Source organism: Pristiophorus japonicus, chromosome 12 (genome assembly GCF_044704955.1).
Source record: "Pristiophorus japonicus isolate sPriJap1 chromosome 12, sPriJap1.hap1, whole genome shotgun sequence".
Lineage (NCBI taxonomy): Eukaryota > Metazoa > Chordata > Chondrichthyes > Pristiophoridae > Pristiophorus > Pristiophorus japonicus.
Window position 1 is genome coordinate 114691921 of NC_091988.1, and position 144179 is coordinate 114836099.

At 48.3% G+C, this 144179-nt stretch overlaps 3 protein-coding genes and 1 long non-coding RNA gene across 5 annotated transcripts; 2 read left to right on the forward strand and 2 right to left on the reverse strand.

Moving 5' to 3' along the window:
• Nucleotides 1-10615: 10615 nt before the first annotated feature.
• On the reverse strand, nucleotides 10616-49550 carry pigt (phosphatidylinositol glycan anchor biosynthesis, class T). 2 transcript variants are annotated; one of them, XM_070895871.1, is made up of 12 exons: nucleotides 49271-49550; nucleotides 45401-45578; nucleotides 43781-43908; nucleotides 42573-42673; nucleotides 39048-39134; nucleotides 37701-37788; nucleotides 30188-30285; nucleotides 29025-29193; nucleotides 26922-27122; nucleotides 21707-21872; nucleotides 14742-14825; nucleotides 10616-12593 (listed from the first exon to the last, which is right to left on the reverse strand). In XM_070895871.1, exons 1-12 carry the CDS (start codon nucleotides 49524-49526, stop codon nucleotides 12344-12346), a joined length of 1806 nt encoding a protein of 601 aa, XP_070751972.1. In that variant the 5' UTR covers nucleotides 49527-49550; the 3' UTR covers nucleotides 10616-12343. The 2 variants fall into 2 exon arrangements, with proteins under 2 accessions (XP_070751972.1, XP_070751973.1); XM_070895872.1 differs by lacking the exon at nucleotides 45401-45578 and having other exon boundaries at nucleotides 49271-49539.
• A 44-nt stretch (nucleotides 49551-49594) lies between these two features.
• On the forward strand, nucleotides 49595-71843 carry LOC139277429 (uncharacterized). The gene is made up of 4 exons (XR_011596082.1): nucleotides 49595-49913; nucleotides 60302-61038; nucleotides 67616-67927; nucleotides 70841-71843. It is a non-coding gene; the product is annotated as an uncharacterized lncRNA (long non-coding RNA).
• A 14866-nt stretch (nucleotides 71844-86709) lies between these two features.
• LOC139277430 (tubulin beta-6 chain) lies at nucleotides 86710-105371 on the forward strand. Its single transcript, XM_070895874.1, has 4 exons — nucleotides 86710-86891; nucleotides 89894-90002; nucleotides 99994-100104; nucleotides 100841-105371. The coding sequence occupies exons 1-4, from the start codon at nucleotides 86835-86837 to the stop codon at nucleotides 101899-101901; spliced, it is 1338 nt and encodes a 445-aa protein (XP_070751975.1). The 5' UTR covers nucleotides 86710-86834; the 3' UTR covers nucleotides 101902-105371.
• A 4752-nt stretch (nucleotides 105372-110123) lies between these two features.
• On the reverse strand, nucleotides 110124-120795 carry LOC139277431 (ATP synthase subunit epsilon, mitochondrial-like). Its single transcript, XM_070895875.1, has 3 exons — nucleotides 120685-120795; nucleotides 117166-117289; nucleotides 110124-110280 (listed from the first exon to the last, which is right to left on the reverse strand). Exons 1-2 carry the CDS (start codon nucleotides 120714-120716, stop codon nucleotides 117169-117171), a joined length of 153 nt encoding a protein of 50 aa, XP_070751976.1. The 5' UTR covers nucleotides 120717-120795; the 3' UTR covers nucleotides 110124-110280; nucleotides 117166-117168.
• Between the last annotated feature and the right edge of the window lie 23384 nt (nucleotides 120796-144179).

The following is a 144179-nucleotide window of genomic DNA, read 5'->3' on the forward strand; positions in this document are numbered from 1 at the left end:
GCGAGCCAATCAAAAGGTTAAAAGACTATTAATTGAGCAAATAAGGTCAAAGAAGGTGAGTTCTTTTCTGTAAATTGATCCAGGTATAAGTACAGCCATTTTGACCATGTGGTGCCAGAAGGACAAAGACCTGGCTTAAAGCCAAGAACTTGTTACTGCTGTCTGCCAAAATAAAGAAGTTAAAACTACAATCGGAGTTCGTATTTCATTGGAAATTAAGAGATCTAACAAGCTTGTTAAAGGTGAGATGAAGCATTGCAGCGAGGAAGATTGAGAAGAACATTGGTGCGATGACACAGCCTTGCTTGACCCCAGTCTTCACTTGTATTGGGTCTGTGGTGGATCTATTGGTCAGGATCACGGCTTGCATGTCATTATGAAGCAGGCGGAGGATGGTGACAAATCTTTGAGGACAGCCAAATTTGAGAAGGGCACTCCATAATCCCTCATGGTTGACAGAGTCGAAGGCCTTTGTGAGATTAAAGAAGGCCATGTTCAGAGGTTGATGCTGCTCCTTACATATTTCTTGGATTTGTCGCATGGTGAAGATTATGTCCGTTGTGCCCCTTAGTGGGCAGAATCTGGGAGGAGCTCTTCAGCCACTGGGAGGAGACGATTGAGGAGGATTCTTGCGATAATTTTCCCTGTGGCAGAGAGCAATCGGACTTGTCACCTTTCTTGAAGATGGTCACGATTATGACGTCGTTGAGATCCCCTGCCATGCTCTCCTCCTTCCAGATTCGCACCAAGAGTACTTAAGAACATAAGAGATAGGAGCAGGAGTAGGCCATATGGCCCCTCGAGCCCACTCCACCATTTAATAAGATCATGGCTGATCTGATCATGGACTCAGCTCCACTTCCCTGCCCACTCCCCATAACCCTTTATTCCCTTATCGCTCAAAAATCTGTCTATCTCTGCCTTAAATACATTCAATGACCCAGTCTCTACAGCTCTCTGGGGCAGAGAATTCCACAGATTTACAACCTTCTGAGAGAAGAAATTTCTCCTTATCTCAGTTTTAAATGGGCGGTCCCTCATTCTAAGACTATGTCCCCTAGATTTAGTTTCCCCCATGAGTGGAAGTATCCTCTCTGCATCCACCTTGTCGAGCCCCCTCATTATCTTACAGGTTTCAATAAGATCACCTCTAAATCTTTTGTGTATAGGCCCAACCTACTCAACCTATCCTCATAAGTCAACCCCCTCATCTCCGGAATCAATCTAGTGAACCTTCTCTGAACAACCTACAATGCAAATATATCCTTCCTTAAATAGGGAGCCCAAAGCTGTATGCAGTACTCCAGGTGTGGCCTCACCAATACCCTGTACAGTTGTAGCAGGATTTCTCTGCTTTTATACTCTATGCAATAAAGGCCAACATTCCATTTGCCTTCCTGATTACTTGCTGTACCTGCATACTAACTTTTTGTGTTTCATGCACAAGGACCCCCAGGTCCCTCTGTACTACAACACTTTGCAATTTTTCTCCATTTAAATTATAATTTGCTTTTCTATTATTTCTGCCAAAGTGGGTAACCTCACATTTTCCCACATTATACTCCATCTGCCAAATGTTTGCCCACTCACTTAGCCTGTCTATATCCCTTTGCAGATTTTTTGTGTCTTCCTCACAATCTGCTTTTCCACCCATCTTTGTATCATCAGCAAACTTGGCTGCATTACACTCGGTCCCTTCATCCAAGTCATTCATATAGATTGTAAATAGTTGAGGACCCAGCACCGATCCCTGTGGCACCCCACTAGTCACTGTTTGCCAACTGGAAAATGACCCATTTATCCCGACTCTCTGTTTTCTGTTAACCAATCCTCAATCCATGCTACCCCCAACTCCGTGAGCTTTTATCTTGTGCAGTAACCTTTTATGTGGCACCTTATCAAATGCCTTCTGGAAATCTAAATACACCACATCCACTGGTTCCCCCTTATCCATCCTGCTCGTTACATCCTCAAAGAACTCCAGCAAATTTGTCAAACATGATTTCCCTTTCATAAAACCATGCTGACTCTGCTTGATTGAATCATGCTTTTCCAAATGTCCCACTACTGCTTCCTTAATAATGGACTCCAGCATTTTCCCAATGACAGATGTTAGGCAAACTGGTCTATAGTTTTCTGCTTTTTGTCTGCCACCTTTAGTACTTCGGCGGGGATTCCATCTGCTCCTGAGGCCTTGTTGTTTTTGAGTTGTCAGATGGTCTTTTCAATCTCATGCCGGGCTGGGGTTGTGCTGAGGTAGCATATTGCGGGATGGAGTCGAGGATATTCATGTTAAAGACAGAGTCTTTGTTAAGGAGATCTTTGAAGTGCTCCTTTCAGTAGGCACTGACTGCCTCTCTGACCTTGAAGACCACCTCTTCATTCTTGGCTCTCAGTGGAATAGGGCTTTGAGTGCTTGGGCTATAAAAGAGCTGGAGCGGCATATCACTTCAACCTCCAGTGCGAGTTGCTCCAAGGATCTTGAGATGGGCGACTGGGTGACGTCATCAAAACCCTGGTCGCTATTTTGGAGCGTGGGCAGGAACATCGGCAGGGCCCAGGTACAGAGGAGTGGGAAGGTCAGGGCGGATGAGCGGCGAGTGTTTGTGGCAGAGGTGCGACAGATGAGGGTACGGGGCCCAGAATAGCCGAGGACCCAGGGGCAGCACAGGCCAGCCTACACTGCGATATGTGTGCGCACTGGGTCCGTGCAGCAGAGCTGGTCTCCAGTCGACTTAGTTAACCCTTGCCACTGGACCAAGACCTAGCTCTGTCAAGCCCGTGTGGTGGCTGGTGTGCAACGGTCACCACACATTAAAAAAATCCACACACAGGCATCTTCCACCCCCTCAATTGGAGTTCAGGACTGGAACATCGGGTCCTTCATCGAAACATCTGTGAACTCGTGGAAGCAAGTCATCCTCGTTTGAGGGACCGCGTATGATGATGATGTAGGTGGTCTTAACTGCGCTAAAAAAATCCACGCACGCATGATTGTCAGCTAGATGTTGGATCTCCTGCACTTTTTCCACCTATCATCTGTTCTTTAGGTCCTGAGTTTTTTGATGAACCTCGGCCTTTAGTTGTCTGTAGATCTTCTTTCTTTCACTCTAGTTGTGTTGTTTCCAATTCAGAAATGCCTTGCGTTTGCAGTTTATTAGCTCTTGGATCTCCTGGTCATTCTCATCGAACCAGTCTCAATGTTTTCTGGTACAGTAACCAAGAGCCTCTTCGCAGGTCCTAATTATGGTGGGCTTGAGGGCAGACCAGGCACTGTGGACATTGGAGATCGTCAGGTTGGCTGTGAGGCGTTGGCTGAATACAGCTTTGTTTGCAGAGTCTTTGAGTGCTTCAGCGTTGATTTTTCTGTGGCAGCATTACGTTAGTGGAGATAACAGAAGCACCATCAATATGCCTTCAGACACAGACACTTTCCTGTGCACTTTAATGCATGTAGTTTCCATTCATGCCACCTCATCAAAGCCACTTCAAAATCTTGCTAAGAACTGTAGCCACACTCACAGCTACTTTGGTGCAGCCATAATCTTCATCAAAACCCACACTGTGGGTTATGCAACCCCAGGCAGCCTGCATAACACCGCCACCAGAGGCTGCACCTGTTGGAGTCCCAAGGGATCCCAGCATCCCTTGGGAGCACTGTATATGGGCAGGCCTCCCATGCTGTGCCGACACTCTGGAGTCTGAATAAAGGAGCTAAGATCACACTTACTCGTTGTCTACAGTACTCAGTTGCATTACTTTGTTATGAGCATAACACTGTGTGTGTGGGAGAGAGAGAGAACAAAATGGGCAACATCCAAATAATTTTCTCACTACTTAGAGATGACAGACAAGATAAATGTTATGAATGCGACTCCATTAACTAAATGGATAGAAAGGCATGGGAAGGGGTCTGGGGCCCAAATTCTTGATGTGCCCCCATTGGATGAGATTCCACACAGGGATTTTTCACTTGTAAAATTTGCCCTTTTCTTAGAGAGAGGCCTTGTGGGACATGAATCTCTGAAGGAGAACTCAGCAGAAACAATGCTTGGGAGCCTCTGCCCTGGCTGATACCTGATCGGCAGGAGGTGGCCGGCTGTTGCATTCTTACACAAGCCTCTGGGAGGTAGGTGGCCCTCATCTCCCAGCAGCAAGTGTCGAGAAGGACTTTCTGCAGGCTGCATCTGTGGTAGCCCTGCACCCTGTCAGCCACGTGTGCAGGTGTTGGGCTGAGAGACATCAGCTTTCTCCATTACAGCCACGCCAGCCAGCAGTGCGGCACTGATTCCGCATGGTCACTGATCTGCAGGAAAGAAAGTGGTTTTTTAGCTCCTGGATCTCCAGGTCATTCTCATCGAACCAGTGTTGATGTTTCCTGGCAGAGTAACCAAGAGTTTTTTTGCAGGTGCTACTTGTGGTATGCTTGAGGGAAGACCAGGCACTGTGGGCACTCTGCATCACTGGTTCATTGGAAGTCGTCAGGTTGGCTGTGAGGCATTAACTGAATACGGCTTTCTTTGCAGGGTCTTTGAGTGCTTGTCGGTATTCCTAGTCCCAGTCACTTGGAGCCCAGAAAAGGCAGCCTTCTGCTGTCTGGTGCCCCAGGTCGCTAATGGCAGCACTCTGAGTACTCATGGAGGGTCTACGCTACAGATCTGCTTGAAGCTGCCACATGTTCCAGTGTGGACGGCAGTGGTGTGAAACCATCTGTCGGGGTATCACCCGCTCAGGCGAAGGACTCATTCACTTGACCCACCATCTGCAGCACACTGTCTGCCACCTTCCCCAGGACCTGCACATACACTTGATGCTCTGCAACCAACTTTCTTTTAAAAGCAGCGCCCATTAGACATGGACCCTCAGGCCAATCAAGTCAAGAAGCAACCTATCCTGACCCTCCAGTAAACATCTCATCTTCCACCCCCAGCTGTTCCTGCTCACTCATGCTCTGTACGTCATCCCATGCATTCCCCCTCTGACTTGCTTATACCCACTGCTAGATGGTTCTGTGCCAGTCCTTGGGAGGGAGGGACCTTGTGATGGCAGAGCCTTCTTCTGCTATTTCTTCCTGAGGTGCATTTAAAGGAGGAAAAGATGGCGAGGTGAGAGTGCATAATTAAGGAGCAGAGTTCACACATGACTTTCAGTAGAGAGGTTTGCGTGATATAGTTTGTTTGTGGGTAATTTTGCAAAGAGCAGGACGAGACAGGAGAGTCAGAAGTTTGAGACAACCTTGTGTTCAAATCCCTCCATGATTTTGCCCCTTTGTATCTCTGTAACCTCCTCCAGCCCTACAACTATGTGAGATCTCTGCATTTCTCCAATTCCAGCCTATTGTGCATCAATGATTTCCTTCACCCCACCATTGGTGGCCATGCATTCAGCTGGCTAAACCCCAAGCTCTGGAATCCTCTCCCTAAATCTCTCTATCTCTATAAGACACTCCATAAAACCTACTTCTTTGACCAAGCTTTTGGTAATCTGTCCTAATATATTATGTGTCTCAGTGTCAAATTTTGTCTGATAATGCTCCTGTGAAGCACCTTGGGTGTTTATTATGTTAAAGATGCCATATAAATATAAACACAAGTTGTTGGGGATTAAAATTAAATTATAAAATGCTTTATTGTCACATTTGAATATTGAGTGCTGCTTTGAAGTCCAAGCCTGAATTGACCTGGATTGGACATGTTTGGCTTAGTTTGGTAAACCAGGTTGAATGTTATCCTGGCTCTCACACCTGAGTCAGAAGAGTTGTGGATCGAAACCTTGCTCCAGCCTTTCCATTTCAGCTTCAGAAGCTCCAATTAGCCCTCAGGAGATGGAAGAAGACAAAGAGGGAAACTTTGTCAGGAGCCGTCACTCAACCGTACGCTGGTAGACACCAACTGAGAGACTGGCACTGAGCCCCACTGAGAGTGGCATTGGCTCAATGGGGAGTGCACCTGCTGCCTTCTCTCAGGATGACAGCACATCTGCTCCCCTGCCAGCCTCTCATCCAGTGCCCTTGTTGGTGCCAGGCAGCTGGCCAAGACTGCCCAAACCAAAGCCAAGTCCCAACAGTCTGCAGTTAATAGTCACCCTCAAGCACCCCCTGCTGAAGTTTAGCAGCTTTCCACCTCCCAAGCCGCAGCCAATGGGGAATCACCTTGTAGAAGTACTAGAATAGGTAAGTGAGCACACAAGACAAAAACTTGGGCTTTGCACAAGGCTGATTCATAGATAGGCATCAGTTATGCAACCATTTGTGAAATTGGGAGTCAGTTGAATAATTTTAGTAATGTACAGAAATTCCCATGAAGTTGTATTGTTTGAGGGCATTGACATGGTGAGTGTCAGGACTGGGTCAAATGGAAGAAATGCTGATGCTCTAGGCATGGGAGGAATTGATGAGAATAATTTGCTGCCTTACACCTTTGTCAGCTCGCTGTACTGTGCTCTTCTGCATCGTCCAGCTCCTCACCCTCTATTTCCTCCTAAGGCAGCTTCAAGGCAACTCCTCTTTGCATGGCAAGATTGTGGAGCATGCAGCAAACAATAATCTTGAGGCTCGCTCTGGGCTGTGCAGAAGGACCACTGCTGAGCTGTCCTGAGAGTGCTAGCACTCTCGTGTGAGTCAGAAGGCTGTAGGTTCAAGTCTCACTCCAGAAAGTTGGGCACATAAATCTAGGCTGACACTCCAATGCAATACTGAAGGAGCACTGCATTGTCAGAAGTGCCAACTTTCAGATGAGATGTTAAACCAAGGCCCGACCTGCTCTCTCAAGTGGATGTAAAAGAACCGATGGCACTATTTTGAAGAGGAGCAGGGGAGTTATCCCCGGTGTCCTGGCCAATATTTTTCCCTCCTTATCCTGAGGACTGGGAGAAATTTAGAATTCAGCAGAGGAAGACAAAGGGTTTAATTAGGAGGGGGAAAATAGAATATGAGAGTAAGCTTGTAGGGAACATAAAAACTGACTGCAGAAGCTTCTATAGCTATGTGAAGAGAAAAAGATTAGTGAAGACAAATGTAGACCCCTTGCAGTCAGAATCAGGTGAATTTATAATGGGGAACAAAGAAATGGCAGACCAATTGAACAAATACTTTGGTTCTGTCTTCATTAAGGAAGTCACAAATAACTTCCCAAAAATACTAGGGGACCGAGGGTCTAGCGAGGAGGAACTGAAGGAAATCCTTATTGGTCAGGAAATTGTGTTAGGGAAATTGATGGAGTTGAAGGCCAATAAATCCCCAGGGCCTGATAGTTTGCATCTCAGAGTACTTAAGTAAGTGGCCCTAGAAATAGTGGATGTATTGGTGGTCATTTTCCAACATTCTATAGATTCTGGATCAGTTCCAATGGATTGGAGGGTAGCTAATGTAACCCCACTTTTTAAAAAGGGAGGAAGAGAAAACAGGGAAATATAGACCGGTTAGTCTGACATCGGGAGTGGGGAAAATGTTGGAATCAATTATTAAAGATGTAATAGCAGCGCATTTGGAAAGCACTGACAGGATCGGTCCAAGTCAGCATGGATTTATGAAAGAGAAATCATGCTCGACAAATTTTCTAGAATTTTTTGAGGATGTAACTAGCAGAGTGGATAAGGGAGAACCGGAAGATGTGGTATATTTGGACTTTAAAAAGGCTTTTGACAAGGTCCCACACAAGAGATTTGTGAGCAAAATTAAAGCACATAGTATTGGGGGTAATGTACTGACGTGGATAGAGAACTGGCTGGCAGACAGGAAGCAAAGAGTAGGAATAAACAGGTCCTTTTCAAAATGGCAGGCAGTGACTAGGTGGGGTACCGCAAGGTTCAGTGCTGGGACCCCAGCTATTTACAATATATATTAATGATTTAGACAAAGGAATTGAGTGTAATATCTCCAAGTTTGCAGATGACACTAAGCTGGATGGCAGTGTGAACTGTGAGGAGGATGCTAAGAGGCTGCAGGGTGACTTGGACAGGTTAGGTGAGTGGGCAAATGTATGGCAGATACAGTATAATGTAGATAAATGTGAGGTTATCCACTTTGGTGGCAAAAACAGGAAGACAGATTATCTGAATGGTGACAGATTAGGAAAAGGGGAGGTGCAATGAGACCTGGGTGTCATGGTACATCGGTCATTGAAAGTTGGCATACAGGTACAGCAGGCGGTGAAGGCGGCAAATGGCATGTTGGCCTTCATAGAGAGAGGAATTGAGTATAGGAGCAGGGAGGTCTTACTATAGTTGCACAGGGCCTTGGTGAGGCCACACCTTGAATATTGTGTACAGTTTTGGTCTCCTAATCTGACGAAGGACATTTTTGCTATTGAGGGAGTGCAGCGAAGGTTCACCAGACTGATTCCTGGGATGGCAGAACTGACAAATGAAGAAAGACTGCATCGACTAGGCTTATATTCACTGGAATTTAGAAGAATGAGAAGGGATCTCATAGAAACATTTAAAATTCTGACTGAATTGGACAGGTTAGATGCAGGAAGAATGTTCCCGATGTTGGGGAAGCCCAGAACAAGGGGTCACAATCTAAGGATAAGGGGTAAGCCATTTAGGACTGAGATGAGGAGAAACTTCTTCACTCAGTATTGTGAACCTATGGAATTCTCTACCATAGAAAGTTGTTGAGTCCAGTTCATTAGATATATTCAAAAGGGAGTTAGATGTGGCCCTTATGGCTAAAGGGAGAGAAAGGAGGAATGGGGTACTGAAGTTGCATGATCAGCCATGAATGGTGGTGCAGGCTCGAAGAGCCGAATGGCCTACGCCTGCACCTATTTTCTATGTTTCTATCACAGCATCGCATTGAACCATGATGAATTAATGTGTAACACGTTTCTGTGGCCTCAGGTAACGAGGAGCAGTGGTTCCCATCCTTCTGTTGTGTGCTCACATCTGGATTTGGTAAGTTTGGGCCGGGAGTAAAGACAAGAGGCGAACATTCCCCACTCTGAGGACTGGTTCTTTTAGTATGCTGCAGAAGTGCTAGCTTGGTTGGAAGAATGGCACATTATGTGCTTTGTGTTTCAAAAGCTGCCTCCTGGCTTGATTAAAGAAAGAAGGAACTTGGGTCTTTCATAACCTCAGGTCGTCCCAAAGCACTTTACAGCCAATAAAGTACTTTTGAAGTGTAGTCACTGCTGTAATCATGGCAGCCAATTTGCACACAGCAAGCTCCCACAACAGCAATGTGATAATTACTAAATAATCTATTTGGACATGACAGCTGCCAACAAAATAAAGTCATTGCACGTGTGCAGTTCCAGTGGTTCTTTGTTTCCTCTTGCCGGACTTCCCACGGATTGGTGAGAAAGGAGGCAAGGTGGTGGAAATTTCAGGTATTGTGAGGTCTGTCTGGATTCTATGTACTCCATGCACTGCAGATCAATGTAAGTGAACAGGTGCAGACTTGGATGTTCTGCATCAACATTACATTATTTACATGGGCTTCATCGTTGAACAACTTGACTCTGAGAATAGGATCACTGAACATGCGGCTGGTGAACAGTATGCAGGCGCAGGATGTTAGGATTTAAGGGGCTGGGAATAGGATCACAGGGAAAGTTGAGACAGTGCGGAGAGATAGAGGAGCGCTAGACAAAGAGACTGGGGAGGAAAACAAGAGGGAGGGTGGAGAAGGAACGCGAGAAGAGTGGCAGCGATGTGATTAATTCATCAGAATGAACTGCTAAATCTTGCAATACAATTTAACGAGGAAATGTAACTTGGAAGGTGATATTATGATGTTGTCAGATTGTGAGTGTTTTATTGTACCTTTGTAGAGTGCATGTAGCATGGTGATCATTACTTAGTCTCTGACATTTATGCACAGAATGCTTCTACACAGCTTCCGGTTCGTTGGCAGCCGTCACTCTGAATCTGTTAAAGTGATGTTAGTTGAGGGACAAATATTGGCCCCAGGACACCGGGGATAATTCCCTTGTTCTTCTTCAAAATAGTGCCATGGGATCTACCTGAGAGCAGATTGGGCCTCGGTTTAACGTCTCATCCAAAAGACAGCACCTCTGACAGTGCAACACTCCCTCAGCACTGCACTGGAGCATCTGCCCAGATTTTGTGCTCAAGTCTATGGAGTGGGACTTGAACCCACAACCTTCCAACTCGGAGTGAGAGTGCTACCCACTGAGCCACCACTTGACCACATCCTCTAGAACCCCCTTCCTAAACCCCTCTAGCTTATTTCAGCTTTTCCCGACTTGAAAAGCTCCCTTGGCCACATGCTTTCGGTCCTTTATCTCATCCGCTACCACGCGCCCGGCATCCATTCCTTCACCGTGAAGCAACTTGGGACAATTCCGACATTAAAGGCACGGTATAAATACAAGCTGTTGTTGTTGTTGTATGTTTCCTGGAAGGCCTTTTTCTAAAACATATTACACTTTTAAAAAATCAATTCTGACATTTTGCTTAGTTTTCACAATGATTGGCGCTCATTTAGGAAATGAATCAGTTCGAACTCACAATCCCCGAGGACAATAATTATCCATTTGGCTTGCCTCAATTTGCGTATCACGCAATAATTTTCAGACAGCTTGCTAGTGATAGCTGTAGACATCAGATTTGATATTCTTAATGAAAGCAACTCAGACTGAAAAAGAGGCAGTACCATGAAGATCATTTTTATTTAATGGATGAACTCATCATAGAGGAGAATTTTTAGGAGTGTATTCATTAACTGCCCCTTAGTGACATTCAGCTCAACTTTGAGTGGCTTCAGTCCCATTACTCACCATAGAAAACATTGAATGATAGAAATGTATGGATATTATGTTCAGTGGGAGTCTGTCTTCTCACCATTGTTATAAGCCATATCGCTGTTATTCTAAAGATAAAACTTCAATTAGCTCCACAACTTACTCTTCTATTGATTGAAGACATGAGCCCAAGATTAGAAGTGAGGAGATTGAGTTTGTGATTACAAGGAGAAACCCGAGGACTATAAAGAGAATGAGCATATCCCGATAAATGGTGAGTATCCTGAGATAAAACATTAGGTGATTGAGCTCATTCTCCATTTCATGTCCTAGAATTGCTCTCCTCTCGAGACCGAGGACATGAAATGGAGAATGTGCTCCTCATAATCAGAGGGGCCTGGGGCTGGACATGCAGACAGTGTTACTTGCTTAAAGCCAGAGAGGTGAAGATTGGAAATTAGGTTCTCAAGCCCCTCACAAGCTGCAGAAGGTGATCTGAAACAAGGCTTTGTGGCCTTTCCCAACTAGGGAGAAGGATTGGGGGTTGAAGAAAAAGGGTGCGACGTTCAGTAACTAAAGGCTGGGGTCATGGACTGGAATACGAACCGCTCATGCTAAAGATTGGGATCGAAGATGGATATGGAGGACAAATGAACCCTGCATCAGCTACTTTAAACACTGTAAAACATCAGCTACAAACTTATAACATCTAAACCTGCACACAATCTTTTCAGGAGCTTTCTACCTGTGAAAGGTTCCAATCCAATCTTCAAACTTTATTGGTTTCACTTGGCCATTTCTTATTCTTGTTTTCTTGCTTAAAAAGGGCTGGTCAGAGGAAAGTGCGCAACTGTTGCTTTGAGTCGGGTGTCTGTTGCAAGTTCCTCGGTCATGACACACGGAGGCCCGAGCACTCCACTCAGTGTGACTGGCGATCGGGCTCTGCGGAGTGGTCTGTTGTCAGGTTGCCCTGCCGTCAATTCCAGCTATAAAGGGGATGGTAGGGGCGGGGGCTACCAGCAGGGAGCCTTGGCAGTGCACACCAGGAAATGGAGCGGCAGGTTTATGGACAGTTCACCCCCGAATGGTGGGCGAATCTCCCCAGTGGTAGCGTCCATTTGTAAAACTGCCCCCCACCCCCCCCACCAAATAAACAAGTGGGATTAAGAAGGCTGGCATGTACACAGGTTTAAACGGAGATAAGAGTTTGCATCATATGACACAAGACGAACATAACTCCTCGTGATGCAAGCACACCATATATCCCAAGTTTATCACTTCTGCAGATGCATTTTCCCCTCACTGCCCATAGGCACATAAATAATTCTATCCTAGTCACCCACGTGCCACCAACCCGCAACTGGTATCACCAACACTTCACAATAAACAGGGTTCAGTGTCTGACCTGGTTAATACAGTAGAGGTTGCACAGCACATCAAAGATTTCCAGACACCAGTCTGCAAGTTCAAATATTAATTTAACTTGGGCTGCAGCCAAGCATTGGCTTTCCCATTCATCCCAACAGAAAAGTACTGAAACCACTGCGCCATTAAAATGCAGCTAACCCAACTCGGGAACAGCGGCTGGTTTTGCTACGTGCTTTGCCCGGCCCCTGTTTTTTGTAAGTGTGCCGATTTTAGATGGGGGCGACCCCGCGCAGTTTACGGATCGCGTTAGCAATCCGCTTTGCCAACCCGCCGCTGGGCTCAACGACCTGGAAGGTCCTTGTGAGGAGATTGTAGAAGGAACCGTAGCCAACAGCTATCACAGTGCAGGTCAGGCAGATGACATTGTAGGGCATGCTGAAATCAGGCGTCGGCAAATTAACCAGCAAGGCCTCGGTGTAGAGTCGGACAAAGTAAACGGAGGAGTCGCTGCACGGAAAGCTGCAACAAAAACAGGTTTCACCAGTCAAAACAACGACTCTTCCAAAGGTAACTGTCTATAAATACCGCTCTACATTATCAGTTGAAGTTGCTGTATCACACTTGATCAGCTCCGCTGGGCAGACCACATTGTTCGCATGCCAGACACGAGACTCCCAAAGCAAGCGCGCTCCTCGGAACTCCTTCACAGCAAACGAGCCAAAGGTGGGCAGAGGAAACGTTTCAAGGACAGCCTCAAAGCCTCCCTGATAAAGTGCAACATCCCCACTGACACCTGGGAGTCCCTGGCCAAAGACCGCCCCAAGTGGAGGAAGTGCATCCGGGAGGGCGCTGAGCACCTCGAGCCTCATCGCCGAGAGCATGCATAAATCAAGCGCAGGCAGCGGAAGGAGCGTGCGGCAAACCAGTCCCACCCACCCCTTCCCTCAACGACTATCTGTCCCACCTGTGACAGGGACAGTGGTTCTCGTATTGGACTGTTCAGTCACCTAAGGACTAATTTTTAAAGAGTGAAAGCAAGTCTTCCTCGGTTCCGAGGGGCTGCCCATGATGATGATTATTTACGCATAAAGAACAGTGAGCGACATTATTCTGATAGCAAAATCTGGGCCATTGTAGGAGATGGGGAAGACTGAGGGGCAGTCTAGCGCATGACCTCGCACTCTAGATGTGGTACCTTATTACAAATGCAAAACCATCTTTAAAATAAAGTGGAACAGAGCCAGGAATTTTCAATCGATATAGAAATATCCCCAACAGCAGAAAACAGCTTCTAACTGATGACATGAGTCAGTTACAATAAAAGCATTTAGTCTGGCCTGAGGATCTCCGAAGACCATTCAGCCTCTAACTGGTGCTGTCTTTCGGATGAGACGTTAAACTGAAGCTCCGTCTGCTCGCTCAGGTGGCACTATTTTGAAGAAAAGCAGGGGAGTTATCCCCAGTGTCCTGGCTAATACTTATTCCCCAGTCAACATCACTAAAACAGATTAAATTGGTCATTATCACATTGCTGCTTGTGGAAGCTTGCCGTGTGCAAATTGGCTGCTGCGTTTCCGAAGAAGATAAGAATTAGGAGCAGGAGTCGGCCATTCGACCCCTCGAGCCTGCTCCGCCATTTAATAAGATCATGGCTGATCTTCTACCTCAACTCCACTTTCCTGCACTATCCCCATATCCCTCGATTCCCTTAGTATCCAAAATTCTACCGATCTCTGTCTTGAATATACTCAAAGACTGAGCCTCCACAGCACTCTGGGGCAGAGAATTCCAAACATTCACCACCCTCTGAGTGAAGAAATTTCTCCTCATCTCAGTCCTAAATGGCCGACCCCTTATTCTGAGACTGTGACCCCTGGTTCTAGACGCCCCAGCCAGGGGGAAACATCCTCCCTGCATCTACCCTGTCAAGCCCTGTAAGAATTTTGTATGTTTCAATGAGATCACCTCTCATTCTTCTAAACTCTATAGAATGTAGGCCTAGTTTACTCAATCTCTCCTCACAGCACAATCCCCTCATCCCAGGAATCAGTCTGGTGAACCTCCATTGCACTCCCTCTATGACAAGTATATCCTCCCTCAGATAAGACGACCAAAACTGTACACAATACTCCAGGTGTGGGCTCACCAGGGCCCTATATAATTGCAGTAAGAATAATGCAGTTCACTACATTAAAACAATGACTACACGTCAAAAACTACTGCATTGGCTGTAAAGCACAGTGGGACACCCGGTGGTCGTGAAAGGCGCTTTATAAATGCAAGTCTTTCTTTCTTTTTAAGGGGGCATGAGACGTAATGCACTGCTACAATCTAGCAGCTGAATAATACAAGCACATTATCCCATATAACATCAAATGTAATATAGTGCATCATCTAATCTGCCATGAGCAACATCAACCGGAGTTCCACTAGTGTTTCTGCAAAGGTCAATTCAGCACCTTAGCACACCATCAAGCTCACTAAATATTCCTCTCGCCATTTCCCCAATATTTCATCAACGTTCACCATTTGGAACCAGCTATTCTGCTATTTCTTTTAACTCTTAATTCTATGATGAGTTTTTAAAGGTCCTGAGCACATCCTTTTTTTTGGACTGAGAAGAGACAATGCAAGGGTCAGAAAATAAATCAGATTACTTATACTTACAGCCTGGTGAAAAGAGGTGCGGGTTTAGTACTGTTGGTTTCCATGGGTACGTAGCTCGGCACCAGAGCACTCAGCACAGACGAGCTGTAAAAGAGAAGCAGTGAGGACAATACCAAACACAGCATCGATCTAATGGCAGATCTCCCACAGCGTTGCTCATGGCTGTGGTAGGGTCTGCAGCATGGTCGGTATGTTTCGCTGGCCTGTCCCTTTAAGACCACTGCTCCAGTACGCCATGCAAGAATCCAAGCTAGGTTAGCTGCATCTAAACTGCGAGCATCAATTAGGGACGAGTAAAATGTTTGTGAATTGCAGGGTCCAGGTGAGAATTCGAGAGGTGGTGCCTGGCTTATTCCTCTTTAGTATTGTTTACCGTAACATAGTGTGACATTTGGAATGTGACAGGCGCACGCTAGACACGAGACTTCAATTTATTCCACGAGCACCGAGTTGAAGGATACAGTGTTGTATATCGATTTGGTTGCTGTGCCATGTATTATCAAGGTCTCACTTAGTGACTGAATAAGTAAAATTCCATTTTTATTACAGGTTATTCTGGGATTTTTATCGTGCTCTGGAGATAGGAATAAGTGATAAAGCTACATAATTCAATGAAAAGCATAGGTGGGTGCCCTTTATTTTATGTGGATTCCTTTACCTATATATTAAATTTTTAGCCTCAACCATTTTTGAAGCAGATGGAGATAGATATATTTAGCGATACTGGAAAGGTGGCATGAGGTTTAGCTTTACTGGAGGCAATTCTTGGCAGTATTGGGGAGATGTTGCTGGGTTTGGAAGTAATGAGATGCCAATCCTACCATTTAGAAGCAATTGAGTGGGGGTGGAGGGAGAGCGTAGGGCTTGACAGAGCTGACGGTGGGAATGAGGGGCTTGGCTCACTGGTGAGCTTCTGGATTCTGGCAATATTGAGGAAAGGTGGTGGCCTGAGCCCCAAGTAGTGGGAGGGGAAACATTTTGCTTCCGGCAACACTGGTTTCTGAGTATCTATGAGGTTTCTGCAAACACTGAATTCAGTGTTTTGTGATTAGTTCCTTGATTTGTCTACAGCTAGCTGTCTCTCTTTCACACTTTTAACCAATTAGAAGGCTTACATTTTCTAATCAACGACAAAATACATGATATGCTAATCAAAGCCCGTTTGCCCGAAAAGCTGATAAAATTCAACTCATTTTCTTTTTGGGAAAAGGAAAAAAAGTGGAATTAGGATGCAGAAAGTTTCTCTCTCGCTGTCTCAATTTCACACTCTTTTTAAACACAAATAAAGATGATGGCTTTTATTTAAAAGTTTAGTTGAAAGCCTACTCAAATTCATCATCCAATGCGTATTCAATGTAAACTGAAGTACTGCTATACACAGACGATTTAGCTTTTCACTGAGAAAAATAAATAAGGTTGTTCAAACCTACACAGTTGGGCAATCTCATGTTTAAAATAGGGTCTTTTCTTCCTCACACTGAATGTTGCCGCGCCCCACCCCCCCACCCGCCCGCATGCACACTGCCTTCAATAAATAGAATATAAACTTTACCTAAATAAAGGTTTTTATCGAAAAGCGTTTGAAGTGATTTATTTGGTTCATTGCTTTTTTATTATTTTTATTGGTGTGTTCTCTTGACTGGTTATTCAGGATTGATTTTATAAGTACTTGGCAGTTTCTCAGAGTTTTTTCGCTGTTATCCTCGCTTTTGATTCATACATTGTCTACCTCTTCAGTTCTGATTTAGTGCCGTTTTATTTTGAGACAATGAACAAAGTGTTACAGCAAAAGTGTGAAAAGTGGAAGTATGTGTTCGGTGCAAAACTTCTAATATATTATATAGACGATGGGTTTTTCTAACCTAGAGCCAGACATTTACAAGAAGTTGCAATTGCCTTCTGTGTGACCTGCATTTATGAGCTATGAATTACTCGCATTCGCCTGTCATTTTCCCACAGGAGGAACTTGTACAATGGCCTTAAAAGGGACAAGCCACACTAGCAACTAAATATGACAACTATACTCCTGATCCCAGACAACCTGTGAGCAACAGGCTTTACACTAAAATGATTAAAAATACTTTGCTCCCACAGCAAGTGAAAATGAACAGCTTCCGGAACACGGCTTGTACATCATTAATACAGCTCAAATAATCAAGAGTTCCTGGATAATCAGTCACAACTGGACCAGTCCAAATGCCCTGTCACCACCACCCTCAGCAAGAACTCTCAAGTCTCACAATGTTCAGATCTGTAGGTATCAGATAAGTACGACACACCATGTTAGGAAGCTGTGGTAGTGGGGAGCTGCTATAGCATCCGATTTAATTGGTGATTTTAATGTTGAGCAGCGAAGTTATACAGTATATGACATAAGAACAGAAGAAATAGGAGGAATAGGCCATACGGCCCCTCGAGCCTGCTCCGCCATTTAATAAGATCAACCTGATCCGATCATGGACTCAGGTCCACTTCCCTGCCCGCTCTCCATAACCCCTTATTCCTTTATCGTTTAAGAAACTGTCTATTTCTGTCTTGAATTTATTCAATGTCCCAGCTTCCACAGTTCTCTGAGGCAGCGAATTCCACAGATTAACAACCCTCAGAGAAGAAATTCCTCCTCATCTCAGTTTTAAATGGGCAGCCCCTTATTCTAAGATCATGCCCTCTAGTTCTAGTCTCCCCCATTAGTGGAAACATCCTCTCTGCATCCATCTTGTCAAGCCCCCTCATAATCTTATACGTTTCGATAAAATCATCTCTCATTCTTCTGAATTCCAATGAGTAGAGGCCCAACCTACTCAACCTTTCCTCATAAGTCAACCCCCTCCTCTCCGGAATCAACCTAGTGAACCTTCTCTGAACTGCCTCCAATGCAAGTATATTCTTTCGTAAATATGGAAACCAAAACTGCACGCAGTATTCCAGGTGTGGCCTCACCAATACCCTGATCAGAACATACAAGCTGATCAGAATGATTACGGTTATCAAAACATCCAACCATCTCCAGATCATTCATTAATGACCAAAGTGATATACTGGACTAGTTTTAATCGCTTAGATGAGTCGAAGAGGAATTTCCCAGATTTTGTGCCAAAAATTGGCCTGAGTTTTTTAAATCTGGTTTTTGGCCTCTCCCAGGAGATTACATGGTTTGGGGTAGGGTGGAGTATATATGTTGTGATATACAAGGTATCGCAATTATGTGGGACAGGCTCAATGGGCCAGATGGTCTTTACCTGTCCGTCATTGTTTGTATGTTTCGTATGTTTGTATTCCTGTACGAGTCCGAATAGAGCTTTAGTGACTGTTGAGGAGGTATTAATGCCTGGTTAAACTAAACACTCTACAAACATCTTTTGAGTTTCAGACACACACATTTATCAATATCTATCTGTACTACATTAAAAATTCTGGTGTACAGCACACATTTCCTGTAAGCGTCACATTTACTGTCATACTTTAGTGTCTGGTTCAAACTAAAACTGCAGCAAACAGAATTGAAGATGCAGGGAATATATTGATCAACAGCAAGGAATGCAGCCTGAACAATCAAGGGTCCTGACAGCACATTGTATATTACGTGGCTTAACATCCCATTATAAAACATCATATCCTCCAACTCACCTTGGAGAACATATGGGAGATCTACTGGTCTATAAAGTTTTGCATCTGTCACCCACCAGACATCACACTGGAAATCTATTCTCGGTTTGACATGAGCAGTTTATGCATAGGTACAGTTACCCGAGTTTGCCGATTTAGGACTGTAGCCTTAAAAGGCACAGACCAGGTTAGCACCCAATATCACAGCCATGCCTCAGATTAGAGACTAGCAGTCAGCAACACAACAGGAGATTGCAAGTTGCTAAATAAATAAAGTGCCAAATAAGTCACTGTTCTAATACGCATCCAATTCCGGAACGGACTGTCAAGCTAATGAAGTCACAATGCAATATTTTCTGTTCTCGATTCCCACAGAGAAACATCAATCGCCATTTTCTGGAAGGGGGTTAATACCCTGTTTATTCTGTTACAAGCTTGCTCCATTTGCTAGCTGAGACACTAGCTCGGCATCTATCTTGGTCTCTCTCAAAGCCACTCAGAATCCTGTTCAAGATTGAGGTGTAATTTAATACAATATTTCCAGATTTAAGCACTTTAACTAATCACAAATACTCTGCACTTAGCATCCAATCATACCTAAACCTTTGCAAATGCAGTACAAAAATACACTACCCTTCACTTAGCAACACAAGCACCAGAACCACCTTTTGCTTTTTCACCATTTTTTCAGCACCCTTTCTCACTAACTCTTCAGGAACGTAGGCCACGATTCCCCCTACCTCGGGGGATCTATGGCGGGCGACGTCAGTAGCAGGTCGCGGCCTCGGTGCTGGCTCCAGCCCGCTGTCCAAAATGATGTTCCCTGATTGGGCTTTTTAATCCCACCAAGCGCGGTTCCCGACCAACTGAAGAAAGCGGGTCTGATGACGCGGCATGATTTTGAGTTGTGCGGTGAGTGTTCTAGAAGTGCTGTAAACACTGACAAGTACTGCAGAGGTGAACGGCTGCACCCAGGCTCTCCCAAGCATCATTCTCATCATAGCAGTCCCTCGGAATCGAGGAAGACTTGCTTCCACTCGTAAAATGAGTCCTTAGGTGGCTGAACAATCCAATACAAGAACCACAGTCCCTGTCACAGGTGGGACAGATAGTGGTTGAGGGAAGGGGTGGGTGGGACTGGTTTGCCGCACGCTCTTCCCGCTGCCTGCGCTTGATTTCTACATGCTCCCGACGACGAGACTCGAGGCACTCAGCGCCCTCCCGGATGCACTTCCTCCACTTAAGACGGTCTTTGGCCAGGGACTCCCAGGTGTCGGTGGGGATGTTGCACTTTATCAGGGAGGCTTTCAGGGTGTCCTTGTACCTCCACCCATCCATCTCTATCTACATTATCATATCCCCATCTCATTAGCCACCCCTCGCACTCGCCCTCATCCTAGTCCAATTATACCAACTAACAACACACAAGGGTAAGCACGTGGATGTTTTATGCAATGTTCATGTAAAGTTTCTGTTAATGTGGTGTCAAACATTGAAACATTTATTTTCAACACTTTGCATTCTTGGACAAATCTGTGTGGCACATTTGGATGTGGCTTAGTAAGTTGCAGTGAATGGTGAGACATAATGGTGTTCAGTTTGAAAGGAATGACTTGGGCATTGTAGGGATGCTTCATGGTGTTGGTGTAGGGTGGTGCCAACCTGGTGCATCATGTGGCAGCCGTGGTGTACAGCATCAAATGAAGTAAATCTGGCCATGGTGAGGCCATCCTTGGCGTGTCTGGCAGCAATGTTTACTGGGTGCTGATGCCCTGCGTCCTGTGCAGCATCAGGTGATTGTGGAGAAGGTTGATGTTGGTGCTGCTGGTGTGCCTGGTGCTGCTGGTGTTGGGGCTGATCGCGATGGGATTCTGAGGACCAAGGTGAGATAGTTTCAAGGGCACCGATGCTGATGTAATATATGGCAGGTGAACTTGAGATGACAGAAGTGATCAGTCAATGGTGAGAGAGGTTGTTCAACTGAGTTTACTCCAAACATTTGCAACCGACATAAAGCTCAGTCTGTCTCCCAAATGCAGTAAGTAGCAGCTTCTGAGCTTGTAAAGTGAACCGCTGTGAAATGGGAGCTTTTATAGCACATTTGCAGCTGTCAAGTGATGAGATGATTCCACGGCCATTCAACTCCCGACCTGCTCACCTGATGTGATCCCCGAGCAGTGTGGACCCTGTGGGCGACCTCGTAAAATGTAACGGTGAGGTCAAAATACTTAATGGGCTGTTAACAAGGTCACAATGACCTGAACTGCCTCCCCTGTCGCTGCATGTCGGGTGTGTTCAGCGTTGACAGACCCGACATCTGGGAAAGGCACGTGACGGCGGGGTCCCAACCTGCTATCAAAAAAAAAATTCCCACACGACCCGCCGCCAATCACGCCCACTGACCCCCCGAAAAATTTCCCCCAAAGAAACAGGAGTAGGCCATTCAGCCCCTCGAGCCTGTTCCAACATTCAATTGGATCATGATTGATCTGTACCTCAAAACCATTTACCTGCCTTTTGCTCTATATCCCTTGGTACTCTTACCCAACATAAATCTATTGATCTCAGTCTTGAAAATGTCAATTGACCCCCAGCATCCACAGCCTTTTGGGGGACGAGTGTTCCAGATTTCTACTATCCTTTGTTGAAAAAGTGCTTCCTGACTTCACTCCTAGCTCCAATTTTATGATTATGCCCCCTTGTTCTAGATTCCCCCATCAGAGGAAATAGTTTATCTCTATCTACCCTGACGATTTCTTTATCATTTTAAGGACACCGATTACGCCATCCTCAACCATTTTAACTTAAGGGAATACAAACCAAGTTTATGCAACCAGTCTCCATAATTTAATCCTGTGAATCCTGATGTCACTCTGGTAAATTTGCACTGTACCCTCTCCGAGGCCAATATATCTTTCCTGAGGTGCGGTGCCCAAAATTGAACACCGGACTCCAGTTGGGGTCTGACCGAGGTTCTGTACAACTGAAGCAACCCAGATGGGATCCGACTAAAACTCTGTATAACTGAAGCATCTCTTCCTCACTCGTATTTCAAACGCCTTGAGATAAACATTCCATTATCCTTTTTGTACCTACTTTTAGTGATCTGTGCACATGGATACCCAAATTCCTTTGCCCTCCGCAGCTCCTAGTCTCTCGCCATGAAGACAGTATTCGGGTTTGTCTCTCTCGGATCCAAAGTGAATGACCTCGCACTTCCCCACATTGAGCACAGCTGTTGGGATTTGCATTTCATTTTCCCTCTCCTGTTTCGTTCCCTTTTTTGTTCCTAAAATTCTACTTGACATCATGTCCTGCATACAAACGGAGCTCAACAATACCAGGCTCCACCTTCTTACCTAACGTAGAAGCCATGATTGGGATCAGGAGGGTACTCGGTCCATTTCAACAGTGCTCTCTCAAACTCGATGCCGATCTTGGTGATGGAGTTGGCAGGCAATTGAATCAGCATCTCCAGTAGATGGGGGCGCTCTCGGTCTTTGGCCGGCTGGTAATGGATATAGCCTGTTACCAAACACACATGGTACAATGAATTGTGAGATGCTGCCAAATGCTTGTAACAATGTTTACTGTGAAAATAGCAGACAGTGACACTGTAATGTTCAATGAATAATTTCTGAAAGTATGCCCTGGAGCCCAATTTATGCAGTGCACCCAGCAATCTAGAGGAGGATGCAGTCGGTGAGGCAGAGGTACTTGTTAGGTTAAAGGGACTGGGATTAATAAAGCCCAGGGCTAGATGGTACACATCCTACAAGACTATGGAAGACTAGGGAGGCAATTTGTGGGACAGTGGCTATAGTCATAGAGGAATCACTCGTCACTGCTGTGGCTTCACAGGATTGGGAGCAAACAAATGTAGTACTGATACTTAAAAAGGCTAACAAAACTGGCTACGGCATCTACAGGCTCAGATTAACATCAAACTTCAGGTAAAATAATTGCATCAATTCTAAGGTGTAGGCTGGAGGAGTACTTATATAATAGTTTCGTCAGAAACAGGCAATATGGACTTAAAGGGGAAGATTCTGTCTAAGAAGCCTCCTAACTTCTTTGAGGATATTAGATATGGTAGACAGTGGTACTCATTATGATATATTTTATCTCAGTTTCAGAAAGCTTTTGACAAGGATCCACACAAAAGAAGGTTAATTGAACTAAAGAGGAATCTACAATAGAGCACGGGGGTGGACAATAAGGGATTTTAAAAATACAGAATACAAAAAAATGTTCTTATGAGAGGTGTGGTAGCAGATTGGCTGTGTTGAGACAAAAAGCAGCATTGAGTGCAGCCCCGCAAGGTGCTTGCCACACTACTATTTCTAATAACTTGGATACTAGCTGTGGCTACTAGAGCAGGTCAGAGGCTGGGTATTCTGTGGTGAATGGTTCATCTCCCGACTCCCCAAAGCCTCTCCAGCACCCACAAGGCACAAGTCAGGAGTGTGATAGAATAATCTCCACTTGCCTGAATGAGTGCAGCTCCAACAACACTCAAGAGGCTCGACACCATTCAGGACAAAGCAGCCCACTTGATCGACAGCACAGCCACAGCCTTAAACATTCACTCCCTCCACCACCGGTGCAACGTGGCTGCAGTGTGTACTATCTACAAGATGCACTGCAGCAACTCACCAAGGCTTCTTCACTCGAACCTCCCGATCTCGTGACCGCTACCAGCAAGAAGGACAAGGACAACAGAGGTGCATGAGAACACCACCACCTCCAGGTTTCCCTCCCAGGTCACACACCATCCTGACTTGGAAGAATATCGCCATTCATTCATTGTTGCTGGCTCAAAATCCTGGAACTCCCTAAAAATGGCCCTATGTGAGTACCTTCACACAGACTGCAATGGTTGAAGGTGGTGGCTCACCATCAGCTTCCCAAGGACATCTAGGGATACGTGCTGGCAACACGCAGATCTCAAGAATGATTTTTTTTTTTTTAAATACATGAACCGGTGGGGGAAGAGAGGGGGCATAATTTTCACCTTCCCCATCTAGGCTATCTGCAGAGCAAATCGGTTACCTGTTGTAATACTTATTCACTGCTATCCCCATTGAAGTCAGTGGGATGAAATCGGACGAGTTCTATAACGGGCAGCAATCTGCTCCGCACATTACAAACATTGCAGGGGTTGGATTCTGCTGTTATTCACATCCCTACTGAATCATCTTCATTCTGTTAGTTGACGTTTGCTTCTGCTGATGTTAATAACCCTTCAACTAGGCTGGAGTTTAATATTTGATATTTCAAATAACAGTGTGTCGATATTTGATGTCTCCAAGATAAGAGGAAACTAATTGAGCTCTTGTAAATGTTACTGACTGCTCCATTTTTGATTGGGGTGGATGAGTGGTGAGAGATCGAGGCCCAGGAGAGGCGAGGGCACAGGGGCAGCACAGGCCAGCACACACTGCCATTTATGGATAGTAGGAGCATGTGTGCGCGCTAGGTCCATGCAGCAGAGCAGGTCTCCAGTTGTCCTGGTTAACCCTTGCCTCTGGACCAAGACCTAGCTCTGTCAAGCCCGTGTGGTGGCTGGTGTGCAACTGCCACCCCACGTTAAAAAAATCCACGCACAGGCATCTTCCACCCTTCAACATGCAGTTCAGGATCTGGAATGTCAGGTCCCTCATTAAACCACCTGTGAACTCATCCCTTTTTGGGGTGGAAGCAAGTCATCCTGGATAGGAGGGGCCGCCTAATACTATACTATACATTACAGCCCAGGCGGGAAAAGCGAAAAGTACCCAGCAGCAGCTTAGAACGAAGGGCTAAGGGACATCTCATGCAAGTATTAAATGGCAGAGCTAAGGTAAACCCACATCACTTCTTCAAAGCAATTCGGGAAAGTAGAACCAGAAGATATAAATGGAAATGAGTGAAAAATACTTTTAGATTAATTATCAGGAAAACCTATTTACTGGAAGGCTGAGAATGATCGGACAGACGGAGTAACAGAGGCAGAACTTTGCGGGCTAATCAAAATTAAATTAGATGGAATGTCGGGAGAGTTAATGTACTTGGAGCATGAGTTTTGATGGGCTGAATTCTCTTTTCCCCATCCCTAGTAATAGTTGTAGTGTGTATCTGAGCTACAGTATCACGGACTGGCTGTTGGTGTGGCTCCACAGCACCATCTCCTGGTGTTAGATAATATAACACTCAAAGGTTCAGATCGAGAAACATTCACCCCATCCATCCTGCTTTGATGTCCACATTCAGACCCCACTCAGACCACTTTCATAGAAACAATAATTAACAGCGCAGGAGGCGGCCACTTTGGCCCATTGTGTCTGCGCCAGCTGACAAAGAGCTACACGGCCCTTGGTCAGCAGCCCTAAAGGTTACATATAAACCTATGAACAATGATGGAAAGGCAAAGAGCACCCAGCCCAACCAGTCCTCCGTACCACAACTGCGACATCCCTTATACTGAAACATTCTTCACTCCACCCCAACCGGAGCCATGTGATCTCCTGGGAGAGGCAAAAAAAACAGATAAAAACCCAGGCCAATTTAGGGAGAAGAAAATCTGGGAAAATTCCTCTCCAACCCACCCAGGCGATCAAAACTAGTCCAGGAGATCACCCTCGCAGTATTCTATTCCCTGCAGTGCTTACCATGAATACTGCGTCGTCCAACAAAAGGTCATCCAGTCTAATCCCAATTACCAGCTCTAGGTCCATAACTCTAGGTTACTGCACTTCAAGTGCCCATCCAACCATCTCTTAAAAGTGATGAGGGTTTCTGCATCCACCACTCTTCCAGGCAATGAGTTCCAGATCCCCTCTAATTAGTTAAAGAAGCCCCCCCCTCCAATACCCTCTAAACCTTCCACCAACCACCTTAAAACTATGCCCCCTCGTTATAGACGCCTCCACCAATGGAAATAGACCCTTACTATCCATTATGTCCAGGCCCCTCAATATTTTGTACACCTCGATGAGGTCTCCTCTCAACCTCCTCTGTTCCAATGAGAACAAATCCAGCCTATCCAATCTGTCCTCATAACTAAGATTCTCCATTCCAGGCAGCATCCTCGTAAATCTCCTCTGCACCCTCTCTCGTGCAATCACATCCTTCCTATAATACGGCGACCAGAGCGACACACAGTACTCCATCTGTGGCCTAACCAAAGTATTATACAATTTAAGCATAACCTCCCTGCTCTTGTATTCTATGCCTCGGCCAATAAAGGCAAGCATTCCGTATGCCTTCTTAACCACCTGGCCTGCTACTTTCAGGGATCTGTGGACAAGCACTCCAAGGTCCCTTTGTTCATCTACACTATTAAGTGGCCTACCGCTTAATGTGTATATCCTTTCCTTATCTGCCCTCCCAAAGTGCATCACCCCACACTTCTCTGAATTAAATTCCATTTGCCACTGCTCTGCACACCTGACCAATAGATTGATATCCTCCTGCAGTCCATGACTTTCCTCTTCATTACTAACCACACAGCCAATTTTAGTGTCATCTGCAAACTTATTAATCATACTCCCTATATTCAAATCTAAATCATTGATATATACCACAAAAAGCAAGGGACCCAGTACTGAGCCCTGCGGAACCCTACTGGAAACATCCTTCCAGTCACAAAAACATCCATCAATCATTACCCTTTGCTTCCTACCTTCAAGCCAATTTTGGATCCAACTTGCCACTTTGCCCTGGATCTCCTCCACGCCCTCGTACTAGTACCCAGTAAATGAGTAGAATCCCTCTGATTCTCTCGAACTCTTCAGATGGAGCAGAAATTCCATTTCTGTGGGAATTCTCATACTCCGATATGGGAAGGAAGTTCCCCAGGTTAACAGCTCCATGGGGTTTTACAGTAGCTGCCAAGATTCACATAGTGCGTAGTTTTGTGCATTCGTAGAGCGCCGGAGTAGTTAAATTACCGAGGAAAACATTCGCAAGTGCTGGAAATCTGAAATTAAAACTGGCAACGACAGGTTAGCGCTTCTGGGGAATATGCAAGTTGAGTACTTCCTTTCGAATCATGGCAGGTATGGTTTTATTTTTATTTCAATTTATTATATCATGGGGCTCGGCCAGCAGCAGGGACAAAAGATTTGCCAAAGGCTTTAAATCAGTTCGGCAATTGGGCAGAGACATGGCAAATGAACATTATCACTGATAAATGAGGCTGCACTTGGGGACTCAAGAATTCCTGTCATTATCAAACATGTACATGATCTCATCATCAGATTAATAAATCACATTTTAGTAAGTGTTTTAATGTGACAGAGAATCATGTATCGTAGGTCGTGTGATCTGAAATAACTTTATCCATGTCATTATTTCATCCCTTCTGAATTCGGAGCCTAGACCACTGCTGCAGTGGAGGAGGGGGAAGAGGGGCATCAGCGGAGGAAGAAAGGTGGATGGGAAGAGAAGAGGAAAAAGAGAGGCGGGGCGAGAGAGGGGAGGGGGGATGCGGCGGGGCGAGGGCGGGGCGAGAGAGGGGAGGCGGGGCGAGAGGGGGGAGGCGGGGCAAGAGAGGGGAGGCGGGGCAAGAGAGGGGAGGCGGACAGCTCTTACTTGGTTTGTTCTCTTTGCCCTTGGTGTTGATGGTGAGCGTGTGAACATAGAGCCGAAGGTACCAGGGCACAATCTCCATCAGCAGCACTGGGAATGACCGCGACGGGTGATTATTGTAGATCAGGGTGTTGATCTTGCCTGTCTGAAGGCCAAAGCCACTCACGTATCTCTCTGCGTGGAAGACAGGCTCTTCAGGTAACACTGCACAGAAATCACAAATATCAATAACAGATAATTGCACAATAGTTGGAGAGCTCTTGTAAATGTTTAGAACCCAAAAATACCAAAGCCCTTGATTTAAATTGAATATAATTTCCTAATACTGCAGCAGTAAGTCATAGCATGCTGAATTCACCCTGTGCTTTAATCATTTCAAATGTCTCCATTCCAGTATAATGCACACTGTGGCAATGTCCAACAGTTAGTGCACAGATCTCTCGGATTCTTCCCTGTCTCCCTTACAAAGGTATGTCCTTACTGCCTCACCACAATTGGGGTGAAAGTGAGAAATGAGCAGAGTGGGGTTTCGAGTATGTACACTGCCATTCTGGGTCATCAATTGTTCATGGTATAACACACCGGGGCTGAAACTGCCCCTTCCCTCAAGGCCTGTTACCACCGGAAACCGGCGGCCACGCTGTGGAGTGCAATGGCCGCCAATGTTTCGTGTAATGGCCGCCATTATCAAAATTCCGTTCCTGCGGTATCCCGCTCCCATTACCGCTGCGCTGCTGCCGAGCCGTCCTAAGCGCGCCATGAGAGTGTGCACCTCGACGGTGAAATTACGCCACGAAAATCTCAGGCGGTGCCAAAAGCTGCTTTTTTAAGGCGGTCCAGTGAGGAAGCGGCCTTCTAAAATGGCGGTGCGGCTCCCATTAAAGGGGAGGACGCACTGCAGCTGCTGCCATGTTTTTTTTTGTCGGCCAACTGGCATATCGGGCTGACAATTATTGCCCCCCCCCCCCGGGTTTGGCCGGGCCGCCAACAGGCAGCCTGGCAGCCAGCCCCTCTTGGCCTGGCTGAAATCCTCCCTGGTGGCCCAGTGGACCGAACCTTAAAAATCGCGAAGGCTCTCCCCTTTAAATGAATGGGAGAGCCATTGTGAAGCGGCGCCGTGATGATGTCATGCTACGTTGACGACTGACAGCGGCGGACACTACTCCCCCGCCGTAACTTCCACCCCTCTAGTGTACTTACCGCCGCATATCCGTCCCATTATGAGCGACCTCCAGACCGCTGAAAAAAAAGCCAAAGAGCGGAATTTCGCTCAAAAGGCCACCTCATCCACCGTGGGGGTAAAACCACTAGAAAAGGGTGCGGTGGACAATTTCAGCCCCCACTGTATCACTGCACTGTCGGAAAGCCAGGTATTCCATACACGTTACAAAAGCCCTCTCGGATAAACTGCCTCCTCTTCCTTTTAGAAAAAAAAAAATAAATCGCTTTTTCTCTCCCTTTTCGCTTCACTGATGATTCCTTGCTGGGGTATGCCACCACAGGTGCAATCATCTTCTTATACTTCGCCCAAGTTGCCATTCCTTATATATAAAGGTTAGACAGTGAATACTGGCAGGTTATCCAGCCACAGGGAATTCACAGCTCAGCCCAACCTGTCCTCACTAGAATGTTCCCACAAGCACATTTCCAGCAAAGGTCGATAGCGTCCAGAGTGAGAACCTTGGCCGATTTTCCCTTCCCTAGACCACCAGTTTTGTGGTTTCTCTACCCACATTATGGTCAGTTTCTGGTACTTATATATCAGACGATCTGAGATTCATGTACTTACTGCAAATATAGACACGGTGCTGTACATAGCGTAGTAACAGTCAGAGTTTCCTGTACTTACAGTACATTGTCAGTCTGGTACTTGCATACAGACCCAGGTTCTTGCAGTTACTGTATAAACTCATCCAAGATTCCTGTATTTGCTGCATAGAGTCAGTTTCAGGTTCCTGTAGTAACTATAGAATATGACTGAGGTTGCTGTGCTGACTCTGTACACAGACTGAGGTTCCTATAGCGTACAGTCGGAGGTTCCTGTGCTGACTGTGAACAGAGGTTTCTGTACTATGTACAACAGCATACCGTGGTTCCTGTACTTACCAAACTGTTTGGATAGTTTCCATTTTAAAGCTATGTTTAATGACTGCGATGATATGCTGTACAGGTTGGGGTTCAGCAGGTTGTACACAGCATAGGATCTGCTCCGCCCGTGTACTGTTGTGTTCAGCCGCATGGGTGCTGGTGGCATCAGCTCATAGGTGTCATTAGCCTAGTTGTAAAGCAGAATTACTTTTTACTTGGTGCCTCTTTTTCATACCCCCACATCCCAGGATACACGTGCCCCCAATAGCCCCGGGGGATAAATGTACAGCCTATGAGTCCAGGGGGTTAAATGTGCCCCCGATAGCCATGAGGGGGGGGGAATGTGACCCCACTAGCCATGGGAGGGGGGGGGGGAAATGTGACCCCAATAGCCATGGGGGAAGATGTGCCCCCGATAACCCAGGAGGGGTAAATGTGCCCCCGATAGCTCAGGGGGTGTAAATCTGCTCCCCGATCACCCAGTAGGGAAACTTGCCCCCGATAGCTCAGGATCATTCGGCTGATCTTGGCCTCGAGAGTCATGGTGCTTGCTTCAGCATTCCTGGATTAGGAGGGGTTGGAAACATCTGTTCCTGACTTGTGCTCAAAGACCTCTGCTGTAAACTCTGGTGTTAGGCAGTGTCGGGGGTTAGACCTTTCTGTGATGCCAGCCCCGTCCCACTTAAAATGCTTCCAACTCTCACTGCATAGACTCACATTAGAAGGTGACCACTCGAGCTGCTGGCATCCAGGTAACCATACCCCAGACAGTGCCCAGGTAACCATACCCCAGTCAGTGCCCAGGTAACCACACCCCAGTCAGTGCCCAGGTAACCACACCCCATGCATCAGTGCCCAGGTAACCATACACCAGTCAGTGCCCAGGTAACCATACCCCATGCGTCAGTGCCCAGGTAACCATACCCCATGCGTCAGTGCCCAGGTAACCATACACCAGTCAGTGCCCAGGTAACCATACCCCATGCGTCAGTGCCCAGGTAACCATACACCAGTCAGTGCCCAGGTAACCATACCCCATGCGTCAGTGCCCAGGTAACCATACCCCATGCGTCAGTGCCCAGGTAACCATACCCCATGAGTCTGTGCCCAGGTAACCATACCCCAGCTTCTTGGGTAGCAGTGTAAGGGGCTTAAACCATGGATCTGAATCTGTTCGTTACCTTATCCTTGTCTGTGATGTCCACATAAATTGTACTTTGTGATGCTAGCGGGCACACCTCTGTCAGCGTCCTTGAAAACATCTTAAACAGCGACCACTCTGTAAAACACCAACAGTGCAGCAGAGTAAGGATGTAATACAACATGCAAGTACCTGTGTGCGCGAGTGCGTGTGCGCACGAGACTGCGTATGTGTGTAGGAATGAGAACAACTGCACCACTCCTAGTCAGTTTGACTCGTATTTGAACTCAGTTAGCTGATATGTCTGAGATTCGCTTGTTCTTGGTCAGAATACTAGATGGCGAACCTGACAAACAGCCAAGTGCTTCAATTTGGGTGGAGATGGTTAAACAACAGGGACACAGAGTTCGTCTTCTGCACAGTATTATTCCCATCAATCAACAAGGTACATTCATGTTGCGCCTTTAATGCAGAACAACATCCCAACCCAGCACAGAGAGGCGTAATCAGACACAAACAGACAAAGAAAGAGTCAGTAGAAGGGTTCAAAAGCTTGGTGAAAGAGGTGGGTTTTAAGGGCCATCTTAAAAGAGAGGAAGATGGAGAGGTGAAGGGATTTAGGAGGGGAATTCCAGAGTGTGGGGCACCACAATCACCTGAATTTATAGAGCGCCTTTAACATAGTAAGACGTGCTATTAAACAAAATTCGACACTGAGCCACAGAGATATTAGGACAGATGGCAAAAGGTTTGGTTAAAGTAGGTTTAAAGCGTCTTAAAGGAGGAGAGAGAGGCAGAGTGGTTTAGAGAGGGAATTCCAGCACTTAGGGCCTAAGCAGCTTAGGCACTGCTGTGCATGATGGGCTGATGGAAATCGGGGATTCACAAGAAGCCAGAATTGGAGGGGTGCAGAGATATCGGAGGCTCATTGGGCCGAAGGAGGTTAGAGATAGGGAAGGGCAAGGACATTTGGGATCTGAACACTAGGGTGAGAATTTTAAATTTGAGGTGTTGACGGACCAGGAGCCAATGTAGGTCAGCGAGCACAGGGGTGATGGGTGAGCGAGACTTGGTGCGAGTCATAATACGGGCAGTAGAGTTTTGGATGAGCTCAAGTTTACGGAGGGTGGAAGGTGATGGGCTGGACAGGAGAGCATTAGAATAGCTAAGTCTAGAGGTAACAAAGGCATGGATGGATGAGGGTTTCAGCAGCATGTGAGCTGAGGTGGGCCAGAGACGGGCGATGTTACGGAGGTGGAAGTAGGCGGTCTCGGTGCATGGGGTCGGAAGTTCAACTCAAGGGCAAATAGGGCTCTGAGGTTGCAAACAGTGTGGTTCAGCCTCAAACAGTGGCCAGGGAGGGGGATGGAGTCGGTGGCTATGGAATGGACTTTGTGGCGGGGACCGTAGGTTATGGCTTCAGTCTTCCCAATACTTAATTGGTGGAAATTTTAGCTCATCCAGTACTGGGTGTTGGACAAGCAGCATGATATATCAGATGCAGTGGAGGAGATGCAAGAGGTGAGCATTGTGGTGAGGGAGACTGTTGGATGTCCTGGAGAGTTGTACATTGGAAATCTTCAAGTTAAGGGTTAATAATCGAACTAGTATCTTGGAACGACAGACTTTCCAATATAAACTGGATGGCTTCGTCGTGTCACGAGAAGAATCCTGGCTTATCTTCAAATGTCTATTATCTACGAGAACTGCTTGTGCAATGAAACAAGTGAGTGGAAGACAGCTAGTGTAATAAACATAAGCAGAGGGGTCAATTAGCTATCGTATAGAAAGAGAAGGGTTAATAAAGCTACTACTCAAAGGATTCAAACCAGGTAAGTCAGGAAGTCTTATTTGAGAGAAGTATCTTTGAAGTAAACTACCAATGTTTACATAAATAGGCTGTTTTCAAAGGATTCAGGAACAGGTACATTATGAGATCTTATCTGTGACATGTACCTTTGATGTAGGCAAACTAAGGTAGATAAGGGAATATGTATTTTCAGAAGGCATTCGCTAAAGTGATGGGTGAACGGGACTTGGTGTGAGCCATAATACAGGCAGCAGAGTTTTGGACGAGCTCAAGTTGACAGAGGGTGAAAGGTGATACTGCAATGACCTGTCCAGCCCAAGTCTGGAGTCACATATAGGCCAGACCGGGTAAGGACGGCAAATTACTAGTGGGGTGCCGCTAATGGGGTGCCGCAGGGACCCCAACTATTTACAATCTATATTAACGACTTGGAAGAAGGGACTGAGTGTAACGTAGCCAAGTTTGCTGACTAGAAAGATGGGAGGAAAAGCAATATGTGAGGAGGATACAAAAAATCTGCAGAAGGACATAGACAGACTAAGTGAGTGGGCAAATATTTGGCAGATGGAGTATAATGTTGGAAAGTGTGAGGTCATGCACTTTGGCAGAAAAAAATCAAAGAGCAAGTTATTGTTTAAATGGAGAAAAATTGCAAAGTGCTACAGTACAGCGGGACCTGGGCGTACTTGTGCATGAAACACAAAAGGATAGTATGCAGGTACAGCAAGTGATCAGGAAGGCCAATGGTATCTTGGCCTTTATTGCAAAGGGGACTGAATATAAAAGCAGAGAAGTCTTGCTATAGCTATACAAGGTATTGGTGAGGCCACACCTGGAATACTGCGTGCAGTTTTGGTTTCCATATTTACAAAAGGATATACTTGCTTTGGAGGCAGTTCAGAGAAGGTTCACTAGGTTGATTCTGGGGATGAGGGGGTTGACTTATGAGGAAAGGTTGAGTAGGTTAGGCCTCTACTCATTGGAATTCAGAAGAATGAGAGGTGATCTTATCAAAACGTATAAAATTATGTGGGGGGGGCTTGACAAGGTGGATGCAGAGAGAATGTTTCCACTGATGAGGGAGACTAGAACTAGAGGACATGACCTTAGAATAAGGGGCCGCCCATTTAAAACAGAGATAAGGAGGAATTTCTTCTCTCAGAGGGTTGTAAATCTGTGGAATTCACTGCCTCAGAGAGCTGTGGAAGCTGGGACATTGAATAAATTTAAGACAGAAATAGACAGTTTCTTAAACGATAGGGGGATAAGGGGTTATGGAGAGCAGGCGGGCAAGTGAGCCGAGTCCATGATCAGATCAGCCATAATCTTATTGAATGGCGGAGCAGGCTCGAGGGGCCATATGGCCTACTCCTGTTCCTATTTCTTATGTTCTTATGTTCTTATTTCCTTCCCCAACGGACATTAGTGACCCAAATGGGTTTTTATGACAATCCAGTAGTTACATAGTTACCTGAGGGAGGTTAAGAAGGAAATCGCTGAGGTACTCGCCATAATCTTCCAATCCTCCTTAGGTGGTGCCAAAGGACTGGAGAACTGCAAATGTTACACCCTTGTTCAAAAAAGGGTGCAAGGATAAACCCAGCCAGTTTAACCTCGGTAGTTTAACCAGGGACAAAGTTAACAATCACTTGGACAGGTTTGGATTAAATAAGAAAAGCCAGCACGGATTTGTTAAAGATAAATCGAGATTTTTCATGAGGTAACAGAGGGTTGATGAGGGCAATGTGGTTGACGTAGTGTATATGGACTTTCAAAAGGTGTTTGATACAGTGCCACTTAATAGGCTTGCCAGCAAAGTTGAAGCCCATGGAATAAAGGACAGCGGCAGCATGGATATGGGATTAGCTCAGTGACAGGAAACAGAGAGTAGTGGTGAATGGTTGTTTTTTGGATTGGAGGAAGGTATACAGTGGTGTTCCCCAGGGGTCGGTACTAGGACCACTGCTTTTCTTGATATATATTAATGACTTAGACTTAGGAGTACAGGGTAAATTAAAAAATTTGTAGACTACACAAAACTTGGTAGTATAGTGAACAGTGAGGAGGATAGTGATAGACTTCAAGACAGACAGATAGATTGGTGAAATGGGCAGACATGTGGCAGATGAAATTTAACGTAGAAAAGTGCGAAGTGATACATTTTGGTAAGAAGAACAAGGAGAGGCAATATAAACTAAAGGGTACAATCCTAAAGGGGATTCATGAACAGAGAGACCTGGGAGTATATGTGCACAAATCATTGAAGGTGGCAGGGCAGGTTGAGAAAGCGGTTAAAAAAGCTTACGGGATCCTGGGTTTCATAAATAGAGGAATTGAGTACAAAAGCAAGCGAGTTATGATGAACATTTATAAAGCACTGGTTCGGCCTCAACTGGAGTATTGTGTCCAATTCTGGGCACTGCACTTTAGGAAGGATGTGAAGGCCTCAGAGAGGGTGCAGAAAAGATTTACGAGAATAATTCCAGGGATGAGGGACTTCAGTTACGTGGATAGACTGGGGAAGCTGGGGTTGTTCTCCTTAGAGCAGAGAAGGTTGAGAGGAGATTTGATCGAGGTGTTCAAAATCATTTGGGGTCTAGACAGAGCAGAGAATCTGTTCCCATTGGCAGAAGGGTCGAGAACCTGAGAACACAGATTCAAGGTGATTGGCAAACAAATTAAAGGCGACACGAGGAAAAACCTTTTTACGCAGCGAGTGGTTAGAATCTGGAATACACTGCCTGAAAGGGTGGTGGAGGCAGACTCGAGCGCGGCTTTCAAAAGGGAATTGGATAAGTATCTGAAGGAAACAAATTTGCAGGGCTACAGGGAAAGGGCGAGGGAGTGGGACTAGCTGAAGTGCTCCTGCAGAGAGCCGGCACGGGCTCGACGGGCCGAATGGCCTCCTTCTGTGCTGTAACCATTCTATGATTCACCAGTCTCTCCACACAACTACATTTTCCTCATTCCCACTCTAGTAAAGCTCTTCTGCATCCTCTCGAAGGCCTTGCCCAGAATTGGACACAAGTTGAGGCCTAACCTGTAGCTGTATAAAAGTTTAGCATAACTTCCTTGCTTTTTTACTCTATGCCTCTATTTATAAAGCCAAAGAAATAAAGCCAAGCTATTTATAAACAATCAGAAAACAAAACAGCAAGTGCTGTAACTACACATTAAGTTAGTCAGCATCTGTTACCAGAACGGACAAGTTAAGAACATAAGAAATAGGAGCAGGAGTAGGCCATTTGGCCCCTTGAGCCTAGTCCTTCATTCAATAAGATCATGGCTGATCTGATCATGGACTCAGCTCCATTTCCCATAACCCTTTATTTACTCCCTTATCGCTCAAAAATCTGTCTGTCTTAAATATATTCAATGACACAGCCTCCACAGCTCTTTGGGGCAGATTTATAACCCCCAGAGAAGAAATTTCTCCTCATCTCAGTTTTAAATGGGCATCTCCTTATTCTAAGATTATGTCCCCTAGTTTTAGTTTCCTCTGGAGTGGAAATATTCTCTCTGCATCCACCATGTCGAGCCCCCTCATTATCTTATCAGTTTCAATAAGATTATCTCTCATTCTTCTGAACTCCAATGTGTATCGGCCCAACTTACTCAACCTATTCTCATAAGTCAGCCCCCTCATCTCCGGAATAACCTAGTGAAACTTCTCTGAACAGCCTCCAATGCAAGTATATCCTTCCTTAAATACGGAGACCAAAACTGTACGCAATACTCCAGGTGTGGCTCCACCTATACAGTTGTAGCAAGACTTCCTTACTCTTGTACTCCAACCCTCTTGCAATAAAGGCCAACATTCCATTTGCCTTCCTGATTACTTGCTGTACCTGCATACTAACCTTTTGTTTCATGCACAAGGACCCCCAGGTCCCTCTGCACTGCAACACTATGCAATTTTTACCCATTTAAATTATAATTTGCTTTTCTATTATAATTTGCTTTTCTATTACTTCTGCCAAATTGGATAACCTCACATTTTCCCACATTATACTTCATCTGTCAAATCTTTGCTCACTCACTCACTTAGCTTGTCTATATCCCTTTGCAGATTTTTTGTGTCCTCCTCACAATTTGCTTTCCCACCCATCTTTGTATCAACAAACTTGGCTACATTACACTCGGCCCCTTCATCCAAATCATTAAAATTGATTGCAAATAGTTGAGGCCCCACCACCGATCCCTGTGGCACCCCACTGGTCACTGTTTGCCAACTGGAAACTTACCCATTTATCCCAACTCTCTGTTTTCTGTTAGTTAGCCAATCCTCAATCCATGCTAATATATTACCCCCAACCCCATGAACTTTGATCTTGTGCAGTAACCTTTTATGTGGCACCTTATCGAATGCCTTCTGGAAAACCAAATACACTACATCCACTGGTTCCCCTTTATCCACCCTGCTCATTACATCCTCAAAGAACTCCAGCAAATTTGTCAAACATAATTTCCCTTTCATAAAACCATGCTGATTCTGCTTGATTGAATCATGCTTTTCCAAATGTCCCGCTACTGTTTCCTTAATAATGGACTCCAGCATTTTCCCAACGACAGATGTTAAGCTAACTGGTCTATAGTTTCCTGCTTTTTGTCTGCCTCCTTTTTTAAATAGGGGAGTTACAATTGTGGTTTTCCAATCCGTTGGGATCTCTCCAGAATCCAGGGAATTTTGGTAGATTACAACCAATGCATCCATTATCTCTGCAGCCACTTCTTTTAAGACCCTAGTATGTAAGCCATCAGGTCCAGGGGACTTGTCCATCTTTAGTCCCATTATTTTACCGAGTGCTATTTCATTAGTGCTAGTGATTGTATTAAGTTCCTCCCTCCCTGTAGCCCCTTGATTATCCACTATTGGGATGTTTTTGGCTCAGTGTGGGTAACATTCTCACCCCCGAGTCAGAAGGTCATAGATTTAAGTCCCACTGTAGAGACTTGAGCACATAGGCTGGCATTTCAGGGCAGTACTGAGGGAGCGCTGCACATATTTCGGATGAAACGTTACACCGAAGGCTCATCTGTCCTCTCAGGTGAGCGTAAAAGATACTATGACACTATTCAAAGAAGAACAGGGGAGTTCTTCCTGGTGCCCTGGCCAATATTCATCCCTCAACCAATAGGACGTTAAAAAAAAAAAGAATATCTGGTCATTATCTCATTGCTGTCTATGGGAGCTTGCTGTGCACAAATTGGCTGCATTTTCCTACATTACAAAGTGATTACATGTCAAAAGGACTAAATTGGATGTAAAGCGCTTTGGGACATCCTGAGATTGTAAAAGGCGCTATATAAATGCAGGTCTTTAACCCTTCAATGAAAGGTGCACACCCAAAACATTAACTTGACAAGAGGTCACAGTCTCAGGATACGGGGTAGGAAATTTAGGACCGAGATGAGGAGAAATTTTTTCATTCAGAGGGTGGTGAACCTGTGGAATTCTCTACCACAGAAGGCTGTGGAGGCCAAGTCACTGAATATATTTAAGAGGGAGATAGATAGATTTCTAGAAACAAAAGGCATCAAGGGGTAGGGGGAAAAAGCGGGAATATGGTGTTGAGATAGAGGATCAGCCATGATCATATTGAATGGTGGTGCAGACTCGAAGGGCCGAATGGCCTACTACTGCTCCTATTTTCTATGTTTCTGACCATTCTCCTCAGATACTGATGTGCCTGCTCTATGATCCCAGCATTTTCTTTTTTCATTTCATGTTTAATATACCTACCTCGTTTTCCAGAGCCGGAAGCATAGAGGTCAAACACGACAGACAGGCTCTGTGTCAGCTCCCAGGAGGTACTGGTACATAGCTGATCCTAGATAGACAGCAAGAAAATATATTCAGTATAGTACATTAAAGATGCAACAAATTACAGATATTACAAAGGCTTGAACCGATCACAATCATCCTCCAGTTGCATTTCATGAATTGTTAGTCAATCAAGAAGACATTATTGAATGTTCGTAGCCCCATAATGCTGATGACTCCGGCGATATGGAATATCAGGGAGGAGGAAATCCCTTGTATTTATGCAAATCTGCATTTTGCCGTGCAAGCACATGTTTACAATAATGGGTTGGACTGTCCCGCTCACATATAATCTGAAATTGCTATAGTACCAGTCACACGATACTGGGTATCTTCAGGTCCAAACTCAAACTCAGTTCTACCTATGTCATCCATCAGCTAGGGCTGAAGATGGTTGTAGCATCCCAATCACTGCCCCAGCGAAGATCAGCTCACAGAGCACACACCAGAATCAAGCCCGAGGCCATTCTGGCTTAGTTGCAGCTAATATTTTTGAGGAAAACACTGGTCATTGTTCCTGATCACTGTTCAATAACCCCTGCTGGAAAGTACACATGCCTGGACAACAGCCAAGGACAGCTAAGGTGGTCCTCACAGTGTCAAACAATCCCTTGTACTTATGCAAAACTGGATCCTGCTCACTGACAAGGTGCACATATTAATAATGGTCACTTAAGTTTTGACAGAGAGAATAGGGAGAAAGACCATTTCCTCTGGTTAGACAGTCAGTGACAAGGGGGCCATATTAAAAATTGTCACAAAGAGAGTTAGGCAAGAGGTTAGGATAAATTTCTTGTTGAAGCATGGAATGATTTAGCACAGGGAATGGCTGAGTCAGAGACCATTGCATCTTTTGGAGGGGGAAAGTAGATAAATATTTGAAGCAGAGGAAGATATAGGGTCATGGAGTGGAAGCAGAGCAGTGCGGAACAATGTTTCCTCTACTTTTCTTTCTCTGCGCGGGCCCTTGAAACTTGCTGTGCGGCAACAGCTGGTGAACAGTCTGTGCAGCGCGCACCTTAGGGGAAACAATGCTGGTGAATAATTTGGGATTGCTCCAGCAAACAGCTGGCACGGATACGATGGCCCAAATGACTTCTTGCGCTGCAAACCTCTATGGCTCTCTGCTTTGTATCATTTCCCCGCTATGGCAAAATATCTCTGGAGTAAGCACCAGAACAGAGCATTTTGGATAACAGTAAACAACATAACTCTGGGAGTACACCCCTGAAGGTTGTACAATGGAATTCCGTGTTCAGCACTCACCCGGCAAACAGGTCTGACGTGGACAGCTTGCGAATGGTAACTGGTGTGAAACAATCGTTCAGCTTTCAGCAGTACTGCCAAACCTGCCTACAACACAAAACATCTCCTTACAATGAGTACGGAGAACAGGCACAGGAAAAAACAACAGGCAGCAGAAAATAAAACTGGAAGCGCTCAAATCCAACTATATAATAGAAACATAGAAAATAGGTGCAGGAGTAGGCCATTTGGCCCTTCTAGCCTGCACCGCCATTCAATGAGTTCATGGCTGAACATGCAACTTCAGTACCCCATTCCTGCTTTCTCACCATACCCCTTGATCCCCTTAGTAGTAAGGACTACATCTAACTCTTTTTTGAATATATTTAGTGAATTGGCCTCAACAACTTTCTGTGGTAGAGAATTCCACAGGTTCACCACTCTCTGGGTGAAGAAGTTCCTCTTCATCTCGGTCCTAAATGGCTTACCCCTTATCCTTAGACTGTGACCCCTGGTTCTGGACTTCCCCAACATTGGGAACATTCTTCCTGCATCTAACCTGTCTAAACCCATCAGAATCTTAAACGTTTCTATGAGGTCCCCTCTCATTCTTCTGAACTCCAGTGAATACAAGCCCAGTTGATCCAGTCTTTCTTGATAGGTCAGTCCCGCCATCCCGGGAATCAGTCTGGTGAACCTTCGCTGCACTCCCTCAATAGCAAGAATGTCCTTCCTCAGGTTAGGAGACCAAAACTGTACACAATACTCCAGGTGTAGCCTCACCAATGCCCTGTACAACTGTAGCAACACCTCCCTGCCCCTGTACTCAAATCCCCTTGCTATGAAGGCCAACATGCCATTTGCTTTCTTAACCGCCTGCTGTACCTGCATGCCAACTTTCAATGACTGATGTACCATGACACCCAGGTCTCGTTGCACCTCCCCTTTTCCTAATCTGTCACCATTCAGATAATAGTCTGTCTCTCTGTTTTTATCACCAAAGTGGATAACCTCACATTTATCCACATTATACTTCATCTGCCATGCATTTGCCCACTCACCTAACCTATCCAAGTCGCTCTGCAGGCTCATAGCATCCTCCTCGCAGCTCACACTGCCACCTAACTTAGTGTCATCCGCAAATTTGGAGATACTACATTTAATCCCCTCGTCTAAATCATTAATGTACAGTGTAAACAGCTGGGGCCCCAGCACAGAACCTTGCGGTACCCCACTAGTCACCGCCTGCCATTCTGAAAAGTACCCATTTACTCCTACTCTTTGCTTCCTGTCTGACAACCAGTTCTCAATCCATGTCAGCACACTACCCCCAATCCCATGTGCTTTAACTTTGCACATTAATCTCTTGTGTGGGACCTTGTCGAAAGCCTTCTGAAAGTCCAAATATACCACATCAACTGGTTCTCCCTTGTCCACTCTACTGGAAACATCCTCAAAAAATTCTAGAAGATTTGTCAAGCATGATTTCCCTTTCACAAATCCATGCTGACTTGGACCTATCATGTCACCTCTTTCCAAATGCGCTGCTATGACATCCTTAATAATTGATTCCATCATCTTATGTCAGGCTTACCGGTCTATAATTCCCTGTTTTCTCTCTCCCTCCTTTTTTAAAAAGTGGGGTTACATTTGCTATCCTCCACTCGATAGGAACTGATCCAGAGTCAATGGAATGTTGGAAAATGACTGTCAATGCATCCGCTATTTCCAAGGCCACCTCCTTAAGTACTCTGGGATGTAGTCCATCAGGCCCTGGGGATTTATCGGCCTTCAATCCCATTAATTTCCCCAACACAATTTCCCGACTAATAAGGATTTCCCTCAGTTCCTCCTCCTTACTAGACCCTCTGACCCCTCTTATATCCGGAAGGTTGTTAGTGTCCTCCTTAGTGAATACTGAACCAAGTACTTGTTCAATTGGTCCGCCATTTCTTTGTTCCCAGTTATGACTTCCCCCGATTCTGACTGCAGGGGACCTACGTTTGTCTTTACTAACCTTTTTCTCTTTACATATCTATAGAAACTTTTGCAATCCGTCTTAATGTTCCCTGCAAGCTTCTTCTCGTACTCCATTTTACCTGCCCTAATCAAACCCTTTGTCCTCCTCTGCTGAGTTCTAAATTTCTCCCAGTCTCCGGGTTCACTGCTATAAACGCTTAACATGCTATATAATAACACAATTGCTTGAGACAGACATCACACTTTCCATCTAGCACACACCGTTACACACCAGATATCACAACTCCTGCCGCTCCCACTAACAGCCAGGCCTGACAATGACCCAATTACTCAACATATAATATCTGTATCTATCGATATAGTATTTTTTGTGTTCCAAGATAGCTTTGGGTCATTTTTCTGGGTAAGTGTCAACCAATTACATTCCACACAAAACAACCAGAATTTATTTGCGAGGCTGTCGACCAGTAAGATGGTATATTTGACAAAGCTCTAATCAATGAAGGTGGAGCTCAGAGTAAAAGGAAACTGCCAAGGATGACACTTGCTGATCATCTATTTTTTCTTATAATAATGGCCTCTGCCCCCTCCTAAACTCTCAACTCCACTCTCGACCTCGGTCCAACAAACTGCTCCACCCACTCCAGAACCTGGACTGTGTATTTGTGGTCTCCTTATCTAAGGAAGGATATACTTGAGAGGCAGTGCAACGAAGGTTCACCAGACTGATTCCTGGTATGTGGGGATTATCCTACGAGGAGAGACTGCGTAGACATGGCCTACATTCTCTAGAGTTTAGAAGAATGGGAGGTGATCTCATTAAAATGTATAAAATTCTTGAGGAGCTCAACAGGGTGGATGCAGGGAGGATGTTTCCCCTGGATGGGGAGTCTAAGAACTAGGGGTCACAGTCTCAAAATAAGGGGTCAGCCATTTAGGACTGAGATGAAGAGGAATTTCTTCACTCAGAGGGTGGTGAATCTTTGGAATCCTTTACCCCAGAGGGCTATGGAGGCGCAGTCATTGAGTATATTCAAGACAGAGAAGAGATCGATAGATTTTTGGATATTAAGGGAATCAATGGATTATGTGGATATTGCAGGAAAGTGGAGTTGAGGTAGAAGATTAGCCATGATCTCATTGAATGGCAGAGTAGGCTCGAGGGGCCAAATGGCCTACTTCTGCTTCTATTTCTTATGTTCTTACGTTGTCAAGTGTCAGCAAACCAACCACACGCCTATTTCAATTCAGGCCTTGAGGTCTAACTACTGCATCCTCCCTCTGGGTAAGCAGCTACACCACAGTTCATGCAAGGCATACGGCCATCAGTATGCATTGGACTCTGGTCTTTAGAGCTCCTACAAATGATTATGACTCTTTCCTATGCTTTTGTATTGAGATCAAGTCCATTTCAAAGTGGCCTATATAACTCCTATATTTAAACCCATTAGTTATTCGTCATTCGATTTATTTCTAATCGTTCCTAGGTCTGGATCTCGCTTTTTTTCAAATGTTAAGTTTCTGTATCCTAATGGTGTTAATCATTTTCCCTCCTGTGAGTCTTACCTTTGAACCACAGGGTAGGAGTTTTTTCCATGGAGTAAGATTTTCAGTGCAGACGATCTCTCTTGGCAGTGCTGCATACCTGAGGTATTTATGGTCTGTTTCTGTCGGGAAACGTACAGATAAGGTGAAAGACCCTGCCACCAACGGATAGTATAAAATGCAAAATAGCTAGGATGATTACAGAAGGTGTCCCGTGGCGTTGCTCATGGTGATACAAACTATCAGCTGTTTGGGGACCCGACAGATTCACTCAGTTGATTCCTGAGATAAACGGGTTGTCAAATGAAGAAAGGTTGAGCAGGTTGGGCCTATACTCATTGAAATTTAGAAGGCTGAGAGGTGATCTTATTGAAATGTATAAGATTCTGAGGGGGCTGGACAGGGTAGATGCAGAGAGGATGTTTCCTCTCGTGGGGGAATCTAGAACTAGGGGGCATAGTTTCAGAATAAGGGGTCGCCCATTTAAAACAAAAGTGAGGATGAATTTCTTCTCTGAGGGTCGTGAATCTTTGGAATTCTCTGCCCCAGAGAGCTGTGGAGGCTGGGTCATTGAATATATTTAGGGTGGAGATAGACAGATTTTTGAACGATAAGGGAGTCGAGAGTTATGGGGAGTGTGTGGGGAAGTGGAGTTGAGGCCTGGATCAGATCAGCCATGATCTTATTGAATGGCGCAGTAGGCTCGAGGGGCCGAATGGCCTACTCCTGCTTATATTTTTTATGTTTTTAAGTTTACTTACCTGGATATTTTCAACAAGATGTATGCGTAACCATGCAAGCACAGAGATATACTACAAACTAGGAGGTGGAAGAGGCCAGCAATGACTCACTGCTGGTGGAGTCAGACCATCACTATTTTACTAAAGGGCAGCCCACGCAACACTTCTATATTATTTTTGTTACACAATAACAAATATCAAGATTAATACATTTTTAAAATAACTAGGAATATAATGGAAGCTAGCTCTCCTTATTAAGCTGCAAGACTAGCTTTGTTTACACTTTCTTTTTAAAGATTATTTTGCACCTGTTGAAAAATGTGACCCCTGTAGTGCAACAGAAGCGTGCCAAAGAAAATGGGGGAGAGATGGAGGGGTGGGGCAGGGCGAGGAGGGGTACAGAGATATGAGCTGTCATGCACTAAAGTGTGACTTGAAGGAAGAATATTAGACATAAAATATATACCGGTAATATAGTGTAATGCTTACCATTAATGATCCCAAGAGGTTTGAAAGAAGCTGTTGGAGTAACGGTGTTTGTTGAATCAATGAAGTTAAGAGATGCACAGAACAAACCCGAGAGAACATTGGTCAGCTCCTTCCAGGCGGTGTCGACGCTGGAAAGGAAAGGTTTAATCTAACTGGATTAAAGTCATACATTCAATTCTTAATGTACATGAAAAGATGTGGCATTCAATCTTTAACACATATGAACAAAATCAGTAGTCTAATTTATAAATTCAACTCGCAACTAGTTTCAAGGTAGTGATGATGTACATAGTGAAACCCTACCTCATTAACCTTACCACATACTGTACAACCACAATCAATGGACAACTAAAGCAACTGTGGCCTGAGCAAGAGTGTCAACTTGTGCCAAATCGTGGCCAGCTTTGTGCTGCAAGCTCACGCACGTAAGGAACAGTCAAAACTGATTTCACATCAGATCCTTACAGAGGGAGCCAGCTTTCATGCCATCAGCCGAGACTACGTTCAAAACCATTGCAGAGGTGAAAGGACAATGTGCTGTCCCATTGTGTCATCCAGTGCTCTTCAACATTCACTTTCATGTGACCAGTGATCAATAGTATGGAAACTGTCGAGAACTTAAACGACAACAAACTGGCTGTGCCCGAATGTGGAAGACACAACAGTGCTCTTCAACAAATTTGCTTTTAAATTCGACACGTAAAAATCTGAGGAAATCAGCAGAGGGTCCTGCAATTGGTCCTGGTATCCCTGGGCTAGGCGAGAGGGGTTCCATAAAAATCGCCCAGTGATCCCGCTCCTGATCGCCCTCCAGTAACTCGTATTGGAAAATGCATCCGACAGGGACACGTCAGATTCAGTTCTGATGGCTTTCACACTCAAATAGCCCGTGGGCCCTCAACGTCCCGACTCGTAAATAAGGAATGGCCAGAAGGCAGCTTACATCCAGTGATGGTCAGCACCTTCAGGAGAGATGGGGAGATAACGGACCAAAAATAGCCGTACTTGCTAGTGGGACTTATGTGGCGTTGCTCAGTGCATCATGGGATACAGTGGAGTTATACCACCACCTGTGGCCATAACTTGTAAATACAGCTTTACTGGCAACTGTTTACATTGGAAATTTGCAGTAAAATATTTTGTATAAGCATTTTCAATGTTAAATGTCGACCTAAAAAGCGTGAGACCAAAAAATTGTGACAACTGGAATTGAAGTCTGTAGGCTGGATATGTGCAAATACACAAGATTTTTAATATGTCATTAGTCAATCCACCGTGCTGTTACACACAGGCAGTGAAGATCAGGTAAAGTAGGGTTAGAGGCCGGGGGACACAGATGGAATTCAGTCCTCATTCATGCATTCTATCCTTATATTGTCATTATAAATTCCTGTGGAAAGTGCCTTTGTAAACTCGTCACGTTTTAATTACATCCTCACGCTAGTGTTGGCACTGCAGTGTCTCCACAGGTGGGAGGGTGTAATTACAGTGTTAACAGGCAGTTTCCATTCTAAATGGACGGGGGAGTGTACAATCCAGCGGGAAGTGTGCACAGACATGAGGTTTAGTATCTTATCAGATAGATAAAGATCTGATAAGTGAAGGTAGTCTATGACTCACCATGACACTGACGGCTGGAACCAGACCCAGAGCTCCGCCCCTGGCGGGGTCTGCTGGAAAGGCTGCCCCCACCCTCCCCTCCTCCAGAAACCATGAGTGAAGGAGAGGTGCAGCTCACGAACGGAGAACTTGGAGATCACTTGGCCCAGGGACTTTGGAAAGAGCCTGTAGTGAGAGACTGCAGACACAAGTTGGACATTAACATCACAGTTACTCAAATATCAATCCACAACAGTGCAGTGGTGTCACTTAGCACATTGGTATTAAAACCCTAGAGAGAGGGGAAAAAAAAGAATCACTTGTCATCATCATAGGCAGTCCCTCGGAATCGAGGAAGACTTGCTTCCACTCCTTAAGTGAGTTCTTTGGTGGCTGAACAGTCCAATACGAGAGCCACAGACTCTGTCACAGGTGGGACAGGTAGCCGTTGAGGGAAGGGGTGGATGAGACTGGTTTGCCGCATGCTCTTTCCGTTGCCTGCGCTTGGTTTCTGCATGCTCTCGGCGTTGAGACCCGAGGTGCTCAGCGCCCACCCAAATGCACTTCCTCCACTTAGGGCGGTCTTGGGCCAGGGACTCCCAGGTGTCAGTGGAGATGTCGCACTTTATCAGGGAGGTTTTGAGGGTGTCCTTGTAATGTTTCCGCTGCCCACCTTTGGTTCATTCGCCGTGAAGGAATTCCAAGTAGAGTGCTTGCTTTGGGAGTCTCGTTTCTGGCATGCGAACTATGTGGCCTGCCCAGCGAAGCTGATTGAGTGTGGTCAGTGCTTCAATGCTGGGGATGTTAGCCTGGACGTTAATGTTGGTGCATCTGTCCTCCTTGGGGATTTGTAGGATCTTGCAGCGACATCGCCTCTAGTGCGCCAGTACAGCCTTCGGCCGCCTGAGGAAGAGTGTTTGAAGACCAGGCCCTCAAAACTGTCACCAAGCTCATGGTCTACAGTGCTGTAATAATACCCGCCCTCCTGAGAGACATGGACCATGTACAGCAGACACCTCAATCACACTTAAGCATTCTGTTGTATCAATATGCTTCTTGTGCGTAGACTTAAGTGATCAACACCAATACTAGCGACCACACTATAACCACCAGTACTTCACGCTAGTGTTATCCAGCTGAAAATACCATCTCCCAGATGTAGCCCAAGTTTGGAAGGACAAAATCTATAACTGTACTTGTGTGTGATTCCCACAGTTCAAGTAGATATAATGAAAAATGCACAATTTAAACAGTAAAAGGCAGCAGTGTATCTAACATTACAGCAAATACAGAGCAATGCCAGTAAAAGGGGGTTACCAGGACTGGAAAATATTTAGTAAATCTGGAGATTCAGCGATATCGTGCTGGAATGATATAGGCTGACACTCCAGTGCAATGCTGAGGGAGTGCTGCACTGTTGGAGATGCCGTCTTTCAGATGAGACATTAAAACGGAGATCCCGTCTGCTCTCTCGTAAAAAATCCCATGGCACTATTTCGAAGAAGAGCAGGTGAGTTATCCTCGGTGTCCTCGCCAATAATTATCCCTCAAATCAACATAACAGATTAACTGGTCATTATCACATTGCCATTTGTGGGAGCTTGCTGTGCGCAAATTGGCTGCCGCATTTCCTACATTACAACAATGACTACATTCCAAAAAGTATTTCATTGGCTGTAAAGCGCTTGGAGACGTCCGGTGGTTGTGAAAGGCGCTATATAAATCCAAGTCTTTCTTTTGTTCTTTACTGGATGACAATGGCTAACTTATTAAAGACAACAACTCAACCTTCAAATAACATCTATAAACTGCTCAAAATAAACATTGATCTGATATCGTGCTTTAATATACCTCGGAATACATTCTTATAACAGACATTAATGGTTCGAATCTCCCACCCAGGGATGAACCTTGCATACATTTTAGAAAACGACTACCTTCAGGCAAGATTTTTCTTTTAATTTCTTATAAATATATGCGCTATTTCACACAGGGGTCCATACCAGGTATGGCCTCCAGGTGAACCTTAACCTCAGGTGTGCCGACATAATGTAGTTGCTATTTTGAAGTCATCCACTATGTCCATATTTTTATATATCCATTATAAATTCTTACGTCCAGATAATACAAACTGCCATTCAACTGCAGTACCTCCACTGGAAGGAGGTAATGACAGCGTGACTTGTAGTGCATTTAGCTGTAATAGTTCCCTGCATGCATTCTATCTACTTTATATTAGCGTGCATGCAGCCAGTGTGTTTCACTGTAATATATAAATCTGAATGCAGGTCCATCAACTTCTTACACAATATTGTTTCAGGTGAAGAACCTCCCATCAGCACTAACCATGTAATCTGTCAATCCCCGCTCTACTGTCTGTGCCTATAGCTGTCAGTCACCCCTCCCTACTGTCAATACACATCTCCCATCACATCAGTACCCACAGCTGCCAGTCATCCCTCCATCGTCAGTGTCCGCCTCTTGCCCACAGACAGCACCCATCTCCCATCGCCCCCCTGACAGAGACCCATCTCACCCCATCTCCGACCCCACTGACAGCACCCATCTTCCCCCCCCCCCCCCCCCCCAACTGACAGGGACCCATCTCTCCCCCTCCCATCCCCCGACTGACAGGGACCCAGCCCTCCCCCCCCCCGCCGACTGACAGGGACCCATCTCTCCCCCCCCGCCGACTGACAGGACCCATCTCCCCCCACCCCACTGACAGCACCCATCTCCCCCACCACTGACAGGACCCATCTCTCCCCCCCCCCCCCCGCCAACTGACAGCACCCAACTCCTCCCCCACTGACAGCACCCATCTTCCCCGCCCCCCCCACTGACAGGACCCATCCCCCCCCCCCCCCCCCCCACTGACAGGACCCATCTTCCCCCCCCCCACCACTGACAGCACCCATCTCCCCCCACCCCCCACTGACAGCACCCATCTCCCCCCACCCCCCACTGACAGCACCCATCTCTCTCCCCCCCCCGCACTGACAGCACCCATCTCTCTCCCCCCCCGCACTGACAGCACCCATCTCCCCCCCCCCACCACACTGACAGCATCCATCTCCCCCCCCCCCCCCCCACTGACAGCACCCATCTCCCCCACCCCCCCACCACTGATAGGGCCATCTCTCTCCCCACCACCACTGATAGGGCCATCTCTCTCCCCACCACGACTGATAGGGCCATCTCTCTCCCCACCACCACTGACAGCATCTCTCTCCCCACCACCACTGACAGCACCCATCTCCTCCCCCACTGACAGCACCCATTTCCTCCCCCACTGACAGCACCCATTTCCTCCCCCACTGACAGCACCCATCTCTTCCCCCCCCCCCCCCCACTGACAGCACCCATCTCCCACACCCCTGATAGGGCCATCTCTCCCCCCCCATCCCCCGACAGCACCCATCTCCTCCCCCACTGACAGCACCCATCTCCCCCACCCCCCCACCACTGATAGGGCCATCTCTCCCCCCCCCCACCACCACTGACAGCACCCATCTCCCCGCCCCCCCGACAGCACCCATCTCCTCCCCCACTGACGGCACCCATCTCTCCCCCCCCCCCCCACCACCCCTGACAGCACCCATCTCTCCACCACCCCCCCACTGACAGGACCCATCTCCCCCACCACTGATAGGGCCATCTCTCCCCACCCCCCACCACTGACAGCACCCATCTCCCCCCCACTGACAGGACCCATCTCCCCCCTACACCACCACCACTGATAGAGCCATCTCTCCCCCCCCCCCCAAACAGACAGCCCCCATCTCTTCCCCCCAAGTGCCCAGTTGCGAGAGCCTGGCCCCCGGGGCTGAGCCCGGCCTGGTGTTGGTGCTGTCCCGCGGGCCCCCGGCCCGGCCCGGCTCCGCCGCTCACCCTTGCTCTTGCCGCCGTCCCGCTGGCTGAGCTCGGCATCCCACCGGGTGTGGAACTGGAAGCTGGCCGCCAGATCCCCGGAGCCCAGCGGCTTCAGCACCATCTCCTCCTGGAAGCGGTCCCGCTGCGGGCACTGCTCGGCCCGCGCCGCCACTGCCCGGGCCCCCGCGGTCAGCAGGCATGCGGCCAGCAGCAACCCCGGCGCCAGCCACAGCCTCAGCCCCCGGCCTGGGCCTATCACGATGGGAACCGCCATCCGCAGCGCATGAGCCCACCGGAAGCTGCGTCACTTCCGGCAGGGCCGACCTTTCTCCCAGCAGGCTCCGCGCCCAGAGGCCGCTGAGAACGGACAACAACAACATGTATTTATGTAGCGCCTTTAACGTGCTGAAACGTCCCAAGTCTTTTCATAGGTGTATTATAAGATAAAATGCGATAAAAATCAGTGACTGTGAACCGAGATCAGTCACTAACGGGCTCAATTCCACTCACAGGTCAACATCTCTCATTGAGGGCCATATAGTAGTTATTGATGATCCAATGTCAGACATTAAGAAACAGTTATCAGTTATTGAGAGACTGTTATTCGTCATTGATGGACATCAGCTATTAAAGGGCCAATATTAGTTAATAAGTGGCCAAGGTAAGTCATTGAGAGACCAATGTCAGTATTGAAGGGGCTCAGTCATAGGCAGTCCCTCGGAATCGAGGAAGACTTGCTTCCTCTCTAAAAATGACTCCTTAGGTGGCTGAACAGTCCAATACGAGAATTACAGACCCTGTCACAGGTGGGACGGGTGGTCGTTGAGGGAAGGGGTGAGTGGGACAGGTTTGCCGCACGCTCCTTCCGCTGCCTGCGCGTGGTTTCTGCATGCTCTCGGCGATGAGACTCGAGGTGCTCAGCGCCCTCCCGGATGCAGTCTTTGGCCAGTGACTCCCAGGTGTCAGTGGGGATATTGCATTTTATCAGGGAGGCTTTGATGATGTCCTTGTAACGTTTCCTCTACCCACCTGGGGCTCGCTTGCTGTATCGGAGTTCCAAGTAGAGCGCTTGCTTTGGGAGTCTCGTGTCTGGCATGCGGACAATGTGGCCTGCCCAGCGGAGCTGATCGAGTGTGGTCAGTGCTTCGATGCTGATCCATTATTGATGATCCAATGTCAGACATTAAGAAACAGTTATCAGTTATTGAGAAGCTGTTATTAGTCATTGATGGAGTGACATCAGCTATTAAAGGGCCAACATTAGTTAATAAGTGACCAAGGTAAGTCATTGAGAGACCAATGTCAGTTATTGAATGGGCTATATAAATCATAAATCATTCAGGGACCACAGTCGGTTATTTGTTGGCCGGTACAGGATATTGAGCAGCTGCTATCCGTTATTAAAGAGCAGTATTATTTTTTTGAGGAACTGATATCAATCACTGGGGGACTGATATATTAACGGGTCAATATCATTGAGGTACCAATATTACTCAGAGGGATCTATATCAGTTATTGAAACATCAAATTTAGTTATCGAGGGCCTGATATTGACCAATACCACCCACTGAGGGTTCAATATTAATCACTGAGGGGCTGATAGCATTTATTAAGGGCTCACTAGTAGCTACCGAAGGCCAGTATTATTCATTGAGGGAGCAACATTACTAATTGGAGGAAGATATTACACATTGAGGGCTGCCTTTCTTCATTGAACGATGTTCAGCCATGAACTCATTGAATGGCGGTGCAGGCTAGAAGGGCCGAATGGCCTACTCCTGCACCTATTTTCTATGTTTCTATGTTTCTATGGTAGCTGTGGGTCATTCAGGGGCTCATATTTTTATATTGAGAGGCTGATAGTCTTGAGGGGGCAAATATTACTTATTGGGAGCTAATATCAATAAACGACTGGAGCACCACTGCAAACCACCTCCCCCAGTCTGAAAAATATCCATCCACCGCCATCCTTTGCTTTCTGTCACTGGGCCAATGTCATATCCATACCGCCATTTTCCCTTAATTCCCTTTTAATAAGCCTCCTGTGTGGCAATTTGTCGAATGTCTTCCGAAAGTCCAAATATACAACATCTACTGCAATACCTTGATCAACCTTCTTTGGTACCTCATCAAAGAATTCAATTAAGTTAGTCAGACATGATTTACCTTTAACAAATCCATGCTGGATTTTCTTGATGAATCTATGCCTTTCCAAATGAAAGTTTATTTTGTCCCTGTTAATGGTTTCCAATAACTTCCCCATCTCTTATGTTAGGGTGACTGGCCTGTAGTTTCCTGGTTTATCTTTCTCCCCTTTCTTGAATAGTGGTACAGCAACCCTCTAGTCCTCCGGCACTCCTGAATCCAATGAGGATTGAAAGATTGTGATCAATGCCTCTGCTATTTCTACCTTTGCTTCTTTCAGCAACCCAGGATGCATTCCATCTGCACCAGGTGACTTACCAACATTCAGTAATGCTAATCTTTTCAGTACGTCTTCTCTATCTATTACGATCCTGTCCATAACTTCTCTCTCCTCTTTTTGTGTAACCTTCACATCATCCGCTTCCTTAATTTAATGCATTTAATACTTTAGCCATGTCCTCTGCCTCGACATGAAGGTTTTCTTTTGGGTCCTTAATAGGACCAACTTTTTCCCTAGCTAACCGCTTACTCTTAGTTATGTTTATAAAATGTTTTATGGTTCAATTTAATGTTGCCTGCTAATCTTTTCTCGTAACCTCTCTTTGCCTCCTGTATTAACTTTTTCAATTCCCTCCCGTACTTTCCATAATCTTCCTGACTATTAACTGGATCTTAGAAACATAGAAACATAGAAAATAGGTGCAGGAGTAGGCCATTCGGCCCTTCTAGCCTGCACCGCTATTCATTGAGTTCATGGCTGAACATTCAACTTCAGTACCCCATTCCTGCTTTCTCGCCATACCCCTTGATCCCCCTAGTAGTAAGGACCTCATCTAACTCCTTTTTGAATATATTTAGTGAATTGGCCTCAACAACTTTCTGTGGTAGAGAATTCCACAGGTTCACCACTCTCTGGGTGAAGAAGTTCCTCCGCATCTCGGTCCTAAATGGCTTACCCCTTATCCTTAGACTGTGACCTCTGGTTCTGGACTTCCCCAACATTGGGAACATTCTTCCTGCATCTAACCTGTCTAACCCAGTCAGAATTTTAAACATTTCTATGAGGTCCCCTCTCATTCTTCTGAACTCCAGTGAATACAAGCCCAGTTGATCCAGTCTTTCTTGATAGGTCAGTCCCGCCATCCCGGGAATCAGTCTGGTGAATCTTCGCTGCACTCCCTCAATAGCAAGAATGTCCTTCCTCAGGTTAGGAGACCAAAACTGTACACAATACTCCAGGTGTGGCCTCACCAATGCCCTGTACAACTGTAGCAACACCTCCCTGCCCCTGTACTCAAATCCCCTTGCTATGAAGGCCAACATGCCATTTGCTTTCTTAACCGCCTGCTGCACCTGCATGCCAACCTTCAATGACTGATGTACCATGACACCCAGGTCTCTTTGCACCTTCCCTTTTCCTAATCTGTCACCATTCAGATAATAGTCTGTCTCTCTGTTTTTACCACCAAAGTGGATAACCTCACATTTATCCACATTATACTTCATCTGCCATGCATTTGCCCACTCACCTCACCTATCCAAGTCGCTCTGCAGCCTCACAGCATCCTCCTCGCAGCTCACACTGCCACCCAACTGAGTGTCATCCGCAAATTTGGAGATACTACATTTAATCCCCTCATCTAAATCATTAATGTACAGTGTAAACAGCTGGGGCCCCAGCACAGAACCTTGCGGTACCCCACTAGTCACTGCCTGCCATTCTGAAAAGTACCCATTTTACTCCTACTCTTTGCTTCCTGTCTGACAACCAGTTCTCAATCCATGTCAGTACACTACCCCCAATCCCATGTACTCTAACTTTGCACATCAATTTCTTGTGTGGGACTTTGTCGAACGTTTTCTGAAAGTCCAAATATACCACATCAACTGGTTCTCCCTTGTCCACTCTACTGGAAACATCCTCAAAAAATTCCAGGAGATTTGTCAAGCATGATTTCCCTTTCACAAATCCATGCTGACTTGGACCTATCATGTCACCTCTTTCCAAATGCACTGCTATGACATCCTTAATAATTGATTCCATCATTTTACCCACTACCGATGTCAGGCTGACCGGTCTATAATTCCCTGTTTTCTCTCTCCCTCCTTTTTTAAAAAGTGGGGTTACATTGGCTACCCTCCACTCTATAGGAACTGATCCAGAGTCAATGGAATGTTGGAAAATGACTGTCAATGCATCCACTATTTCCAAGGCCACCTCCTTAAGTACTCTGGGATGCAGGCCCTGGGGATTTATCGGCCTTCAATCCCATCAATTTCCCCAACACAATTTCCCGGCTAATAAGGATTTCCCTCAGTTCCTCCTCCTTACTAGACCCCCCGACCCCTTTTATAACCGGAAGGTTGTTTATGTCCTCCTTCGTGAATACCGAACCAAAGTACTTGTTCAATTGGTCCGCCATTTCTTTGTTCCCCGTTATGACTTCCCCTGATTCTGACTGCAGGGGACCTACGTTTGTCTTTACTAACCTTTTTCTCTTTACATATCTATAGAAACTTTTGCAATCCATCTTAATGTTCCCTGCAAGCTTCTTCTCATACTCCATTTTCCCTGCCCTAATCAAACCCTTTGTCCTCCTCTGTTGAGTTCTAAATTTCTCCCAGTCCCCGGGTTCGCTGCTATTTCTGGCCAATTTGTATGCCACTTCCTTGGCTTTAATACTATCCCTGATTTCCCTTGATAGCCACGGTTGAGCCACCTTCCCTTTTTTATTTTTATGCCAGACAGGAATGTACAATTGTTGTAGTTCATCCATGCAGTCTCTAAATGTCTGCCATTGCCCATCCACAGTCAACCCCTGAAGTATCATTCGCCAATCCATCCCAGCCAATTCACGCCTCATACCTTCAAAGTTAGCCTTCTTTAAGTTCTGGACCATAGTCTCTGAATTAACTGTTTCATTCTCCATCCCAATGCAGAATTCCACCATATTATGGTCACTCTTCCCCAAGGGGCCTTGCACAATGAGATTGCTAATTAATCCTCTCTCATTACATAACACCCAGTCTAAGATGGCCTCCCCCCTAGTTGGTTCCTCGACATATTGGTCTAAAAAACCATCCCTTATGCACTCCAGGAAATCCTCCTCCACCGTATTGCTTCCAGTTTAGTTAGCCCAATCTATGTGCATATTAAAGTCACCCATTATAACTGCTGCACCTTTATTGCACGCACCCCTAATTTCATGTTTGATGCCCTCCCCAACATCACTACTACTGTTTGGAGGTCTGTACACAACTCCCACTAACGTTTTTTTCCCTTTGGTGTTCTGCAGCTCTACCCATATAGATTCCACATCATCCAAGCTAATGTCCTTCCTAACTATTGCATTAATCTCCTCCTTAACCAGCAATGCTACCCCACCTCCTTTTCCTTTTATTCTATCCTTCCTGAATGTTGAATACCCCTGGATGTTGAGTTCCCAGCCCTGATCATCCTGGAGCCACGTCTCCGTAATCCCAATCACATCATATTTGTTAACATCTATTTGCACAGTTAATTCATCCACCTTATTGCGGATACTCCTTGCATTAAGACACAAAGCCTTTAGGCTTGTTTTTTTAACACCCTCTGTCCTTTTAGAATTTTGCTGTACAATGGCTCTTTTTGTTCTTTGCCTTGGGTTTCTCTGCCCTCCACTTTTCCTCATCTCCTTTCTGTCTTTTGCTTTTGCCTCCTTTTTGTTTCCCTCTATCTCCCTGCATTGGTTCCCATCCCCCTGCCATATTAGTTTAACTCCTCCCCAACAGCACTAGCAAACACTCCCCCGAGGACATTGGTTCCGATTCTGCCCAGGTGCAGACCGTCCGGATTGTACTGGTCCCACCTCCCCCAGAACCGGTTCCAATGCCCCAGGAATTTGAATCCCTCCCTGGTGCACCATTGCTCAAGTCACGTATTCATCTGAGCTATCCTGCGATTCCTACTCTGACTAGCACGTGGCACTGGTAGCAATCCCGAGATTACTACTTTTGAGGTCCTACTTTTCAATTTAGCTCCTAGCTCCTTAAATTCATTTCGTAGGACCTCATCCCTTTTTTTACCTATGTCGTTGGTACCAATGTGCACCACGACAACTGGCTGTTCTCCCTCCCTTTTTAGAATGTCCTGCACCTGCTCCGAGACATCCTTGACCCTTGCACCAGGGAGGCAACATACCATCCTGGAGTCTCGGTTGCGGCCGCAGAAACGCCTATCTATTCCCCTTACAATTGAATCCCCTATCACTATCGCTCTCCCACTCTTTTTCCTGCCCTCCTGTGCAACAGAGCCAGCCACGGTGCCATGAACTTGGCTGCTGCTGCCCTCTCCTGATGAGTCATCCCCCTCAACAGCACTCAAAGCAGTGTATCTGTTTTGCAGTGGGATGACCACAGGGGACCCCTGCACTACCTTCCTTGCACTACTCTTCCTGCTGGTCTTCCATTCCCTCGCTGGCTGTGGACCCTTTTCCTGCGGTAAGACCAACTCGCTCCACGTGCTACTCACGTCATTCTCAGCATCGTGGATGCTCCAGAGTGAATCCACCCTCAGCTCCAACTCCGCAACGCGGACCGTCAGGAGCCGGAGGTGGATACACTTCCCGCACACGTAGTCGTCAGGGATACTGGTGTTGTCCCCGTGTTCCCACATGGTACCGGAGGAGCATATCTTGATCCTGACATTTGTCATGAGCTTCCTTTTTCTGTTTAATTTTAACTTTTATTTCCGTTGTTAACCAGGGCACATTGGCTTTGGATGTTCCTCCTATTTCCTTCAAAGGAATATGCCCAGTTTGTACCTGAACTGTCTCTTACCTGAATGTCCTCCATTGCTCCGTTACTGCTTAACTTGCCTTTTCCAATCATAGAAACATGGAAAATAGGTGCAGGAGTAGGCCATTCGGCCCTTCGAGCCTGCACCACCATTCAATATGATCATGGCTGATCATGCAACTTTAGTACCTCATTCCTGCTTTCTCTCCATACCCCTTGATCCCCTGAGCCGTAAGGGCCATATCTAACTCCCTCTTGAATATATCAAATGAACTGGTATCAACAACTCTCTGCGGCAGGGAATTCCACAGGTTAACAACTCTCTGAGTGAAGAAGTTTCTCCTCATCTCAGTCCTAAATGGCCTACCCCTTATCCTAAGACTATGTTCCCTGGTTCTGGACTTCCCCAACATCGGGAACATTCTTCCCGCATTTAACCTGTCCAGTCCCGTCAGAATCTTATACGTTTCTATGAGATCCCCTCTCATCCTTCTAAACTCCAGTGAATAAAGGCCCAGTTGATCCAGTCTCTCCTCATATGACAGTCCAGCCATCCCCGGAATCAGTCTGGTGAACCTTCGCTGCACTCCCTCAATAGCAAGAACGTCCTTCCTCAGATTCGGAGACCAAAACTGAACACAATATTCCAGGTGAGGCCTCACTAAGGCCCTGTACAACTGCCGTAAGATCTCCCTGCTCCTATACTCAAATCCCCTAGCTATGAAAGCCAACATACCATTTGCCTTCTTCACCGCTTGCTGTACCTGCATGGCCACTTTCAGTGACTGATGAACCATGACACCCAGGTCTCGTTGCACCTCCCCTTTTCCTAATCTGCCGCCATCCAGATAATATTCTGCCTTCGTGTTTTTGCCCCCAAAATAGATAACCTCACATTTATCCACATTATACTGCATCTGCCATGCATTTGCCCACTCACCTAACCTGTCCAAGTCACCCTGCAGCCTCTTAGCGTCCTCTTCACAGCTCACACCGTCACCCAGTTTAGTGTCATCCGCAAACTTGGAGATATTACACTCAATTCCTTCATCTAAATCGTTACTGTATATTGTAAAGAGCTGAGGTCCCAGCACTGAGCCATGCAGCACTCCACTAGTCACTGCCTGCCATTCTGAAAAGGACCCGTTTATCCCGACTCTCTGCTTCCTGTCTGCCAACCAGTTCTCTATCCACGTCAGTACATTATCCCACTCTACCTCTGCTACGACCCTTCTTAAATCATTGAAATTAGCTCTTCCCCAGTTGAGCATTTTTACCTTCGATATCTTCTGGTGTTTATCCATAATTACTTCAAACCAAATTATGTTGTAGTCACTGTTATCTAGATGATCTCCTACTGTAACACCCAGCTATTCTACTGCAAACCATCTTCTTAAACCCCCCTCTCCTCATCCACCACACTCACCTCCAACAACAAATGTGAGGAACTTTGTCTTAAAGATTGAGACCATTCGATCAGCTGCCTCTGTGAGTTCCCTTCCTTCCCCGAGCCCACTGGGCCTAACTTCATCTGAGGCTCACCCCTGCCCGAGCCCTAAACTCGCATCTTTCTCTAGTTTCTCTTTAATCTCCCCTCTTGGCCTCTCCACACTCATCTTGTCCATGAGAATCATTTCCTGCTCCCCTGATCCTATTCCCACCAAACTGCTGACCACCCAACTTCCCTTCCTGGCCCCCATGTTAACCGACATTGTTAAAAGTTCTCTTTCCTCAGGTACTATTCCCCTCTCCTTCAAATCTGCCGTCATCACCCCTCTCAAAAAAACAACCCTTGACCCCACTGTGCTTGCTATCTACCACCCCATCTCCAACCTCCATTTCCTCTCCAAAGTCCTTCAACGTGTTGTCACCTCCCAAATCCGTGCCCGTTTTTCCCAGAACTCCATGTTTGAATCCCTTCAATCCGGTTTCTGCCCTGTCACAGTACCAAAACGGCTCTCATCAAAGTCACAAATGACATCCTTTGTGACTGTGACAAAGGTAAACGATCCCTCCTCATCCTCCTCTACTTGTCTGCAGCCTTTGACACAGTTGACCACTCCATCTTCCTCCAAAGCCTCTCCACCATCGTCCAGCTGGGTGGGACTGCACTCACCTGGTTCCATTCTTATCTATCTAATCGTGGCCAGAGAATCACCTGCAGTGGCTTCTCTTCCCACTCCCGCATCGTTACCTCTAGTGTTCCCCAAGAATCTGTCCTTGGCCCCCTCCTATTTCTCATCTATATACTGCCCCTTGGCGATATCATCCGAAAACACGGAGTCAGTTCCCACATGCACGCTGACGACATCCAGTTCTACCTCTCCACCACTTCTCTCGACCCTTCCACGGTCTCTAAATTGTCAGACTGCTTGTCCGACATCCAGTACTGGATGAGCAGAAATTTTCTCCAATTAAATATTGGGAAGACCGAAGTCATTGTCCCCACCACAAACTCGTTTTCCTAGCCACCGACTCCATCACTCTCTCTAGCATCTATCTGAGACTAAACTAGATTTTTCGCAACCTAGGCATCATATTTGACCCTGAAATGAGCTTCCGGCCACATATCTGCGGTATAATTAAACCGCCTATTTCCCCTCCATAACATCGCCCGTCTCCGCCCCTGCCTCAGTTCATCTGCTGCTGAAACCCTCATCCATGCCTTTGTTACCTCTAGACTTGACTACTCCAACGCATTCCTGGCTGGCCTCCCACATTCTACCCTCCGCAAACTTGAGGTCGCCCAAAACTCGGCAACCTGTGTCCTAACTCGCACCAAGTTCCGATCACCCATCACCCTGTGATCGTTGACCTACATTGGCTCCCGGTTAAGCAACACCTCGATTTCAAAATTCTCATCCTTGTTTACAAATCCCTCCATGGCCTCGCCCCTCCCTACCTCTGTAATCTCTTTCAACCTCACGAGATGTCTGCGCTCCTCAAATTCTGCCCTCTTGAGCATCCCTGATTATAATCGCTCCACCATTAGTGGCCGTGCCTTCAGCTGCCTGGGTCCTAAGCTTTGGAACTCCCTCCCTAAACCTCTCCACCTCTCTGCCTCTCTTTCCTTCTTTAAGACACTTCTTAAAACCTACCTTTTTGACCAAACTTTTGGTCATCTTATGTGGCTCGGTGTCAAATTTATCTGTTTTGTCTTATAACACTTCTGTGAAGCGCCTTGGGACGTTTTACTACATTAAAGTCGCTAAATAAATAAATGTTGTTGTTGTAATGCACTCCACTTGCCCACTTCATTTCCCAGAACCAGGTCCAACACTGTTTCCTTCCTTGTTGGACAGGAGACATGTTGATTGAGAAAGTTCTCCTGTACACATATCAGAAATTCCTCTCCTTCTCTATCCATAGCACTGTGTTTTTCCCAGTCTATATTAGGGTAATTAAAGTCTTCTAATAGTACTACTCTATTTTTGTGACACACTTTTAAATTTTGCTGACAAATGTGCTCATCTATCTCCTTCTCACTGTTTAGAGTTCAATAAAGAAACCCCAACAATGTAACAGCTCCCCCTCTGGTCCTCAACTCACGTCAAATAAATTCAGATCCTTTCTATTTAGGCAAAACTCATATTCAAGCTTGCTGTGTCTAACTCGTCCTGCCTTCCCCTGTTTTTAATCTGTACCCATTCATACCTCAGCCTGGAGTGTCACTGTTCCTGAATAGTGTGAGACATTTCTCCCTTATCTAGGTCTGTGTAGGATGACTGACCAGAGAGAGAGAGAGATAAAGACCAAGCTTGAGCTGTTAATCAAAGTTACCACCTTGAATGAGATGCCACCCACTTTATGTAGGAGTTCACAGCACCAGTGTGTCAGTTCAGCTAAGTTCCATGCCGCGTGCATTGAATGAAAACTATTCTAGCATAATGGCAAGGGAAAGGGCCACATTGAATGAAACTTATTATTTCAAAACTGATGTTAATTAGAGTGGACTTAGGATTGGGGCAGTCTTATCGTTTCGAATGGGCTTAAAAATAGAATTAGGGTTAGGGTGAGAGCTCCATTTGGGGTCTTACCCAGGAAGTATTAAAAATAACATTCTAAATGGCTTTAAATGTTGTGAAAGAAAATAGTTGGGAGTTAAGCCTTGTACCTTTATACCATCAGAACCACTGGACTCCAGATCTCATCACATCCTTGATCCAGACATGGATACAAGAGCTGAATGTCAAGAGGATAATCAAAAATAGTTTTCCTTGACATAAAGACAGCAGTCGACCGAGTCTGGCATCAAGGGCCCTAGCAACACTGTCCCCCACCACCAGTGACTGGAGTCATACCTGGCACACAGGAAGATGGTTGTGGGTGTTGAATGCAAACCAGCACAGCAATAGAACATCACTTCAAGAGTTTCCCACCGATGTGTTTTTGGACAGCACTCTTCCACTGCTTCATCAATGGCCTTCCTTCTATTAAAGTCAGGAGTGGTGATGTTTGCTGATGGTTCCATGCATTCTGCTCCATTGACAACTTCTCCAACAATAAAGCAGCCCATCCCAGCCTACAGAAGGATCTGGATAACATTTATTCTTGAACTGGCAAGTGACAGGTAATATTCGCACCATACATGTGCCAGGTCATGACCATCACAAACAAGAGACATTTCAGTCATCTCTCCATTAATCTTTAATGGTATCAACATCGTTGCGTCCTTCACCATCAATATCTTGGGGGTCACCACCGACCAGAGACTGAACTGAACCATCCATATGAGCACTATGGCTACAGGAGCAGGGCAGAGGCTGGGTACTCTGCAATGAATGGCTCACCTACTGACCCCGAAAAGGACTTCAGTGGTTCAAGGAGAAGTCCCAACACTGCCGTCTCAGGGAAGCTTGTCTTGTGTATGTATACACCCTGTTATTTATATTAGACAGCCTTCTGGTGGTCCACATGATGAGAGACTCAAAGTATCTGTATAAAGTACCTTCAGTCTCTGTATAAGTTGCACTTCACCTGCACATAAGATGTCTCTCTCCAGTATATAAGGCCCTTAAGCCTTTATATAAGTGAGCAATGTTTTAGACAGGAGTGGAGTACCTTATATATACAGAGGAGAACCTTAAAAAATGGCGTGGGCCAAATATACAAGAGTGCGGCATTTTATTTACAGGAGTGGGTCATTTAAATTGCCGTCTCGGGTCTGGCAAATTTGGGATAACTGCACTTGTGGAGTTTGTTGATAACTGTGCCCTCCGACATAAACGTACCCTGGCACACTTCTTCTTAACACACCTCCAATTACATGGTGCCTTATATACATTAGTGGGTGCCTGCTATGAAGGATAGAGGGCTTAATTGGGAAGCAAACTGCTGTCACATTCCGGGGATTCTTGTCCATTTTTTTCATGGAGTGGTTTTGGAGATAAGTTATGTTTAAATGTTGTCTTTTAAGACAGAATGGGGTACAAGTTGTCCCCTGCCTGAAACGGAGCGCTCCCACCCCGTTTCGATGTTTTTTACCGCAACAGCGGTTCAGGTCGACTCTTTCAGGAAACTGTGCTCTTTGGTTTTTTTTTGGTTTCATCCGGGGGCGGTGACTACACCTGAGGGGCAAAAACCCAGCGGTGACAGCAACTGAGGGGCGGAAGTTTGGGGTGGCGCATTTTCACCGCCGCGATGACGTCATCACGGCGCCGTGCCACTACGGCTCTCCACTTAAAGGAGAGAGCCTCCGCGCTTTTTAAACTTCGACCCACTGGGTGGGACCTCTTTTATACCTGGAAACCCAGGTGAGGAATGTCTCCCGCAAGCTCACCCGTTGTGGTCAGGGTGTGCATTTCAAGGGTACAGGTACAGTGTGCATGAGTTACAGTTTCATAACTATTGTCATTGCAAGATGGTGAAATACATGACATCACCTCCCCCCTTGAGTCTTTTAGTTTCAGAGGTTAAGTCTGTCGGGTGGTCGACGCTCTCTCGTGGAGCGCCGCAGTTGTGGCTCTGGTGGCTGAGCCTCGGCACGCGTCTCTGTCACTTGAGGTGATTCCGGCCTGTCCGGGCTGGCTGCAGGGACTGTGCAGGCTGAGGGCTGTCTTTGTTGCTCGTCCGCTGGCAGTGGTGTGGGTGCCATCTCATCATGCTCTTCTTCCGGTTCCTCCGTGTCTATGCTGAACCTTGTCTTTACTTGGTCCAAGTGTTTGCGACATATCTGCCCATTGTTTAGTCTGACCACCATGACCCTGTTTCCTTCTTTGCCAATTACGGTGCCCTCAAGCCATTTGGGTCCCAAAGTATGGTTAAGAACAAATACCGGGTTATCTATTTCTATACACCTCCCCCTTGAGCCTTGATCATGGAGCTCGGTTTGGGACTGGCGCGTGCCCTCAATAATGTCTGCCAGGTCTGGGTGAATGAGGGACAGCCGTGTCTTAAGCGTGCATTTCATGAGGAGTTCCGCTGGCGGGACTCCCGTGAGCGAGTGCCGCCGGGACCTGTAGGCCAGCAGGAGGTTCGATAGGCGGTACTGAAGGGAGGGTCCTTGGATGCGTAGCATGCCCTGCTTTATGACTTGGATCGCCCGTTCCGCCTGGCCATTGGAAGCCGGCCTGAACGGCGCTGTCTGGACGTGCTTGATCCCATTGCCCGACATAAACTCCTGGAATTCATGGCTGGTAAAACACAGGCCATTGTCGCTGACCAGGATGTCCAGCAAGCCGTGGGTCACGAAAACCATACGCAGACTCTCCACTGTGCTGGATGTCGTGCACGAGTTCAATATAATGCACTCAATCCACTTCGAGTATGCATCGACTACGATCAGGAACATTTTCCCCATGAACGGGCCCACATAGTCTACGTGAATACGTGACCATGGCCTGGTGGGCCAGGGCCACGGGCTGAGTGGAGCCTCAGCTGGGGGCATTGCCCAGCCGGGCACACGTCGTGCACCTGCGAACCCAGTGTTCCAGCTCTGAGTCAATCCCCGGCTACCATACATGTGACAGGGCAATGGTCTACATTAACACGATGCCAGGGTGCTCGCTGTGCAGTTCCCTGATGAACGCTTCCCTTCCTTTCTGGGGCATGACTACCCATAACAAGCAGTCAGCTTGGATGGAGAGTTCATCCATCCGTCACTGAAACGGCCTGACTTCCTCAGGGCCTGCCCTGTGTGCGGGCGCCCAGTTCCCAGTCAGGACACATTTCTTTATCATGGGTCCCTGTTGGTCCAGAGTTTGATCTGTCGGGCTGTGATGGGGGAGCCCACAATGTCAAAAGCCTCAACGGCCATGACCATCTTGGCGCTCTGCTCCGACGCCCCCCTCTGTGGTGGCCAGTGGGAGCCTGCTGAGTGCGTCAGCGCAGTTTTCGGTGCCTGGCCGGTGCCGTATGGTGTAATCATATGCAGCCAGCGTGAGGGCCCATTGCTGTATGCGAGCTGACGTGTTAGCGTTGACAGCCTTGCTGTCGGACAACAGGGATGTTAACGGCTTGTGGTCCGTCTCGAGCTCGAACTGTCTACCGAAAAGGTACTGGTGCATCTTTTTCACACCGTACACACACGCGAGTGCTTCCTTCTCGACCATGCTGTATCCACACTCTGCCTGGGAGAGCAACCTGGAGGCATAAGCCACCGGTTGGAGTCGGCTGTCATCGTTACCTTGCTGCAATACACACCCAACCCCGTAGGATGACGCATCGCATGTTAAAACCAGTTTTTTACAGGGGTCATACAAAGTCAACAGTTTGTTAGAACACAACAGGTTCCTCGCCTTATTGAAAGCCCGTTCTTGACAATTCCCCCAAAACCATTCACAACCTTTACGGAGGAGCGTGTGTAACAGCTCCAACAATGTGCTTAAGTTCGGCAGAAAGTTCCCAAAATAGTTCAAAAGTCCCAGGAATGATCACAACTCCGACGTGTTGCCGAGCCTGGGCGCCCGGCGAATCACCTCAGTTTTTGATTCAGTGGGCCGGATCCCGTCTGCGGCAACCTCCTGCCCAGGAACTCAACCTCTGGGGCCAAAAACACGCACTTGGCCTTTTTCAGCCGCATGCCTACCCGATCCAATCGGCGTAGCACCTCCTCCAGGTTGCGGAGGTGTTCCTCGGTGTCTTGACCCGTTATAAGGATGTCGTCTTGGAATACAACCGTTCCACGGATGGACTTGAGCAAGCTTTCCATGTTTCGCTGAAAGATAGCCGCTGCCGAACGAATGCCAAACGGGCACCTATTGTAGACAAATAATCCTTTGGTCAGAAGCTTGGAATCTTCCGCCAATTCCTGAGTCATGTAGGCCGAAGTGAGGTACAACTTTGTGAACACCTTGCCACCTGCCAGCGTGGCAAAAAGGTCCTCCGCTCTCGGGAGCAGGTATTGGTCTTGCATCGACACTCGGTTGATGGTAGCTTTGTAGTCGCCACAAATTCTGACCGAGCCATCTGCTTTAAGGACAGGACAGCGACTTGCCCAGTCGCTGAATTCAACGGCCGAAATTATGCCCTCTCTGAACAGCCTGTCCAGTTCACTTTCAATTTTCTCACGCATCACGTACAGCTCTGGCTTTGTGGTGCACTGGTCTGGCGTCCGGAGTGATGCGTATCACTACTTTAGTACCCTTGAACGTTCCAACACCGGGTTGAAAGAGTGACTCGAATTTTTGCAATATCTGCGAGCATGAACTTCGCTCCACGGATGAAATGGCATGCACATCCTCCATTTCCAATTCATCTCAGCATAGCAAGAACATCCTTCCTCAGATTAGACCAAAACTGAACACAATATTCCAGGTGAGGCCTCACCAAGGCCCTGTACAACTGCAGTAAGACCTCCCTGCTCCTATACTCAAAACCCCTAGCTATGAAGGCCAACATACTATTTGCCTTCTTCACCGCCTGCTGTACCTGCATGCCAAATTTCAATGACTGATGTACCATGACACCCAGGTCTCGTTGCACCTCCCCTTTTCCGAATCTGCCGCCATTCAGATAATATTCTGCCTTCGTGTTTTTGCCCCCAAAGTGGATAACCTCACATTTATCCACATTATACTGCATCTGCCATGCATTTGCCCACTCACCTAACCTGTCCAAGTTACCCTGCAGCCTCTTCGTGTCCTCCTCACAGCTCACACCGCCACCCAGTTTAGTGTCATCTGCAAACTTGGAGATATTACACTCAATTCCTTCATCCCAATCATTAATGTATATTGTAAATAGCTGAGCCCTGCGGCACCCCACTCGTAACTGCCTGCCATTCTGAAAAGGACCCGTTTATCCCAACTCTCTGCTTCCTGTCTGCCAACCAGTTCTCTATCCATGACAGTACATTACCTCCGATACCATTTAATTTTGCACACCAATTCTTGTGTGGAACCTTGTCAAAAGCCTTTTGAAAGTCCAAATAAACCACATCCACTGGTTCTCCCTTGTCCACTCTACTAGTTACATCCTCAAAAAATTCCAGAAGATTTGTCAAGCATGATTTCCCTTTCATAAATCCATGTTGACTTGGACCGATCCTGACACTGCTTTTCAAATGCGCTGTTATTTCATCTTTAATAATTGATTCCAACATTTTCCCCACTACTGATGTCAGGCTAACCGGTCTATAATTACCCGTTTTCTCTCCCCCTCTTTTTTTAAAAAGTGGTGTTACATTAGCTACCCTCCAGTCCATAGGGACTGATCCAGAATGGACAGACTGTTTGAAAATGATCACCAATGCATCCAATATTTCTAGGGGCACTTCCTTAAGTACTCTGGGATGCAGACTATCAGGGATTTATTGGCCTTCAATCCCATCAATTTCCCTAACACAATTTCCCGCCTAATAAGGATATCTTTCAGTTCCTCCTCTCTAGACCCTCGGTCCCCTACCACTTCCGGAAGGTTATTTGTGTCTTCCTTCGTGAAGACAGAATCAAAGTATTTATTCAACTGATCTGCCATTTCTTTGTTCCCCATTATAAATTCACTTGAATCTGACTGCAAGGGACCTACATTTGTCTTAACTAATCTTTTTCTCTTCACATATCTATAGAAGATTTTGCAGTCAGTTTTTATGTTCCCGGCAAGCTTCCTCTCATACTCTATTTTCCCCCACCTAATTGAACCCTTTGTCCTCCTCTGCTTAATTCTAAATTTCTCCCAGTCCTCAGGTTTGCTGCTTTTTCTGGCCAATTTATATGCCTCTTGGATTTAACACTATCCTTAATTTCCCTTGTTAGCCACGGTTGAGCCACCTTCCCTGTTTTATTTTTACTCCAGACAGGGATGGACAATTATTGAAGTTCATCCATGTGATCTTTAAATGTTTGCCATTGCCTATCCACTGTCAACCCTTTAAGTATCATTTGCCAATCTATTCCAGCCAATTCACGTCTCATCCCATCAAAGTTACATTTCCTTAAGTTCAGGACCCTAGTTTCTGAATTAACTGTGTCACTCTCCATCATTCTACCATATTATGGTCACTCTTTCCCCAAGGGACCTCGCACAACAAGATTGCTAATTAGAACTTTCTCATTACACATCACCCAGTCTAGGATGGCCAACCCTCTAGTTGGTTCCTCAACATATTGGTCTAGAAAACCATCCCTAATACACTTCAGGAAATCCTCCTCTATCGTATTGCTACCAGTTTGATTAGCCCAATCTATACGTAGATCAACATCGCCCATGATAATTGCTGTACCTATATTGCATTCATCCCTAATTTCTAGCCTGGCTGATCCTGTCTTTCCTCATATGTCAGTCCTGCCATCCCGGGAATCAGTCTGATGAACCTTCGCTGCACTCTCTCATTAGCAAGCACGTCCTTCCTCAGATTAGGAGACCAAAACTGCACACAATACTCAAGGTGGTCTCACCAAGGCCCTGTACAACTGCAGTAAGACCTCCCTGCTCCTGTACTCAAATCCTCTCACTATGAAGACCAGCATGGCATTTGCCTTCTTCACCGCCTGCTGTGCCTGCATGCCAACTTTCAATGAGTGATGTACCATGACACTCAGGTCTCGTTGCACCTCCCCTTTTCCTAATCTGTCACCATTCAAATAATAATCTGCCTTCCTGTTTTTGCAACCAAAGTGGATAACCTCATACTTATCCACATTATACTGCATCTACCATGCATTTGCCCACTCACCTACCTGTCCAAGTCACCCTGTAGCCTCTTAGCATCCTCCTCACAGCTCACACTGCCACCCAGCTTAGTCTTATCTGCAAACTTGGAGATATTACACTCAATTCCTTCATCTAAATCATTAATATATATTGAAAATAGCTGGGGTCCCAGCGCTGAACCTTGTGGTACCCCACTAGTGTAGAGGGAAGTAATGCCCAAAAAACAAGTTACTCAGTCCATGAAAGGGACAGGGCACATGATTTATTATTTTTCTCATTTTGTTCTCAAAGACAAGATGATTGAGTGCAAGAAGTGGAATTTGATTCAACTGTTACACTCTATGCTCCTAGGAGTCCCTGGCCCACGACCGCTCAAAATGGAGAAGAAACCTTCGGGAAGGCGCTGAACACCTCGAGTCTCTTCGCCGGGAGCACGCGGAAGCCAAGTACAAACAGTGGAAGGAGCGCATGGCAACCCAAGCACCCCACCAACCCGTCCCTCCAACCACCGTCTGCCCCACCTATGACAGAGACTGTAGGTCCTGCATCGGACTCATCGGTCACCTTAGATCTCAGTTTAGTGTGGAAGCACGTCATCCTCGACTCCGGAAACTGCCTAAGAAGAAGGAGACTCTATATGCTGACTTGCAACTGTAAAATGAAGCAAGTTAACAATTCTCATTAATTGTTGTCTCACTCCGACTGCAAACTTGGAGAAATGTGCATCGGGGCAGGTGTGAAAGACACAATATCCAGTTCAGATCGCAACGGGCATCCTGCTGTTGCACCCCTGGGTTACACTATCAGAGAATTAGATACTGGATAGGATGGCCATACTCCGGAAATCCATCACACTCAGACTACTTACCAGAGTAACCGTCGCCGCTGTACCTGAGAGAATATCTAAGGTCGACCAGAAATTTGTAATGGGTGCCTTAGATTCAGGACAGGGGTGCAGAAGAGCGTCATTTTAAATAAAGCAGAGTGCACATTATACATAACAGCGGGCCACATATACAGAGGAGGGGAACAACTTTTATATAGAAGAAAGGTGTCAGGTACAGGTGAGGGACATCTTATATGGACAGAATTGTGTCTTAAGGAAAGAACAGAGATTCCTAAACAGAGAACCATCTTCCACAGATAGGGACACCTTACACGGGTGAGAGGTGCCATACATATGGCAGAGAAGCATTGTTCAGTAGAGTTGTTTGTATTAATGACAGCGGTGCCTTAGGTGCAGGAGAGTTAGGGATAGGGCAGGACTGGGTTAGGGAGTTTGAGCTAAACTTAAGTCCCGGGTTGGGTCGGATTAGGGTCAGGGTTATGGTTAGGACTCGAGTAGGGCCAGAATTAAGGCGAGGTTTATGTTAGAATTAGGATTAGAGTTTAATTAGGACTGGACAAGGGGCAGTTAGCCTTACAACCAGAGTTGAGGGTAGTGTTAGGGTCACGGTTACTGTCCCTGTATCATGACTGAACAGCTTGAAAATGTTCAGCTGATCAGAGTGAGCCAGCGCGGGTTTGTAGAGGGACGGTCATGCTTGATGAACCTGATTGAATGTTTTGAAGAGGTGACTAAAATAGTGGACAGGGGAATATCTATGGATGTTATTTATATGGACTTTCAGAAGACACCCAATAAAGTCCCTCATAAGAGACTGTTAACTAAATTTGAAGCTCATGGAATTGAAGGTAAATTATTGACCTGGTTAGAAAATTGGCTGAGGGACAGGAGACAGAGAGTAGGGATAATGGGCAGCTACTCACAATGGCCAGAATTTCCCCCTAAGAAATGGGTGGGTTTGGAGTGCGGGGGCAGTTAAATTGTTAAAAATGGGATTCGCGACCTGATCCCGCCCACTGGTATTAACAGGGGTGGGGCAGGGCGAGCAACCAACCCATTCCCAGGGGCCGGAACGTCAATTTAAATATTGTAATGAGGCTGGAAGCCTCTTTTTCCACCTCCATCTTGTTTTTAACTGTATGGGGACAGGTTTCACACAATTCGTGAAACCCAGCAGTTAAACCGAGGCGGGGACTGTTGCACCCAGGAGGTAAGTGGCTTTATGCCCAAGCCCAGGATCCTCTCCCCCCCACCCCCACCCCAGCCGCACCGATCCTGCACTGCCGATCCCTCGACATTCACCCCCCCCCCCCCCCCACCCCACACACAAAACCCTACTGCCGATTCCCAACCACCCCTCTCATCCCTTCCCCGGACCAACCCCTCACATCTGCAGGCCTGCCCGCCCACAGACAGCCAACCTCTCAATCTGGCCGGCTGCGGGCGGCAATCCGAGGCATCACATGCAAATCAGGCCCTGCCGTTAAAGTCAGCATTGCCTGTAGGAAACCCGGCCTCTTGGGTTTGCAGCCCACCTCAAGGCCCGCCCCCTGCCGCCCCCAATCCGTCTACCCGGGCTGTGTGGCTAGTGATGTTCCACAGGGATCTGTGTCGGGGCCTCAATTATTCACTGTATTTATTAACAACATAGATGACGGGATAGAGAGCCACAGTTCCAAGTTGCCGGTGACACAAAGATAGGCGGCATTGTAAGCAGTGTAGCTGGAAGCATCAAATTACAAAGAGAAATTAATAGATTAAGTGAACGGGAAAAACTGTGGCAAATGGATTTCAATAATGGCAAGCGTGAAGTCATCCACTTTGGTCCTAAAAAGGAGAGATCAGGGTACTTTCTAAATGGTGTAAAGGTAGAAACAGTGGCGGTCCAAAGGGGCTTGGGGGTCCAGGTACATAGATCATTAAAATGTCAGGGACAGGTATAGAAAATAATCAAAAAAGCTAATGGAATACTGGCCTTATGTCCAGCATATAACAGGATAGAAGTTATGCTTTAACTATACAGAACCCTGGTTGGACTACACCTGTGAGCAGTTCTGGGCACCATGCCTTAGGAGGAAGTGCACCATGTATTTACTGGAATGATACCTGGACTCCAAGGGTTAAATTACGAGGAGAGATTACACAAATTAGTGTTGTATTCCTTGGAATTTAGAAGGTTAAGGAGTGATTTGATTGAAGTTTTCAGGATATTAAGGGGAACTGATAAGGTACACAGAGAGAAACTATTTCTGCTGGTTGGGGAGCCTGGGATGAGGGGAAGAGTATAAAAGTTAGATCCAGGCCTTTCAGGAGTGAAGTTAGGAAACACTTCTACACACAAGGGGACTCGACTTTCTCTAAAGCCCCTCCCCGCCCGATTACCGCCAAGAAACACTGCTAACGTTCTACAACTAACGCTGGTGAAAATTTCCATAATTGTAAAAAATACCACCCGGTGAGAAAATGGCTCTTGCACCAATATTCTCATCGATTAAAGGTGAAACTAAGTAAAACGGGCGCTTCTTACTGCAATGGACGGTCAATACTTAAAATTTAGTCTGAGGCTGCGGTTGGGCCTAGGGAAGGGGAAAACTCAAAAAAAAATGTTTTCAATTTGTTAACAAAAAATAAAAAGTTATAAAACATTCTCAAGACACTTTTTAACGTAATCGCCTTTATAGAATTTTAAAAATAATTATAGAAAACCTTTAACTTACCTTTCTTTGCAGGGCACTCACCTACCGCCCTGTTTCCGGCAGCTTTTCGTGGCGTTTCCTCGACGATGTGTATGGGTCTCCGTTGAGGCCAAACTTGGATCCTGGCGGCTTCCTCGGCGGTGCATGTGAGCGGTTTGCTCCCCAGCGGTATTTTCAAAATGTGGGCAGAACTCTTCAAAAAATAAAGAGGAAACTTTCGCCGGGCGGTTTTCTCGCCAGAAAACAGCTGTACCGCCGAGAAAACCGGCGAAAATGAAGGTGAAAGTCTAGCCCAAAGGGCGGTGGTGGTCTGGAATTCTCTTCCGCAAATGGCAGTGGATGCTAGATCAATTGTTCATTTTAAATCTGAGATTGTTAGACTTTTATTAACCAAAGGTGCTAAAGGATATGTGCCAAAGGCGAGGATATGGAGTCACAGGTCAGCTATGATCTCACTGAATGGGGGAACATCTCACAATGTTTATCCCTATGTTATGTATCATTACAATGCTGATTTCAAACATGGTATCAGCTGTGTCTCAGTGGGCAGCACTCTTGCCTCTGAGTCAGAAGGTTTGGGCTCAAGTTCCACTCCACAGACTTGAGTACAAAAATCTAGGCTGACACTCCAGTGCAGTGCTGAGGGAGAGCTGCACTGTCGGAGGTGCCGTCTCCCAGATGAGACGTTAAACCGAGGCCCTGTCTGCTCCCTCAAGTGGATGTAAAAGATCCCATGGCATTATTTCACAGAAGAGCAGGGGAGTGCTCCCTGGTGTCCTGGCCACTATTTATCTCTCAATTAACATAACAAAAAACAGATTATCTGGTCATTATCACATTGCTGTTTGTGGGAGCTTGCTGTGCGCAAATTGACTGCCGCATTTCCCACATTACAACAGTGCCTACATTCCAAAAGTACTTCATTGGCTGTAAAGCGCTTTGAGATGTCCGGTGGTTATGAAAGGCGCTATATAAATGCAAGTCTTTCTTTCATATTACCTGCTGCATCGTTCCTGTGAGTTAGACATCACATAGTGACGGCTGTACAATGTTTGACATTAAAAACGACAGGTTTGTTGCGCTCAGAATATTTTTAAAAGAAACTCGATGTTTATTTTTTGCCTGTTATCAGTGTGCCCCAGTTGTGTTCTTCCGCCCTTATCAACTGTTGAGTGTCACATATGCTCGGGCAGTTCCATGGACATGCTGATACTAAAGTGAACCCCGTTCAAACATTCGGTATGTTTTTGACAAGAACATACTGAGATCTACCATTGGGGGTAAGCACGTCTTTCCAGACATGACCCTGTGACTTTCTGAGAGATCAGAGTAACATTTTTGCATTTGTTGCAAACATATAATAATAGATATAGTTTTAATAAGACATGCAAGGGTAGAAATTACTGTGGATGGTGTTACTGTACAACAACAAAATCAACTTGTATATATATAGCGCCTTTAACGTAGTAAAACATCCCAAAGCGCTTCCCAGAAGCATTATCAGGCAAAGTCTGACACCGAGCCACATACCTCCGGTGTCCCCCAAGGATCTATCCTTGCCCCTCCTATTTCTCATCTGCATGCTGCCCCTCGGCGACATCATCCGAAAAACACGGCTTCAGTTTCTACATATACACAACTCGACCTCACTACCACATCTTTCGACCCCTCCATGGACTGCTTGTCCGACATTCAGTGCTGGATGAGCAGAAATTTTCTCCGTGACCTGTCACCTGCGCTATCTTTGTCCCCTGCTCTGGCTGCAGCGCACTTGTGCAGATCCCGCCTCCATGCCAGCCTCTAAAATTCACGCATAGTCAGTATCTGAGCTGGTGGCTGCGAATGTGAAATCGAGTGTCGATGTGTCTTCATTATCACTGTCTTCTTGCTCCAGATATTTCTCAATCACTCCTCATTGCACTCCTCACTGTATTCCGCACTGCATTCCTCAATAACTCCTCACTATATTCCGCACTGCATTCCTCAATAACTCCTCACTACACTCCTCAATAACTCCTCACTGTATTCCGCACTGCATTCCTCAATAACTCCTCACTGTATTCCGCACAGCATTCCTCAATAACTCCTCATTGCACTCCTCACTGGCTGGGCAGGTTGCACTTCTTGGGTATCTGAACAGAGAAAGACGCAAGGGTCGGGTTGTGATGAGGGGAGGAGCAAAGCAAGAGGTGCATGCTTGCACCACATGCAGCTTGTAAATCAGAAGAGATTGTGGGATGAGGGGGAAGTGGGATGTGAGAAGGAAGATTAGTTATGAGTATGCCGTCACCTTGCATGATTTCATCCCTGATACTGGCCACGGGCTCAGCAATAGCCATCCAAATAATGGCCAGCGTTGTCTCCTCCATGGAGGTTACGACATGCAGGTGTGCCTTCCCACCTCTGGTTAGCTCCTACTACCTCCTGTTGTGCGCCACCTTGACCTGCAATCGAGAGGGAAGTGTTGTCAGTGAGTGCGGTGCAATCTGTTTTGTGATGTGGCTATCATGGTTGAATAGTTGGCAGTGTGTGCAAGGAATGAGATGTGGGTGTGAGGCTTGCGGCAGTGCTGAATGTGAGATGAAGCTTTGAATGTTTGGTATGAGTCCTGATTGATAGAGAGTGTTCATAGATGAATGATGGTGGTGTGGTGCACAGAGTACAGTTGGTCGGATATTGTATTTGAAGATGCATTCACTGACCATGACCACTCGAGTGAGGTCATTGAACTTCTTGCGGCACTGCATCCACTTCCTCGGGGCTACACTGCTGGCATTGACCTCGACGGCTATCTGCTCCCACTACCTCCTGAGCGAGTGTCTGGAAAGCCTCCTGGACTTGTGGAGGCAGTAAATCTCTCCTTCTTTCCACCTCCTTCACCAAGGCCGCCGACATGGTGTTGGAAAACCTTGGAGCCAATCCCTCCCATGTTGTACCATTCTTGAGTCTTTCCCAGGTCAGATTCAGTCCCAGCACCTACTGCAGCCACAATGTATCTCCCCTTTCAGAGGTGCAGGCTAACATTAAGCTGTGCAGGCTAGCATTAACTGGTGCTGACCTCTCCCGATCTTGGGGCCCCTGTTGATGTGTGCAACCAATCAACAGCTCTGTAAGGGGAGCTTGGGGTGTGGCTTCGAATCCACACTCCCCTGGGGTTCTATACGTGCGATTTATGAGGATGGGTGAGTAACGAGGCATCAGACACAGTGCAAAATGGATAATGTTGTTTATTTAGAATAGTAAACACAAAGATAGAGGGCATAGGAAGAGGTCGTAAATAACAGTAATGGCACAATCTCACTCAACAACACAAAAAGTTCTCGCAACAGGGAAGGGGAAGATAAGAGGTTGAAACATTCCACTCACACACAACCCCACCTCCCACTCCCACCCTTCTTACCTATCCTAAATTAAGTCTGTGAGGGTGTTTGGGCTATACTCACAATCCTATCAACTCCGGGGTTCTGGGGTAACTTATTTCAGCTCGGGGTCCCTCTAGGATGGGTTTTACGTTGTTGGTCGGTTCGGTTTTCCTCCTCGATGTTGCGTCGGTTTCTTCTATTTGCCTCTCGGTTGGCTCCTGAGCAAAAAGCTGCTGGAGTTAAGCACACCTCCCCCAGAGCGAGGGCCCTGTGAAAAGCTGACTCAACTCCCCTTTAACTCAACTCAACCACAACGAAAACTGACTCCCACCTTCTTAACTCAATTCTACAACTCAATGCAAAAAACTGACTCCAACCTCCAACCTCAAAAACCTTCTTGTGTGTTTTTGCAGTTTTTTCTTATAGTCCATTCATCTTCGCGCCAAAACTGCATGCCTTTGTCTTAGGTCTTCCTTGAATAAAATGGGGTGGGAATGGCAGTTCGATGTGTAGCGATCTGTCTGGAATGAGAGATTAGCCACACCTCCTGTATCCTGTCACTCGCTGATGGGGTGAATGAAGATGATTGTTCACTATCTCGACAGAGGTGCCACTCTGTCTGGGCTGGCCAAAATGATTGCATCAGACCTGTGGGCCTTTGTTTAATTATTCAAACTGATACCCATTGTGTTGCCTTGTGTATTACTGGGGAGATTTTGCCTGGACATGTTGCCTCTTCTGTGAGGGTTTTACACGAAAAGCTGGAGAAATGTCCTTTTAAAATATAAAGTTGCCTTGTATCCATTTTCCTGGAAGAACGAATGTACACTCTTCCCCCTTACGGTAGCTGGCTCATCCCCCGTCCGGTTCCGTACCCCTGCAACACTGTCTGTTACTGTACAGGGTGGCCAGAGTCCCATCATCCTCTGTGGTTTACAGACTGTTGGCTGCAGTTGGTCATTTTAAACATGGCATCTTCCCATTCTCCCTGCCACATGTCTCTGTGGTTGGTTTTGCAGAACCTTACAGTACCCCGTTAAAACACTCTGTCTCAGGGTGTTTTCAAAATGTGAAGCAAAACCTTTTCCCTCTCACAGAGCCAATCTTCCCCAAATCTTATCTAAACCCACGCTAAAACATTAAAATACACCAATGGTATTCATACATTTGGTATCAATACAATACTGAAAATGTAAAAATGCTTCTCAACCAATATCCTTGACCAAAATCATAATAGTACATAGTATCACACATCATAGTATTACAGATAGGGATGTACGGACCTTTTACAAGGTACAGACTTTTCTTTACAGTGCAATACATTCGGCTCGTACAATCAGTCCCGTCATACTGCATAGACTTAGCTAGACCTCCCTTTTCGTTTGGCCTTTGACTTGGCCTCTCGCATAGCTTTCTCAATTTTTAAACGACGGCCCTTTCTCCTAAGCTGGTAGCGGATCGCCAGCAAATCGGCTACGATGATCAGCTGTGCCACTACCAGGGTGTGAGAGAGGATGCGGTCCCAGGCCGGGACCTCGACGTCCAACCCCCAATCCCACCAGGGCATTGAATTTAAGTCAGCTATCTGGGCTCCCAATTTTACTGTGTTTTTGTTGTAGGGTAAAATAATGTTTCTGGGATTTTTGTGCTGCTTTAAACAGATCTGTCAGGTGCTCTGGTAAAAATGGAATGTGGTATCCGAAATGTGCTACATAATTGTCCATGCTATTAATCATTGATGCCCCGGTATTGAAACCGGTAAAAACATCATTCCAGATCCATCTTCTGTGTCTTTTCGGTTTGACGTTGTCTTTGGGTTGTAGATGGTACAGCAAAGTCTTATTCAAATAGCCAAAATCGAGTCCTGAACATTTCGCGAAGGAGAGCCTGGTAGAGGTGTTCTGTCTCTTTTGGGCACCACTCAGGTAGGTGCACCTCGGTAAGGTTTAGGATGACGGTGGCCACGGTGTAGTGGACCCCCCGGTATAGCAGCTTGTCCGTGGGAACCAAAACCAAACCGTTTTCTGGTCCCTGGGTGGTGGTAGGGCATCTGTCCGTGTCAGTTGGTTCGGTCGGGGCTGTGGGCAGGGGCTGTCTGTGGTGTGTGCTTAACTCGGTGGCGTGGATGGAGCTGGGGTGGCTTACTATGCATGCGACCATGCTCTGGTCCCATCCCATCCCCTCCCCTTCATCCCGCCACTGTCGGGAGAACGCTATGGAGATGCCTGCAGGGCATATCTTCTCTGATCCCCACATGCACACATACACTCCTAACTCCGCCTCCCACCATTTATCCCAACACACACTCACTCCCCCCTGGGTGCCCGTGATGGTCCGGTAGGTGCTGTTGTCCAGTCTCTCCCAATCTGCTGTCGGGTTTCCCATGTCCTTGCACAGCTTCCTGAGCCACCACCACCTTCCCACCGGGATGTGCCCCTTACAGGTCAGGCGAACCGTCTTCCCAACCACTACCCTAACCCGGGGTGCGGTCACCTCAATGCTGGGGCAGGAGACTGATGCTTCCCCATACGTGACCCCGGAGTGGCTGGAGTATCTCGTGGAATTGGACCCCACCCACCCTGGCCACCTTCCCCTGTGGGCATATATTACGGTCCCCTCTACCCCTGGTGTCCCTTCTCCTGTGGTGACAGTCGGTGCCTGCACCCCTGAGCATCCAAAAATAATGGCTTCTTCAGTCTCTCCCTGGTAGCCGATGCATATTCTGATGTAGGTGCACAGGAGCAGGATTTTCCTCACCTCTGGTTCCTCTTCTGAAAGACAAAACCTCATTTGGTTCAAAAACCCTGAGCCCCCTGGCTCATCCCTCCCCCATTTTCCACTCTGTCTGCTCCTCACAGTACGCCTGCACAGGTTTAAACTGTGTGTGCCTATCGGTTTGACCGCAAACCGCAATTTTACTGTGGAAGTCAAGGGGTTTCAACTAATAAACACTTGAAACAGCACACAAACCTTACACAAAAAAGGAAGTGAGAGAAAAAAAAGAAAGTCCAGGCTCCCTATCCTATTGGTTCAAAAGCCTCACTGTTATACTCCCTATATTGCAGAGGCCACCTGAGCCCCACTGCACTAGAGAAATCTTTATATATATCTGTACACACCTACTGCTCTCCTTTTTAACCTGCTTGCCACCCTTCCTGGGTGGCTGTGTTAATCCCTGGGACACTCCTTTTATGACGGGGAATGTAGGGGGGAGACCACCTCTCCTTTGGCCTCTTGGGCCGGACTGACCTCCGCGGCCCCTCTGTCTCCCCTGCCAAAGTGTCCCCCGAGCTTCGGGTGGTGCTTACTGGGCTGGTACAGCCCCTCACCCCCTCCAGGGATGGCTGGCTGTCCTCGGGAGCAACGAAAATTCCCCCAGCAAGCTCTTCACTGCCGAGGACTCCCGTATCCTCTGGGGGCTTTGGGTTGTACAAGGGTTCCACCGAAACCACTCGCAGCTGATACTGTCACAGCGTTTCCCCAGTTCTTCTAGGGACCACTTACTACTGGGACCCGCCGCCACCCTCTCTCCTGCCGGCTCTGGGCTGTCTGCACCAAAAGCTAGGCTATCACTGACAGATTCCTCATTGTCGGCGGCTCCTTCCTCCGGTACAACCCTTTCCCCGTCAGGAGACCTTGGCTGCGGGGTCACGCCCAGTGATTGGCTGCCTGCCCTGCATGTGGCCCTTTTCCCCTAGTACTTCTCGGGAAAGTAAAACAGGCTGCTAAGGACATGGCACCCTTGGCTGCGGAGTCCAAGCGGATCTCCTAACGGGTGGAGGTGAGTCCTCGTCCCATATGTAGGGTGGGAATCTCCTTTCCTGTGGGTCCCAAATTTGTGGGTAGTTTGTACCTGTGAAGCAACTCACTGCTCCTTGTGGTGGGATCGGTGGGGCTACAGTGGTGGGCTGGGGGCCGGGCTTCCCGTCGGGATTATCCCTCCGGGCTGCCCTTTCCCACGAGGTTTTGCCTTGTTGGGGTTAAACAGTTTACATTGGTTAATGTGAAACCATTTAACCCGGCGGAGCATCTTGACCACGTATACTATGGGGCTTGCCTTGTCAACAATGCTGTAAGGCCCCATGTATAGTGGCTCAAAGACTCCCACCCTGGCAAAGTTGCGGACCATGACCTGGTTCCCCACCTGCCACTCGTGGTGTTTGCTCGGTTCCAGCAGCAATCGGTTGGTCTGATGCTGCTTCCCCATGTTAGTGGCCGCCTGCCGGTGAATCTGCTTGAGATGCTCCAACAGACCCTTGGTAAAGCGGTCCCTATTCACCTCGATTACCTGAGCTTCCGTCAGGACCGGGGCAAGTACATGGGTGGGGGTTCGCATGGCTCTTCCAGTCATGAGCTCGTACGGGGAATACCCCGTGCTTTTCGACTGGCTGGCCCGGATCCCCATCAAAACCAGGGGCAACCTCTCCACCCACCTCTGCGGGGAATCCCCAGTCTCCTTCCTGAGTTTTTCTTTCAAGGTCCTATTCATACGCTCCACTAGCCCCGAGGACTGGGGGTTGTAGGCGACGTGCTACTTCCCCTCAATCCCCAGCACCTTAAGGGTTGCCTGCATGACCTGTCCCGTGAAGTGGCTCTCCCGGTCGGACTCCACATACTGTGGAAGTCCCCACCTCCCTAACCAATATCCCTGCGGTCCCCGCTGCTGTGGCTGTTCGGCAAGGGAAGGCTTCAACCCACTTTGTGAAAGTGTCCACCAAAACCAGGCAGCACCGATACCCTCCCTTAGCCACAGGTAGGGGCCCTATGTAATCGATTTGTATCGATTGCCATGGTCCCTCTACCCTCCTTGTGTGTCCTAGAGACACCTTTCTTTTCTGGGGATCTGGATTATTGGTTGCACAGACAAGACAGTTCGCGCAAAATTCACGAGTGTCTTCCTGGAGCTGGGGCCACCACCCGACCTGTTCCACCCTTTGCCAGGTGACCTCCAGTCCGGGGTGTCCAGCTCATGTTTGTTATGGGCCTTTACTTTGTGAATGCAAATGTCTGCCTCGGTCCCTACTGCCTGCATGATGTGCTGCAGTAGGGGTTTTATGGCCAGGGGCTTACCGTCTGCAGATGTATACCCGCGACGGGACCAGATGGCTAGGTACTCCGTGCAGGCATTGCAGGTGAACATACTATCTGAACAGATAGTATAGGGCCGTGGGAATTCGTCAGGGTGGGTGACTACATACATGACTGCCGACAGTTCAGCATGCTGGGCGCTCATGGTGTTTGGGAGCTTTATGGCCCTGGCAATGCCTGCCTGGGGATCATAAATCCCGCACCCTGTGAGCCTTTCCCCCGCCACCACCGTGCTGGACCCGTCAACATAGATCTCCCGGCCGTGGGGATGGATCCCCGCCCGGAGCCCTATGTCCACGTCCCAGACCCCCTCAACGGAGCAACGGTGGGCTTTCCCGGGGTACAGCACGTCAGGGCTCACACATCTCTCTTACTCTCAAATCCATCTGTGAGAGCAGGAGGGTCCAGCAAGCAATGTGTACGCTGCTCACTGTCCCATCCTTAATTCTCCCATCCAGCAGCATCTGAGTGGGGGTGTGCTGAGTGAGGAGGGTGATTGGGGACACTCCTGTAAACACCTGCCACCGCTTCACTGCCCAGTGGGTGGCCAGCAGATGCCTTTCACAGTTTGAGTAACCCCTCTAACCCTCAGTGAGGACCCTGGAGGAGTAGACCACCAGCCTCAGCTGGCCGTGCCGCTGTTGCATCAGCACAGCACTTAAGCTATCCCCGCTGGCTGCTACCTCCAGGAAAAATTCCTCGCCCTCATTTACCGCTCCCAGGGCCGGAGCTTTCTGCAGGTCTCCATTGAGGCGGGTAAACGCTGCATCACATCCTCATCCCACTCCCACTCCACGCCTTTGCGCAGGAGCCAGAGTAGGGGGACTGCAATGGCTGCGTAATCCTCAATGAAGTCTCTGCAGTAACCGGTCAGACCCAGGAACGACCTCACCCCTGTAACTGTAGTCGGGGCCAGTAATTCCTGAACTGCCCTCCTCTTAGCCTCATCAATGGCTCTCTCCCCTGCCCACACAGTCAGCCCCAGGAATTTTACCTCTGTCTGGCCGATCTGTGCTTTCTTAGGGTTTACTTTAAAACCCTTCTCGTGCAGCAGTCCCAACAGCTCTGCCAGCAGGGGACCGTGCTCTTCCTCCGAATCGGAGAATAGCAGCAGGTCGTCCACATACTGGACGAGCTGTCTGGGTCTACTCAACTCTTTCAGGCAGTTGGTCATACATGGATGAAAAATGCTTGGACTGTTGTGGAAGCCCTGGGGAAGACAGTTCCAGGTATCCTGCTGTCCTTTGAATGTAAAGGTGAATTTGTACTGCTCCTCCCGCCGCAGTGGGATGGACCAGAACCCATTCGAGATGTCCAGCACTGTAAAGACGGCTGCGGACGTGGGGATGGCTGTGACTAGGTCGGCTACGGCTGCCACTGTGGGTACACAGGCAGGGATATTTTTATTGAGGACTCGGTAGTCCACCATGGCCCTCCAAGAATTGTCCGTTTTCCTAACCGGCCAAAGTGGAGAGTTCACATGTGTGGCTATTGGTCTCAACACTCCCTGTCTGACTCGAGATCCCAATGCGACCTCTAGGTCTGCCTCAGCCTCCCTGGGAAAATTATACTGCTTCTGGGGCTTAGACATGGGGTCCCCATCTGCTCTGACCTCGACCCCATTTACCCGTCCACAGTCGTGCTTATGTCTGGCAAATGCCGCCAGGTTGGCCCGCACAAAAGCCTGATAGATCATCGGGGTGCCGTCTACCAGAGCGCTGAGGTCATATCCCTCCTTCGGCTTTACAGTGCAGAGGGAACCCTTCCCCTGCTTCCCCTGGATGACTGCTGTCTCTTCCCCCTCCCCGGTGTCAGCTGTGCCCCACAGACAGTGGTTCCTTAGAACGACCAGAATTTTCTGGCCGCTGAGGAAATCTGCCCCTAGGATGCCTTTACCCACTCCCTCCCATGGCAGAAGGACACACTTCCACATGGTGTGGAGGGGGCCTATGTGTATCTGCAGTGATTTGGAGAAGAAGCCCTCGTGTTCTTCTCCAGTGAAGCTGGTTAGGCAGTAGGGGATCCCACTGGATAGGGGTGAGGTGGTCGGGTCATCTACATGAACCAGTGAGCAAGAGGCCCCTGTGTCCAGCAGATACTCCCCCGGACCCCCTCAACACCCATCATGGCACGTGGTCTGTTCCACGCATCATAGGTGACCGGGCAGAGGTACACGGGTTCCTCGGGGTCTAGTCATTGGGGGGTGTTGGTCTGGGCCTGAGGGACTTCGCCCCCGGTCAGGGCTGCGACCTTCCCAGTCTGGGTAAGGAGTGCCTGCAGAGCCGCGAGGAAATCCTCGAGTGGGGCGGCAGGGCTGGGCACAGCTGGCTTTGGAGGGCTCGAGGCCGCGGGGACTGGGGCTGAGGTTGGGGCCTGTGGACCTCTCTTTTACTGCCTCAGAGCCCGGCATTCCCTCCTCATGTGCCCTGTCTCCCCGCACCCGTAGCAAACCACCTCTCTGCCTGCCTGCCAATTCCCTTCTTGCCTCCACTCTCTCTTATCAGAGTCGGGATGGATCTCACACACCTTCCCCTTGGTGGGTTTCTCCGCCCCCCCCCCCGATTCTGCCATTGCGAAAAGAGAGGGTCAGCTACCTCAGCACCGTCTCCTCTGTGGCTTGGGGGTCTCTGAAATCGAACCACAGGTTAGCCTGGGCGCGCAACTCCGGTAGGTTGTTTGCCACCAGTGCACGCAGCCAGCGACCACATCAGTGTGCATCCAGCTGGGTTCGGTCCAAATTCCCCCCACTGGCTTCCTCGTACACTGGCCACAGTCGATCAGCGAACGCCTGGGGGGTCTCCCCGGGTCTCTGGACAGTGGCCTGTACCCGGTCGAACGGACAGCCATCGTTCAACCCCATGGCCTCCAGGATATCCTCCTGGGGAGCGACCACTGTTCGCTGACCCCTCTTGCTCTCAGCAGAGAGAGCCTGACACAGGGCTGGGTCCAGTGAGAACAGGAGCAGTTTGCTCCGTTCGGCCTTATCGCAATCATTTATGTCTCCTACCTGCTCTACTTCCATAAAGTGGACAGAGGGGTCTCCTTTTCGGGTAAGTTTATTCACATGGGCCACCATCTGCCGCAGCTGGGTGGCACTGTGGGGAACCACGTACTGGTTCTGTAGGGGATCCTCAGCCTGACTCACTGTGGGTGGTCCGAATCTACTCTGCCTGATGGGGCACATTGGGGCTGCTCCCGGAGGCTTAGATTCCAGCATTTCACCCTGCCTCTCCTCCGGGATCCCCAATGGGGCTGTGGGAGAGGGCCTGTAGGATTCTTCCTCCCTATAGCCTGTTTCACTATGCTCCCTCTTCCGCACCTCGGCTGGGCTGATAAGGCACACCACTCCTTTACTGGGTGCCTTGCTTTCAGCCCAGCCAAGGGCTTTTGCCTCAGCTGGGGCCGGAGCTTTGGTGCCGGGCCGGGTGGGGATTCAAGTCTCGGGCACTTCCAGAGCTTTTGCTCCGGCTAGAACAAGGGCTGCTTTGGCTTCAGCCAGAGCCAGGGTGAGCCGATCAATTTGTTCCTGAAAGGAACGATGATCCACCTCTGCCCTGCTGTGGCACGCCTGAAGCGCAGCCTGTAGCTGGAGACTCTTACCCTCTTCCAACCTTCCCTGGTTCTGAGCCTGGGCAAGTTCCTCCTGCAATCCCCCGACGTAACCTTTTCCCTCAGTTACCTGGGACTGAAGGTACTCCCTGTGGTTGCGATAGCTTTCTCCATCCTTCTCTCGTTCCTGCCTCTCCCACTTTAAATCCTGATCCAGCTTTTCCCTTTCTTTGCTGTTCTTTACTAGCTCCTCTCTCTGCTCAGCTAACTCTGTCTGCAGGATGTCTACCTGGCTGTCCAAGATCTGTATTTGCTTCCGAAAGCAAATCAGCCACACTGCCATATTCCACTGATCTTTTATGATCTTTACTCTGGGTCCACCTGGCTGCTACGTCCTCAGGCCGTTCAGCCCTCAGCAGCGCCTGCACCCACTTCCTTGAGCAGTTTATCCTTGCTGTTACATACCTAGCAATCCTACTCTCCATTTTATACTCCTCTCCACCAAGACTGACTGTCTCTTCACCCTCACTCAACGCATGTCCCTTCGTGGTCGCCATTGTAAGGGGAGCTTGGGGTGTGGCTTCGAATCCACACTCCCCTGAGGTTCTGTACGTGCGATTTATGAGGGTGGGTGAGTAACGAGGCACCAGACACAGTGGGTAAGAGTGCAAAATGGCTAATGTTGTTTATTTAGAATAGTAAACACAAAGATAGAGGGCATAGTAAATAGCAGCTATGGCACAATCTCACTCAACAACACAAAAAGTTCTCGCAACAGGGAAGGGGAAGATAAGAGGTTGAATCATTCCACCCACACACAACCCCTCCTCCCACTTCCACCCTTCTTACCAATTCCTATCCTAAATTAAGTCTGTGAGGGGGTTTGGGCTATACTCACAATCCTATCAACTCCGGGGTTCTGGGGTAACTTATTTCAGCTCGGGGTCCCTCTGGGATGGGTTTTACGTTGTTGGTCGGTTCGGTTTTCCTCCTCGATGTTGCGTCGGTTTCTTCTATTTGCCTCTCGGTTGGCTCCTGAGCAAAATGCTGCTGGAGTTAAGCACACCTCCCCCAGAGCGAGGGCCCTGTGAAAAGCTGACTCAACTCCCCTTTAACTCAACTCAACCACAACGAAAACTGACTCCCACCTTCTTAACTCAACTCTACAACTCAAAGCAAAAACTGACTCCAACCTCCAACCTCCAAACTCCAACCTCAAAAACCTTCTTGTGTGTTTTTGCAGTTTTTTCTTATAGTCCATTCATCTTCGCGCCAAAACTGCATGCCTTTTTCTTGGGTCTTCCTTGAATAAAATGGGGTGTGAATGGCAGTTCGATGTGTATCGATCTGTCTTGAATGGGAGATTAGCCACACTTCCTGTATCCTGTCGCTCGCTGATGGGGTGAATGAAGATGATTGTTCACTATCTCGACAGAGGTGCCACTCTGTCTGGGCTGGCCAAAATGATTGCATCAGACCCGTGGGCCTTCGTTTAATTGTTCAAACTGATACCCATTGTGTTGCCTTGTGTATTACTGGGGAGATTTTGCCTGGACATGTTGCCTCTTCTGTGAGGGTTTTACATGAAAAGCCAGAGAAATATCCTTTTAAAATATAAAATTGCCTTGCATCCATTTTCCTGGAAGAACTGAATGTACACTCTTCCCCCTTACGGTAGCTGGCTCATCCCCCGTCCGGTTCCGTACCCCTGCAACACTGTCTGTTACTGTACAGGGTGGCCAGAGTCCCATCATCCTCCACGGTTTACAGGCTGTTGGCTGCAGTTGGTCATTTTAAACATGGCATCTTCCCATTCTCCCTGCCACATTTCTCCATGGTTGCTTTTGCAGAACCTTACAGCTCAGTTAGCACTCGCTGCTCGCTGAAATCATTGAAATGAGCGGGCAGCACGAAGTTGGCATTACATTGAGCGGGCGCGGGTTAATCGTACATCGCAATCCCCATTTGCGGGGTTATCGAATTTTGTCCCCCAATATCTTTACCCGTACTAATTTTCAATAATACAATTGAGACTTAATCTTAGACTAAGGTACATAAAAAAGATGGGTGTTTCCTACACATGTCAACATCACTGAGATCAGTAAACTGAGACGTTGGACTCCCACTAACCGGTCCATTGTTCCCTCCACCTCCCTACCTGTCATGTACAGTAGACACCTCAAGTCACTGGAGAAATACCACCAACGATTCTCTGCAAGATCCTGCAAATCTCTTGGGAGGACAGACGCACCAACATTAGCGTCCTTGACCAGGCCAACATCCCCAACATTGAAGCACTGACCACATTTGATCAGCTCCGCTGGGCGGGCCACATTGTCCGCATGCTATTCACAAGACTCACAAAGCAAGCACTCTACCTTCACGGAACTCCTTCACGGCAAATGAGCTAAAGGTGGGCAGAGGAATCATTACAAGGACACCCTCAAAGCCTCCTTGATAAAGTGCAACATCCCTACTGGTAGTCCCTGGCCAAAGACCGCCCTAAGTGGAGGAAGTGCATCCGGGAGAGCGCTGAGCACCTCGAATCTCGTCGCCGAGAGCATGCAGAAACCAAGCGCAGGCAGCGGAAGGAGCGTGCGGCAAACCAGTCCCACCCACCCTTTCCCTCAACGACTATCTGTCCCACCTGTGACAGAGACTGTATTGGACTGTTCAGTCACCTAAGAACTCATTTTTAGAGTGGAAGCAAGTCTTCCTCGATTCCGAGGGACTGCCTATGATGATGTATTTGTCATCTATTTGCATTGATTCCTCCTTCAAACAGTACAGTAATCTATCCAGTCACTAATACAGGAACGGGAGAAGGCCATTCAGCCCCTTGAGACTGTTCTGACATTCAGTTGGATCATGGTTGATCTGTACCTCAACTCCATGTGCCGCCTTTGATCCATATCCCGTAATACCCTTACCCAACAAAAATCTATCGATCCTCATCTTGAAAGCTCCAATTGACTCCCAGCATCCAGAGCCTTCTAGCAGAGAGAGTTCCAGATTTCCACTGCCCTTTGTGTGAAGCAATGCTTCCTAATTTCTCTCCCGAAAGGCCTAGCTCTAACTTTGATTGTGGCCCCTTGTTCTGGATTCCCCCACCAGAGGAAATACTTAAATATCGATCCAATTGAATCCCTTTACTTTCTAAACTCAAGGAATACAAGCCAAGTTTGTGCAACCTGGTCAGATAATTTAACCCTTTGTATCAGCTGTGGCTCAAGCAGCCTCACCTTGGAGTCAGCGACTTGAGCTCATTAATCTAGGCTGACACTCCAGGGGAGTGCTGCACTGTCGGAGGTGCCGTCTTTTGGATGAGACGTTAAAGAGGTCCCGTCTGTTCTCTCAAGTGGACGTAAAAGATCCCATGGCACTATTTGGAAGAAGAGCGGGTAGTTATCCCTGGTGACTGGCCAATATTTATCCCTCAATCAACATAACAAAAAAAGAGATTATCTGGTCATTATCACATTGCTGTTTGTGGGAGCTTGCTGTGCACAAATTGGCTGCTGCGTTTCCTACATTACAACAGTGACTACACTCCAAAAGTACTTCATTGGCTGTAAAGCGTTTTGAGACGTCTGGTGTCTTGAAAGGCATTATATAAATCCAAGTCTTTCTTTCTCTCTTTCTCTTTTTCCCTCTTTCTTTCTTGCTTTCTTTCTTTCCTGATGAAAGTTGAACATCCCAACATTGAGTCTTTAAATTGTAACGGTTTTAACTGCTGACTGACTGCTACCTCCTCCGCAACGTGACAGTCTCTGAGCTGCGTTTTCCTTATCTCTCTCTAAAATGTCCAGGCTTATCCTCAGTAAAGTCTCCAACGCGCGTGTGTGGAAGGGATTGGGTGGGCAAGAGATGACAATTGCATTTCTCTGAATTGGCCGCGCCTTGATGACACGTGAAAGGGGATTGACACAACGGGCTTTTCCCAGAACTGCGACGGACAGCTGTTGCCGAGGAGGTAACAGGCAGTCGGACTTTAAACTTAAAAGCTCAACAGCGGGATTGTCGGCAGGATGCGTGAGATAGTGCATGTCCAGATTGGGCAGTGTGGTAATCAAATTGGGGCCAAGGTAAGTGTGGTTTACTTCAGGTTACTGTGGGGTTTTACTTGATTTGAGAATTTTCTCCCGTCCTCTCCTGAAGGCGCTGAACACAAGAAATAGGAGCAGGAGTCGGCCATTCGGCCCCTCGAGCCTGCTCCGCCATTCAATAAGATCATGGCTGATCTGAACTTGGCCTCAGCTCCACTTCCCTGCCCGCTCCCCATAACCCTTGATACCCTTATCGTTCAGAAATCTGTCTATCTCCACCTTAAATATATTCAATGACCCAGCCTGCACAGCTCTCTGGGGCAGAGAATTCCAAACATTCACAACCCTCAGAGAAAAAATTGCTCCTCATCTCCATTTTAACTGGACGACCCCTTATTCTGAAACTGTGCCCCCTAGTTCAAGATTCCCCTACGAGGGGAAACATCCTCTCTGCATCCACCCTGTCCAGCCCCCTCAGAATCTTATGTTTCAATAAGATCACCTCTCATTCTTCTAAACTCCAATGAGTAAGTGCTTTTTACTTCAGGTTACTGTGGGATTTTACTTGATTTGCGAATTTTATCTCCTTCTCTCCTGAATTGTGCAGCTGGGTGAGTGACCATGGTTCATGCTTTAGCCATGGCTCAGTGGGTAACTCTCGCCTCTGAGTCAGAAGGTTGTGGGTTCAAGTCCCACTCCAGAGCTTTGAGTGTTGAAACCTTGGCTGAAATTCCAGTGCTGCACTGTCGGAGGTGCCGTCCTTCAGATGAGATATTAAACCCAAGCCTCGATCAAGTGTAGATGTTAAAAGATCCCACATCACTCTTTGAAGAGGATCGGTGCCCTGACCAACCCTCAACCAAAACTGATTAACAATTGCCATGTATACACACATAACAACATTGTACATGAATCGTATGGAGATGGTTTGGAGAGGTGGAATGCTTTACGTGACAGTCTCTTGTTAAAAGAACATAACACAATAGAAGTGTTTTACACAATTAAAATTTGACTCAGATAGTTGGAAAATATTAAAAGAGATTTAATATTTTTAGTTTTTAATGTTGGAAAGCTTAGAATTTTTTTTCGAGGTGAGTAATTGTCTGTATAATTATGAATTTCTCTATGTAGAACTGATAGATTAAATGACTCAGCCTTCTAAAATGTAAATGTCCTGTGGGGTGGTGATATGAATGGAGGAATGTGGTGAGTCACTAGATAAGGACAGAATGAGTGTGGGGGTTTCTCTGAACTGCCTTTCGCCTTGTTTGCTGCAACCTCCTCTCAGTGACATCCAACAGGGGCGGGAATCAGAAATGTAAATAGAACAGCAACCAGCTCCCCGTCAGTAATTGGATAAATCCACTGCTTGTTGTTTACTGACTGCTAGAGGTTCAGTATAAAGCTTGTGCTGTGCTAGCAAATGTGGCCTCGAATCTAATGTCCCCACTGTCAAATAGTCTGTGCATATTCACGGTTTGAGCTGCTGCATGATGAATGGTTCATTGTGTTTGTGCGTGTGTATTGGTGTGTGTATTGGTGAGTGCGTGTGGGTGTGTGTATTGGTGTGTGTATTGGTGAGTGCGTGTGGGTGTGTGTATTGGTGTGTGTATTGGAGAGTACGTGTGGGTGTGTGTATTGGTGTGTGTATTGGTGAGTGCGTGTGTGTGTGTGTATTGGTGTGTGTATTGGTGAGTGCGTGTGGGTGTGTGTATTGGTGTGTGTATTGGTAAGTGCGTGTGTGTGTGTGTATTGGTGTGTTTATTGGTGAGTGCGTGTGTGTGTGTGTATTGGTGCGTGCGTGTGGGTGTGTGTATTGGTGAGTGCGTGTGGGTGTGTGTATTGGTGTGTGTATTGGTGTTTGGGAACACCACCTCCTCCATTGTCCGTGAGCCAGGTGTTGGTCAGGCCTAGCATGATGATAAGCTCATCTAAAATTTTATGACATTCATTCTCTGGACCCCTCCAAAGCCTCCACACCTGGCTCTTTGTTGCCACCATGTCCCTGTCCAAACTTACCATCCAGTTTTCCCTCTCCATCCATGGGATGTCAGGCATCCCATAGCCTGGTGAGAGGAAGTCACATCTGCCACTCGTAGTAATACAACAGGCTGGCCCGTCACATGGCCCAGAGCGACTACTTTTTCAGGTGAATTAACAGACGATTAATAGCTGAGACTGACTGACTGGCTAGTAATGTAACAGGGAAGGGAGGTGAAGATTTTTGGGGCCCATGCGGCGTGGGCAGGTATGAGAGAAAAGGCAAACTAAGAACTTGCATTTATATAGCACCGACTCTGACCTCTTGCACATCTCCCGCTACCCTCACCCCACCAATGTTGGCCGTGCCTTCAGCCATATAGGCCCTAAGCTCTGGAATTCCCTCCCTAAACATAGAAACCTGGAAAATAGGAGCAGTAGTAGGCCATTCGGCCCTTCGAGCCTGCACCACCATTCAATATGATCATAGCTGATCCTCTATCTCAACACCATATTTCTGCTTTTTCCCCATACCCCTTGATGCCTTTTGTTTCTAGAAATCTATCTATCTACCTCTTAAATATATTCAGTGACTTGGCCTCCACAGCCTTCTGTGGTAGAGAATTCCACAGGTTCACCACCCTCTGAGTGAAAAAATTTCTCCTCATCTCGGTCCTAAATTTCCTACCCCATATCCTGAGACTGTGACCCCTTGTTCTAGACTTCCCAGCCCAGGGAAACATCCTCCCCACATCCAGTCTATCCAACCCCATCAGAATTTTATACGTTTCAAAATATCTGCCCCCTCGCCACCTCTCCTTTAAAACACTCATTCATCTGTCCTAATATCTCCTTTTTAAGCTTGGTGTTAATTTTTGTCTGATAACACTCCTGTGAAGTGCCTTGAGATACTTTACTGCATTAAAGACGCTATATAAACACAAGTTGTTGATGATTTGGGCAAATTAAAATTGGCCCTATTCTTTTGGAATGTATGAATTTATGATGCTGCTATTCACCTGGCTGCCTTTAACACAACTATTCAATTTCTGTGTTGACAGTTCTGGGAAGTAATTAGTGACGAACATGGAATTGACCCCAAAGGGAATTACGTTGGAGACTCGGACCTCCAGCTTGAGAGGATCAATGTGTATTTCAATGAGGCATATGGTAAGAAAGGCTACTGAGAACAGGAGTGTCCGAGCTTTTTGTCTTTGTAGGCCACTTATGTGTGCACTGTGGCATTTGTTGTTAAATTCAGTTAGTAGCTAACTAGAATAGTCTGAGTAGCTTCTAAACACATCGTTTATATTCATCAGCCATTTTGAACACGAGATCAGTCAATCAAAGAAATATTTCCAGGTCAGAGGAAAAGTTCCATGCTTAAACACGGAAGCAAAGTTACACCAATATTGATCCGGGTAACATGGAATCTTACAGACCACAGATAAAGTTTAAATCAATGCTCCTGTTAGTTTTGCCTGGATCTCAAGCTGCAGATACTAACTGAGCTGGGGAGTTCTGATTTAGGAATTATTCACCAGTGAGGTTACAGCACCAAGAACAGCCCTTTCCAAACCTTCACCGTACGACAGAACAAAGCAGCCAGTTAGACATCTGAGCACAATTAGAGCTGAGTTACCCAGCCTTTGTGGGCCAGATTACACATGAGCTATGTGTGGGCCAGCAAGAAGTACTATCAATAGGTACTAGCAATGGGAAGTACTATCAATGGGAAGTACTATCTATAGGTACTATCAGTGGGAAGTACTATCAATGGGAAGTACCTATCAGTGGGAAGTACTATCAATGGGAAGTACTATCAGTGGGAAGTACTATCAATGGGAAGTACGATCAGTGGGAAGTACTACCAGTGGGAAGTACTATCAGTGGGAAGTTATATCAATGGGAAGTGCTATCAGTGGGAAGTACTATCAATGGGAAGTACGATCAATGAGAAGTACTATCAGTGGGAAGCACTATCTATAGGTACTATCAGTGGGAAGTACTATCAATGGGAAGTACTAGCAATGGGAAGTACTATCAGTGGGAAGTACTATCAGTGGGAAGTACTATCAGTGGGAAGTGCTATCAGTGGGAAGTACTATTAATGGGAAGTACTATCAATGGGAAGTGCTATAAATGGGAAGTACTATCAGTGGGAAGTACTATCAATGGGAAGTACTATCAATGGGAAGTACTATCAGTAGGAAGTAAACTTGGAAACATAGAAAATAGGTGCAGGAGTAGGCCATTTGGCCATTTGAGCCTGCACCACCATTCAATAAGATCATGGCTGATCATTCCCTCAGTACCCCTTTCCTGCTTTCTCTCCATACCCCTTGATCTCTTTAGCCATAGGGGCCATATCTAACTCCCTCTTGAATATATCCAATGAACGGGCTTCAACAACTCTCTGTGGTAGAGAATTCCACAGGTTAACAACTCTCTGAGTGAAGAAGTTTCTCCTCATCTCAGTCCTAAATGGCCTACCCCTTATCCTAAGACTATGTCCCCTGGTTCTGGACTTCTCCAACATCGGGAACACTCTACCCGCATCTATCCTGTCCCGTCCCGTCAGAATCTTATATGTTTCTATGAGATCCCCTCTCATCCTTCTAAACTCCAGTGAATAAAGGCCCAGTTGATCCAGTCTCTCCTCATATGTCCGTCCTGTCATCCCGGGAATCAGTCTGGTGAACCTTCACTGCACTCACTCAATAGCAAGAACATTCTTCCTCAGATTAGGAGACCAAAACTGTACACAATATTCCAGGTGAGGCCTCACCAAGGCTCTGTACAACTGCAGTAAGACCTCCCTGCTCCTATACTCAAATCCCCTAGCTATGAAGGCCAACATACCATTTGCCTTCTTCACCGCCTGCTGTACCTGCATGCCCACTTTCAATGACTGATGAACCATGACACCCAGGTCTCGTTGCACGTCCCCTTTGCCCAATCTGCCGCCATTCAAATAATATTCTGCCTTCATGTTTTTGCCCCCAAAATGGATAACCTCACACTTATCCACATTATACAGAGCTGCCATGCATTTGCCCATTCACCTAACCTGTCCAAGTCACCCTGCAGCTTTCTAGCGTCCCCCTCACCGCTCACACCGCCACCCAGTTTAGTGTCATCTGCAAATTTGGAGATATTACACTCAATTCCTTCATCTAAATCGTTAATGTATATTGTAAAGAGCTGGGGTCCCAGCACTGAGCCCTGCGGTACTCCACTAGTCACTGCCGGTTATTCTGAAAAGGACCCGTTTATCCCGACTCTCTGCTTCCTGTCTGCCAACCAGTTCTCTATCCACGTCAGTATATTACCCCCAATACCATGTGCTTTGATTTTGCACACCAATCTCTTGTGTGGGACCTTCTCAAAAGCCTTTTGAAAGTCCAAATACACCACATCCACTGGTTCTCCCTTGTCCACTCTACTAGTTACATCCTCAAAAAATTCCAGAAGATTTGTCAAGCATGATTTCCCTTTCATAAATCCATACTGACTTGGACCGATCCTGTCACTGCTTTCCAAATGCGGTGCTATTTCATTCTTAATGATTGATTCCAACATTTTCCCCACTACTGATGTCAGACTAACCAGTCTATAATTACCCGTTTTCTCTCTCCCTCCTTTTTTAAAAAGTGGTGTTACATTAGCTACCCTCCAGTCTATATGAACTAATCCCGAGTCGATAGACTGTTGGAAATTGATCACCAATGCATCCACTATTTCTAGGGCCACTTCATTAAGTACTCTGGGATGCAGACTATCAGGCCTCGGGGATTTATCGACCTTCAATCCCATCAATTACCCTAACACAATTTTCCACCTAATAAGGATATCCTTCAGTTCCTCCTTCTCACTAGACCCACTGTCCCCTAGTACATTCGGAAGGTTATTTGTGTCTTCCTTTGTGAAGACAGAACCAAAGTATTTGTTCAATTGGTCTGCCATTTCTTTGTTCCCCATTATAAATTCACCTGAATCCAACTGCAAGGGACCTATGTTTCTCTTCACTAATCTTTTTCTCTTCACATATTTATAGAAGCTTTTGCAGTCAGTGTTTATGTTCCCTGCAAGTTCCTCTCATACTCTATTTTCCCCCTCTTAATTAAACCCTTAGTCCTCCTCTGTTGAATTCTAAATTACTTCCAGTCCTCAGGTTTGTTGCTTTTTCTAGCCAATTTATATGCCTCTTCTTTGGTTTTAACACTATCCTTAATTTCCCTTGTTAGCCACGGTTGAGCCACCTTCCCCGTTTTATTTTTACTCCAGACAGGGATGTACAATTGCTAAAGTTCATCCATGTGATCTTTAAATGTTTGCCATTGCTTATCCACCATCAACCCTTTAAGTATCCTTTGCCAGTCTATTCTAGCCAATTCACACCTCATACAGTCAAAGTTACCTTTCCTTAAGTTCAGGACCCTAGTTTCTGAATTAACTGTGTCACTCTCCATCTTAATAAAGAATTATACCATATTATGTTCACTCTTCCCCAAGGGACCTCGCACAACAAGATTGCTAATTAGTCCCTTCTCATTACACATCATCCAGTCTAGGATGGCCAGCCCTCTAGTTGGTTCCTCGGCATATTGGTCCAGAAAACCATCCCTAATAACTCCAGGAAATTCTCCTTCACCACATTGCTACCAGTTTGGTTAGCCCAATCAATATGTAGATTAAAGTCGCCCATGATAACTGCTGTACCTTTCTTGCACACATCCCTTATTTCTTGTTTGATGCTGTCCCCAACCTCACTACTACTGTTTGGAGGTCTATACACAACTCCCACTAGCATTTTCTGCCCTTTGGTATTCCGCAGCTCCACCCATACCGATTCCACATCATCCAGGCTAATGTACTATTGCATTAATTTCCTCTTTAACCAGCAACGCCACCCTGCCTCCTTTTCCTCTCTGTCTATCCTTCCTAAATGTTGAATACCTCTGGATGTTGAGTTCCCAGCCTTGATCACCCTGGAGCTATGTGTCCGTGATGCCAATTACATCATATCTGTTAACTGCTATCTGCGCAGTTAATTCGTCCACCTTATTCCGAATACTCCTCGCATTGAGGCACAGAGCCTTTAGGCTTGTCTTTTTAACACATTTTGCCTCTTTTGAATTTTGCTGTAATGTGGCCCTTTTTGTTTTTTGTGCCTTGGGTTTCTCTGCCCTCCACTGCTCTCCTTTCTTTCTTTTGCTTCTGCCCCCCTTCTATTTCCCTCTGTCTCAATGCATAGGTTCCCATCCCCCTGCCATGTTAGTTTAACTCCTCCCCAACAGCACTAGCAAACATTCCCCCTAGGACATTGGTTCCGGTCCTGCCCAGGTGCAGACCGTCTGGTTTGTACTGGTCCCACCTCCCCCAGAACCGGTTCCAATGACCCAGGAATTTGAATCCCTCCCTCTTGCATCACTCCTCAAGCCACGTATTCATCTGAGTTATCCTGCGACCATGGGAAGTACTATCAATGGGAAGTACTATCAGTGGGAAGTACTATCAATGGGAAGTACTGTCAGTGGGAAGTACTATCAATGGGAAGTACTGTCAGTGAGAAATGCTGTCAATAAGATCTCAATATGCTAAGGTGGTGCCAAAGATTATGATGGTCAGATAGGCATTTTAAAATGGGATAGACAGGTTTTAAACAAAGGGTGGTCTTTCAGATCGACAACATTTCTGTATAAACTGTTTAACACAGTCATACAATTTTCCCGTCGTGGGCTATTCTTGCACAACTATTAATCCTTTTAAATCAACACCTGTGTCAAAATAGCACACAGTGCAATGCAGCACAACTGATCTTCACACATGAGCTCCACCAGTTGGACGTTTGACTCTTCAGACTTAAAAAGAAAACAATGTAATTTATATAAGCTTTACTGAAAAGGAGTTAAGGTACAGGTACAAAAAGTAATCAAATCAACGGTGGCCAACCATCTTCAGTTGCTTCAGCAATGACCTTCCTTCTACCGTAAGGTCAGAAGTGGGGATGTTCGCTGATGACTGCACAGTGTTCAGTTCCGTAATGGATTTAACCCCTTGTAACCTGCATCACACCTGTCCACCAGAGGGCCTACCTGTTGGAGTCCCAAACGATCCCAGCATCCCTTGGGAGCACAGTATATAAGCAGGCCACCCACGAGGTACCTGCACTCTGGAACTACAATAAAAGAGCTAAGGTCACACTTGCTCATTACACACAGTACTCGGTCTGACCATTGATTATGAGTGTAACAAGTTCCATTTGCAACTCCTCAGATAATGGAGCAGTCCAAAGATCTTATACAGCAAGAGAGTTACATTGTATTTCTGGAACTCTCAATCCTGAACACTGACTTGCTTGAGGGCAGTGTTCAGTTCCATTCGCAACTCCTCAGACAATGAAGCAGTCCGTGCCCACATGCAGCAAGACCTGTACAACATTCAGGCATGGGCTGATAAGTGGCAAGTAACATTCACGCCACACAAGTGCCAGGCAATGACCATCTCCAACAAGCGAGAATCTAATCACCGCTCCTTAATATTCAACGGCATTACCATCGCCGAATCATCTACCATCAACTTCCTGGGAGTCACCATTGACCAGAAACTAAACTTGACCAGCCATAAATACTGTGACAACAAGAGCGGGTCAGAGGCTGGGTATTCTGCGGTGAGTGTCTCACCTCCTGACTCACCAAAGCCTTTCCACCATCTACAAGGCACAAGTCAGGAGTGTGATGGAATATTCTCCACTTGCCTGGATGAGTGCAGCTCCAACAACACTCATGAAGCTCAACGCCATCCAGGACAAAGCAGCCGCTTGATTGGCACCTCATCCACCACCTTCAACATTCACTCCCTCCACCACCGGCGCACCGTGGCTGCAGTGTGTACCATGTATAAGATGTACTGCAGCAACTCGCCAAGGCTTCCTCGGCAGCACCTCCCAAACCCGCGACCTCTACCGCCTAGAAGGACAAGGGCAGCAGGCGCATGGGAACACCACCATCTCCACGTTCCCTTCCAAGTCACACACCATCCTGACTTGGAAATATATCGCCATTCCTTCATCGTCGCTGGGTCAAAATCCTGGAACTCCCTCCCTAACAGCACTGTGGGAGCACCTTCACCACACGGACTGCAGCGGTTCAAGAAGGCAGCTTACCAAAACCTTCTCAAGGGGCAATTAGGGATGGGCAATAAATGCCAGCCTTGCCAGCGACGCCCACATCCCGTGAACAAATATTTTAAAAAGAATGGAATAAGAACATATGGACATAAGAATTTGGAGCATGAGTTGGCCATTCGGCCCCTCGAGCCTGCTCCGCCATTCAATGAGATCATGACTGATCTTCTACCTCAACTCCACTTTCCTGCACGATCCCCATTTCCCTTGATTCCATGTTTGAATCTCTCCAATCCAGTTTTTGCCCCTGCCACAGTACCGAAACGGCTCTCTTCAAAGTCACAAATGACATCCATTATGTCTGTGACAAAGATAACCTAACCCTCCTCGTCCTCCTGGACCTGTCTGCGACCTTTGACACAGTTGACCACTCCATCCTCCTCCAACACCTCTCCACCATCGTCCAGCTGGGTGGGACTGCACTCGCCTGGTTCCAATCTTATCTATCTCATCGTAACCAGAGAATCACCTGCAATGGCTTCTCTTCCCGCCCCTGCATCGTTACCTCTGGTGTCCCCAAGGTTCTATCCTTGGCACTTCCTATTTCTCATCAACATGTTGCCCCTTGGCGATATCATCCGAAAACACAGCGTCAGTTTCCACATGTATGCTGATGACACCCAGCTCTACCTCACCACCTCTTCTCTCGACCCCTCCGCACTCTCTAAATTGTCAGACTGTTTGCCTGACATCCAGTTCTGGATGAGCAGAAATTTTCTCCAATTGAATATTGGGAAGACTGAAGCCATTGTTTTCGGTCCTTGCCACAAACTCCATTCCCGAGCCACTGACTCCAGCCCTCTCCCCAACTTCTGTCTGAGGCTGAACCACACTGTTTGCAACCTAGGCATCATATTTGACCCTGAAATGAGCTCCTGATCACATATCCACAGCATAACTAAAAGCACCAATTTCCACCTCCGTAATATCGCCCGTCTCCGCCCCTACCTCAGCTCATCCGCTGCTGAAGCCCTCATCCATGCCTTTGTTACCTCGCACTCCTGGCTGGCCTCCTACATTCTACTCTATGTAAACTAGAGGTGATCCAAGACTCGGCAGCCCGTGTCCTAACTCGCACCAAGTCCCGCTCACCCATCACCCCTGTGCTCACTGACCCATATTGGCTTCTGGTTAAGCCACACCTCGATTTCAAAATTCATATCCTTATTTACAAATCCCTCCATGGCCTCGCCCCTCGCTATCTCTGTAATCTCCTCCAGCCCCACAACCCCCCGAGATGTCTGCGCTCCTTTAATTCTGCCCCCCTGAGCATCCCTGATTGTAATCGCTCAACCACCGGTGGCCGTGCCTTCTGTTGCCTGGGCCTGAAGCTCTGGAAATCTCTGCCTAAACCTCTCCGCTTCCCTACCTTCAATGCGCTCCTTAAAATTTGCGCTTTTGGTCACCTGCGCTAATTTCTACTTATGCAGCTCGATGTCAAATTTTTATCGCATAATACTCCTGTGAAGCACCTTGGAACATTTTGCTAGATTAAAGTTGCTATATAAATAAAAGTTGTTGTTGTTGATTCTCTTAATATCCAAAAATCTATCGACCTCTGTCTTGAATATACTCAACGACTGAGCCTCCACAACCCTCTGGGGCAGAGAATCCCAAAGATTCACCACCCTCTGAGAGAAGAGGTTTCTCCTCATCTCAGTCCTAAATGGCCGACTCCTTATTCTGAGACTGTGACCCCTGGTTCTAGACTCCCCAGCCAGAGGGAAACATCCTCCCTGCATCTACCCTGTCAAGCCCAGTAAGAATTTTGTATATTTCAATGAGATCACCTCTCATTCTTCTAAACTCTAGAGAATATAGGGCAAGTCTACTCAATCTCTCCTCATAGGACAATCCCCCCATCCCAGGAATCAGTCGGTGAACCTTCGTTGCACTCCCTCTATGACAAATATATCCTTCCTTAGGTAAGGAGACCAAAACTGTACACAATACTCCAGGTGCAGTCTCACCAGGGCCCTATATAATTGCAGTAAGACGTCTTTACTCTTATACTCAAATCCTCTTGTAATGAAGACCAACATACCATTTGCTTTCCTAATTGCTTGCTGTACCTGCATGTTAACTTTCAGTGATTGGTGTACAAGGACACTCAGGTCCCTCTGAACACCAACATTTCACAATCTCTCACCATTTAAAAAATACTCTGCTTTTCTATTTTTCCTACCAAAGTAGATAAACTTCACATTTCTCCACATTATATTCCATTTGCCATGTTCTTGCCCACTCACTTAGCCTGTCTATATCCCCTTGAAGTCTCTTTGCATCCTCCTCACAACTTACATTCCCACCGAGCTTTGTATCATCAGCAAACCTGGATATATTACATTTGGTCCCCTCATCCAAATCATTGATACAGATTATGAATAACTGAGGCCCAAGCATTGATCCTTGTGGTACCCCACTAGTTACAGCCTGCCAACCCAAAAATAACCCGTTTATTCCTACTCTCTGTTTTCTGTCCATTATCCTCAATCCATGCTAATATATTATCCCCAATCCCATGAGCCCTAATTGTGTTCAATAACCTCTTGTGTGACACCTTATCTGAAACTCCAAATACACTACATCCACTGGTTCCCCCTTATCTATTCTACTAGTTACAATCTCAAAAAACTTAACAGATTTGGCAAACATAATTTCCCTTTCATAAATCCATGTAAAGAGTGAAGCTCCCTCTACTCTGGGCCAAAAGGGTTTAATTTAAAGGACAGGTTGCTTAAACTTAGCTTGTATTCCCATGAGTTTAGGTTAAGGGGTGATCTAATTGAGGTGTTCAAAATGATAAAAGGATTCAATAAAGTAGATACGTAAAAGCTATTTCCTCTGTTGGAGGATTCCAGAACAAGGGGCACAATCTTAAAATTAGAGTTCGACCGTTTAGGAGTGAAACCAGGAAATACTTTGTCACACAACGGATTGTAGAAATTTAGAAGTCTCTCCCCAAATGGCTATGGATGCTGGGACAACTGATATTTTAAAAACTGAAAGCGACAGAATTTTATTCGGTAAGGATATCAAGCGATATGGAGAAATGCAGCTAAATGAAGTTGAGATACAGATCAACCATGATCTAATTGAATGTTGGAACAGGTTCAAAGGGCTGAATAACCTCCTCCTGCTCCGATGTTCCTAAGGGTAAGGAGGTTTTGGTATCTAAACTATTGACTTGGATGCACTATCTATAACTGAGTTAATGAAGCAAACTACACTACTGGATTCTACACAGAGTTTAAATTATTCTCAGAAATGAACACAGCAAATATTATTACAAATATAATCCAGGCCATTGAGTGGTGCATTGGGTTAGACACAATTATTTCACCTCTGGAGCCTGGGTTCAAAACTAGCCAACGCTGATTAATGACCATCCCCTCAGTATACTGGCTAGAACGGTCATGGGTTTTGGCTCTCAATCCATTTCCTATTGGGCATATTCCAAATCTGGCACTAATTGGAAATATCACACAAATGGGCCACAAGGATGGCTGGGGTGGGAATTGAGGAAATGTTACTCTTGTGCAATAGGGGACGCACCTCTGGTGTTGTACCTGGAAAATATTGTTGGAGCAGAGGGAGCTTTACTCTGTATCTAACCCTTGCGGTACCTGCTCTGGGAGTGTTTGATGGGGCAGTGTAGAGGGAGCTTTACTCTGTATCTAACCCGTGCTGTACCTGCCCTGGGAGTGTTTGATGGGGCAGTGTAGAGGAAGCTTTACTCTGTATCTAACCCGTGCTGTACCTGCCCTGGGAGTGTTTGATGGGGCAGTGTAGAGGAAGCTTTACTCTGTATCTAACCCGTGCTGTACCTGCCCTGGGAGTGTTTGATGCCCACACTGAATGCCTGAACTGGATGACCTTTAATTCTATAGCACTAGCATTGGTCTGCTTGATGAGCCTTTGTCATGTTAACATATTATGCTGTGTGACTAAATCATGTCTTGTTTCCTTCAGGCAACAAATACGTGCCAAGGGCAATACTGGTGGATCTTGAGCCGGGAACAATGGACAGTGTCCGATCCAACCGCATTGGACAGCTCTTCAGACCAGATAACTTCATCTATGGTACAGTATCATCTCATACACTACATTGAAAGAGTTAGAACCAATGGTTTTCATTTTCACTGAAAAGACTCACAAATAATTCTGAATTAAATCATTTTTAGAATTAGCTATTGAAGCTCATTCCTAATGTATGTTTAGTCCATTTATAATATAACAGAGCAATGTTATTGAGAAGGTGCAGCCATCCTGCATACAGATAGGTTCAGAATCAAAGAGAAGCCGCCAAAGAAAGAAAATGGGTAATGAGTGTCAGTCATATCCAGTGGGACAGGGCGTCAGTCTGTTATCCAGTGAGCACTGGGTGTCAGTGTCATATCCAGTGGGACTGGGTGTCATGAATTTTATCAGTGGGACTGGGTGCCAGAGTCTTATCCAGTGGGACTGGGTGTCAGGGTCTTACCCAGTGGGACATGGTGTTAGCGACTTATCCTGTGGGACTTGGTGTCAGAGTCATATTCAGTGGGTACAAGAGTGTTAGGGCATCAGTGCCGGGAATGTCCTTGGGAATTCTCTTGATTGGTCGGAGTAACTTTGGTGGAAGATTGGCGTTAACGTGGATATGCATGTAAACAAGGTTTCTGCTAAAATTCCGAATAAGTTACAGTAATTGATTAGGAGAATCCTGGATGAAACTCCTGGCGCGAATCATTATCATGTCTCAGTAGTTGTCCTTTTTTTAAGATCCACGTAACCGACCTCTTTCTCCTTCCCTCACTCCACCCCCACCCGGCTGCAGGTAATTCTGGTGCTGGAAACAACTGGGCCAAGGGTCATTACACAGAGGGCGCGGAGCTGGTGGAGAACGTGGTGGACATCATGAGGCACGAGTGTGAAAGCTGCGACTGTTTGCAAGGTTTCCAGCTCACACACTCACTGGGCGGAGGAACTGGCTCGGGTATGGGCACTCTCATCATGGGCAAAATCCGAGAGGAATATCCCGATAGAATAATGAACACCTATAGTGTCATGCCATCACCGAAGGTCTCGGACACTGTGGTTGAACCGTACAATGCCACCTTGTCTATCCATCAGCTGATCGAGAACACCGATGCAACCTTCTGTATCGACAACGAGGCTCTGTACGATATCTGTTTTCGAACCTTGAAGTTGCCCACACCAACCTATGGTGACCTGAACCACCTGGTCTCCATGACAATGAGCGGCGTCACCACCTCTCTGCGTTTCCCTGGGCAACTCAACGCGGACCTGAGGAAGCTGGCGGTCAACATGGTCCCATTTCCTCGCCTGCATTTCTTCATGCCCGGCTTCGCTCCGCTGACATCCCGCGGCAACCAGCAGTACCGTTCGTTGACCGTGCCCGAGCTAACCCAGCAGATGTTCGACCCCAGGAACATGATGGCGGCCTGCGATCCACGCCACGGCAAGTACATGACCGTGGCGGCCATCTTCAGGGGCCGGATGTCTACCCGCGAGGTGGATGAGCAGATGTTAGCCGTCCAAACCAAAAACAGCAGCCACTTTGTGGACTGGATCCCCAGTAACGTTAAAGTGGCCGTGTGTGACATCCCACCCAGAGGGCTCAGAATGTCTTCCACCTTCATCGGGAACAACACCGCAATCCAAGAGCTCTTCAAGCGCATCTCTGAGCAGTTCTCAGTCATGTTCAGAAGGAAGGCTTTCCTGCATTGGTACACGGGAGAAGGTATGGATGAGATGGAGTTCACTGAAGCAGAATGCAACACCAACGACTTGGTGTCTGAGTACCAACAATACCAAGACGCCACCGTAGAGCTTGAAGAGGAAGAACATGAGGTGGAACCGACCAAAGAAATATAAGTTAAGGGGATTTAGTGAGGCTGGAGTAATTGGGCCAAACAAGCATTTGATCGGGAGAGCAAAGTAACAATGAAACTAATATCAATATAATGAACTGGATCACCTAATGATCTCCAGATTAATGTGGATCTTATCATAATTGGACACATTAGAAAAGAACTTCACTGGACTGGCAATCTGTGGTTGAAATCTCAAAGCAGGCCAAACCTTCGAATTTGAGATTGAAGATTTTACCCAACATTTCTCGTCCGTCACGCGGAGCTGAATTTGACGTATCTTGAAAATACTGGAAATTGGACACAGACATCGGTGGTTACCATAAAATAGCAACGTTTCATTAGTTTTGAATAGGTCTGAGGATATTTTGTAAATACAGTCGGAGGTGGGGGAAGGGGTAAGTGGTAATGTTGTGAATTCCTTTTTTTTAAATTGTCAATATGAAATAGAAACATTTAAAATTCCCAGTGGCAGTAGATGGTCATAGCAGAGAGGGTGTTTCCCCCCCGTGGGGGAATCTAGAACTAGGGGGCGTGGTTTCAGAATAAGGGGTCGTCCATTTAAAACGGAAATGAGGAGGAATTCCTTCCCTCAGAGGGTCGTGAATCTTTGGAATTCTCTGCCCCAGAGAGCTGTGGAGGCTGGGTCATTGATTATATTTAAAATGGAGATAGACAGATTTTTGGATGATAGGGGAGTCAAGGGTTATGGGGAGGGGGCAGGGAAGTGAAGCTGAGCCCAAGATCAGATCAGCCATGATCTTATTGAATGGTGGAGCAGGCTCGAGGGGCCAAATGGCCGACTCCTGCTCCTATTTCTTATGTTCATTATGAACTGGACTGGAGACTGAAGTTGTGCAAGATACATCAGTCAATCAGTTTCAGTAAAAAGGGAGAAAAAGAATTCTTAATTGAGCCAAAGTAGATTAAGCAAACTGAAAATAGGAAAAACGTTGAATTCATTATGTCAAGGCTTATTAAAAAATTGAATTGACCCAATATTTTAATAAGCAAAGATCATAGCTTATCTATATATAAAGGTCTTGCATTTAGCATGATTCGATCACACTCCAGATGTTACACAGCAGATGTTACACTCGGGTGTCACACTCGAGGTGTCACACACCAGCCACCACACATTGTTGTGATGCAAAACAAGCTTAAACTAAAGAGAAAGAAAGGCAGCCATTGCTCTGGAGCCCAAAATTCACAAGAAGTTACAAATGATCTCCGAGTGACCACGGCATTTCAAACCTGCTATAATTGTCTGGATTTGCCGAGAGTCGGGACACATGTTCCAGACTCAAGACGAGATTCACCAGTAACACAACAGAAGATATGTTACTAATATTATATGTATGATCCAGCGATTACTTCATAAAACCCATTTTTAGCCAGGAATTTTATTCTGGAGTATCTGAAAAAACTGACATAACAGAATTATTCTGAGCCTGTCAGCATAGTCTTGCTGGTGATATTTAATAACCAAAGTGCTAGGATTGGTCAGTGTTATGACAGGATTGGTAATGCTGATGATGCAATGATAGGGTGGTGCTGGGATTGGTCGGGGGAGAAGTGCTTCCTGAATGAATATTCATTAAAACATGGTGTGGTTGCTTTGATGCTTTAACGTGTTAAATATGAAAAGCCAGCTTAAAACGAGTCTCGAGAAACAAACTGACCTCCTCCTTCCGGACCAGATGGTGTGCTAGCAACATTATGAAAGTAATAATAAAATACAGGAACATCTAATTATTGCCAGGTTGGCATGGCACTTATAGTAATTGCCCATTCTCGATAAGAACCTCATTGGTTGAATTCTCAAAGCAGCCCAAACAATAACTTCTTCAGCAGCACCTCCCAAACCCGTGATCTCTACCACCGAGAAGGACAAGAGCAGCAAGCGCATGGGAACACCATCACCTTCACGTTCCCCTCCAGGTCACAAACCATCCTGACTTGGAAATATATCGCCGTTCCTTCATCGTCGCTGGGTCACAATCCTGGAACTCTCTACCTCGCACTGTGGGAGCACCTTCACCACACGGACTGCAGCGGTTCAAGAAGACGGCTCACCACCACCTTCTCAAGGGGCAATTAGGGATGGGCAATAAATGCTGGTCTCGCCAGCAATGCCCACATCCCGAGAGTAAATTAGAAAAACTTTTCCTTTGGTTCAATTATATCAAAAAGGTAACCACAGCTACTATAAATATGTAAAAGCATTATATCTTCTTCAAAATATTAAGGCCCCCAAATAATGTACGACCCTTCAGGTACCTGAGCCAGGCAACAGTAAAAACCCAGGTTCTATCCATGGTGTATGATGATCTCAGCTAGGTTGGCTATAATTGGCTTCATATTTCTGGGCTAGGGAGAGGGGAAATCCCAGGGTCCCCTCCTGAAAGCTCTTGTTTCTCTCCACAGTTTCCCGCTGCAAAGTATGTGTTGTCAACATTTTGTAAAGGATTGGGCTCAGCTGTCCACTCCTACCCCAACCCCCGCCAACACACACACACCATCCCTCCTCACACCCGCCCCTACACCCCCCACACACTCCCTCCACCTCACACCACCCCCTTCACACACCACCACACACATTTCCCCACACACACACACCAGCCCCCACACACACCACCTCACACCACCCCCTCCATACACTCCCCCCCCCCACACACACACAACCATCCCCCACCTCAAACCACTCCCCCTACATAGCCCCCCCACAACCCAACACTCAACCCCCCACACACATACACCCCTCCCTACAACCCTCCCCCCCACAAATAACCCACCCCCACACATATACACTCCCCCCCCCCCACACAACCCACCCACTCCCTTACACACATGCACCCTGCCCTACACCACCACCACCACACACATACACTCCATCCCCCCCCTACACACACCCCCCACACACTCACCCCAACACACATACACCCCCCACACACTCTCCCCCCCACACGCCCTCTCCACCTCACCCCCCCTACCCTGTCTTACTGGTTATGGAGCTCACAGCTGGATTATTTTCTGAGGGAAGGTAGATTACTTAAGGCATCGTTTTTATTTGGGGGGTGGGGGGAGATTTTGGTGACATAATGTCTTTAAGAGGCAGCTCAATTAGTACCTGAGGAAGAAAGAAGTAGAAGGATATGCTGATAGAGATGAAATAGGATGATCTTGCAGAGCATAGACTCAGACCAGTTTGGCCAGAATTGTCTTTGTCTGTCCTGTGAATTCTATGTAATTCTATGTATATATAACTGAAAAATTATGAAATTGATTTGTTGAAACCCCTTGGTGTTATTACTGTTGCAAAGTGCAGAATGATATCGAAGGATTGTGTGCAGCTCTCTATTGTGTGTGACCCGTTATTTAGATAAACCTTGCTTTAAATATCAATAGATGATTAGTAACTCATTCTTTCTGTACAGCTGAAGCTATTAAAGGCTGGAATCAAATAATATTAAACGATGAATTCAGTTATTGGCCAAACAGATATTTTTGCCTTGACTACTCATCACCATTTAAGCACAGGGTGAGTGTACAGGAAGTCAATAGTGTTAGGATAAGGTTGTGTAGTGGTTATGTTACTGGACTAGTAATCCCCAGCATTGAAGCACTGACCACACTTGATCAGCTCTGCTGGGCAGGCCACATTGTTCGCATGCCAGACACGAGACTCCCAAAGCAAGCGCTCTACTCGGAACTCCTTCACGGCAAACGAGCCAAAGGTGGGCAGAGGAAACGTTTCAAGGACACCCTCAAAGCCTCCCTGATAAAGTGCAACATCCCCACTGACACCTGGGAGTCTCTGGCCAAAGACCGCCCTAAGTGGAGGAAGTGCATCCGGGAGGGCACTGAGCACCTCGAGTCTCATCGCTGAGAGCATGCAGAAACCAAGTGTAGGCAGCGGAAGGAGCGTGTGACAAACCAGTCCCACCCTCCCTTTCCCTCACCGACTACCTGTCCCACCTGTGACAGGGACTGTGGTTCTCGTATTAGGCTGTTCAGCCACCTAAGGACTCATTTTGAGAGTTGAAGCAAGTCTTTCTCGATTCCGAGGGACTGCCTATGATGATGATGGTTGATTCTTAACTGGCTCCGCAAGTCACTCAGTTGTATCAACACACCAGCGCTTCAGGAAGGCCATCGAGGGCAACTCGGGGTGGGCTATAAATACCAGCCTTGCCAGTGACACCCACATCCTGTTAATCATTTTAAAAAGGCTAACTGCACAGGATAGCAACGGGTGCCTGTACAAAAAGCTAATAGCACAGGATGTCGTTAGAATGACAAATTTGCAAGACTAGGGCTGTATTCCCTGGAGCAGATAAGATCAAACATGTGGCAAACCAGTCCCACTGACCCTTTCCCTCAACGACTATCTGTCCCACCTGTGACAGAGACTGTGGTTCTCGTATTGGACTGTTCAGCCACCTAAGAACTCATTTTAAGAGTGGAAGCAAATCTTCCTCGATTCTGAGGGACTGCCTATGATGATGATATGAGATAAGATCAAGTGGGATTTAATGGCAGTATTCAAAATTATTAAAGGGTCTGGGAGGCTAAATAGTGAAAGGTTATTTCCACTGGTCGGTGAATCAGTTTTAAAAGCAAAAAGTGGGAGATTAGCAGAATTTCATACAAATGGTTAATAGAATATGGAATACATTACGACATGTGGCTAGTAAAACCGAGTCAGTCACAGCGGGAATCAGATAAACACTCTCAAGAGGAAAAATGTTAAAGTGTCAGGGGAAGGAGCAGGAAAAGGGAAGAGTGCTGTAATGTGGGGCTAGTACTGGCATAGACACAGTGGGCTGAGTGGCCTCCTCCTTTGCTGAAGCCTGTGAGATTCTATGGATAAAGCTCCCCAGAACTGCCGTTTTCGCAATGCACCGCGTGTTACTGCACCCCAGTGAACAGACCAATTACAACAGTCGGAGGTCACAGAATCAGAATGGTTACAGCACAGGAGGCCATTCAGCCCATCAAGCCCACACCAGGTTATTTAAATATGTGGCAGCCGCAGTGCTTAACGTACGACATGCCAGGACACTATACCAGCAGCTATTGAAGGGCTGCTGTGTGTCCTCAAGGTGTTCTTAACTCCCTCAGGTTAATAAGACGCTTTCAAGAACTGTCCCTTGGAGGGCAACTAAATATAGAGACTCCAATTGTACTTCAGTTGTATTATGGGACTTTAGCCTCATTTGAATAAAAGTCCTGCTCTTAATGAGTGTTATATAGTTGGGGTTGTAGGTTCCTCGTTTTCTGACCGCATTGCCCTACCCTTGCATCAGGTGCAGAGTAGGCCTCAGGCCTCAACGGTAGAGTCCTGGTGCTTTGCATCACATTATTAGCAGCTGCATGGCAAGTTATACTGCTGACTGTAACACACTGCCTCAGCACATCAGGTCGGGGCTATAAATAGAGCTGGAGGGCCGGGTCCTGGAACATCATGGGCCGCCCCGGACCTGTGTGAGAACACTACCGCAGGTCGGGGCGATAAATAGAGCTGGAGCACCGGGCCCTGGAACATCGTGGGCAAAAGTGCAGCGAATGAGGGTACGGGGCCCAGAAGAGCCGAGGGCCCAGGGGCAGCACGGCCCAGCCCACACTGCGATATGTGTACGCACTAGGTCCGTGCAGCAGAGCAGGTCTCCAGTCGTCCTGGTTAACTCTTGCCACTGGATAAAGGCCGAGCTCTGTCAAGCCCGTGTGGTGGCTGGTGTGCAACGGTCACCACACATTAAAAAAATCCATGCACCGGCATCTTCCACCCCCTCAACTGGAGTTCAGGACTGGAACATCGGGTCCTTCATTGAAACATCTGTGAACTCTTGTGGAAGCACGTCATCCTCGTTCGAGGGATCGCCTATGATGATGGACGCCAGTGCGAAACATAACTGATGCTTCTCATTGGCTACCTCAGCCCAGCTACAGCAACCAATTATTGCAGCGCTGGAGGAGTGAAATTGACCGCAGTGCCACCCCATTGAAACTTCACTGAATTTGCTGCATGAAGCATTTCCCACTGGGCGGGAGCCTGCCTCAAAACAGGCTGGTGCATATTTTAATGCCTTTGGAAGAATGCCAGCCCTGCGTACCATTTCCCAGAACTGGCACACAGATCGCATAACACATTTTTAAATAGGCACCCAGGGTTGATGGCGCTCTGCAAACTATGAAAAGGACTCAGTAATATAAAACAGTGCAACTTAACCATTACTTCACCCATTTCTGAGTTTGTGCTTCTGTTCTTATGAGCCTTTGTGCCAATTGCTGTAGATGATTGATTGCTCCATTATTGGGTTGCTCCATAATGGGGTAATTTCCTTATTTGCGGTACTTGAAAGAGGCCGAGGGATGACAGGAAGGTCGGGCTGCAGTTGTGATGCTGTGCGCCTCCCTGCTGGTACCTATCTGTAAACCTGTGGTGAACAATTGCTACGGCAGATCTTTAATGCTATTGGAAGCTCTTCTTCGCAAGAAATCTGGGAGAGCAGACCTAAGGATACCACAAAGATGTGAGCACCTAACTTCTGTGCCTGATGGTTTTTTTCAAAGGCATTCCCAGAGTAAGCTTTCAGTGTATGAAGGAAGTTATGCCAAGCTGATCAAGAGACACAAGAACATAAGAAATAGGAATAAGCGTTACCGCCTCTCGAGCCTGCTCTGCCATTCAATAAGATCATGGCTGATCATCGACCTCAACTCCACTTCCCCACCCGATCTCCATATCCCTTGATTTCCCATAGACTCCAAAAATCTCACTCAACCTTGAATATATTCAGAGCATCCACAGCCCTCTGGGGCAGAGAATTTCAAAGATTCACAACCCTCGGAGTGAAAAAATTCATCATCTGTCTTAGATGGCCGACCCCTTATCCTGAGACTGTGCCCCCTGGTTCTCGACACTCCAGCCAGGGGATTGAACTCTCAGCATCTACCCTGTCAATCCCCTTCAGAATCACCTGTCATTCTTCTAAACTTGAGAGTATAGGCACATTCTATACAACCTTTCACCGTAAGACAGCCCTTTCTTCCCACGAATCAATCTTGTGAACCCAGGAATCAATCTAGTGAACCTTCGTTGCACTGCCTCCAAGGCAAGTATATCCTTCCTTAGATAAGGAGACCAAAACTGTGCACAGTGCTCCAGGTGGGGGTCTCACCAAGGCCCTGTACAATTGTAGCAAGACAACTCTAACGATGGGTGGTATATGCCAAGATGCCATCACACATTTCTACAGGCCCAGTCACACCTGCCTGGCAACAACTGGAGAATGTCTTCAAGAGATGAAGGGCTGTTCCATTTACTGCACAGACACTGCAGATACATGTGTACATGGCAGGACAGTAATGACCAACTGTGATTTGAAACTCGACTATGACCTTTCAGACATGCTACAGAACAGCTAAACCATCATGCACCACCTTTACTTTACAGGTCAATAAAAAGGAACATAGGAGCAAGAGTAGGCCATTCAGTATAGATCTTTTTTTTTTACAGCTAGAATCTGCTTCCCCCCCCACATATAAACGTATCACATTATATTCCTTCCTTTTAATTCTGCAAAAAAAAAATCAGACCCTGGAGTTAAGAGATTGTCATTACGCCCTCTATTGGCGATACTCCCAAAAGTATGTTTTGTAGACAAGATGGCATCCATCTTGTCTGGCAGTATTTGATTAAACCTACAAGTTATTTCCCCTGACTCACTTGTATCAAGTGTATTTTGTAAGTTATAACAACCCTGATGATTTCAGGCATCAGCATCAACAATACATGAAAACTGGATGCACTGCAAAGCACTGATCAAATCACCAGTTACAGGAATATTGGCTACAATGGAGCTATGGACCATTGTGGTCGCGGAGTTTGATTGCCATAAGGCAACAAAGAGGAATTTCCCAGTTTTCCTCGAATTGGGTACAGGATTTCCCCCCAACTCAACCCTATTTTTTTTTAAATAAACATGCAGGATAGCTGATATCCCATGGCACTGATCAAATAATAGTACTCGCCAATAACACCACTCAGAAGTAGGACAGTATCTTTAAATATATGCTAAAGAGGGAGTTAAAATGCAGAATAATGAGGGACCGGTGACATTAGATTTTGTAGTCACAATGTCCCCACAGACTAGTCCGCTTACTCAATACAAGCACTCATACAACTTACAGAAATAAATTCCATCACCGTCTAAGAAAAGAACACAAATGTTTTTTTAAATTAAATCTGTATTTTGAATTAGCATTTGGTCAGTTTTACAGAGACAATCGTCAAATGGGTTCGCAGTTCCATCTTTCGGGATGATACATCGGAAGAGTTCTCAATCAAAAGCTCAAGTCTGTGGAAGTTGCTCAAACCCTAGAGTAAATTAAACAGATAATTAGCAGACTGCAATAAGCAGTACGGTTTCTCCTCGCTCTCGAGCCACGGCGCACGCTGTACAGTGTCACATGTACCATCAGCCCTCTGGTACATCATTCAAGGCATACGCCACATGCACATGCAAAAGGATTCACTTAAAGTTAAACAGTCAAGTCTGTACAAATACTGACTGGTTTCTCAGCCAGTGGTTTGAAACATCAATAAATGGAGGGTGATTATACCACCAGGAGCTGTACTAAAGCTACACTGAATTTTAGGGCAGTCAGCCAGCAAATACTGTGGCAACAAGAGCAGGTCAGAGGCTGGGTATTCTGCGGCGAGTGTCTCACCTCCTGCCTCCCCAAAGCCTTTCCGCCATCTACAAGGCACAAGTCAGGAGTGTGATGGAATACTCTCCACTTGCCTGGATGAGTGCAGCTCCATCAACACTCGAGAAGCTCGACACCATCCAGGACAAAACAGCCCGCTTGATTGGCATCCCATCCACCACCTTAAACATTCACTCCCTCCACCACCGGCGCACCGTGGCTGCAGTGTGTACCATCTACAAGATGCACTACAGCAACTCGCCAAGGCTTCTTCGGCAGCACCTCCCAAACCCGCGGCCTCTACCACCTAGAAGGACAAGGGCAGCAGGTGCATGGGAACACCACCACCTCCACGTTCCCCTCCAAGTCACACACCATCCTGACTTGGAAATGTATCGGTCATTCCTTCATCGTCGCTGGGTCACAATCCTGGAACTCCCTCCCTAATAGCACTATGGGAGCACCTTCACCACACGGACTGCAGCTGTTCAAGAAGGCAGCTCACCACCACCTTCTGAAGGGGCAATTAGGGATGGGCAATAACCTTGCCAGCAACGCCCACATCCCATAACAAATTTTTTTTAAATTAGCCACAATTTCCACCAGAACAAAAATCTCATTAGTAAATTGTAGGGCAGTCGTGTAGCCACAGATACCCTACCTACCTTGACTGACAAGGGTACAATAGTGTAGTTGTTATGTTACTGGACTGCTAACCCGACTAGCAGTTTGAGAATTTGATTTCAGTTTTTAAAAATCTGGAAATAAAAATCTGGAATCAGTATGTGACCATGAAACTGTTGGATTGTTGCAAAAACCCAACTGGTTCAGGAATGTCCTTTAGGGGAGGAAACCTGCCGGCCTTGCCTGGTCGAGTCTATAAGTGACTGCAGTCCCACACCAACGTGGTTGCCTCTTCACTCTTAAAGCCACTCAGTTGTATCAAATTCAACTAACTAGGGTTGGGCAACAAATATTAGCTTGTCAGTGACAACCACATTCAAAGAATGAATCTATTTTAATGTCAGTTAGTTACTCTTAATAGTAGTCCTCCTCTGCCCAGTCCATTAAAAAAGAGGCACTGAACCCTAGGAGAAACCTCACCCCCCCATTCTCCTCCACCATATTGTTTTAACTCCGTTTGTGCCGGAATGTTAAATTGACCATTTGCCACTCTCCTGTAATACTGTTGCAAATGAATATTTCTATCTGAAGCACACCATGCAACTTACAGGTGCATAGAGACACTTCGTAATGCAGGACCTTATAAGGTAGTCATTGCTAGATTAATCCTAGTGCCAAGCACTAGTGAGTATAGAGATAGAAGGATAAGGCAGGTTAATGGGCTCAATTTTCCCCAAAGCCTTGAGGAGTTATGGCCATTTTTTGGGAGGCCAACTATGGCAAAAAAAAATCATCCAACTTTCCCGGTTTGAAAGTTGCCTAGCCTTCCTTTAGCTTTGGGGGTGGAGCCTAAGACATGAGCCAAAGAAATTGGGTTGTCAGGGTTAACAAGGGACACACTGCAGGCTGAGGCTGGAAAGTGACATACAACACATTCTGGGCTGCTCACAGCACCCTGCACAAGCCCCTCGCAGCAGTATTCCAACATTAAATTATTGAAGTGTTCATGACAGAAGTCCATCTCTCTTTCTCCCTCCTCTCCCCGGTGCCACCCCTAACCTGCCTGAAAGACCCTCCCCTCTGCTGCTGCTGTCCGGGCCGTGGAACTGAATCAGCTGCACTGATTCGCTCACCTGCGCCAATTTTGTTAACTGCCCAGGTGGTTTTTCCAGAGCAGTCACATACACCGTCCTAAGAAAAATTGCAGTAAATCGGAGCTGGCCAAACTTGCTTAAATGGCCAGAATTGGCACGGGTGGCAGGTTACACCCACAACGAGGTAAAAAGAAATCGTAGTTTTAAAAAATCCTACCAAAATTGTTACGCTGATAATAAAAAGGATACAATTGAGTACTGTATGCAATAAGTGTGACCTTGGCTCCTTTAATTAAACTCCAAAGTGCTGGTACAGCATGGGAAGCCTGTTTATATACTGTGCTCCCAAGGGATGCTAGGATCCCTTGGGATTCCCAACAGGTAGGCCCTCTGGTGGTGGTGTGATACAGTTTGCCAAGGGTTACATACATAACAAGTGAATTACGCTGGCGCAGAAACTTTGGTGAAACTTGGAGATTTAAAATTTACTCCAAAAAAAAACGGCAGATAACTGGGGAAAATTGAGCCCAACATGTGGCTGAAGAAAAGGTGCAGGAGGGAGGAATTCAGATTCCTGGGGCATCGAGACCAGTTCTGGAGGAGCGACATGTTGAAGGCGAACAAGTTGCCCTTCAACAGAGCTGGGACCAATGTCCTTGCACTGAGAGTAGGGGAGGGTTTAAACTAAATTTGGCAGTGGTTGGGCACCAGGATGAAACGTGAGAGGAGAAACGAGGTGCACAGAGGACCGAGGGGGTCAAATGGCACCAGAGTAAAGAATAGTTCAGAAATAGGAGAGATCAGGCAGGGGGGGGGGGGGGGGGAGAATGCTGGGCAGTCCAAGATGGGTTTGGAGTGCATGTGTTAAATAAGGTTGGTGAGCTGCAGGCACGTCATCACATGGGACTATGATTCAGTGGCATTAACGGAGACCTGGCTCAAAGGAGAGAGGATTGGGAACTGAATATTCCTGGCTACGGGGTATTCAGGAATGATAGGGAAGGGGAAAAAAAAGGTTCAAGAAAACTATTATAGCACTGGAGAGGGATGATGCAGTTGAGGGATCATTACACTGTATACTATAGCCCATCAAATAGTGGGAAGGAGTTGCAGGAGTCAATTTGCAGGCAAATTACAGAAAGGCATGTAGTAGTGATAATGGGGGACTTCAATTATCCTAATATAGACTGGGATAGTAACAGTATAAAGGGCAAAGAGGGAGGAATTTCTGAAATGTGTACAAGAGAACGTTATCAGTGCGTTTCCAGCCCGAGGAAGGAAGCTATGCTGGATCTAGTCCTGAGGAATTGAGTGGAGCATGTTTCAGTGGGAGAGCATTTGGGAAAGAGTGATCATAATATCAGGTTTAGAATAGTTATGGAAAAGGACAAAGTATAATCAAGCATTAAAATACTTAACTAGAGAAATACTTCAGTCAGTCAGTCGTTTGGAATCAAAAATAGTTAGGCCAAAGAGTAATTGAGCAATGGGAGGACAAGAGAGAGGAGTCACATTCCCAAGAGGACATCAAAAGCTGCCGCTCCCTGGATGATTAAAGGTAGAGGTTAAACTAAAACAGAAAAAGGAGGCTTATGATAATTGTATGGTAATACAGGAGAACACCAAGCTGGAGAGAGAAAGTCCAGAGATTTAAAAAAGAGAAATAAGTGGGGCAGAGTGTAGGAGAAAAGATTACCAATAACTTAAAAGGGAATCTAAACGCCTTTTAGAAACATATAATTAGTAAAAAAAAGTCAGTCAAAGGAAGAGTTGGGCCAATTAGGGACCAAAAAAGGAGATCTTCTTGGAGACAGCGGGCAATGCTGAGGTACTAAATGAGTACTTTGCATCTGTCTCCACGAGAGAAGATGGAGCTGCCAATGTAACTAAAGGAGAAGGCAGTAGCAATATTGGATCGGATAGAAAAGTCACCTGAAAAGTTTTGCATCCTAGGTTAGTGAGGGAAGTAAAGGTGGAAAGTACAGGGGCTCTGGTCACAATATTCCAATCGCCTTTAGATGTGGGAGTGGTGCCCGGGGACTGCAAATGTTCCACCCCCCATTTAAAAAAAAAAGAAGAGCGATAAACCCGGCAACTACAGGCCAATCAGCCCAACGGTGGTGGTGAGGAAACCGTGACAATAATCTGGGACAAAATTAATTGGCATTTGGAAAATTATGGGCAAATAAATGAAATTCAGCAGGGATGTGTTAAAGCCAAATTGTGTTTCACTAACTTGATCGAGATGTTTGATGAAGTAGCAGAGGGGGTTGATGAGGGTAATGCGGTTGATGTGTATATGCACTTTCAAAAAGGCATTTGACAAAGTACCACAAAATAGATTTGTTCACAAAATTCAAATCCATGGGATTAAAAGGGATAGTTGGCCAGGCAGATATACAATTGGTTAAGCTACAGAAAGCAGAGAATAGGTGAACAGTATAATGACAGGAGGTACACAGTGGTGTTCCCCAGGGGACAGTATTGGGACCACTGTTATTTGATATATATTAATGACCTGAACTTGGGTATACAGCGCACAATTTCAAAGTTTGCAGATGATGTGAAACTTGGAAATGTATTAAATAGTGAGGAGGATAGTAACATACTTCAGGACATAGACAGACTGGTAAAATGGGCAGACACATGGCAGATAACATTTAACGCTGTGAAGTGATACATTTTGGTAGGAAGAATGAGGAGAGGCACTATAAATTAAAATGGTACAATTTTAAAGTGGGTGCAGGAACAGAGAGACCTGGGGTGTATGTATACACATCTTTGACGAACAAGTTGTGAAGGCTGCTAAAATGACTATTAAAAAAGCACATGGGATCCCTGACTTTACAAATAAGGTAGTGTGTGCAAAAGCAAAGAAAGCCAGCATTTATAAAACACTGGTTAGGCCCGAGCTAGAGTATGGCGTTCAATTCCAGGCACCACACTTTAGGAAGGATGTCAAGGCCTTGGAGAGGGTGCAGAGATTTACTCGAATGGTACCGGGGATGGGGGTTGTGGATAGACTGGAGAAGCTGGGATTATTCTGCTTTGATCAGAGATGGTGAAGAGATTTGATAGAGGTGTTCAAAATCATGAATGGTTTTAATAGAGTAAATAGGGAGAACATGCTTCAGTGGCAGAAGACACAGTAATTGGCAAAAGAACCAGAGGCCACATAAGGGAACATTTAATTTTTTTTTTAATTTAAACACAGGGACCTGTCATGATCTGGAATGCGCTGCCTGAAAAGGCGATGAAGCAGATTCAGTCGTAACTTTCAAAAGAGAATTGGATAAATACTTGAAGGGAAATCATTTATAGCTATGGGAAAAGTGCAGGGGATAGATCTACTGAAGAGTTGGCACCAGGAATGATGGGAGACAAATGGCCTCCTGTGCTGTACCACTAAGACTTTAACTGCTTACTATAGCCTCCCAACGAACCCATTGCGCATGCACGGATTTCAGATCCCGGGAAAAGCCAAGTCGTGAATGCACGGCATAGTAATGTACCCATTAAAGTTTTCAAAATCACTTGTTTTCATTCTGTACCGTTGTGTTTCTCTGCCGCTGCAAACTGGGAGGCTCACGCACCGTGCTGTGTGTAAACGTTGCACTGACTGTGACCTCCGAGGGAAGCTCTCCCTCATCCTTTTAAGCAGCCACCAGTTAACGACTCTGCAAGCCTGGACCCACTGTTTCTCCAGTCATTGTTCTTGGCGGGCGGTCAATGAGGCGGCTGCACCGAGTTTACCAACCGGGGCGCAAGAGTGGGCATTGCACCCGGACTGAGGTCAGGATCACACTGATCATCAGCAGCCAGGGGCTACTGGTTTGTATCCCCGGTAAACCTCTAATGAATTTTCGGTCGAGGTGTTAAAATCTCTGTGTTCCCGGTCGGTAAACTCTTAGACTGCCATTAATCCCCTCTGGCCGCTAACGGAGGCGTTAGACAATCGAAAATAGAGCCCGAGGTTTAATCCCTGATCTTTGGCAAGTTAGCTGATCAGATCACTACAATTGGTCTTTTTCCCCTGGCGGGAAAGGAGGGACGGGGGGGGGGGGGGGGTAAAGGGGGAGGGGGTGGGAAGAGGAGGATCCCCAGGAAGGGCAGTGACTTGCAGGAATTACAGAGGGCTGAGGGAACTCACATCACCACAAGTCTCAATGAAACAAGATTCTGAGGGGGGTTGACATAGTAGATCCTGAGAGATTGTTTCCCCTGGCTGGAGAGTTTAGAACTAGGGGCAGAGTCTCAGGATAACGGGTCAGTCATTTAAGACCAAGATGAAGAGGAATTTCTTCACTCAACACTGTTGTGAATCTTTGGAATTCTCTACCCCAAAAGGCTGTGGATGCAAAGTCTGAGTATATTCAAGGCTGATAGAGATAGATTTACAAGGGAAATCAAGGGATATGGGGATCAGACGGGAAAGTGGAGTGGAGGTCAAAGGAACACCATCACAATGGGGAGGGAATGTTCGAGGACACAGGGTACTTGTAATATTTTAAAAAAGGAATTAAAGACTTGCCAGAGCAGGAGAGGGGGATTAAACACATGCCAGAGCAGGAGAGGGGGATTAAACACTTGCCAGAGCAGGAGAGGGGGATTAAACACTTGCCAGAGCAGGAGAGGGGGATTAAACTTGGCAGCACATATGGAATAAAACCAGACTGATTGGACTGAACAGGCTGTTTCTGACTGCAACATGCCACACCGTAGGGCTACCAAGTTCAGTATGATGCATTTTGCTTTTGATAGAAAGCCATTTTGAATTTGGAGAATTTCCCCCAAACTAAACAACCCCAAGCAGGGCAACACAATGTAGTACTTACACATCACTGTTTCGATTTGATGACTTTGACAGTTGCATCTTGTGCTTTCTTGGCGCCTGCTTGGTACTGGGGTTTCAGAGAAGACCGCACCGCTTGTGCACAGATCTGAGAGTAACGAACGTAACTGAGGGAGAAAATAAATCAAAATGATCCTCCAGACCTTGGAACAAATGGAGGGCAAGGGCTTGGCTTCAGCAGAATTGTAAAGGTTCAAAAGGCAGACTCCTGTCATCTAAGCTTTTCACGGTGTAGGGTTAAACACGTTCATAGAAACATAGAAAATAGGTGGAGTAGGCCATTCGGCCCTTCGAGCCTGCACCACCATTCAATAAGATCATGGCTGATCATTCCCTCAGTACCCCTTTCCCTCCATACCCCTTGATCCCCTTAGTCATAAGGGCTATATCTAACTCGCTCTTGAATATATCCAATGAACTGGCATCAACAACTCTCTGCGGCAGGGAATTCCACAGGTTAACAACTCTGAGTGAAGAAGTTTCTCCTCAACTCAGTCCTAAATGGCCTACCCCTTATCCTAAGACTATGTCCCCTGGTTCTGGACTTCCCCAACATTGGGAACATTCTTTCCGCATCTAACCTGTCCAGTCCATCAGAATCTTATATGTTTCGATGAGATCCCCTCTCATTCTTCTAAACTCCAATGAATAAAGGCTCAGTTGATCCAGTCTCTCCTCATAGGTCAGTCCTGCCATCCCTGGAATCAGTTTGGTGAACCTTTGCTGCACTCCCTCAATAGCAAGAACATCCTTCCTCAGATTAGGAGACCAAAACTGCACACAATATTCCAGCTAAGGCCTCACTCAGGCCCTGTACAACTGCAGTAAGACCTCCCTGCTCCTATACTCAAATCCCCTAGCTATGAAGGCCAACATACCATTTGCCTTCTGCACCACCTGCTGTACCTGCATGCCCACTTTCTGATGAACCATGATACCCAGGTCTCATTGCACCTCCTCTTTTCCTAATCTGCCACCATCCAGATAATATTCTGCCTTCATGTTGTTCCCCCAAAATGGATAACCTCACATTTATCCACATTATACTGCATCTGCCATGCATTTGCCCACTCACCTAACCTGTCCAAGTCACCCTGCAGCCTCTTAGCATCCTCCTCACAGCTCACACCGCCACCCAGTTTAGTGTCAGCCACAAACCTGGAGATATTACACTCAATTCCTTCATCTAAATCGTTAATGTATATTGTAAAGAGCTGGGGTCCCAGCACTGAGCCCTGCAGCACTCCACTAGTCACTGCCTGCCATTCTGAAAAGGACCAGTTTATCTCGACTCTCTGCTTCCTGTCTGCCAACCAGTTCTCTATTCACGTCAGTACATTACCCCCAATACCATGCGCTTTGATTTTGCACACCAATCTCTTGTGCGGGACCTTGTCAAAAGTCTTTTGAAAGTCCAAATACACCACATCCACTGGTTTTCCCTTGTCCACTACTAGTTACATCCTTAAAAAATTCCAGAAGATTTGTCAAGCATGATTTCCCTTTCATAAATCCATGCTGACTTGGTCCGATCCTGTCACTGCTTTCCAAATGCGCTGCTATTTCATCCTTAATGATTGATTCCAACATTTTCCCCACTACTGTAATTACCCATTTTCTCTCTCCCTCCTTTTTTAAAAAGTGGTGTTACATTAGCTACCCTCTAGTCCATAGGAACTGATCCAGAGTCAATAGACTGTTGGAAAATGATCACCAATGCATCCACTATTTCTAGGGCTACTTCCTTAAGTACTCTGTGATGCAGACTATCAGGCCCCAGGGATTTATCGACCTTCAATCCCATCAATTTTCCCAACTAATAAGGATATCCTTCAGTACCTCCTTCTCACTAGGCCTACTGTCTCCTAGTACAATCAAAAGCTTATTTTGTGTCTTCCTTTGTGAAGACAGAACCAAACATATTTGTTCAATTAGTCTGCCATTTCTTTATTCCCCATTATAAATTCACCTGAATCCAACTGCAAGGGACCTACGTTTGTCTTCACTGATCTTTTTCTCTTCACATTTATAGAAGCTTTTGCAGTCAGTTTTTATGTCCCCGGCAAGCTTCCTCTCATACTTTATTTTGCCCTTCTTAATTAAACCCTGAGTCTTCCTCTGTTGAATTCTAAATTTCTCCCAGTCCTCAGGTTTGTTGCTTTTTCTAGCCAAATCATATGCCTCTTCCTTGGCTTTAACACTATCCTTAATTCCCTTGTTAGCCATGGTTGAGCCACCTTCCCCATTTTATTTTTACTCCAGACAGGGATGTACAATTGCTGAAGTTTATCCATGTGATCTTTAAATGTTTGCCATTGCTTATACACAGTCAACCCTTTAAGTATCCTTTGCCAGTCTATCCTAGCCAATTCATGCCTCATACCATCAAAGTTACCTTTCCTTAACTTCAGGACACTAGTTTCCAAATTAACTGTGTCACTCTCCATCTTAATAAAGAATTCTTCCATATTATGGTCACTCTTCCTCAAGGGGCCTCAGACAACAAGATTGCTAATTAGTCCCTTCTCATTACACATCACCCAGTCTAGGATGGCCAGCTCTCTAGTTGGTTCCTCGACATATTGGTCTGGAAAACCATCCCTAATACACTCCAGGAAATCCTCCTCCACTGCATTGCTACCAGTTTGGTTAGCCCAATCAATATGTAGATTAAAGTCACCCATGATAACTGCTGTACCTTTATTGCACACATCCCTTATTTCTTGTTTGATGCTGTCCCCAACCTTACTACTACTGTTTGGTGGTCCGTACACAACTCCCACTAGCGTTTTCTGCCCTTTGAAATTCCGCAGCTCCACCCATACCGATTCCACATCATCCAAGCTAATGTCCTTCCTTACTATTGCATTAATTTCCTCTTTAACCAGCAACGCCACCCCACCCTCATTTAAATCATGTACAGAAATGTAAGCCTTCAGCTGGAATAGGTGGTCAGTCCCAAAAGGAATCGGTCTCTATTCCACCCCAGCAGAAAACATTACTATGCTTTTAGATTTATTATTCCCTATTTCCATTTGAAGTTTAGATTTATATGAAATTATGGAAGGAAGGAAGAAGGAAGGATTTTCATTTTTTTTAAATGTATCACTAGCTTGGTACTTTTATATTTCTATTACAAAAGGTCCTTTTGATCTAATTCTTCCAGAATATTAACGCTACCCATTGCAGCATCTTGCTGCTTCTAAAATCTCCTGTTTTCAACATCCGTTTTTGGCAACCCATTGCAGCTGTGGGGAGAGCACTGTCACCACAGGCCACAGATACAAATCCGGCCAGGTCAACTTACATTCGGTCCCCCTCCCCCTCCTGGCGCAACCGGCAGGGCAGGGCCGGGTATTAACTCAAGACCGGTGTGCGGGGCCGGATTCCCGGTGAGTGAGCGCCCGCCCTAACCTCCAACCGCGGCCTCAAGGTGCCCGCCCCTCGGACCTATTCCTGAGGGACGGTCATTACCCGGGTCAGCCCCGGCCCCCAGCGGTACCTGAGCCCGGCCTGTCTCCAGAACGCCACCATCTTGGCTCCGCTCCTGTCCTGTCCTGTCCTTTCGCTGCCGTGCGGGGAAGATGGTGTCGGGCAGCGAGTGAGCCGGCAGCGGTCAACCAATCAACCACAGCTTGGATAGATTAACCAATCAACCAAATTATTAATTACCGAACTAACCAATCACAGTGCAGCATTGGAGCAGTAATGCCCAATCAGAAATCAGGCAACGACTGACCATTAACAGCACGCTGAGTCTGAACCAATCATAGAGCAGTATTAGAGGACCATTGAAGATATGGTCCAATCATATAGCGATCTTTTGGAAACTAAAACTGGGTTTAACTCTGACAGAAGGAAAGTCACCCCAGGGTAAGGTCACCGCAGGGTAATGTCACTCCAGGAAAGGTCACCCCAGGGTAAGGTCACTCCAGGGTAAGGTCACCCCAGGGCAATGTCACCCCAGGGTAAGGTCACCCCAGGGAAGGTCACTCCATGGTAAGGTCACCCCAGGGCAATGTCACCCCAGGGTAAGGTCACACCAGGGAAGGTCACTCCAGGGTAAGGTCACCTCAGGGCAATGTCACTCCAGGGTAAGGTCACCGCAGGGCAATGTCACTCCAGGGTAAGGTCACTGCAGGGCAATGTCACCCCAGGGTAAGGTCACCCCAGGGCAATGTCACCCCAGGGTAAGGTCACCCCAGGGCAATGTCACCCCAGGGAAGGTCACCGCATGGTAATGTCACCCCATGGAAGGTCACCCCAGGGTAAGGTCACCCCAGGGCAATGTCACCCCAGGGAAGGTCACCGCATGGTAATGTCACTCCAGGAAAGGTCACCCCAGGGTAAGGTCACCTCAGGACAATGTCACCCCAGGGCAAGGTCACCCCAGGACAATGTCACCCCAGGGCAATGTCACCCCAGGGAAGGTCATCCTAAAGAAGGTCACCCCAGGCAATGTCACCCTAGGGCAATGTCACCCCAGAGAGGGTCACCCCAGAAAGGGTCACCCCAGGGCATGTCACCCCAGGGTAAGGTCACCCCAGGGAAGATCACCCCAGGGAAGGTCACCCCAGGGCAAGGTCACCCCAGGGAAGGTCTCCCCAGGGAAGATCACCCCAGGGAAGGTCACCCCAGGGTAAGGTCACCCCAGGGAAGGTCTCCCCAGGGAAGATCACCCCAGGGAAGGTCACCCCAGGGTAAGGTCACCCCAGGGCAAGGTCACCTCAGGGCAATGTCACCCCAGGGAAGGTCACCGCAGGGTAATGTCACTCCAGGAAAGGTCACCCCAGGGTAAGGTCACCCCAGGGAAGGTCACCCCAGGGAAGGTCACCTCAGGACAATGTCACCCCAGGGCAATGTCACCCCAGGGAAGGTCATCCTAAAGAAGGTCACCCCAGGCAATGCCACCCCAGGCAATGTCACCCCAGGGTAAGGTCACCCCAGGGAAGATCACCCCAGGGAAGGTCACCCCAGGGCAAGGTCACCCCAGGGAAGGTCTCCCCAGGGAAGATCACCCCAGGGAAGGTCACCCCAGGGCAAGGTCACCCCAGGGAAGGTCTCCCCAGGGAAGATCACCCCAGGGAAGGTCACCCCAGGGTAAGGTCACCCCAGGGCAAGGTCACCCCAGGGCAATGTCACCCCAGGGAAGGTCACCGCAGGGTAATGTCACTCCAGGAAAGGTCACCCCAGGGTAAGGTCACCCCAGGGAAGGTCACCCCAGGGAAGGTCACCTCAGGGCAATGTCACCCCAGGGTAAGGTCACCCCAGGGAAGGTCACCCCAGGGCAATGTTACCCCAGGGCAATGTCACCCCAGGGAAGGTCATCCTAAAGAAGGTCACCCCAGGCAATGTCACCCTAGGGCAATGTCACCCCAGGGCAATGTCACCCCAGGGCAATGTCACACCAGAGAAGGTCACCCCAGAGAAGGTCACCCAAGGCAATGTCACCCCAGGGCAATGTCACCCTAGGGAAGGTCGTCCCAGAGAAGGTCACCCCAGGCAATGCCACCCCAGGCAATGTCACCCCAGGACAATGTCACCCCAAGGCAATGTCACCCCAGGGCAATGCCACCCCAGGCAATGCCACCCCAGGACAATGCCACCCCAGGCAATGTCACCCCAGGCAAGGTCACCCCAGGCAATGCCACCCCAGGGGAATGTCACCCCAGCATGGATTTATGAAGGGGAAGTCATGTTTGACAAATTTGCTGGAGTTCTTTGAGGATGTAATGAACAGGGCGGATCAAGGTAAACCAGTGGATCTGGTGTATTTGGATTTCCAGAAGGCATTTGACAAGGTACCACCTAAAAGGTTACTGCACAAGATAAAGGTTCACGGGGTTGGGGGTAATATATTAGCATGGATAAAGGATTGGCTAACTAACAGAGAACAGAGAGACGGGATAAATGGTTTATTCTCTGGTTGGCAACCAGTAACTAGTGGGGTACCGCAGGGATCAGTGCTGGGACCCCAATTATTTACAATCTATATTAACAACTTGGAAGAAGGGACTGAGTGTAACATAGCCAGGTTTGCTGACAATACAACGATGGGAGGAAAAGCAATGTGTGAGGAGGACCCAAAAAATCTGCAAAAGGACATAGACAGGCTAAGTGAGTGGGCAAAAATTTGGCAGATGGAGTATAATGTTAGAAAGTGTGAGGTCATGCACTTTGGCAGAAAAAAAATCAAAGAGCAAGTTATTATTTAAATGGAGAATGTCATGTATTCAACCAGCATTGTAACCCATGTATAATCTGATCTAAGTTGTACACTGTGAGAACAATGACCACTAGATGGGAGACACTCCGAACCTGGACCTTCAAGTATAAAAGGGGAAGCTCCACCCACCTTCATCACTTGAGCGATAATCAAGGGAATAATGGAGGCATGTGAAAAAGGAACGGCAGTAGTTATGGGGGATTTTAACCTACATATCGATTGGTCAAATCAAATCACAGGGGGTAGCCTGGAGGAGGAATTCATAGAATGCATACGAGATTGTTTCTTAGAACAGTATGTAACAGAGCCTACAAGGGAGAAGCCATTTTGGATCTGGTCCTGTGTAACGAGACAGGAAAAATAAACAATCTCCTCGTAAAAGATCCGCTCGGAATGAGTGATCACAATATGGTTGAATTTGTAATACAGATTGAGGATGAGGAAGTTGTGTCAGAAACGAGCGTACTATGCTTAAACAAAGGTGACTAGAGTGGGATGAGGGCAGAGTTGGCTAAAGTAGACTGGAAACAAGGACTAAACGGTGGTACAATTGAGGAACAGTGGAGGACTTTTAAGGAGCTCTTTCATAATGCGCAACAAAAATATATTCCAGTGAAAAAGAAGGGAGGCAAGAGAAGAGATAACCAGCCGTGGATAACCAAGGAAATAAAGGAAAGTATCAAATCAAAGACCAATGCATATAAGGTGGCCAAGGTTAGTGGGAAACTAGAGGATTGGGAAAATTTTAAGCAACAGCAAAGAATGACTAAAAAAGCAATAAAGAAAGGGAAGATAGATTACGAAGGTAAACTTGCGCAAAACATAAAAACAGATAGTAAAAGCTTTTACAGATATATAAAACGGAAAAGAGTGACTAAAGTAAATGTTGGTCCCTTAGAAGATGAAAAGGGGGATTTAATAATGGGAAATGTGGAAATGGCTGAGACCTGAAACAATTATTTTGCTTCCGTCTTCACAGTGGAAGACACAAAAACCATGCCAAAAATTGCTGGTCATAGGAATGTGGGAAGGGAGGGCCTTGAGATGATCACTATCACTAGGGAGGTAGTACTGGACAGACTAATGGGACTGAAGGTAGACAAGTCCCCTGGTTCTGATGAAATGCATCCCAGGGTATTAAAAGAGATGGCGGAAGTTATAGCAGATGCATTTGTTATAATCTACCAAAATTCTCTGGACTCTGGGGAGGTACCAGCGGATTGGAGAGCAGCTAATGTAACGTCTCTGTTTAAAAAAGGGGGCAGGCAAAAGGCAGGTAACTATAGGCCGGTTAGTTTAACATCTATAGTGGGGAAAATGCTTGAAACTATCATTAAGGAAGAAATAGCGGGACATCTGGATAGAAATAGTGCAATCAAGCAGACGCAGCATGGATTCATGAAAGGGAAATCATGTTTAACTAACTTACTGGAATTCTTTGAGGATATAACGAGCATGGTGGATAGAGGTGTACCGATGGATGTGGTGTATTTAGATTTCCAAAAGGCATTCGATAAGGTGCCACACAAAAGGTTACAGCAGAAGATAAATGTACGCGGAGTCAGAGGAAATGTATTAGCATGGCTGGAGAATTGGCTGGCGAACAGAAAGCAGAGAGTCGAGATAAATGGGTCCTTTTCCGGTTGGAAATCATTGGTTAGTGGTGTGCCACAGGGATCAGTGCTGGGACCACAACTGTTTACAATATACATAGATGACCTAGAGGAGGGGACAGAGTGTAGTGCAACAAAATTTGCAGATGACACTAAGATTAGTGGGAAAGCGGGTTGTGTAGAGGACTCAGAGAGGCTGCAAGGAGATTTGGATAGGTTAAGCGAATGGGCTAAGGTTTGGCAGATGGAATACAATGTCGGAAAGTGTGAGGTCATCCACCTTGGGGAAAAAAACAGTAAAAGGGAATATTATTTGAATGGGGAGAAATTACAACATGCTGTGGTGCAGAGGGACCTGGGGGTCCTTGTGCATGAACTCTTTTGGGAGCAAACAAAAAACATTAAACCGTGCCCCCCGATCTGGGGGAAACACCAAACATTTACAAGGCTCTTTTATTTTTTGGGGGTTTTTTTGGGGGCACAAAATCATATTTTTTCTCCAAATGCTCCCTATAAAAGGAGAGGGGGACACTAACAGCACCGGCAATTAAAACAAATTAACTTAAAAACATAAAATCAAATTAAAATTTGGTTGCCGGGCGTGATGATGCACTCCAGTCCCTCCGGTGCCCACCTCTCGCGGAAGGCCGCGAGCGTACCGGTGGACACCGCGTGCTCCATCTCCAAGGACACCCTGGACCGGATGTAGGCACGGAAGAGAGGCAGGCAGTCTGGCTGAACGAACCCCTCGATCGCCCGCTGCCTGGACCGGCTGATGGCACCCTTGGCCGTGCCCAGGAGCAGTCCTACGAGGAGGCCCTCGGACCTACCCGCTCCCCTCCGCACAGGGTGCCCAAAGATCAGGAGTGTGAGACTGAAGTGCAGCCAGAATTTCAGGAGCAGCCCCTTTAAATAACAAAACAGGGGCTGCAACCTCGTGCATTCAATAAAAACATGGAACACGGACTCCTCCAGACCGCAGAAATTGCAGGCGGCCTGGGAGCCCGTGAACCGGCTTAAAAATTTATTGCACGGCACTGCTCCGTGCACCACCCTCCAGGCCAAGTCCCTGACAAACAGTGGGAGGACCCCTGCGTAGAGTGCCCTCCATCGGGGACCCCCACCTCCTCCGGACGGTAAGATGGTACGCCATGGCGTGTCCGGACGGCAGGCGAGGATGGCAAAGTTGAGAGTGTGCAGGAGCAGCCCGTACAGGAAACCCCTCCGCGCGGAACTGAAAGGCACGGAGGGGATTTCCTCGAGGCGGCTCAAGTTGTGAGGCGCCGGCCCCCGAGGGAGGTTCTGAGGTTTGGCGCGATGTGGAATTCCATCCGGACGGGGGTCAGTTCGGACGGGATCTCCCCACGTGCTTGAGCCTCCTCGATGCACCTAACGGAGTCGGGGCCCAGAGCTCTTTTTAGCGACTCGATGGCATCGGTCGCGCGGCGGACGTTGGCAGAATTTAGGCGTCGTGCCAGCATGTCTGCGCCATCCAGCCCGCTCCTCCGCCATCGAGCAGGTCCCTGACCCTGGTCACCTCACCAGCCACAGCCCTCTCCTCCGACCGCCACCTAAAACCTCGGTCGTGGAGGTACGGATTCCCGAGCAGCGGCTCCTGCAGGACAGCCGCCACTCCAGCCAGTGGAGAGCTGCGCTTGGTGGAGACTTTGTTCCAGACCCTGATGAGTTCCCTGTAAAAGACAGGCAGCTCCTGGAAGGCGGTCCTGACGCCCCCCCATACTCACAAACAGGAGCTGCGTGTCGTAGTTGAGGCCGTGCTGCTGGCGGAAGAAATACATCGCCAGAGCACACCACCTAGGAGGGGGCTCAACGTAAAGGTATCTCTGCAGGGTCTGAAGACGGAAAGTCGCGAGCTGGGCGCTGACGCACACCAACGACTGACCGCCCTCCTCAAGCGGGAGACTCAAGACCGCAGCAGAGACCCAGTGCTTCCTGTTGTTCCAGAAGAAGTCCACCAGCTTCTTCTGTATCTTGGCGACAAACGCTGGGGGAGGGGTCAAAGTGACCAGCCGGTACCACAACATGGCGGCCACCAGCTGGTTTATGACTAGCGCTCGACCCCGTAGGACAGCACTCAGAGCAGTCCTGTCCAGCGCCCTAGGCGAGCGGCGACCTTGGCCTCCAGCTCCTGCCAGTTCGCCGGCCAGGCTTCCTCGTCGGGGCTAAGGTAGACTCCCAGATAGAGGAGATGGGTCGTGCTCCAGGCAAAATGCCTGAGCTCCTCCGGCAGGGAGTCCACCCGCCACTGACCCACCAGGAGTCCGGAACATTTCTCCCAGTTGATCCTGGCGGAGGATGCGGCCGAGTAAATCTCCTGGCACTCACGCATCCTCCGCAGGTCAGCGGGATCCTCTACCGCGAGGAGTACGTCATCGGCGTAAGCTGAGAGGACAACCTCCACGCCCGGCCCTTGCAGAGCCAGTCCCGTCAACCTCGTCCGCAGGAAGCGCAGGAAAAGCTCCACGCAGACGGCATATAACTGGCCGGACATGGGGCATCCCTGGCGCACCCTCTCCCAAAGCGAAGGGGCGCTGTCAAGGACCCGTTAACCTTAATCAGACACTCCGCGGCGGCGTACAAAAGTCGGATCCGGGCGACGAAATGCATCCCGAACCCGAAAGCACGCAGAGTTCCGAACAGATAGTCATGATCCACCCTGTCGAACGCCTTCTCTTGGTCGAGGGATAGGAAGGCGACCGACAGACCAGCCTCCTGGGAATAATGGATGAGGTCCCGGACCAGGTGGATGTTATCGTGGATTGTCCGGCCCGGGACCGTGTAGGACTGGTCGGGGTGGATCATGTGGTCCAGCACGGCGCCAAGGCGAGCAGACATCACCCTGGCGAAGATTTTGTAGTCCGTGCTGAGGAGGGAGACCGGGCGCCAGTTCTTAAGGAGGCGGAGATCGCCCTTCTTAGGCAGCAGGACAATGACTGCCCTGCGCCAAGAGAGGGGCATCTCCCCGGTCATCAGACTTTCCCCCAGGACCCGCGCGTAGTCGCCCCCCAGGACGTCCCAGAACGCCCTGTGGAACTCCACGGTCAGCCCGTCCAGCCCCGAGGCTTTTCTCGAGGCTTTTCCCCTCGAGAGCCGGTCGAGGGCGCCGGTCAGCTCCCCCAGGCTTAGCGGAGCTTCCAGATTTTCACCGCCCTCCGGGCTGACCTTCGGCAGGTCCTCCCACGCGCTTCCTCGCTGGATGGCTCCGGAGAGAACAGGGCCCCGTAATATTCATGGGCCCTGTTGTTGACGCCCTCCGGGTCCGAGACGAGAGAGCCGTCGTCGGCCAGCAGCGTCAAGAGCTGCTTACGGACACTCTGTCTTTTTTCCAGCGAGTAGAAGAAGGGGGAGCCGCGGTCCAGATCCCGCAGGAACCGGATCCGCGACCTCACGAACGCGCCTCGGGACCCGACGAGCTGCAGGTCCTTCAGAGCGCCCTTCTTCACTTCATACACCGTCCGCAGGGCCGGGTCCTCGACAACTTGACCGAGACGGGACTCAATGTCGAGCACCTCTTTTTCTAGGCGCCCGACCCTGGCCGCCCGCGCCTTGGTCGACCCCCTCGCGTACTCTTGAGAGAAGACGAGTACGTGAGCCTTGCCCACGTCCCACCTTGGCCTCAAGGAGAGGAAGCCCCCCTGCTTCCTTCTCCAGTCGGCCCAGAAATGACGGAACGAGTCCTGGAACCACACGTCCTCCAGCAGCTGGTTGTTAAAATGCCAGTACGCGGACCTTGTCCTCGCGCGGAGCGAAGCGAGCTCCGCCCACACCAGGTGGTGGTCCGAACACGGCACCGGCCGCATGGAGGCCGCCGGGATGCAGGAAACATACGCCCGAGACACGTAAAGGCGGTCGACTCTGGACCATCCTACTCCAGGCCTCACCCAAGTAAAGGCACTGGAGTCGGGGTGGAGATTTCGCCAGACGTCCACCAAGTCGAAGGACCCGACCAGGTCTCTCAACTTCTCCATCGCCATCATGCTCTGCGGGGCACCGGAGCAGTCCCTCGCCTCGAGGGTGCAATTAAAATCCCCCCCGAGGACAATGCAGTCGCCAACGTCGACGGAGCCAAGAAGAGCGGACACCTCTTCGAAGAAGCGCGTTTGATGCGGACCGGGCTGAGGGGCGTACACGTTCACGAGATGGAGCGGCACGTCCCCCAGGCGAACCGTTACGTGCAGCAAGCGGCCTGGCACGGGCTCCTCGACCCCCAAGATCTCCGGCTGAAAATGCGGGGCCAGCAAGATGGCCACCCCACAAGAAGTGGCGGTGAGGTGGCTCATGCGGACCTCTCCTTGCCATTCCAGGAGCCACGTGGCTTCGTCTCCCGGAACCGTGTGGGTTTCTTGCAGGAAGCACGCCGCATATTTCCCCTCCCGCAGGAGCGAAAAATTGTTAAATCTACAGCGTGCCTCTCTGCCGCCGTTGATGTTGAGGCTGGCTATGGTTATCTTCATGACTAGAGCATAGTGCAACCTCTACCTAACCTATTGTGGGGGGGGGGGAGTGGAGTCGTTTGTTGACCTCCACTCCTTCAGCAGCCCAGCGAGGAACTTTTTGAGCCGGCGCAGCTCAAGGCCTTGCGCCTTTGATAAGGGCCCGCCCGTGGCCATGGTTTTAGCGGCGGCGCGGACGGACGCGATGAGCAGCCCCGGCTCGGACCATCTTTCCCGGGCCAGACGGGCTTGGTTGCGGCGACCCTGGCTCTCGACCAAAAAGTCCCGGAGATCCTCTACGGGAATGAGGGGGGACTCAGCGGCGGGCACGAGGAGATCCACTGCCTCACTGGCGATGGACTCGAGATCTTCCCCCGTGTCCTCCACTGAGTCCCCGTCCTCCTCCGGGAGGTCGCCGGTAGCAGCCGGCCCGTCGACCGCACGAGGTATGGCAAACGGCCCGGCCGCTCCATCCGGCCCTGGCTCTGCCCCGATCCCACCCCCAGGATCGTCGGCAGAGGAGTCCCCACTGGGCTCTTTTAGAATTGGTGCTGGGTCGGGAAGCGACAGCGGAAGGGGTTCCCCCTCCGCCCCAGGAACCGGGGAACACGGAGAGACCCGGCCAAAGAAATTCTCCAGGTCCTCCAAGTCCCCCAGCCCCAAAGTATGGGGCGAGGGTTGTTGTTCTTCCCCTTCCCCGCCGCCACCCCCCGGCCCAGCGTGTACAGATTCATTAAAATTGCTAATACTTTGTATTTTTGCCGGGTCGAGCAAGTCCCGGGGGAAGTTGGATAAAGGCTGGGCGGTCTCAGGTTCGGCATTTTCGGCCCCGCCCGCCTCAGTCCCCGGGACGCTCGACCCGGCGGCAACGCATTCCTCCGCTGGCCCCACGCCCCCCACGACAGGCAGATCTTTCATGCCATCCCCGGGAGGCAGCGGCTGGGCAGCCTCGACTGCCTCACCCTCCCCGGGGACAGATTCCTCGCGCCTATGGCGCGGTTTGGGGGCGCTGGTGGGGGACGCGGGACACGCGGCGGGCACCGACTCCTCCGCGGAGGGATGTTGTTCCCCCCCCGCCTCATTGGAGCGGCGCCTCCTTTTGTTCCTGGGGGGGCGCGGAGGCAGGGAGACCTCCATGTCTGCCGAGGCCTCCCGCTCCACTCCCCCCTTTTTCTTGTCTTGCCCGCGCCCGAGCCCCTCTGTGATACTGGTCAAGGGCTCGGGCACGGGCTCAGGGCACCCCGCACTCGCCGGTGACGGGGTTGGGCCGAGTGCGGGAAACAGATTATCTGGCGCACCGAGGGGACCCGCCTCTAGATGTTTTGTCTTCTTCCGCGCCCTCTTTCCGGTCGGACGCTCTCCCTCCCCCCGCCGGAGGCCGTGAAAACAAAGGCCCCCGACAATGCCCGCGCACCTACGGCTGCCGGCACGCGGACGCTACTAGGGGGAGGAGTGGCGGCGGCGCCAGCCTTGGCCGCCTTCGGTGGTTTGGCGGCCTTGGAGGCGGGGCAGTTCTTGCGAACGTGCCCCACCTCCCTGCAGGCATGGCACCGCACGCCGTCCGACATCCAGAAGACGCAGTAGGCAGTCCCCTCGTGCACCACATTAAAGTTCCCCTCCGTCGTCTCCTCCCGCGCCAGCCGGACAAAGAGCTGGCGGCAGAAGGAGAACACATGGCGCAGGCTGTTCTCCCTGAGGCCGAGCGGTATGGGGTTGATCCCCGACCTTAACTCCCCCAGTTGGTGTAGGTGAGGGAGGAGGAGCTCAGCAGGAACAAAGGGCGGGACATTCGATAGAATGACCCTCTGCGCGGTGGCCTCGAGAGGGTCCACCGGCAGGAACGACCCGCCCACCGTGAGCCCCTTTTCAATGGCCAGGGACACCGCCCGCTCCGACCCCTGGAAGAACACGGCCTTCCCAGACATCTTGGAGGCTGCGACAATGGCCGAGGGGCCGACTACCCCAGCCATCGCCCGCACGCACTCCTCAATGCTCATTGTGGGGTGAGTGTAGCTCTTGACCGCGTTTTTCTTTGTAATGAGTCTGAAAGGTGGCAGGGCTGCAGGTGGCACAGGAGGTGCCGTGGATGTGGATGCCGCCTGTGCATATGTCCTAGCTGGCCCTGCCACCAGCGTAGATGGGGTCGCCATCACGGGGTCCCTTTAAGGGCCACACCCACCCCAAAGTCACAGGCCTTAATGGTCTTAAGTGGCCTCGTTTGAATGTATGAACAGAGGGAGCTCTGAAAGAGTCACACCTCTCCCCTAGTTGGCAATTGGGGAGGGGCCTTGCTCCCTCTGCTCAGTTGTTTTAATTGTTTTTTATTAAAAAATTAGGAAGAAGGGCTCTCAGAGAGAGAGGGGAGAGACAGAGAGAGAGAGATAGAGTGAGGTGGGGCGGGAAAGAGGGAAGCTGCGAGGTCAGGTCTCCCCTCACAGCGATGGGTGGGTGCACTCCCCAGATGGCAAAACAAAACACAGTCTTTGGGGTGATCTTCGGGTGAGGGGATAAGATGTCTTCACCTGGGGCAGCTGGAGCCACACAGGCACACACTCCCAACGATGTTAACCAGGGTAATCAATAGTTATCAGCCTGGTCGCTCCAGCTATCCCAAGCTAGGCAATGGGGGAGGGGTGCTTCAGTGGTATGTGGGGCCTAGTTGTAAGCAAGACCCCCACACACACTTCCACACACACACACCCCCCGCGATGTTCCGGCCCTCGAAAGGTCTTCCATTCTCCCCGCACCAATAAAACAATGTCTTTCGGGGAATGCACCAACACCCACCTGTAGAATATTGCAGAATCTCCCTCCTTCCACACAGGTTGTTGCTTTTTTTCCACTCTCTCCAACTCTCTGCAGCAGTAATGAAGTTGGTAAATTTTTCTGTGCTCCACCTCTCCCTCCGGATGTTGAATGGGTAGCAAGCCAGCCCTTCCCTCCGATTCCTGGGCTGTTCTCAGGGCTCACTCCAGGCCTTCCAAGGCAGGAGCAAAGCAGGTAGCTCCTTCCCTCACAGCAGCAGGGCTCCAATTGAATAGGCCACGACTCCACTGCTCCACAATTGGTCCTTGTGCATGAATCTCTTTTGGAGTTTGCCTGTAAAACATAATCATTAATCCGTGCCCCCCGACCTGAATGACACACCAGACATTTACAAGGCCCTTTTTTTTCCTTTTTTTTTGTGTTTTTCTTTTTTTTGTTTTTTTTTTGGGGACACTATATCACTTTTTTTTTTTCCCTTCCAGTGCCCCCTATAAAAGGGAAGGGGGACACTAAAAGCACCGGCAATTAAAACAAATTAAACTTGAAAACGAAAAATCAAATTAAAATTTGGTTGCCGGGCGTGATGATGCACTCCAGTCCCTCCGGTGCCCACCTCTCGCGGAAGGCCGCGAGCGTACCGGTGGACACCGCGTGCTCCATTTCCAAGGACACCCTGGACCGGATGTAAGAGCGGAAGAGAGGCAGGCAGTCAGGTTGAACGACCCCCTCGACCGCCCGCTGCCTAGATCGGCTGATGGCACCCTTGGCCGTGCCCAGGAGCAGTCCTACGAGGAGGCCCTCGGACCTACCCGCTCCCCTCCGCACAGGGTGCCCAAAGATCAGGAGAGTGGGCCTGAAGTGCAGCCAGAATTTCAGGAGCAGCCCCTTTAAATAATAAAACAGGGGCTGCAACCTCGTGCACTCAATAAAAACATGGAACACGGACTCCTCCAGACCGCAGAAATTGCAGGCGGCCTGGGAGTTCGTGAACCGGCTTAAAACTTTGTTGCACGGCACTGCTCCGTGCACCACCCTCCAGGCCAAGTCCCCGATGAATAGTGGGAGGACCCCTGCGTAGAGTGCCCTCCATCGGGGACCCCCGCCTCCTCCAGACGGCAAGATGGTACGCCATGGCGTGTCCGGACGGCCGGCGAGGATGGCAAAGTTGAGAGTGTGCAGGAGCAGCCCATACAGGAAACCCCTCCACGCGGAACTGAAAGGCACGGAGGGGATTTCCCCGAGGCGGCTCAAGTTGTGAGGCGCCAGCCCCCGAGGGAGGTTCCGGGGTTTGGCGCCGATGAGGAATTCCGTCCGGACGGGGGTCAGTTCGGACGGGATCTCCCCACGTGCTTGAGCCTCCTTAATGCACCAAACAGAGTCAGGGCCCAAAGCTGTTTTAGCGACTCGATGGCATCGGCCGCGTGGCGGACGTCGGCTGAATTTCGGCGCTGCGCCAGCATGCCTGGCGCCATCCAGCCCGCTCCTCCGCCATCGAGCAGGTCCCTGACTCTGGTCACCTCACCAGCCACAGCCCTCTCTTCCGACCGCCACATAAAACCTCGGTCGTGGAGGTACGGATTCCCGAGCAGCGGCTCCTGCAGGAAAGCCGCCACTCCAGCCGGTGGAGAGCTGCGCTTGGTGGAGACTTTGTTCCAGACCCTGGTGAGTTCCTTGTAAAAGACAGGCAGCTCCTGGAGGGCGGTCCTGACACCCCCCAAGTTCACAAACAGGGGCTGCGTGTCGCAATCGAGGTCGCGCTGCTGGCGGAAGAAATACGTCGCCAGAGCACACCACCTAGGAGGGGGCTCGCCGTAAAGGTATCTCTGCAGGGTCTGAAGACGGAAAGTCGCGAGCTGGCTGCTGATGCACACCAACGACTGACCGCCCTCCTCAAGCGGGAGACTCAAGACCACAGCAGAGACCCAGTGCTTCCTGTTGTTCCAGAAGAAGTCCACCAGCTTCTTCTGTATCTTGGCGACAAACGCAGGGAGAGGGGTCAAAGTGACCAGCCGTACCACAACATTGCGGCCACCAGCTGGTTTATAACTAGCGCTCGACCCCTGTAGGACAGCACTCAGAGCAGTCCTGTCCAGCGCCCTAGGCGAGCGGCGACCTTGGCCTCCAGCTCTTGCCAGTTCGCCGGCCAGGCTTCCTCGTCGGGGCTAAGGTAGACTCCCAGATAGAGGAGATGGGTCGTGCTCCAGGCAAAAGGCCTGAGCTCCTCTGGCAGGGAGTCCACCCGCCACTGACCCACCAGGAGTCCGGAACATTTCTCCCAGTTGATCCTGGCGGAGGATGCAGCCGAGTAAATCTCCTGGCACTCACGCATCCTCCGCAGGTCAGCGGGATCCTCTACCGCGAGGAGCACGACCTCCACGCCCCGGCCCTTGCAGAGCCAGTCCCGTTAACCTCGTCCGCAGGAGGCGCAGGAAAGGCTCCACGCAGATGGCATATAACTGGCCGGACATGGGGCATCCCTGGCGCACCCCTCTCCTAAAGCGAAGGGGCGCCGTCAAGGACCCGTTAACCTTAATCAGACACTCCGTGGCGGTGTACAAAAGTCAGATCCGGGCGACGAAATGCGTCCCGAACCCGAAACCGCGCAGAGTTCCGAGCAGATAGTCGTGATCCACCCTGTCGAACGCCTTCTCTTGGTCAAGAGATAAGAAGGCGACCGACAGACCAGCCTCCTGGGAATGATGGATGAGGTCCCGGACCAGATGGGTATTGTCGTGGATTGTCCGGCCCGGGACCGTGTTGGACTGGTCGGGGTGGATCACGTGGTCCAGCACGGCACCAAGGCGAGCAGACATCGCCCTGGCGAAGATTTTGTAGTCCGTGCTGAGGAGGGAGACCGGGCGCCAGTTCTTAAGGAGGCGGAGATTGCCCTTCTTAGGCAGCAGGACGATGACTGCCCTGCGCCAAGAGAGGGGCATCTCCCCGGTCGCCAGACTTTCCCCCAGGACCCGCGCGTAGTCGCCCCCCAGGACGTCCCAGAACGCCCTGTGGAACTCCACGGTCAGCCCGTCCAGCCCCGGGGATTTTCCCCTCGAGAGCCGGTCGAGGGCACCGGTCAGCTCCGCCAGGCTTAGCGGAGCTTCCAGATTTTCACAGCCCTGCGGGCTGACTTTCAGCAGGTCCTCCCACAAAACTCTGCGCGCTTCCTCGCTGGACGGATCCGGAGAGAACAGAGCCCCGTAATATTCACGGGCCCTGTTGTTGACGCCCTCCGGATCCGAGACGAGAGAGCCGTCGTCGGCCAGCAGCGTCAAGAGCTGCTTACGGACACTCTGCCTTTTGTCCAGCGAGTAGAAGAAGGGGGAGCCGCGGTCCAGATCCTGCAGGAACCGGATCCGCGACCTCACGAACGCGCCTCGGGACCCGACGAGCTGCAGGTCCTTCAGGGCGGCCTTCTTCGCTTCGTACACCGTCCGCAGGGCTGGGTTCTCGACGACTTGACCGAGACGGGCTTCCAGGTCGAGCACCTCTTTTTCTAGGCGCCCGACTCTGGCCGCCCGCCTCTTGGTCGACCCCCTCGCGTACTCTTGACAGAAGATGCGGACGTGAGACTTGCCCACGTCCCACCATAGCCTCAAGGAGGGGAAGCCCCCCTGCTTCCTTCTCCAGTCGGCCCAGAATCGACGGAACGAGTCCTGGAACCGCACGTACTCCAGCAGCCGGTTGTTAAAGTGCCAGTACGCGGACCCCGTCCTCGCGCGGAGCGAAGCGAGCTCCGCCCACACCAGGTGGTGGTCCGAACACGGCACCGGCCGCATGGAGGCCGCCGGGATGCAGGAAACGTACGCCCGAGACACGTAAAGGCGGTCGACTCTGGACCATCCTACTCCAGGCCTCACCCAAGTAAAGGCGCTGGAGTCGGGGTGGAGATTTCGCCAGAGGTCCACCAAGTCGAAGGACCCGAACAGGTCCCTCAACTTCTCGATCGCCGTCATGCTCTGCGGGGCACCGGAGCTGTCCCTCGCCTCGAGGGTGCAGTTAAAATCCCCCCCGAGGACAATGCAGTCGCCGACGTCGACGGAGCCAAGAAGAGCGGACACTTCTTCGAAGAAGCGCGCTTGCTGCGGGCCGCGCTGAGGGGCGTACACGTTCACGAGATGGAGTGGCACGTCCCCCAGGCGAACCGTTACGTGCAGCAAGCGGCCTGGCACGGGCTCCTCGACCCCCAAGATCTCCGGCTGAAAATGCGGGCCCAGCAAGATGGCCACCCCACTAGAAGTGGCGGTGAGGTGGCTCATGCGGACCTCTCCTTGCCATTCCAGGAGCCACGTGGCTTTGTCTCCCGGAACGGTGTGGGTTTCTTGCAGGAAGCACACCGCATATTTCCCCTGCCACAGGAGCGAAAAATTGTCAAATCTACGGCGTGCCCCTCTGCCGCCGTTGATGTTGAGGCTGGCTATGGTTATCTTCATGACAAAAGCATAGTGCAACCTCTACCTAACCTATTGTGCGGGGGGAGTGGAGTCGTTTGTTGACCTCCGCTCCCTCCGCAGCCCAGCGAGGAGTCCCTCGAGCTCGCGCTGCTCAAGGTATTGCGCCTTTGTCAAGGGCCCGCCCGCGGCCAAGGTTTTAGCGGCGGCGCGGACGGACGCCTTGATCAGCTCCGGCTCGGACCATTTTTCCCGGGCCAGATGGGCTTGGTTGCGGCGACCCTGGCTCTGGGCCAAAAAGTCCCGGTGATCCTCTACGGGAATGAGGGGGGACTCAGCGGCGGGCACGAGGAGATACACCGCCTCACTGGCGATGGACTCGAGATCTTCACCCGCGTCCTCCACCGAGTCCCCGTCCTCCTCCGGGAGGTCGCCGGTAGCAGCCGGCCCGTCGACCGCACGAGGTACGGCAAACGGCCCGGCCGCTCCATCCGGCCCTGGCTCTGCCCCGATCCCACCTCCAGGATCGTCGGCAGAGGAGTCCCCACTGGGCTCTTTTAGAATTGGTGCTGGGTCGGGAAGCGACAGCGGAAGGGGTTCCTCCTCCGCCCCAGGAACCGGGGAACACGGAGAGACCTGGTCAAAGAAATTCTCCAGGTCCTCCAAGTCCCCCAGCCCCAAAGTATGGGGCGAGGGTTGTTGTTCTTCCCCCTCCCCGCCGCCACCACCCGGCCCAGCGTGTACAGATTCATTAAAATTGCTAATGTTGTGTATTTCTGCCGAGTCGAGCAAATCCCGGGGGAAGTTGGGTATTGGCTGGGCGGGCTCAGGTTCGGCCTTTTCGGCCCCGCCCGCCTCAATCCCCGGGACGCTCGACCCGGCGGCAACGCATTCCTCCGCTGGCCCCACGCCCCCCACGACACGCAGATCTTTCATGCCATCCCCGGGAGGCAGCGGCTGGGCAGCCTCGACTGCCTCACCCTCCCTGGGGACAGATTCCTCGCGCCTATGGCGCGGTTTGGGGGCGCCGGTGGGGGACGCGGGACACGCGGCGGGCACCGACTCCTCCGCGGAGGGATGTTGTTCCCCCTCCACCTCATTGGAGTGGCGCCTCCTTTTGTTCCTGGGGGCGCGCGGAGGCAGGGAGACCTCCATGTCTGCCGAGGCCTCCCGCTCCACTCCCCCCTTTTTCTTATCTTGCCCGCGCCCGAGCCCCTCTGTGATATTGGTCAAGGGCTCGGGCACGGGCTCAGGGCACCCCGCGCTCGCCGGTGACGGGGTTGGGCCGAGCGCGGTAAGCAGCTTGTCTGGCGCACCGAGGGGACCCGCCGCTAGGTGTTTCATCTTCTTCCGCGCCCTCTTTCCGGTCGGACGCTCTCCCCCCCCCCCGCCGGAGGCCGTGAAAACAAAGGCCCCCGACGATGCCCGCGCACCTACAGCTCCCGGCACGCGGATGCTATTACGGGGATGGGTGGCGGCGGCGCCGGCGCCAGCCTTGGCCGCCCTCGGTGGTTTGGCGGCTTTGGAGGCGGGGCAGTTCTTGCGAACGTGCCCCACCTCCCTGCAGGCATGGCACCGCACGCCGTCCGACGTCCAGAAGACGCGGTAGGCAGTCCCCTCGTGCACCACATTAAAGTTCCCCTCCGTCGTCTCCTCCCGCACCAGCCGGACAAAGAGCTGGCGGCGGAAGGAGAACACGTGGCTCAGACTGCTCTCCCTGAGGCCGAGCGGTATGGGGTTGATCCCCGACCTTACCTCCCCCAGTGGGTGTAGGTGAGGGAGGAGGAGCTCAGCGGGAACAAAGGGCGGGACATTAGATATGATGACCCTCTGCGCGGTGGCCTCGAGAGGGTCCACCGGCAGGAACGTCCCGCCCACCGTGAGCCCCCTTTCAAGGGCCAGGGACACCGCCCGCTCCGACCCCAGGAAGAACACGGCCTTCCCAGACATCTTGGAGGCTGCGACAATGGCCGAGGGGCCGACTACCCCAGCCATCGCCCGCACGCACTCCTCGATGCTCATTGTGGGGTGAGTGTAGCTCTTGACCCCGTGTTTTCTCGTAATTAATCTGAAAGGTGGCAGGGCAGCAGGAGGCGCAGGAGGTGCCGTGGATGTCGACGCCGCCTGCGCATATGTCTTAGCTGACCCCGCCACCGGCGTGGATGGAGTCGCCATCACGGGGTCCCTTTAAGGGCTACACCCACCCCAAAGTCTGTATAAGGTATTGGTAAGGCCGCACCTGGAGTACTGCGTGCAGTTTTGGTCACCTAGCTTTGGAAGGGGTACAGAGACGATTCACTCGGCTGATTCGAGAAATGAGGGGGTTACCTTATGATGATAGATTGAGTAGACTGGGTCTTTACTCCTTGGAGTTCAGAAGGATGAGGGGTGATCTTATAGAAACATTTAACATCATGAAAGGGATAGACAAGATAGAGGCAGAGAGGTTGTTTCCATTGGTGGAGGAGACTAGAACTAGGGGGCACAGCCTCAAAATACGGAGGAGCCAATTTAAAACCGAGTTGAGAAAGAATTCCTTCTTCCAGAGGGTTGTGAATCTGTGGAATTCTCTGCCCAAGGAAGCAGTTGAGGCTAGCTCATTGAATGTTTTCAAGTCAAAGATAGATAGATTTTTAAGCAATAAGGGAATTAAGGGTTACGGGGAGAGGGCGGGTAAGTGGAGCTGAGTCCATGACCAGATCAGCCATGATCTTATTGAATGGTGGAGCAGGCTCGAGGGGCTAGATGGCCTACTCCTGTTCCTAATTCTTATGTTCTTATGTTCTTATGAGTGCTAAGGAATAAAGGACAGGTCACAGACTGACCTTCTCTCAAGCATGGGCCGCGTGTGCATATATACTGTATGGTAAGGACATATCAATGGCGACGAGAAACTGGGATTTAAACCACGCGAGCATGGCCACTAGCAGAACAGACGAGAGGTACTGTGTTGAGGAATAGTTGGAAGAGAGATTCAACATTGTTAAAGCAGCACACAGTTCTCCAGGCAGACAAGGGCAATCGGGCATGTAGTCGAACCCAGAGGGGGAGTTCGACAGAGACAATGGCAAGCTGAACGGCGATTCACGCCATTGCAAGGGACAATGCGGCCAGTAATGGGGCCATCAACACCTGTTAATGGCGCATTCAAGGACAGTCACAGGGGCAGTCATGGACGATCGACTGGCAAGGGACCTTTTGTTTCAAACAACAGCTCATGTTTTAGGCGTGGAGGCACACACTCAGCCGGAGTTGCAGAGATGAGAAAAATACCTGCAGAAATTGCAGAAGTGAATGCTGGGGGAAATCGCTGGAAGCTGAAGTTCAGCGAGTTCATGTGGAGCACGTATATAGTTCATATACCAGGACGCCACCGCTAATGATGAAAGTGCTCCTCAATGGCATCCCAGTATCAATGGAGCTAGACACAGGGCCAGCCAGTCTCTGATGGGTATCAAACAGTTCGAAAAGTTGTGGGCATCCAAGGCCAGGAGGCCAAAATTATCGCCGATTGACGCACAGCTACGAACTTACACAAAGCAGATCATTCCGGTGCTAGGCAGCGCCACGGTAGTCGTGACCCACAAAGATTCGGAGAACAGGTTGCCACTCTGGATTTCCCAGGGGACGGTCCTGCACTACTGGGGAGGAGTTGGCTTGCTGTCATGAACTGAAAATGGGGCGATGTCAATGCAATTTCCTCTGTGGAGCGAGTATCATGCTCACAGATCCTGGACAAATTTGACTCATTATTTTAACCCGGCATCGGCACTTTCATGGGGGCCAAGGTAGTGATTCACATAAACCCGGACGCCAGGCCAGTACACCACAAGGCCAGAGCGGTTCCATATGTGATGCGGGAAAAGATAGAAGGCGAATTGGACCGCCTGCTGAGGGCAACATCTCGCCAGTCGAATTCAGTGACTGGGCGAGCCCGATCGTGGATGGGTCGGTCAGGATATGTGGTGATCACAAGGCCACCATTAATCGGGTGTCACTCCAAGACCAGTACCCGCTACCGAGAGCGGAGAACCTCTTTGCGACGCTATCCGGTGGCAAACTTTTTTCAAAATTGGACCTGACCTCAGCTTACATGACCCAGGAGCTGGCGAGTGAGTCGAAGAAGCTGACCACCATCACGACATACCAGGGATTGTTTGAGTACAACAGATGTCTGTTCGGGATTCGCTCAGCTGCCGCGATCTTCCAACGAAATATGGAAAGCCTCCTCAAGTCGATTCCAGGGACGGTGGTTTTTCAAGACAACATCCTCATCACGGGTCGCGATACTGAAGAACACCTCCACAACCTGGAGGAGGTGCTACGCAGACTGGACCGGGTAGGGCTGCGACTGAAAAAGGCGAAGTGCGTATTCCTAGCTCCAGAGGTAGAATTCCTGGGGATGAGGGTAGCAGCAGACAGGATCAGCCCTACTGCATCCAAGACAGAAGCGATCCAGAGAGCACCCAGACCCCGTATCACGACGGAGCTGCGTTCGTTCCTGGGGCTCCTGAACTATTTTGGTAACTTTCTTCCCAAATTGAGCACTCTGCTAGAGCCGCTACATGTGCTCCTACGCAAATGTCGCGAATGGGTCTGGTGGGACAGCCAGGAAAGGGCTTTTAATAGAGCACGCAATTTGTTATGTTCCAACAATCTGTTAACACTATACGACCCATGTAAGAAACTTGTGTTAACGTGCGATGCGTCGTCTTATGGTGTCGGGTGTGTGTTGCAGCATGTCAATGTCAAGGGTCAGTTACAGCCAGTTGCTTATGCCTCCAGGAGTCTGTCCCAGGCAGAAAGGGGCTACAGGATGGTAGAAAAGGAGGCGCTCGCATGTGTATATGCTGTAAAGAAAATGCACCAGTACCTGTTTGGCAGGAGATCTGAGCTGGAGACGGATCACAAACCCCTAACGTCCCTATTGGCCGACAACAAGGCCATAAATGCAAACGCATCGGCCCGCATAGAGAGATGGGCACTCATGTTAGCTGCCTATGACAATACAATTCGGCACAGACTGGGCACCGAAAACTGCGCCAATGCACTCAGCAGGCTTCCACTAGCCACCACTGAGGGGGCTACCAAGCATGCTGCTGAGATGGTCATGGCTGTTGAAACTTTCGGAAGCGAAAGCTCACCCGTGACAGCCCGTCAGATTAAAGTCTGGACAAATAGAGACCCGCTATTGTCTCTAGTCAAGAAATGTGTCCTGAATGGGGACTGGGCAGCCTCGTACAGGGCATGCCCTGAGGAATTTAAACCATTTCACAGGCGCAGGGATGAACTCTCGATTCAGGCCAATTGCCTACTGTGGGGAAACCGCGTAGTCATGCCCCAGATGGGCAGAGAGGTGTTCATCAGAGAACTCCACAATGAGCACCCGGGCATTGTCATAATGAAAGCAATTGCCAGGTCACACGTTTGGTGGCCAGGGATAGACGCAGATCTGGAACTTTGTGTTCGCAGGTGCAACACGTGTGCCCAGCTGGGCAATGCGCCCAGGGAAGCCCCCCTTAGCCCCTGGCCATAGCCCTCCAAGCCTTGGTCACGCATCCATGTGGACTACGCAGGTCCTTTCATGGGAAAAATGTTTTTGGTTGTAGTAGACGCCTACTTCAAATGGATCGAGTGTGACATTTTAAATTCAAGCACAGCCTCTGCCACGGTAGAAAGTCTACGGGCAATGTTCGCCGCCCACGGTCTACCGGACGTCTTGGTCAGCGACAATGGCCCGTGCTTCACTGAAGCACTGAATTCCAGGACTTCATGGCAGGCAATGGAATTAACCATGTCAGGACGGCACCGTTCAAGCCAGCCTCAAACGGCCAGGCAGAACGAGCAGTGCAGATAATCAAACAGGGGATGCTCAGAATCCAAGGGGGTTCCCTATAAACCCACTTATCACGCCTCCTGTTGGCCTACAGATCCCGACCACACTCGCTCACAGGGGTTCCACCCGCAGAGCTGCTAATGAAAAGGACGCTCAAAACCCGGCTATCCCTTTTTCACCCCACCATGAAAGAAATTGTTGAGAGCAGGCGCCAGCCACAATATGACTACCATGACAGGAATGCGAGGGCGCGATGTATTGATATAAATGATCCTGTTTTTGTCCTCAACTACGCTGCAGGGCCCAAATGGCTCGCAGGCACTGTGATTGCCAAAGAGGGAAATAGGATTCTGGTAGTTAAACTTACCAATGGACAAATCTGCCGCAAACACGTGGATCAAACAAAAAGGAGGTTCAGCAACCCCATAGAAGAAGCAGAGGAAGAACACGATGTCGAGTTCACTCCACCACAGGTGACCGAACATCGGAACCAAAGGGAGGAGAGCCCAATCACTGTGGGCAGTCCGGATAGGCCTGAGGCACCGCAAACAGCAGACACTCAGGCCAGCGCCCAACAACCGGAGCCCCAACTCAGGCGCTCTACAAAAGAGCATAAACCACCAGAGAGACTCAATCTGTGATCCCAATAAGACTTTGGGGGGGGAGGTGATGTCATGTATTCAACCAGCATTGTAACCCATGTATAATCTGACCTAAGTTGTACGCTGTGAGACACTCCTAACCTGGACCTTCAGGTATAAAAGGGGAAGCTCCACCCACCTTCATCACTTGAGTGCTAAGGGATAAAGGACAGGTCACAGACTGACCTTCTCTCAAGCATGGGCCTCGTGTGCATTTATACTGTATAGTAAGGACGTATCAGAGAAAGATTGCAAAATGCCACAGTACAGTGGGATCTGGGGGTACTTGTGCATGAAACACAAAAGGATAGTACGCAGGTACAGCAAGTGATCAGGAAGGCCAATGGTATCTTGGCCTTTATTGCAAAGGGGATGGAGTATAAAAGCAGGGAAGTCTTGCTACAGCTATATAAGGTATTGGTGAGGCCACACCTGGAATACTGTGTGCAATTTTGGTTTCCATATTTATGAAAGGATATACTTGCTTTGGAGGCAGTTCAGAGAAGGTTCACTAGGTTGATTCCAGGGATGAGGGAATTGACTTATGAGGAAAGGTTGAATAGGTTGGGCCTCTACTCATTGGAATTCAGAAGAATGAGAGGTGATCTTATCAAAACGTATTAGATTATGAGGGGGCTTGACAAGGTGGATGCAGAGAGGATGTTTCCACTGATGGGGGAGGCTAGAACTAGAGGGCATAATCTTAGAATAAGGGGCCGGCCATTGCAAACTGAGATGAGGAGAAATTTCTTCTCTCAGAGGGTTGTAAATCTGTGGAATTCGCTGCCTCAGTGAACTGGGACATTGAATAAATTTAAGATAGAAATAGACAGTTTCTTAGAATGATAATGGAATAAGGAGTTATGGGGAGCGGGCAGGGAAGTGGAGCTGAGTCCATGATCAGATCAGCCATGATCTTATTAAATTCCTGTTCCTATTTCTTATGTTCTTGTGTTCTAACCCCAGGGTAATGTCACCTAGGGCAATATCACCCCATTGAATTTTTCTGGGGTTTCTGCGGCTCTTCCACTGAAGTTACAGCAGACAAAACCCCACAGAAATACACCCCTCTG

What these genes read in the sequence shown, in the direction of transcription:
- pigt (XM_070895871.1), bottom strand. Translation starts at nt 49,526, where the DNA reads ATGGCGGTTCCCATCGTGATAGGCCCAGGCCGGGGGCTGAGGCTGTGG. An exon ending in ACATCACAGACAAGGATAAG is followed by an intron (nt 29,194 to 30,187) that starts GTAACGAACAGA and finishes CTTTACAACTAG; the next exon opens with GCTAATGACACCTATGAGCT. An exon ending in AATCATGGCTTCTACGTTAG is followed by an intron (nt 14,826 to 21,706) that starts GTAAGAAGGTGG and finishes TCTCTTTTACAG; the next exon opens with CTCGTCTGTGCTGAGTGCTC.
- LOC139277430 (XM_070895874.1), top strand. Translation starts at nt 86,835, where the DNA reads ATGCGTGAGATAGTGCATGTCCAGATTGGGCAGTGTGGTAATCAAATT. An exon ending in GTAATCAAATTGGGGCCAAG is followed by an intron (nt 86,892 to 89,893) that starts GTAAGTGTGGTT and finishes CTGTGTTGACAG; the next exon opens with TTCTGGGAAGTAATTAGTGA. An exon ending in GTATTTCAATGAGGCATATG is followed by an intron (nt 90,003 to 99,993) that starts GTAAGAAAGGCT and finishes TGTTTCCTTCAG; the next exon opens with GCAACAAATACGTGCCAAGG.
- LOC139277431 (XM_070895875.1), bottom strand. Translation starts at nt 120,716, where the DNA reads ATGGTGGCGTTCTGGAGACAGGCCGGGCTCAG. An exon ending in TGGAGACAGGCCGGGCTCAG is followed by an intron (nt 117,290 to 120,684) that starts GTACCGCTGGGG and finishes TTTCTCCCTCAG; the next exon opens with TTACGTTCGTTACTCTCAGA.